This window comes from Sebastes umbrosus, chromosome 1 (assembly GCF_015220745.1).
Source record: "Sebastes umbrosus isolate fSebUmb1 chromosome 1, fSebUmb1.pri, whole genome shotgun sequence".
In the NCBI taxonomy this organism is placed as follows: Eukaryota; Metazoa; Chordata; class Actinopteri; order Perciformes; family Sebastidae; genus Sebastes; species Sebastes umbrosus.
In genome coordinates, this window is record NC_051269.1 from 37,750,468 (window position 1) to 37,860,847 (window position 110,380).

The 110,380-nt window shown below is 39.1% G+C and overlaps 9 protein-coding genes and 1 pseudogene across 18 annotated transcripts; all 10 read left to right on the forward strand.

Moving 5' to 3' along the window:
• Positions 1-2,489: 2,489 nt before the first annotated feature.
• On the forward strand, positions 2,490-5,563 carry LOC119489074 (blue-sensitive opsin-like). The gene is made up of 5 exons (XM_037771253.1): positions 2,490-2,950; positions 3,066-3,234; positions 3,327-3,492; positions 4,730-4,969; positions 5,055-5,563. The coding sequence occupies exons 1-5, from the start codon at positions 2,572-2,574 to the stop codon at positions 5,154-5,156; spliced, it is 1,056 nt and encodes a 351-aa protein (XP_037627181.1). The 5' UTR covers positions 2,490-2,571; the 3' UTR covers positions 5,157-5,563.
• Positions 5,564-6,513: 950 nt separating this feature from the next.
• LOC119489081 (blue-sensitive opsin-like) lies at positions 6,514-9,305 on the forward strand. Its single transcript, XM_037771265.1, has 5 exons — positions 6,514-7,013; positions 7,108-7,276; positions 7,369-7,534; positions 7,982-8,221; positions 8,898-9,305. The coding sequence occupies exons 1-5, from the start codon at positions 6,635-6,637 to the stop codon at positions 8,997-8,999; spliced, it is 1,056 nt and encodes a 351-aa protein (XP_037627193.1). The 5' UTR covers positions 6,514-6,634; the 3' UTR covers positions 9,000-9,305.
• Positions 9,306-9,839: 534 nt separating this feature from the next.
• On the forward strand, positions 9,840-11,503 carry LOC119489956 (annotated as a pseudogene).
• A 3,369-nt stretch (positions 11,504-14,872) lies between these two features.
• LOC119489090 (blue-sensitive opsin-like) lies at positions 14,873-18,956 on the forward strand. Its single transcript, XM_037771277.1, has 5 exons — positions 14,873-15,327; positions 15,963-16,131; positions 16,319-16,484; positions 16,573-16,812; positions 18,284-18,956. Exons 1-5 carry the CDS (start codon positions 14,949-14,951, stop codon positions 18,386-18,388), a joined length of 1,059 nt encoding a protein of 352 aa, XP_037627205.1. The 5' UTR covers positions 14,873-14,948; the 3' UTR covers positions 18,389-18,956.
• A 6,731-nt stretch (positions 18,957-25,687) lies between these two features.
• LOC119489099 (red-sensitive opsin) lies at positions 25,688-29,405 on the forward strand. Its single transcript, XM_037771289.1, has 6 exons — positions 25,688-25,790; positions 27,015-27,311; positions 27,395-27,563; positions 27,646-27,811; positions 28,978-29,217; positions 29,307-29,405. The coding sequence occupies exons 1-6, from the start codon at positions 25,688-25,690 to the stop codon at positions 29,403-29,405; spliced, it is 1,074 nt and encodes a 357-aa protein (XP_037627217.1).
• A 1,724-nt stretch (positions 29,406-31,129) lies between these two features.
• gnl3l (guanine nucleotide binding protein-like 3 (nucleolar)-like) lies at positions 31,130-37,580 on the forward strand. The gene is made up of 15 exons (XM_037771215.1): positions 31,130-31,238; positions 31,326-31,369; positions 32,204-32,305; positions 32,415-32,531; positions 32,650-32,733; positions 33,119-33,254; positions 33,365-33,468; positions 33,591-33,735; positions 34,353-34,440; positions 34,522-34,699; positions 34,790-34,932; positions 35,019-35,155; positions 36,092-36,258; positions 36,347-36,521; positions 37,491-37,580. The coding sequence occupies exons 1-15, from the start codon at positions 31,226-31,228 to the stop codon at positions 37,553-37,555; spliced, it is 1,698 nt and encodes a 565-aa protein (XP_037627143.1). The 5' UTR covers positions 31,130-31,225; the 3' UTR covers positions 37,556-37,580.
• A 2,439-nt stretch (positions 37,581-40,019) lies between these two features.
• Positions 40,020-51,491, forward strand: tfe3b (transcription factor binding to IGHM enhancer 3b). Of its 2 annotated transcripts, none has more exons than XM_037771239.1 (9): positions 40,020-40,294; positions 44,272-44,497; positions 45,269-45,493; positions 45,995-46,090; positions 46,868-46,979; positions 47,095-47,151; positions 47,577-47,655; positions 47,840-47,987; positions 49,795-51,491. In XM_037771239.1, the coding sequence occupies exons 2-9, from the start codon at positions 44,306-44,308 to the stop codon at positions 50,212-50,214; spliced, it is 1,329 nt and encodes a 442-aa protein (XP_037627167.1). In that variant the 5' UTR covers positions 40,020-40,294; positions 44,272-44,305; the 3' UTR covers positions 50,215-51,491. The 2 variants fall into 2 exon arrangements, with proteins under 2 accessions (XP_037627167.1, XP_037627158.1); XM_037771230.1 differs by having other exon boundaries at positions 40,026-40,294; positions 47,822-47,987.
• Positions 51,492-56,621: 5,130 nt separating this feature from the next.
• On the forward strand, positions 56,622-63,867 carry cxxc1b (CXXC finger protein 1b). 4 transcript variants are annotated; one of them, XM_037771176.1, is made up of 15 exons: positions 56,622-56,779; positions 57,969-58,084; positions 58,190-58,290; positions 58,419-58,558; positions 59,193-59,348; positions 59,736-59,798; positions 59,913-60,059; positions 60,179-60,286; positions 60,390-60,589; positions 61,550-61,757; positions 61,947-62,057; positions 62,168-62,217; positions 62,300-62,396; positions 62,550-62,702; positions 63,460-63,867. In XM_037771176.1, the coding sequence occupies exons 1-15, from the start codon at positions 56,777-56,779 to the stop codon at positions 63,604-63,606; spliced, it is 1,800 nt and encodes a 599-aa protein (XP_037627104.1). In that variant the 5' UTR covers positions 56,622-56,776; the 3' UTR covers positions 63,607-63,867. The 4 variants fall into 4 exon arrangements, with proteins under 4 accessions (XP_037627104.1, XP_037627111.1, XP_037627120.1 ...); XM_037771183.1 differs by having other exon boundaries at positions 60,411-60,589; XM_037771192.1 differs by lacking the exon at positions 59,736-59,798.
• Positions 63,868-67,752: 3,885 nt separating this feature from the next.
• Positions 67,753-83,161, forward strand: LOC119489021. 5 transcript variants are annotated; one of them, XM_037771130.1, is made up of 18 exons: positions 67,753-67,908; positions 69,600-70,357; positions 70,592-70,732; positions 71,134-71,275; positions 71,362-71,651; positions 71,822-71,904; positions 72,050-72,093; positions 72,675-72,845; positions 73,953-74,093; positions 74,182-74,265; positions 75,012-75,032; positions 75,119-75,211; positions 76,893-77,054; positions 77,148-77,327; positions 77,470-77,550; positions 78,256-78,339; positions 80,825-80,950; positions 81,735-83,161. In XM_037771130.1, exons 2-18 carry the CDS (start codon positions 69,810-69,812, stop codon positions 82,206-82,208), a joined length of 2,865 nt encoding a protein of 954 aa, XP_037627058.1. In that variant the 5' UTR covers positions 67,753-67,908; positions 69,600-69,809; the 3' UTR covers positions 82,209-83,161. The 5 variants fall into 5 exon arrangements, with proteins under 5 accessions (XP_037627058.1, XP_037627068.1, XP_037627075.1 ...); XM_037771140.1 differs by having other exon boundaries at positions 77,169-77,327; XM_037771147.1 differs by lacking the exon at positions 77,470-77,550.
• Positions 83,162-86,765: 3,604 nt separating this feature from the next.
• On the forward strand, positions 86,766-109,445 carry ccdc120 (coiled-coil domain containing 120). Of its 2 annotated transcripts, none has more exons than XM_037767384.1 (10): positions 86,766-87,202; positions 98,320-98,419; positions 100,268-100,398; positions 101,837-101,938; positions 102,037-102,157; positions 102,279-102,338; positions 103,883-104,036; positions 104,125-104,226; positions 104,519-105,556; positions 108,184-109,445. In XM_037767384.1, exons 2-10 carry the CDS (start codon positions 98,371-98,373, stop codon positions 108,230-108,232), a joined length of 1,806 nt encoding a protein of 601 aa, XP_037623312.1. In that variant the 5' UTR covers positions 86,766-87,202; positions 98,320-98,370; the 3' UTR covers positions 108,233-109,445. The 2 variants fall into 2 exon arrangements, with proteins under 2 accessions (XP_037623312.1, XP_037623227.1); XM_037767299.1 differs by having other exon boundaries at positions 108,349-109,445.
• The last annotated feature ends 935 nt before the right edge of the window (positions 109,446-110,380 follow it).

Here is a 110,380-nt window from a genome sequence, read left to right on the forward strand (position 1 = left end):
AAAAGATGAGAACAATTTGAAAATTTGATTTGAATTTATTTATTTAGTTTTTCTTATTTTATTCTAACGTTTTATCTTATTTTGTTATCATACTGCTTATTTGCACCAACAAATCCCAAAGCAAATTCCTAGTGTATACCTCTTACACCTGGCAATAAACACGATTCTGATTCTGATTCTGATTCTGATGAGAAAATGTTCCAAAATGTGGAAAAGTTTTGTAAGATTATTAAACTTCTTCTATCTAATTTGGTTTGTGTTTTTGTCTTTGTCTGTTTCACAAGATAAATTATTCCCCAATTATTTTATAATTCACTTCTTGAACACAGTGGGTTTGCCAAAGGCACAATCTAATTTAGTTATAGAGAAATTAGGAACATTATTGTGCAATATGGGGATGTGGGTTTATATGTTACACATTTGCAGGATCAGCATCCCCACTATATTTCAATACTTGTCCGGATATACAAGATATTAGATAGATAGATAGATAGATAGATAGATAGATAGATAGATAGATAGATAGATAGATTGATAGATAGATAGATAGATAGATAGATAGATAGATAGATAGATAGATTGATAGTCTCTGGATGTTTTACTCACATCTCTTACATCCAGAGTAAAACCATACAGAAGAAGAACAATACATTATTATTATTATTATTATTATTATTATTATGTTTGGTGGTGAGTATTTTGTTGCACATATAACAATATGAAAATGTTAATTCCACAGACCTTAATGACAATATCCTAATATAAAAATGATAAATCCACATTAATAAATACACCTATAGCATATATCATACCTGATATTGTTATAGGTGTAGCCTTTGTGTAGTAGTTACTACACCATAGTTTATTTAATGAAGTTCCCATGTGCAGACACTTGGCTGTCAGCTTCAGAGTAGCTGAACCTGATCTCTGAGCTTCTTCTAAATGAGAACAGAGAGAATTATTGCTATTGATATAAAAAAAGTATGGTATATATATTGCTTCAATGATGCAGATTATTTAAAGGCCCAGGACAATTGACCCAGTGTTCCCTCCTGAAGCTACTATGAATTGAATCAATTACATGCTTTTTGCTTGAATTCCTAATGATAAGCAGCAGGTTAAACAAGTCAGTGGAGCTCAGACAAACACCTTGACCTTCCCTACCGCTCTGAGCTCCCGGTAATGGTTTACACACGGTAAGAGTCTTAGGAAGCGGCTGGAGAGCTGAACTTTGAGAGCCTAAAGAGATCATGATTTAAAGCATCACAAGTGACAGGGATCAAGGATTATGGCAGCAGGGGGTGGAGGTTTTATGAGGTGGTGTATGAGCATCACAGCAGATCAGTGTGTCAGCCATTTTCTTGTGCTATCACATCTATTAACCCACATTTTGTCGCCTTACAGTCAAATGTTGTAAGAGATTTGTCACAAAGGAAAGCACACAAGATGACCACTGTTATAAAAATCAGCAGTCTAAACAATCATAATTATACAGAAGACATCAGATCATATCCAGAGTCTTGTCAACACACTTCTTGTACATTAACAATCAGCTGATTCCGGTCCACTTGTGGATACAGATCTGTATCGAGCACCTGTCTCAGAAAGTATAGATTAAAGGGGACATATCATGCTCATTTTCAAGTTCATGCTTGTATTTTGGGTTTCTACTAGAACATGTTTACATGCTTTAATGTTTAAAAAAACACATTATTTTCCTCATACTGTCTGTCTGAATATGCCTGTATTCACCCTCTGTCTGAAACAATCTGTTTAAGCGCATTTCAGCGGAATTGCAATGGAATTGCGTTGCTAGGCAACAGTTTGTGTCCATGTTTACATCCTGTCAGCTGATGTCATTCACATACACTGCGACAGGAAATAAACTGGGACACATTTAGTGTGTTTACGTTGGGAAATGGAAATACTCTGCTTTGTGCGTAGATCCATGCTCAACACATGGTAATCCATTCTCAATCCTGACATGATAACGAAGGTAGAGATCATCCATCCTAATACTATCAGAAAGCAGGTTACCTGGGGGAACACTGAATGGAATTAGCCGCCGTAACAGCGCTGATGACTGGATTAGCTGATTCCAAAACAATGGTTATCCTTCCAGATTGGATTGGATGAAACAGCTTGTGCACTAACCTCAACTAACATTTGAACTTATGGGTGCATACATGTTTATGTCAGTATATCGAGCATTTAATGAGTGTCTCAATGTACCGTGTATCATTGCTTTCGACCTGTAATAGTGTCTCAGTAATGAAATAAGAACCGGATGCGATTGATAACATCCTGAAATCTTGTACTGGGCTCTGGCCTATTTTTATTCCCCTTTATAGCGTGTCACATGTTGCATGCTTCCTGTGGTACGCTAATCTCCTGAATTAAGTTGTCTATTAATTATTCAATCATTCAATTAATTAAATGTTCTGTCAGACAGCCCTATAAATGTACCCCAATCCTCTGTACTGGACTGCGATAGCCATAGAGCAGGACACGCTGAACTGACCGTCACATGAAAAGCAAATTTTGATTTTCCTTATTTACATTCAGGGCAAAATGAAGCACGGCCGTAACACGGAGCTTCCGGAGGATTTCTGGATCCCCATCCCTCTGGATACGGACAACATCACGTCTCTCAGTCCCTTCCTGATCCCCCAGGACCACCTAGCAGGCACAGGCGTCTTCTATGGAATGGCCATGTACATGTTTTTTATATTCATAGTGGGCACGTTCATCAATGCGCTTACAGTTGCGTGCACCATCCAAAACAAGAAGCTCCGGTCCCACCTCAACTACATCCTGGTGAACTTGGCCGTGTCGAACCTTCTTGTGTCCTGTGTGGGCTCCTTCACTGCCTGCTGCTCCTTTTCAATGAGATATTTTATCTTTGGACCGCTAGCATGCAAGATTGAAGGTTTTATGGCGACACTTGGCGGTAAGATTTAAGTGGTAGTTTTGAAACAATTTCATTTGATCATGCCTTTCTGTTACTGGACTTATCTCTAATGGTTTGGAAAACGGTTTTAAATTGTCTGTATTTGTCATTCCAGGCATGGTAAGCCTGTGGTCTCTCGCTGTGATAGCTTTTGAAAGATGGCTGGTCATCTGCAAGCCACTTGGTAACTTCATTTTCAAGCCCGACCATGCTTTAGCTTGTTGTGCATTCACTTGGGTGTTTGCACTGATCGCCTCAGTTCCTCCACTGGTCGGATGGAGTAGGTAGGTAACAGAACACCAACCAACACACTGAAACACATCGGAAAACTGGGAAGCTGGGTTGTATATTAATGCTTTTGTGATTATCCCTCCAGGTACATCCCAGAAGGCCTGCAGTGCTCCTGTGGTCCAGACTGGTACACCACAAACAACAAATACAACAATGAATCCTACGTGATGTTTCTCTTCTGCTTCTGCTTTGCGGTTCCCTTCGCCACCATCGTCTTCTGCTACACCCAGCTCCTCATCACAATGAAAATGGTGAGGCAAAGTTAAAAACGAGAAAGAATGTTGTTTGGCTAATGATTGTTAAATGCTGCTCAAAAACGATTTCTACAAAATGGTAAATTAAACTTAACTGTATGTTATATGTAGAATCTGTAGGCAACGGTACAAGATTTTGGTATCGGATGTGTTTCTGGCTTCCGTTTTGTAGTCCGAGTGGTATTGACCAATCACGTTCGAGCCAGGCGTCTACTTCCATGTCTGAGAAGTGAAGCCAATGCTGAAGTGCCTTAAACTTGCATTCTTTCTAACAGCCAGCAGGGGGCGACTCCTCTGGTTGCAAAAAGAAGTCTGATTGTATAGTCCATTAGAAAATGAGCCTACTTCTCACTTGATTTATTACCTCAGTAAACATTGTGAACATGAGTTTATGGTCTCAATCGCTAGTTTCAAGTCTTCTTCAATACAGCATGATGTTCATTTAGTAAATTATGGTCCCATTTACAGTCAAATAGACCATAAAGCAGGGGATGCTTTAGGGCGTGGCTACCTTGGGATTGACAGGTTGCTACCACAGCGTTGTCTGGTCTGGGTGTTGTCCGAGTTTTTCGTCTAACAACTTTAAACCTTTCACAGTGTGTTTTCAGTTCATGAAAGTTAATTATAACATTTTGGTCGCCTAAAAAATGTCTTATTCAGCATTCGGTTGTACTTAGTTCCGTCCTCTCGTGTCACTTCTGGTTGCAAAAAGCCAAGATTGCTACAGCCAAAAACCAAGATGGCGATAGCCAAAATGCTGAACTCGAGACTTCAAAACGACAGTCCACAAACCACAAACCACGACGTCCACTTTTTATATACAGTTTATGGTTCAGGCAGGCCTTGGTGGAATGCAGGTAAACACCATGTGGGGAGCAAAATATGTGGAACGAATTGGCTGAATTACAATCTGGGAACCCACTGGCTATCGTCTGATGATGATTTAGCGTTTTATTGGTTTAAAATTAGCTTGTAAACTTGTGAAACAATCCAGTCGTACACGTTGTCTCTCAACTCCAGCTCCACTTGGAATCTCAAGTTGCTAATTGGACTGTAAACAATGAGCAGAGCAGGGAAAAGGAAGTCCTGGTCTGGATATTCGCTGGCTACACCAGAACCCCAGAAATATAGCCCCTCCGTCATTAAGCTGATAGACGATAGGTTCCGAGATCGGTGCACGGACCACTAAACATGAAGAAGTCATGAGACTCAACTCACTTCTCTCACTCAACAGGCAGCGAAGGCCCAAGCTGAGTCTGCCTCCACCCAGAAGGCGGAGCGGGAGGTGACCAGGATGGTGATCTTCATGGTGATGGGCTTCCTGGTGTGCTGGATGCCCTATGCCAGCTTTTCTCTTTGGATCGTCAACAACCGCGGGCAGACTTTTGACCTGAGGCTCGCTTCTGTACCGTCAATCTTTTCCAAGTCCTCTGCCGTCTACAACCCGGTCATCTACGTTCTCCTCAACAAACAGGTCAGCTGGACGTCATCATCACATTGAAAACACATTACAGTTACGGTTTTTAAGGTTCATTTTTAAATTTGTTTTTCCCTTTCAGTTCCGTTCATGCATGATGAAGATGCTGGGGATGGGCGGAGGTGAAGATGAAGAGTCGTCTTCTTCGTCAGTGACTGAAGTCTCCAAAGTTGGGCCTGCTTAGACCGAACAGACTGTCGACCTCTCTGCCACTAATGGTTGTGAATTGTAAATAACAGTAAATGTACGCGTGTTTTGTCATATGAAAAAAATATACTGTATGTGGAGTGCTGCAATTAAATAATAAAGAAATTATAAATAATCTGCAAAGTGAAAAAATAAAAAAAAAAATACAAATATATGCTGTATATGGTGTCTGTTTGTTGTTGAGACTGGAAAACAACTCAGTGACTGGTTTGGACTGTATATATACGGCTTCCTTATATGTGTTGTGTTGTAGAGCACATATTCACTGCAACATATGTGTTGTGAAAATAACTTGTTTACTGAAAAATTCCAAAATGCAATGTGATGACAGTTATTTTTATTATTTTTGCCCAGAAAACCTCCAAAGGGAGGCATCCTGACTGATCATTGGTGTTAATATTGTTGTTTTATATGTTGCTTTGAATGTCCCGATGCAATTCAACACCAACATTTTTATTTGTTCATTTCAAATTCATCCTCCGGTCTCTGTAATATCATCTGCCTCCCCTCATACAATGAAGTCCTTCTCTGCACTGGGTTGTTGGAGTGACATAAAGCTGACTGTACTAGTGAGCATCTTCTGCGATCACACTGTGTTCTCAACGGTTTTACTCACTCTTTAAGCTCGGGGAAGAAGATGCCAAACATTTGACACAAAGCTTGAGTTAAACCGGTAGAGTGGATTACAAAGGTCTACAGCGCATGAGATTATCCGAATTAATGTTATCGGAAACCAGATTATCAGGCAAAGACCTGCTGCGCTCTTCCTTAAGAAAGTGGGATTAACCTGTTGAACGGTTTTGATGTTAAGAACAATGCGTATCTACGCAGAAGGTGCACCGTGTACTGCACACATTTATAAGCTTGATTCAGACACCTGTAGATAATATTTCGACGAAGGACTGAATCTTAAAATTCATATTCTGATCCACATTTGGTGATGTTCTCAACAGCAGGATGTGTCAGCTTTCATATTCATAATTTAGATCATTGTCTCAGTTACCATAGTAACAGCCTCTTAGCACCAACACATGCTTTTCCAACCATTATCACATGCATGTGTATTTTCCAATGACAATTTGCAGCATGTGCTAATTGGCTGTTCTCTTTGAATGCGTGGACAGACGTAATATCAGGGCCGCCTGCCAAAAGTCCTGGCTGTAACCGCTTTGGTTGCGCAGCAAGAAGGTAAAACCACTAAATGACTTACAATAAATGCAAATAGTTATTTATAGCATCAATTAAACTATTAGTGGGAATGAGTAACCTCATGGGTACCTTTATAAAAGTCAGTCCTCCACAAGAGACGTTAGGGACGCAGACTTCATAGCATTCATGTCTGCCTCTTAAAACTTTAAATTTTTTATTATATGATATATGTGATATAGGGAAAGCTACAACAGAAGCAAGGAGAGCACTTGTTGTATTATTATTAATAGTCGTAAAAAGGGCTAAATGAGGGCAGATCGTGGAATGGAGCTGCCAGAGGATTTCTGGATACCGGTCACCCTGGACACCAACAACATCACATCACTCAGTCCCTTCTTGGTTCCTCAGGACCACTTGGGGGGCTCGGCCACCTTCTACGCCATGGCGGGATTCATGTTCTTCGTATTCACGGTTGGCACGAGCATTAACACCCTCACCATTGCGTGCACCATCCAATACAAGAAGCTCCGTTCCCACCTCAACTACATCCTGGTGAACTTGGCCATGGCAAACCTTCTTGTGTCCTGTGTGGGCTCCTTCACTGCGTGCTGCTCCTTTGCAAACAGATATTTCATCTTTGGACCGCTAGCATGCAAGATTGAAGGTTTTATGGCGACGCTTGGCGGTAAGATTTAACATTTGATCATGCCTTTTTTATTAATAGACTTGTATCTAAGGGTTTGAAAAAGGTTTTAAATTTTCTGTATTTGTCATTCCAGGCATGGTAAGCCTGTGGTCTCTCGCTGTGATAGCTTTTGAAAGATGGCTGGTCATCTGCAAGCCACTTGGAAACTTTGTTTTCAAGCCCGACCATGCTTTAGCTTGTTGTGCATTCACCTGGGTGTTTGCACTGATCGCCTCAGTTCCTCCACTGGTCGGATGGAGTAGGTAGGTAACAGAACACCAACCAACACACTGAAAAACATCGGAAAACTGAGAAGCTGGGTTGTATATCAATACTTTTGTGATTATCCCTCCAGGTACATCCCAGAAGGCCTGCAGTGCTCCTGTGGTCCAGACTGGTACACCACAAACAACAAATACAACAATGAATCCTACGTGATGTTTCTCTTCTGCTTCTGCTTTGCGGTTCCCTTCGCCACCATCGTCTTCTGCTACACCCAGCTCCTCATCACAATGAAAATGGTGAGGCAAATCACAAAAAAAACACCTTCAATTAAACAACATAAACTTCAAATGTAGTTACTTTGGTTTACTAATTTTTTTTTTGAAAAGACAGAATTTTTACATGTGACACTGACATTTATATTTGAATGTCATCTTATGTCTTCAAAACCAAAGTTATCATCCAACTGACTTATTTTTAAAATGTGCAGATTTGAGTCAACACATATCCATGTACAATCCTTGCGATGCTATCCCATCAACAATGTGTTTCTGCAGCCGAGTAGGCATAGTAGGCCCCTATTGACCCACATCTATGGTGCTTATTGCGACCAATAACGCCCATTTAATGGCCTGACAACAGTTGAATTGGGTGGGATCAGAAAACCCTTGTACATGTGCAGTCACTGTGATACTACCGGCTTAGTAAATCGACTTTGACCTAACGTCGCCTCTCTTCCTCAACAGGCAGCGAAGGCCCAAGCTGAGTCTGCCTCCACCCAGAAAGCAGAGCGGGAGGTGACCAGGATGGTGGTCCTCATGGTGATGGGCTTCCTGGTGTGCTGGTTGCCGTACGCCTCCTTCGCTCTTTGGGTTGTGACTAACCGCGGGCACACGTTCGACCTGAGACTGGCGACGATACCTTCCTGCCTCTCGAAGGGCTCTGCAGTCTACAACCCTGTTATCTATGTTCTCTTCAATAAACAGGTGGGTTAAATGTTGTGATGAACAACAAATTTAAAGCAAAGACGCATCCACATGCATCTAACTGTTGGGCTGAAAAGGTGCTAAAATAGAGGTATTATCTGATGTTGTTACATAATCATGTTTCCTCCTCTTAGCTTTTAACAGACCATACAGTAACTTGGAAAATTACTTGTTTGCAGAAGCTTTGAGTCAATGCTGTATTTTATGGATTTGAGTATAGGCTACCTCACTAAATAATAATAATAATAAATAAATAAATAAATAAAATACACTTATTTATATAGCACTTTTCAAAAACAATTTTACAAAGTGCTTCACAGACATAAAAACAGAAAACACACAGTGCAATTACAATTTTTTTTTTAGATAAAGATAAAGATTTGTCTTAAGAATAAATCAATGAATAAAAGCTTTGATTTAAAAAAATGTTAAATCATTAATTTATCCACTTCACGATGCCACTGTGAGTAGAAATATTCCGATAGCACAAGTTTCTGTTTGTAGAGAGTAAAACTGAGACAATCCCACTGAAAACTGGTGCATCTGCCACAGTGCTTGTTTTGATACAACCTAGCAACCAAACTTTTTTCTCTCAGTTCTCTTCATATATGATGATAAAAACAGACACCATATGCACATTTTAATTACTTCGATGATCTGTTTTTACCCCTTTCAGTTCCGTTCGTGCATGATGACGATGCTGGGGATGGGCGGAGTTGAGGAGGAATCCTCAGCATCACAATCAGTGACTGAAGTCTCCAAAGTTGAACCTGCTTAGACAGAACACCGAGACTAATGCAACTAATGATTGTGAATTATAAATAATAATGAATGCACGTGTGTATATGCAATGCTGCTATTCAAGTAAGAGATCATATATAATCTGCAAAGTGAAAAGTAAATAAAAAAATACAAACATGTACTGTATGGTGTAGGGACCCAGCAAAATGGGTCCCTACAGCTCTCTCTCTCTCTCTCTCTCTCTCTCTCTCTCTCTCTCTCTCTCACACACACACACACACTTTGTTTGGTTTGTTTAGTTTAGTTATTTAGTTAGATTAATATTGTGTTTTAAATCTTTATTATCTTGTAAATAAATGTTTGTGGAATATACCTGCTCGTCTGTTTAATGTTGTACAAGAGTGAATAATGCCAACCTCTGCTATGTCAAGAACTCCGATATCCTTCAACCTTTACTATCTATTTTGGTTATAGTTATTAATTTAATTATTAATCAACGTTCCAAATTGATAGTTTAGCAAATTTAATGAGACTATATAAACGTTTTGGTTATTGGTCCCTGATTCCAGGGTGGTGCCCCGTTTATTATTAATGTTTATTGATAATCTTTATTAATATTAATAATTCAATTATTATTTATTAATTAATTTGCTAATAACCAAACCTGTTACTGCCAAATCCCTACAATGGTGTCTGTATGTTGATGGTATTCACTGGTTTGGACTGAATATATTGGGCCTCATGCAGCAAAATTCTCTTAAATTTGTCTTATATTTTCTCTTAATTTCATGTTAAGAGAAAAAATAAGAGAATATATATTTATATAACATATAATAATCTAAATTTGATTATATTGTGTTCATGTGGAACAACATATATGGAACTGAAGACATGGCTGTCAGCAGTGGACAAGTCAGGACTCCCAGGGAAGTTCAAGGCATGGAGCTATCAGCACGGTATCCTGCCGAGACTCTGTTGGCCACTGCTGATATACGAAGTCCCAATAACCACTGTGGAGGGCTTCGAGCGAAACATCAGCCAGTTCCTTCGCAGGTGGCTGGGCCTGCCAAAGAGCCTTAGCAGCATTGCACTTTATGGGCACACCAACAAGCTGTAGTTTCCCTTCACCGGCTTGACAGAGGAGTTTAAGTTCACCAGAGCCAGGGAGGTGTTACTTTACAGAGACTCATCTGACACCAGAGTCTCCTCTGCAGGCATTACAGTGAAAACTGGAAGGAAGTGGCGGGCTCAGGAGGCAGTCGAGCAGGCAGAAGCGAGGCTGAGACATGGCGTCTTGGTAGGCTCTGTGGCAGTCGGACGAGCAGGGCTTGGTAGTCATACAAGACCTCGCTATGATAAAGCCCAGGGGAGAGAGAGACGGCAGCTGATTCAGGGAGAGATCCGGGCAGAGGCAGAGGAGGAACGCCGCAGTAGGACAGTGGCCATGCGTCAGCAAGGAGCTTGGACTAACTGGGACCATGCAGCCACCCGGAAGATCACCTGGACAGAACTTTGGAAGTCAGAACCAACGAGACTCAAATTTTTGATTCAGTCGGTGTACGATGTCCTCCCAAGCCCATCCAACCTGCATAATTGGGGTCTTGTAGATACGCCAGCATGCCCGCTGTGCCTGGCAAGAGGTTCCTTGGAGCACATCCTAAGCTGCTGCCCAAAAGCCCTGGGAGAGGGGAGGTACACATGGCGCCATGACCAGGTGTTGAAGGCAGTAGCGGACACCATCTGCACTGGAATCCAACAGAGTAAACATCATCTCCCAGCAATGCACAACATCGCCTTCGTCAGGGCAGGGGAGAAACCTCCGGCAGAGCGGAAGACCTCAACTGGGCTGCTGGCCTCGGCTCGTGATTGGCAGCTGAAAGTGTACCTCGGGAGACAGCTGAAGTTTCCGGAGCACATTGCGAGAACGACACTCAGGCCAGACTTGGTCTTAACATCTGAGGGTTCAAAGCAAGTGGTGCTCTTGGAACTTACAGTCCCCTGGGAAGACCGCATAGAGGAGGCCCATGAGCGAAAGAGGGCCAAATACCTTGAGCTGCTAGAGGCCTGCAGAAGGAGTGGGTGGAAAGCCCGCTGTGAGCCTATCGAGGTGGGCTGCAGGGGATTTCCAGGGCAGTCTCTACACCGGGCACTCAGGCCAGGCTCCTTGGTATCAGAGGGTTGCAAGAGAGAAAAGCCACCAGGAACATCATTGAAGCTGCAGAAAAAGCTTCAAGGTGGTTGTGGATCAAGAGGGGGGATCTATGGCATAGCGTGCTGCTTGGACACAAGCCGGGGACTGATCATCCCCAGTTGGGTCGCCCAGGTGAGGGTGTCTGATGATCAAAGACCCGAAACACCTGATGACCCTGGGTTCATCACTGATGATGTGTCCAAGCCGCACCATCTACATGCAGATGGTGTTTCTTCAAATTGGGGGTTTTCGTGTGTTTCCTTGTGTTGGACAAACAATTTGTGGAGGAAAAATAAGAAAACATCGGTGAATCCCAGAAAATCAATGGGTGCTAACAAAATAAGAACAAATCGTGGATACAAACATAATCAATTTGAAATTTGTTCTCATGTCGTTTCTTGCATGAGGCTCATTGTGTAAAGTATATATTCACTGCAACGTGCAAGAGAAATAAAAAAATGCAATGTGGCGACACTTATTTGTGTTACTGTTAATGATTTCAATGTCCCACAAAAAGATGATTATAACCAAAATATTACATACCATCCGCGGCAACAGCAAACGCTCTGGGAAAATGCTGCGGTGACGTAGTTTAAAGAGGTCCAACAAACACAAGGCTTTCATCCAGGAGATTGCTGTTTGTGTCCTTTGTGTTATGTTTAAATTTCACTTTACAATCATTTGTTCGTTTGTGTTCGCAACGTCAAGTCACATTTTCACTTTACAAACGTAGTAATTTTAAACCCATGTTGCTTTTTCTTAAACCTAACTAAGTGGGTTTGTTGTCTAAACCTAAGCAAGTGTTTCTGTTTGGTGCTAAATACGTCCGGATGTAGTCGAACATCCTGCTATTTTTGGCATACTGCATTTGACATACTATGTACTGGTATGTACTAAATCCTTTTCTGGCATACTAAATAGTACGGTAATGTGGGTATTGGAATGCACAGTAGTTCTTCTGGATCCTAAAGTCCCAAGTTGACAGCTAAACCAGAAAACCAAATATTGTGACAAGGAATCTGTTGATTTAGTTAAAAGTAAAAAAAAAAAAAAAAATCTAGTTTCATGGTTCTTTGCAAAAGATGATGACTTTTTTTTTCTGGTCACATTTAGCACCAAACAGAAACACTTGCTTAGGTTTAGGCAACAAACCCACTTAGTTAGGTTTAGGAAAAAACAACATGGTTGGGCTTAAAACCACTACGTTTGTACAGTGAAAATGTGACTTGACGTTGTGAACACAGGACACAAACGAACAAATGATTGTGAAGTGAAAGTGAAACGTAACGCACGGGACACAAATAGCGATCTCCTGGATGAAAGGCTTGTGTTTGTTGGACCCATCAACCTCCCCTCCCACTTTTCGCTCTTTAAACTGCGTCACCGCAGCATTTTCCCGGAGCGTTTACTGTTGCCACGGATGGGTTTACATTGTAGTTAATGGAAAGCCCGGTGTGTCTCCTACCGCCGCGAAAGGTGCCTTGTGCGGCGGTACCGAACAGTGACGGCCGTGACAAAGCGTCTGTATTTGACACCCTGCAAATGAGAATGGGCTGGCTTGCCATATCGCCAAAACACAGGCTGCACTTAATTTCCACTTTCTACCACCAGTTTTTTAAATTACTTTATTCACACTTTCAAGTTTACTAATCTCCTCTAAATTACAAAGATAAATCTAAAACAACGCCAGTAAGCTTTTTCTTCTGTTGGTAAACAACATACAGACGTAGGCAAAGTTGTTGGTAACGTTCCGTTAAAGAGAGAAAAACCCACAATGGTCACTGAAATAACTTGAAACTGACAAAAGTAATAATAAATAAAAATTCACTGAAAATGAACTAATGAAAATCAGATATTGTTTTTGAATTATGGTTCAGCAGAATCATTTAAAAAAACAAACTAATGAAACTGGCCTAGACAAAAATGATGGTAACATTAACTTAATATTTTGTTGCACAACCTTTTGAGGCAATCACTGCAAACAAGTGATTTCTGTAACTCTCAATGAGACTTCTGCACCTGTCGACAGGTATTTTGGCCCACTCCTCGTGAGCAAACTGCTCCAGCTGTCTCAGGTTTAAAGGGTGCCTTCTCCAGACTGCATGTTTCAGCTCCTTCCACAGATATTCAATAGGATTTAGATCCGGGCTCATAGAAGGCCACTTCAGAATAGTCCAATGTTTTGTTCTTAGCCATTCTTGGGTGTTTTTAGATGTGTTTTGGGTCATTATCCTGTTTGAGGACCCATGACCTGCAACTGAGACCAAGCTTTCTGACACTGGGCAGCACATTTCGCTCCAGAATGCCTTGATAGTCTTGAGATTTCATTGCACCCTGCACAGATTCAAGACACCCTGTGCCAGATGCAACAAAGCAGCCCCATAACATAACCGAGCCTCCTCCATGTTTCACATTAGGTACAGTGTTCTTTTCTTTGGATGCTTCATTTTTGCGTCTGTGAACATAGAGCTGATGTGACTTGCCAAAAAGCTCCAGTTTTGTCTCATCTGTCCAAAGGACATTCTCCCAGAAGCTTTGTGGCTTGTCAATATGCATTTTGGAAAATTCCAGTCTCGCTTTTTTATGATTTGGTGTCCTCCTCGGTTGTCTTCCATTAAGTCCACTTTGGCTCAAACAGTGACGGATGGTGCGATCTGACACTGATGTACCTTGACCTTGGAGTTCACCTCATCTCTTTGGAAGTTGTTCTGGGCTCTTTGGTTACCATTCGTATTATCCGTCTCTTCAATATGTCATCAATTTTCCCCTTGCGGCCACGTCCAGGGAGGTAGGCTACAGTCCCATGGACCTTAAACTTCTGATTAATATGTGCAGCTGTAGTCACAGGAACATCAAGCTGCTTGGAGATGGTCTTATAGCCTTTACCTTTAACATGAAGGTCTATAATGTTCTTTCTCATCTCCTGACACAACTCTCTCCTTAGCTTTCTGTGGTCCATGTTCAGTGTGGTACACACCATGATGCCAAACAGCACAGTGACTACTTTTCACCCTTTAAATAGGCAGACTGACTGATTACAAGTTTGAAGATACCTGTGATGCTAATTACAGGACACACCTTAGTTTAATATGTCCCTATGGTCACATTATTTTACATCTTTTCTAGGGGTACCATCATTTTTGTCCTGGCCAGTTTCATTAGTTTGTTTTTTAAAATGATTCTGTTGAACCACAATTCAAAAACAATATCTGATTTTCATTAGTTAATTTTCAGTACATTTTTATTTATTATTACTTTTGTCAGTTTCAAGTTATTTCAGTGACCATTGTGGGTTTTTCTCTCTTTAACGGAACGTTACCAACAACTTTGCCTACGTCTGTAAATCTTGTGTTATACCAATACAACCTGGATTACTGAGGGGCCAAATGCAACTGACTCCATGAACATCACTGATGATCAGATTATGTGGCTCACGAGCACAGGGGTCTTACATCGGGATGTAATGAGATGATCTTCGCCAGCTCCGGTACTGAGATACTAATCTCTATACTGGCTCAAAGGTGACGCATGCTGTTATGGTGTTTCATGCGTGTGCATGTACACAAGTACACTTAGTGTGTGGTCTGTGAACCAAAGCTTTATATCCCTTCCTTGAGCCAATTAAGTTGAGTATTCAAAGTTCCTATAAATGCGGCTTTAACGGCCAGTCAGAGACATTAGAAGACAGTTGAACATCAGGTGTATCAGTATTATTTAAAGTCAGACGCAAATTATTTGTAGTCTTTGCGCAATAATACCATTTTGCATTTTTATTTGACACACAACCAAACAAAAATGAGGGGAATTCGCACAACGGAGCTCCCAGAAGACTTCTGGATCCCCATCCCTCTGGACACCAACAACATCACATCCCTGAGCCCGTACCTGGTTCCCCAGGATCACCTAGGGAGCCCAGGTATCTTTTATGCCATGTCAGCATTTATGTTATTCCTCTTTGTGACCGGTACAGCCATCAATACCATCACCATCGCATGCACTGTTCAATATAAGAAGCTCCGGTCTCATCTGAACTACATCCTGGTGAACTTGGCCGTGTCGAACCTCCTCGTTGCCTCCGTGGGCTCCTTCACCTGCTTCTACTGCTTCGCCTTCAGATACATGATCCTGGGTCCACTGGGGTGCAAGATTGAAGGATTTACAGCAACTCTTGGTGGTAAGGGGTTTTACGAATTACATTAATTCTTCTAAGGTAAAAGCTGAGCCCACCCATCTTTTTTTATTAAATCAACTTTCTTAAATGAATATTACTCGTGAGTTTTGTCAACATAAATAAAGTGATGACGTCTTGACGGATTCGCCATGCGAATGCAGAGACACAATATGATATTTGTTTGTAACGACTTAAATATTTACTATAATTATAAGATATTTTGTTATTGTGGTTAAATAAATGTAATTTGTGGGAGTTGTTAGATTGCTGCTAGACCGCCCCCCTTTATCTGTGTCAAGCAGGAGAGCCAACAGGTTTTTGACCGCAGTGAAAATGTTGTTTTTGAAAGGCTAAACGCCAACAAATATGGATGAAAGCAGAATATGTTGTTGCATTTTGCCACTTAGTAGCCAATATATATACATTTTTAAATTATTTAATATACAGACTGTTGTGTAAATTATCCAGTAAGTGTGTTATTATGATTTTAGTTATACATAAGCAAATCTAATTTTGACAACCTCAGAGCAGACAAATCCTGGTATCAACTTTTAGCCTCTTTAGAAGATAAGCAATATTAGTTGCAGCTCGGTGAGGCGACTGTAATCAGTCTTTTATTCTCTTCTGTCTTGTTCCAGGTATGGTGAGCCTGTGGTCTCTCGCTGTGGTAGCGTTTGAGAGATGGCTTGTCATCTGCAAGCCACTCGGGAAGTTCACCTTCCAGTCTCATCATGCTATCGCTTGCTGCGCGATGACTTGGGTCTTTGCTTTGATGGCTGCAGTTCCTCCTCTGGTTGGATGGAGTAGGTCAGTATATAAACGCACAGCAGTCTAGTTTTTAATGCAATGGAGACGAGACCCTCTGCAACGGACTTTATTTACACTATAATCTTGAAGTACAAATCTTTCCCTGCCCCTAATTCCAAATATACAGGCCCACATCCACCACACTACAGTACATTCATGTAGAGTGATTGATTGTGTGTCTCTCCAGGTACATCCCAGAGGGCATGCAGTGCTCCTGTGGACCGGACTGGTACACGACCAACAACAAGTTTAACAACGAGTCCTATGTGATGTTCCTCTTCTGCTTCTGCTTTGCTGTCCCGTTCGCCACCATTGTTTTCTGCTACTCGCAGCTGCTTTTCATGCTGAAAGCGGTAAGCAACGTGTCTCTGTTGGGTTTGGGTTGATAGCATGTACATCGTCCATCAAACCAACCACTTTTATGTACTTCTCCGTCAACAGGCAGCGAAGGTCCAAGCAGAGTCTGAGTCCACCCAGAAGGCAGAGCGGGAGGTGACCAGGATGGTGGTCGTCATGGTGCTGGGCTTCCTGGTGTGCTGGATGCCGTACGCCTCCTTTGCTCTCTGGGTCGTCAACAATCGTGGGAGTCCGTTTGACCTGAGACTGTCGACCATACCCTCCTGTCTGTCTAAAGCCTCCACAGTATACAACCCTGTAATCTACATCCTCCTCAATAAACAGGTCAGTAATTTACTCTGATGTAAGAGATATTTGCGGGCAGGAAGGTAACGTTGTATTCACTCAATTTAAAGGTGCAGTTGTGTAGGATCTGGTGGCATCTAGTGGTGAGGTGACAGATTGCAACCAACTGAAAATTCTCCCGTGTGCCAAGCCAGGCTGTTCTCATTCCCAGTGCGTCAAAAACCTCTTTTGTCATGGCCGTCTGCGTTAGATACCAATGCACATGGCACTCTTTAGTGTCAGTATGAGACGCACCAGGCTTTCCATTAACTACAATGTAAACCCATCCGCGTCAATATTAAACACGCAGGGAAAGTGCTATAGTGACGTAGTTTAAAGAGCGAAAGAGACACACTTGAGAAAGATGGGTCCAACAAACAGTGTCATTTTCACTTTTCAAACGTAGTGTGAACAGTGAAAATGACACTGTGTTTGTTGGCTTAAAAGCCCAACCAAGTTTGTTTTTTCCTAAACATAACGAAGTGGTTTTGTTGCCCTAACCTAAGCAAGTGTTTTTGTTAATTCCCAACATTCCCAACATTAAGCATGTGTTCACTGCGACTGAAAAGTGATGCCGAGGGATCTGACAAAGTGTCAGTATGTGATGAGTTGGGATGAGAACGTGTTGGTCAAACATGTGGGAGAACTACGGTAGTCGACGCAAAAACGTTGTACGACTGCTGTAGAAAAATGGCGGCCGGCTCCGTGAAGAGGACCCGCTCCGTATGTAGATATTAACGGCTAATTTTTAAGAAACAAAAACACGATTGTTATTTTCAGGTGATTATACACTAATGAAAACATACCTATTAATATTATATTCCATTTCTACCAATAGATACCCCTAAATGCTAGTGTCAAATGCTAGGCGACTCCTCTGGTTGCAAAAAGAAATCTGATTGTATAGAAGTCTATGAGAAAATGAGCCTACTTCTCACTTGATGTATTACCTCAGTAAACATTGTAAACATGAGTTTATGGTCTCAATCACTAGTTTCAAGTCTTCTTCAATACATCATGATGTTCATTTAGTAAATTATGGTCCCATTTAGAGTCAAATAGACCATAAAGCAGGGCATGCTTTTTGTCTTACAACTTTAACCCTTTCACAGTATGTTTTCAGTTCATGGAAGTTAATTATAACCTTTTTGGTGATGTCATGGTGACTACATCCATGTCTTATGTACAGTCTATGCTTTCAAGACCAGTGGCACCCTCTAATGGTGACTTTCAAAACATCTAAAAAGCTTCCATCCTAACAGCGAAAACCTGATATGCAATTAAAAATTTCAGATTTCTTTTTTGATTCAGATTAGGGATGAAGAAATCACTGTCATAACTACTTCTTCAGATATATTGTTACAGTATCTCCAACAAGAATTACCTGTAAAGTTTCTCACATTATTAAATGATTTGCACAAATGAAAAGATGTTTCCCTCATCAACAAACATGTTGTTTTAACCCTTTCAGTTCCGCTCCTGTATAAAGAAGATGCTGGGGATGAGTGACAGTGATGATGAGGAGTCCTCGACGAGTCAATCGGTCACTGAAGTCTCTAAAGTCGGATCTTCTTAGGTGGTTCCCGGCTCCTTTTGTTGACTTACATATTGTAACACAGAACGAACAAATATTATGACAAATGGAATTATATTATTATTATATTATTTGAGTTATATGCAAGGAAAAAATGTTATAAAAAAAAAAGGAGAGACAAATAAATGCCAGTTGCATCTTTACCAGACTATTTATTCCACATGTACATGAAAAAAATGTATATTCTGTTAGTCTTCTGTACTGAAATCTTGTTTTTCTTACAGGAAATGAAGATGTGTAACTTAGGTCACTTGAAACCCATAGTAGTTATTACCCAATTAATGTTTGCAGGCAAATAATTATATAATAAATATTTGTTAATGAGTTTGAAAAGTTGTGCTGTATTTTTTGTATAGGGATTTACGTGTCTATATACAACCTGCAGTCTAACAGAGAATTACTGTAATAAGCAGCTGATCTACAACTTTACAGCTTCTATCTGTGCTTGAGAAACAATTGCTGACAATATGGGCAAACATTGTGATCAACTCATGAGATAGTTTCTGAGATTAGTTGGATAAACTTGGGAAGAAATATAGTCCACATATGTACTTCAGTATCATCCCAGTAAAGAAAAGGTGTCTTGCATTGATGTATGTTGTTCTCTGCAGACAAAAACAACAATACCGTGCTCTTAAAAAAAAGATTTCACAATAGTTTGACAAAGAAGACAAGCCAAAGCCACTTTTCTGCTCTATTTACACACCCTGAATTTGTTTCAGTGCTCAATAGCCACTTTTCACAGCAGACATTTTGACATGTCATAGCAGGATAAACACAGGGGTAATTGATAAAATTAATTATGGTCCCGTTCAGTTTTCTTTCCTAGGAGTTAAAGATAAAATTAATAGTTTAACATAAAATGCATTTGCAGTGAAGTTATTATTTTGTTATTTTCACTCTTTTAAAGTCCCCAGAATGTAGGAAACAAAGTCTCTGAAACCCAAATTTTTCAGGGGGACGGACCCTCAGACCCCCTGATTTGGTTTAGAAATCCTCCCTTTTTTTAAGGTCTCAAGGTTGGCGAGTATGTTTGTGATACCTAATTAAAGTCTGAATGTCAAATTTGTAACCGTTGCAAAACTCATAAATATCTATTCTATTCACATGTTTTTTTAATGATATGGCACAGAATAATAATGATAATAATAATAATAAATAATAATAATAATAAAAATAATAATAATAATAATATAACGGGAATATAAATAAATAATAATCTACATATTAATAATAATCAACATTAATATTTAGGAAGACAATTAGCCTACATTTTATTTGATGGGGGGCGGTAAGGGACCTGGATAATGTATAGGGGGGCGCTAGCACAAAAAAGGTTGAGAACCACTGATTTAGTGTGTCACAGCCGTACAACACCAGGGCCATAATTAATGTTATTAACTACACCTTTGTTTACCCTGGAATGACATGTCATAGCATATATGGATAAACACAGGTGTAATTGATCAAATTAATGGGTGAAAAGAATGGGTTCTATGGGTACCCACGAGTCTCCCCTTTACAGACGTGCCCACTTTATGATAATCACATGCAGTTTGGGTCAGCACAAGAACGCATATTTGTCCACTCCCATGTTGATAAGAGTATTTCATATTTGACAAATCTCCCTTTAAGGTACATTTTGAACAGATACAAAAATATGTGATTAAGTTGTGATTAATCACAATTAACTATGGACAATCATGCGATTAATCGATAAATGATTTTAATTGATTGACACCCTAATAATAGCTAATGTAATATTTTTTTACTTCCATTCACGGAGCCTCCTCTGAAACTGTCTCCCACCTATGATCTAAGGTAAGAAATGGATAAAGAAGGAGAGTGTGCATCTACTCCACTCTTCCATTTGAACCCCATCTGGCACATGTTGCAGATTTTTCAAATCTGAAAAAAGCACAATTTTCTTCTGCATTACCAAGCAGTTAATTAAAATGTATACAAAATACAAAACATATCAGCTGTCACTGTGGTGTAAAAGATGTAGACAAGTCAACATTCAGCCTATAGATGGCACCATAATGCCTCGTCCACAAAGCAGGTACCATGTGCACTGTAATCTTACAACTGTGAGTAAATCAATACTGTCAAGGGGTGTAGTGTTTTTATAGTACAACAATGACTGTATTTTATTCTTGTCTACATATTTTTGACTCTAGGTCGTCTGTCTAATTAAACACGTTGCCCGACTCAGCTTAAAGTCTGTCGGTCATTCTTACCTGTTGTCCACAATGTTGCAGGTACGCCGTTCACTGGTTTACTCACCAGTCAGAGATTTAAAGACTTCAGATGAACACACACACACTTCACTGCATACAATGCAAGCATGAATCATTTTCTATTTGTCACCAATTTCATAAATTAAAATAAGAAACTACTACAGAAACTAAATGTATTGTCACAATAACACATGGCTCACAGTTTTGTAAGCTGTTATGCACTTGTTGTTTTCAAACGCTTTAACTAAAGAGGTGAGTGAGCTAAAGAGGGTTAACTGAATAGGATTACCCATTAATCTCTGTGTACTCACACAAGTACTATACTGTTTACATTTCACTCATTCTAATTAAGCAATTAAAAACCACAAGTCACAGAAACACCAACTGCTGCCTGTATGTACATCATTGAAAGGAAATACAGATAAATAAATAAACAAACAAATAAATGAAAAACAAATGAAAAAAAATATATATACATGAATGAATGAATAAATAATAATAAAAAAAAATAAAGATTGTATTTTTACATGTGGAAATTAGGATTTTGTTACAACCAAACATAATGTGGTTACATGTTGTCAACCTGTCGTGCGACTGAGAAGAGATGACAATCAATCAGTCAGATCAATACTTGGAAATACCACTGACACAATAGCCTCTGGGTTTTAGGCCATCATGGGTCATCTGTGTGCTGGAAGGAAAAGCAAAGTGGAAACTTTAAAATATTCTGCTCATCACAACATCCCTCAACAACATCTGCACACAAATCTGATAACAGGATTATTACCTGATGTGAAGTGAACACGATGAGCAGCAAAGGAGGACTTGGTTCACTACACACCAGTGTAATTACACATGCAGCTGTTCAGACAGCGAATGCATAAACTCCCACACCAGGTCATGGTGGTCATGGAGGTTCCTGTCGGTAGTCGGGTGCAAATCTGAGTTCTGCTAGTAGTGAACTTTTACCAACAACAAATAGTTCAGAACTAGCGGAATTCCAAACCTACCCTCGAAAATCACAGCATCACAAGAAAAGAGGAATAAACAAGTAAAAAAACATTAACTAGTATCAATAAATTTACATTAAGATACTCTCCCATAAGACATTAGTTAAAGCAATATCACTTCATGAAACAATAATGAAAATTCAGTAAAATACGAATAGAGATACATATTTGGAAATAAAGTTAAAAAGAAGAAAACTTTACAGATCTCTTTAGTTTCAGGGTCCATCCTCGTCTTGATGTGATGTCCTCGTCCCACATGGAGTTCTTATCAAATCTGTGAGCCAGCTTCTTGAGCAAGAAAGTGGACTGGAGAAAAAACACAGAAACGACGGATTAAAAATAAACCAGCAGCTTTTGTTGTAACCTCTGCTCTGAAGTGAACTGTTGTTCCGGAGAGATTAAAGTATTACGGAGTGTAGCATGCCAGAAGTAATTACTCCACGTTAATCTGTTTTATGGAAGAACCTGAGTTGTCCGTATAATCTGCTTTGGTCTACTCGGACATGAGAAGTCTTCACCTGGGTCAACCAGCTTCTGACTGGAGCTTCAACGGCTGCTATAATGCCTTACGCAAGATACACTAATTTTATCGATGGTTGTGGTTAATTGCTCTTGAATATCCTCATCCACACCTGATTGAATGTCTTGGCTCACCTGGGGGCTTCACAACCTTTGGGTTCTCCAGCTCCTCCAGTGTCTCCACCCACACAACTAATTCTCTATGTTGGTTCATGAAGTGACAGAAGTAGTTGTGTGAAGGATCAGAGAGCTTGAGAGAGAGGAGAAACCTTCACACTTCCACACACTGGGTCAATCTCTGCGTAAAGTGAGTGTGATAGTAGGATTGTGTGTTTCAGAAAGTTACAAAAATTGCGCTTCTTTTGAGGTATACTGAGGACTTTAGGAAAGCAGAATGCAAGAGCTATTACTATATGAGTGTGACAGCAAAATAATTAGATTTTTAGAGGGAAAGCTTGTGTTTCTTACATCTTGCCGAAGAGACTCATTTTTTGAAAAAGAATATTAAGACTGAATCCCCTCGTATCCAATTGATGTAACTTGTTAGGAGGACCATGCAACATTACATGCCTGGGCTAATTTAATGTAACATCAGCTGGTTGGCATTTACATAGAATAAATGGAGATAAAAATCCAAGTTAACGCATCATTTAAATGCCACTTCTGGTTTTATTAGAAAGCAACACGTGCTGTTAACGATGACTCTTTACAGCCAGTAAAGACAGTAATTAAGAATGCAAGAGGACACCAAATAATTCCTTAATCACTGGCTGCTCTTATCCCCTAAAGACACACCATCCTGTCGAGAATACCCAGAACTGAAGAGCTTTGGACGGACACGGCTCTCAACCAGTGTCGTAAAGGAATAGTCCGGGTGTTTTGAAGTACTTATTCATAGTCAGTGTATTATCTGCAGTAGATGACAGTGGGCATTAGGGGTGGGAATAACCAGAGGCCCCAAGATACGATATAATCACAATATTTAAGTCACGATATGATCTTACTGTGATTTTAAACATGTTGCTGAGTATTGCTTTAAGATATATTACGATTTATTAGCTTTTTTCAAATGCAATTTATGCAGTTTGTCAACATTTGCTTTATCTAATAAGATACAGTTTTCACTCAGTTCATCTCAGAGTTTTCATTCACATATCTTGAGGTCAGAGGTCAAGGGACCCCTTTGAAAATGGCCAGGCCAGTTTTTCCTAGACAAAATGTAGCGTAATTTTGGAGAGTTATTTAGCGTTCGGATTGAGACCGCTATATCCTCTGAAAGATAGTGGCTGAGCCCGGATAGTTAATATAATAAAAGATCGGTAGTTGACGTCCGATCGGTATTGTTGTACTGCTGTGGCAGCAAAACATATTTTAGCCACCTAAAAAAATGATATCTGTTTAAGTGTACGCTATATTTAGACATTTTTCACCGCTTTATCTTGCTGTCAGATGGCCATTTCCGATGGGGAACTGAACTGAAAGCGAAACTTAGCAATGACTACGTTAAAATGCACACTTATATTCCACTCTTATTCCGAATATGACAATATTCTGAATTTGATAAACAGCGTATTCTGTTTGGATATTCTGAATTAACCGTTATTCTGAGTGGAGCATTTTCAGATTAAGATGTGAGATATGCCGACATTATTTGTGTTCAACTTTTTGGACATGTATACAGCGTATTCACAATCTGCGTCTCAATTGAGGTTTAAACGTCAATTTGCGACACACAGCCTCTTGTCTGCTTACGTCCAGCTCTGTGCGTTGTACACAAACCAACTAGCCGACAGTTTGCAGAGATGCTTGCCCAAAAGGAAAGCACACATTTCTGGTCGGAAGGAGAAACACACCTACTTTTAAACATCATGAAAGGCTTGGATATCAGCAGTTTTTTGGATATGTGCAAATATCGCAACGCCGACCTTTTTCATTAACCATGTAAACAGCTTAGTAGGAATATTGTCTTTCTCGGAATGAGGGCAAAAAACTGAACATTTTGTGCATGTAAACGTGCTCTCTTCAAAGCCACCAGAATCTGTTGACACAAACAGTATAAATAAATTTCACTTTCAGTTCAGTTCCCCGTCGGAAAATATTCTAAATACGTGGGCCTCTCTTTAAAATACATTTTGCTGCCGGCCCCGTCCACAGCAGTACAGTACATTACTTTGCTTCTGTGACGGTAACTCCTGTCTGTTTCTCCAAACTGGGGGCGTGCCGACCGTCATCTACTGTAGGTGATACACTGACTATGGATAAGTACCTCATACAACCTCACTTCAAAATACCCGAACTATCCCTTTTAATTCACAATTAAATACAACTATCCTGAAAACTAGGATGTAGTGGTCAATACACTGAACTTGATTTCTGATTATTTTATTGTTTATTTTGTTCACTGACATGAGACAAAGAACTTGTGCACACCTATCATCCTTTCAAAAGTGTTTTTCGGCAGTCGTCCCTCAGAAATCAGGATTTGATGCCCTCTCCTCTTTGCCCTTGACATGAGAACTATTACGTGAGTTGTAGGATCGCAGGAGAGTCTAAAAATCCTATGGTAAATGGACTTGCATTTTATACAGCGCTTTTCTAGTCTTCCGACCACTCAAAGCGCTTTACACTCCATGTCAGCTTTCACCCGTTCACACACACATTCATACACTGATGGCAGAGGCTGACACGCAAGGTGCCGACATTGACCATCAGGATTTGGTCTAAATATTCACATACTGATGGCTCAGCCTTCGGGACACTCAAGGACACTTCGACATGTAACACTTCAGAGGAGCCGTGGATCGAACCCCCGACCTTGACGACCTGCTCTACCCTCTGAGCCACAGCCGCCCCGATGCCTATGTTCTGCCGTGACCTCGCCTTCCGGAGGGATTAAAGGTGTTTTACTTCCCTCACATGTCAACATTTGCATGTGACTGTCTCTATAGTTCCCTGAATCACCACAAGTCCAATTAAGCTGCTTTAAGACTTGGCTGTCCTTTCGTGCCCACCAGGGTCCAAATTAACCTAGAACACAACTTCACACACAATATACAGTTAAGCTGATATGCACAGTTCTGCTGGGTTTGTCTTATTTCACAAATTTAATATCACGCAACGGATGCAATTCATGAAAATGAAATGTCCCAATGTGGAATGTGGAGGAAAAGACAATATTGGCTACTGCAGGTCTCAATGAAGGCAAGTGATGGCTCACATTGTCAAAGGTCTTGCAGTTAATCCCCATTTCATCGGAGTGGACGGAAATCCGCTTTCAAGCCAGATTATTTGGGCATTTTGTGTCTTAAGGTAATAAGCTGATACTTTTAACTACAGTTCAAGTAAGTTTGCTTATGGCTGCTTTGCCGCTGAGTATCACTGCCAAGCAGGCCGGCCTGGCTAACCTAACCACCTAATCCTATCAGAGGTCTCTGAAGTGTAGGTATAAAAGATAAAGTCAGATGTGCAGCACCAGTCAGTGACAAAGAAAGATCGACGTCTTGAGGATAAGGATGGCAGAAAAGTGGGGAAATCAGGCATTCGCTGCCAGGCGGTACCATGAAGAAACTACAAGAGGATCTGCATTCGTTTACACAAACAGCAATCAGACCAGAGGTACAGTATTTTATTTTGTAATAATTCAGTGCCGAGCAAAATCTACACATCGTTTTGCCAAGAGAACCTGATTCAAATGTAATGATTTATCCTCGTATTGTGTTGACTTTGTGTTGGAATTCACTTTAAAGACAGTTTGGTTGACTTTTATAAACTTAAAATGATTATATTTGGTAATTATTCAAAACACTATGGATGGAATCTGCCAAAATCAAAAATAAATGAATAAATAAATAAGTAAATATATCATTAAATGTAGCAAAAATAATATTAAAAATTAAAAAAATAAATGTAGCTATTAATTAATTGATAAAATGTGACATAAATTGATATTTCTGTTTTAATTAGCTTATTTATTTATTCATCTTTATATTAATTCCCTTATTTATTTATTTTTGCATTTATTTATTTGTTTTGCATTTTTTTTATTTATATATTTTTGCATTTATTTTGTATTTATTTTATATTTATTTTAAATATATGTATTTATTTAAGCATTTATTTATTTATGCACGATTTACCTTCTGCATTTCACCCCTTATTTATTTCCCCAAAAGCTTCATCTCACATAAACATTTTGCTTCCAAGCCGTTAAACAAGACAATGTGAACTTCAGTGGTGTAATGTAACTAAGAACATTTACTCAAGTATAATTTTGACAAACTTGTACTTGAGTATTCCCATTTTTTGCTATTTTATACTTCTATTCCACTACATTTCAGTAGAACATATTATACATATTACTCCAGTACATGTATTTGACACAGTTATAGTTACTAGTTACTTTTAACAGATATACAGTATGATATGCTTAAATGATTTGATGCAGTACTTTACTACTAATCTACCCAGTAGTATATAAAGTATCTAAAATTGGCACCACATTGACGAACTACAACTGATATCAACTGTTGCTGATAATACTTGTACTTTTACTTAAGTAACATTTTGAAATAAGGGTCTTTTATTTAAACTATATTTCTAAGGATCTGAGTACTTCCTCCACCACTGGTGAACTTTGTGAATATAGACCTTTCAATGGTCTCTAATGCAGTTAAGATACTTTTGTCTCGTTCTTATTACAAAACAGGTAATTTCATCATCATCAATATATTATAAATATATAAACTTGAGCTGTCTATTGCTTCTAAGACCTTACAAAATAGGTCAATGTGGACACCACATGAGATTAAGACTAAATAATATATATATTTTTTCTTTCAGATCCCTTTGAGGGTCCCAACTACCACATCGCTCCTCGATGGGCTTACAACGTTTCAACAGTCTGGATGTTTATCGTGGTCGTCTTATCAGTCTTCACCAACGGCCTCGTCTTGGTGGCCACGGCAAAGTTCAAGAAACTCCGTCACCCTCTGAACTGGATCCTGGTCAATCTTGCAATAGCTGATCTTGGAGAGACAGTTTTCGCCAGCACCATCAGCGTATGCAACCAGATGTTTGGTTACTTCATTCTGGGACACCCGATGTGCGTCTTTGAGGGCTACATTGTCTCAGTTTGTGGTGAGTGGTCACAGTTTTTCTCTTTGATTGGAAGGAGTTTTCATGGTGCTGCATAAGTTATCAATATCTTATTCTTTACACAGGTATTACTGCTCTCTGGTCCCTGACTATCATCTCCTGGGAGAGATGGATAGTTGTGTGCAAACCTTTTGGGAACGTCAAGTTTGATGAAAAATGGGCCACAGGTGGAATACTGTTCTCCTGGATCTGGTCGGCAGTGTGGTGTGCTCCCCCCCTCTTTGGATGGAGCAGGTAGCCTGGTGTTTTTTTTAATATATAAAAAAAACAAGAGTGAATTCATCAGTGTTGTAAACTAAACATTTTCTTGCATCAGGTACTGGCCTCATGGACTAAAGACTTCCTGTGGACCTGATGTCTTCAGTGGAAGTGATGACCCTGGAGTCCAGTCCTACATGATTGTTCTGATGACGACATGTTGTCTCCTTCCTCTGGCTGTCATCATCTTGTGCTACCTTGCAGTTTGGATGGCTATCCGTGCTGTAAGTCATCTTACCAGCAGTTTTATATATATAAAGTACATCAGTTATTCCCAAAGACTGGGTCAGGACCTACAGCTGGGTCGCACAAGATTTTATTATAGGGTCACCAAATACGTTTGCAGAATTTCTTCCATCGTCTTTTATTCAAGATTTATATCTGCAGTCCATCTTTGAGGGAGTCTGAATGTCCGTATTGTTCTGATAATTGTAGCCTGCTTATACATGACAGTCTCACGTCAGTTTGTGAAATAGTCACAAAATTTTATTTATTTGATTCGTGTACAGAGACACAAATTTCACTTTTTTTTCGTAACACTCAGCACGACTTTCAACAACATATTTTTCATTTTTTTTCCTACAAATGTCCGGCAACGCGTGACGCACGTGTCAATTTCTGCTTCAGTCTTTTCAAAACAAAACTACTTAGTTAGGTTTAGGAAAAGATCAATTTGGTTATGATTAGGCAACACACTACTTAGTTAGGTTTAGGAAAATATCAATTTGGTTAGGATTAGGTAACAAAACCACTTAGTTAGGTTAAGGAAAAGATCAATTTGGTTAGGATTAGGCAACACAACTACTTAGTTAGGTTTAGGAAAAGATCAATTTGGTTATGATTAGGCAACACACTACTTAGTTAGGTTTAGGAAAATATCAATTTGGTTAGGATTAGCTAACAAAACCACTTAGTTAGGTTTAGGGAAAGATCAATTTGGTTAGTACTAGGCAACAAACTACTTAGTTAGGTTTAGGGAAAGATCAATTTGGTTAGTATTAGGTAACAAAACTACTTAGTTAGGTTTAGGGAGAGAAAAAAAACAAGCGCTTCTTTACTCTGCCTAAATGCATTTATTTGGTCTCATTTATATAAGTATTTAACGTGTATGTTTTCAAAAACACGCATAAAACAAAGTTGTGATTTATCAAACGTATATCTCTTCAAAATGGCTTGTTCACCTATTCAATATAATATAAAATGATGCAGAAATGGCAGTAAAAATGGACAGGAACGTTCATTTATGTACATCTTTGCTCTTCTCATGATTTATAGATAAGGACTATTGTGAATTTTTAAAACGTGTGCCCCCAGAAAAAGAAGTTTGGGAAACACTGAAGTAGATCACAGGCTGGCGGACTCTCACACTGTGTTGTTTTGTGGATTGCAGGTCGCCATGCAGCAGAAGGAATCAGAGTCGACCCAAAAAGCTGAGAGAGAAGTATCCAGAATGGTCGTTGTCATGATCATCGCATACATTGTCTGCTGGGGACCTTACACCGTCTTTGCTTGCTTTGCCGCGGCTAACCCTGGATATGCCTTCCATCCTCTGGCTGCTGCCATGCCTGCATACTTTGCTAAGAGCGCCACCATCTACAACCCAGTTATCTATGTCTTTATGAACCGACAGGTGGGCACAACAATCACTTTGATCAACTTTCTACATCTAAAGCAGATGTGTTTGGTTTTTAATATACGTTTTTATTCTCTCCCTATCAGTTCCGTGTTTGTATCATGAAGCTCTTTGGCAAAGAAGTGGATGACGGCTCTGAAGTATCCCAGTCAAAGACAGAGGTCTCCTCCGTGGCTCCTGCGTAAAGCTGCTGGACATTCTCGCTTTTGGTTGTGATTTGTACAGTAAATATGTATTATTTCATTCATGTTTTTTAGTAAATATAGCTTTCTGGCAAAAGACAAAAACAACAAAAAAATACTTAAAGCAAATAAAAATATCAAGCATACTGAAAGTTTTCCTTTTGGTGATTTTACTACCGTTGCAGAGGTTGTCAGATAGATTTATTACACGGCTTCGTTGAATACTTGAGTCTGATTGGTCAATCACATCATTTAGTCTTAGTCTCATGTGGTCCACATTGACCTATTTTGTAAGGTCTTAGAAGCAATAGCTTTTTATGACAGCACATGTTTATATATATTTATTACACGGCTGTGTTGAATACTCGATTCTGATTGGTCAATCACGGCGTTCTACAGTTATTTTTTTATAGCAGACTGTTGCTATGGACGCGGTTCTGGTGTTGGACTCTGGCGGACCGTTTTTGTGTCAAATTATTGATTTCTTAAGTAAGTAGCCGTGTAATAAGCGGGATAATGTGCAGCTAGCAGGTCATTGTTGTGAAATAAACCCCTTCAGGGTGATGCAGCACCTTCTTCTACACGTTCTTCTACACGCTTGGCACACAGGAAAGGCCTTTAGTTAGTTGCAATCTGCAACCTCACTGCTAGATACCGCCAGATCCTACACACTGCTCTTTAAGAAAAACACACAGAGAAAATAATCTTCCAATTCTGCAGCCTTAAAGGACCAGTATGTAGGTATTAGCGGCATCTAGTGGTGAGACTGCAGATTGCAACCAACTAATAATACCCCTCTGATCAACCCTCCGACTGATGAGAACATAAACACTAATATTTGGATCAGTTAATGACCGGCTTGATTCAGATCATCACTTAAAGTGGCAGTAGGCAGAATATTTTTGGCATCATTGGGCAAAAATTCCATAATAACATTTCAGCCTATTGTAATTCAAGTGGTCTGAGAGAAAACTAGACTTCTGCACCTCCTCATGGCTCTGTTTTCAGGCTTTAGAAAATCTAGCCCGTGACGGGAGACTTTGACCAATCACAGGTCATTTCATTGAGAGAGCGTTCCTATTGGCTGTGCTCCGATCATGTGACCGGAACTTGGCGTTCCTTCACCAGATTTCACAACGGCGGCTTTCTCATTTTACAGCTAAACCGTGCACTACAAGATGATTCTGAGAACATTTGAGGTGAGTAATAGGGATTAACGTAACATAATATTGATTCATTTTTGATCAGCACGGCCTAGTTTCACCGTTTGATCGGAGTTCGCCAGTGATTGACAGCTGGCTCTCATAGACAGCATGGACAGCAGACCTCGGATCAGCTCTTACGGCTTGTTTTCCTCCGATCTGTGAAATCTTGCAGATGCCGTTAGGAGCACCGGAGCACACCGGAGGACACCAGAGGACACAGAGGCACATGATTTTTTTCAGGTTATCTGTTTCATGTACTACTGCCAAGACTACTACTACTACTTAATTCACAGTTTCTTAATACATTAATTGATATGCAACCAAATTAGCTGGATTCCTCTCACATGTAATTGCCCAGCCTAAAAAATAGAGGTAGCCTATTTTTTTTTTTTTTAACAATGAATTAGATATTTCAGATATTGTCTTATTAGTTGGGCTGGGATCATCCTAAAACAGTTTTATATGCATATGGGGTCGAGGTCCTGCGTCTCCTTCCCAGTTTGGAAGCCACGTTTGAACGCTCTTTTATTTTGACATTTAACCGGATGTTGTGGAAGACGTCATTTCCTGCGCATGTCCACCTCCTCGCCACACACGTGAAGTCAGTGAGCTGAAGTCATGTCTAAAGCTAGTAGGTATTTTATGGCCTTTGACTGAATGTTTTAACCCACAAAAATAACTGTGGATGTTTTTTAATTAATTCTGTTGTTTCTTCCAGAACAAAAACGAGCTAAACGTCTCGGGTTCCTCGGAAAGCTAAAGGTAAGAGTTAACTAATGTTATCTGAGGCTAACTGTTAGTGCTGCAGCTACCAGTCAAAACCTGCTGTGTACTTCAGTCTTTACTTTACTTTACTAACATAATATCACAGTCTGATGTCAGGACAACCCAGCTACATTAAAGTATATAGTAAATGGATGTTTATCTATCAGTAACACTGACTGGATGACATTGCTCAGACTGCCAGGTACCAGTGCAAGGTGGGTAAGATACTGTCCCATCTCCTTTGGGTGTATATTTAACATTCAGCCTCTTCAGTGTCAATGTCAAGCCTCCATAAACAAACCAAACAATTGTTGTTGAAAATAACTAGTTTGGTCACTTTTCAGGCCATATTGCTTTTGATTTTTGAGGTCAGCAACAAGTATGTCATAAAAATATTGTAAAAAAAAAAAAAGTCATAGTATGTCATGGGAATATAATTTAAAAAGTCATGGTATAAATGCCATTAAAATATAAAAAAGTCATAGATTAGTATGCCAAAAAAAACAACAAGAAACAAACAAACAAAAACATAGTATGCATTAAAGAAGTAAAAAAAAAAAAGTCATGATATGACAGTAACGGTGTCAACAAATAAATCAGACAATAAACAGGCATTTTATTGATATCCACGCAGTTGTAGCCTTGACCGCCCTACAAATAATATCCAGAGTCCTCTTTGCCTGAGACCGAGACAAGACCGAGTAAAAATGCAATGAAAACTGAATGTTTAGCATCCCCCGTTGCATTCTGATGCCTTTTATAATTAACTAAAATAATATAATGTATATGATTTTACAATATAGGCTGTTTTGTATGTTTTCCTGCCTGCAGACAAAAGATGGACAAAAGGACGACGCTTCAGGGCAGAAAAAGAATTCAGAGCAGTCATCTGTCAAAGACCGCACAAAACCAGAAGAGATCCGGAAGCAGAGGGTGAACATTTCAACGTCTTGCCTGTGCTCATATTTGCTCATATTTATTTACATTGCTAACATTTTCTTGAGGTAAACCAAATCTCTCAATTTGTATATTTCCTAATCAGCTTCAGGACCTCCAGGACCGGCAGAAAGTCTCTAGAGAACGAGAGATGATGAAGAGGAGGAATCTCCAAAGCTTTCAGAATGACATCCTACAGCGACAAAGAGAGTTTGAGCAGAAGGTGAATGTCTATTCAGTGGAAATGGACTGCAGTTAGAATAACACTATACACCCTACTACTAATGATACTAAGCAAACTGCCACTGTACTGATTTCTGTTTTCTTCTTTGTGTTCACAGGAGACGGAGATGCAGAGTTTGGAGAAGAATGTTAATTTTGAAAATGAGAATTCGAGAAAAGCATATTACAGAGAATTTAAAAAGGTACGTAGTTGCTCCATACGCACCATAAACTGGCTCATGTCTGATGAATATTACGAATTTAGAGTCGTTTAACATAAATTTATCACTTAGCACTTTTTCTCTTCACCTTTTTTAAAGCAGTCAAAAGTAAATCAGTAGTTATTAAACTACATACTACCTTAAATCAGGCAATTGTCTTTCAAATATATATATATATATATATATATATATATATATATATATATATATATATATATATATATATATATAGGCTGGTATAGATTTCTTGCCTTCTAAATCAGGCTGTTCTTTCAGCTGTGATAGAAGCATAATAAAACAGTGTGAAATGGACTTATGAACATTAACACTGAGTTTTTAATTTTTTTTTTTTTTTTTTTTTTTAAAGGTAGTGGATGCCTCAGATGTGATTTTGGAGGTGTTGGATGCACGTGACCCTCTCGGCTGCAGATGTCCTCAGGTGGAGCAGGCGGTCATTCAAAGCGGAACGAACAAGAAGATAGTCTTAGTGCTTAATAAAATTGGTAAGTTGGCTAAATAACTTACAGTACAATATATACAAAACAGTAAAGCGTTTTATTTATTGTGTCAAATTTTCTATGCTTGACTTGGATGGTTTTACTTGGATTTATAGATTTGGTGTCAAAGGAAATCGTGGAAAAGTGGATTAAATATCTTCGTAACGAGTTTCCTACGGTCGCTTTTAAAGCATCAACTCAGCAGCAGAACAAGAACTTGGTATGCAGTTAATTTTTTATATTTTGATCATCTAAAAATGCAAATTCAAAGAATTAAAGCTATATAGAATAACATAATTTCTCATAAACTCTTTTCCCCCGTTTGTCTCATGCCATGGACAGAAACGCAGTAACGTACCAGTGACACAGGCCACCACAGAGCTTCTTAGCACCAGCGCTTGTATTGGTGCAGATTGCTTGATGAAGCTGCTCGGCAACTACTGCCGCAACCTGGACATAAAGACGGCCATCACCGTCGGCGTTGTAGGTAAGCACCACATCCAACTATACACCAGAGGCCTGTACTACGAAGCAGGATTTGGGGTTAGCAAGGTAACTTCAGGGTAAAACCTGGGTAAAATCACTGCCCCATCTAGACGACTACAGTATATCTGAGTTTTGAGTATTCCGTTAAATCAATTAAGTCGGCTAATTTATGCATTCGCACATCGGCATTTTTTTTTCTTTTGCCAGCTGTCCTTCCTGCATTTGGCAGCTTCAACAACGTTAATTTTAGCCTGGATTATGTGTTTAACTTCTTCGTATTTGTCTGATATTATAGTTTGCTCTTCGTTTGTAAAATGTGCCGCTCAGCTGACAGTAGACTTGTCCATGTTTGTGATTTGTCATATGCTACAAACCCTCATGTGAACTCACTCACAGCCAGACTGAGAAACCCTGCATTGATTTACCGAGTTGATAACCACCGTCGTAGGACCGCTTAGCGTGATCACGGTTGTTAGGGTTAGTGGGGTTAGTTAGGGCCAGATAACGAGAAGATACCCCGGTATGTTGAACTCGCTTCGTAGTACAGGCCTCTGGTTCTTTCTTTGTAAAAGGTGAGGTTTTCCAAAGTGAAATAATTTTGCCATTCTTGCTTTGTAGGTTTTCCTAACGTGGGGAAGAGTAGTTTGATCAACAGTTTGAAACGGGCACGAGCGTGTAGTGTCGGAGCCACTCCTGGTGTCACCAAGTAAGTCTACAGTACACTGTTGATCCCGTGAAATCCTGCTTGTCCACTACTAGTCTTGCTGATGGGTTTGATGGATTTCAGGTGCCTTCAACAGGTGCATTTGGACAAATACATCAAGCTTCTAGATTGCCCCGGCATCGTCATGGCAACTTCAACGACCGACGCAGCGATGATTCTTCGCAACTGTGTGAAAATCGAACAGCTTGTAGATCCCCTTTCACCCGTTGAAGCCATCCTTCGACGCTGCAACAAAGCGCAGGTATGTCGTGTCGTCGTTAAAACCTTTTTGTATTTTTCTTGCTTGTGTCTCGTGCACGCTGCCATTACCGTCATTTTGCTGGATGTACAGATCTTGGAGCACTACGGAGTTTCAGACTTTCACACAGCTCTGGAGTTCTTGGCGATGCTCGCTCGACGTCAAGGCAAACTGAGAAAGGGAGGACTGCCTGACACTGACAAAGCAGCAAAGAGTGTGTTAATGGACTGGACAGGGTGGGTAAAAAAAATAGGATTCTGGAAGTTTTTCAATCAACCAGTACTTAACACTGTATTAATCTCAGCATGTTATGTTCCTTTAGGGGAAGGATCAGCTACTTCACGCATCCTCCAGAGACGCACACTCTTCCCACGCACGTCAGCGCTGAGATTGTTACGGAGATGGGTAAAGCTTTTGACTGGGATGAGCTGGAAAAAGGAAACCAGGAGGTTCTTGCAGGTAAAGATTACTTCTAGTGGAATCTAGAAACAATGTCCCAGTTACCCCCGATAATCCACAGACCTCATTGTCAACCGTTTTCATCCGGCTACTTTCTTTGGTAAAAACTAAGTACTTCCAAAGGCAGGTATCTCAAAACCTCAGAACATAAACCTGAATCTATCAGCGTGTCTAGACACCACTAGAATGAAGTGAGAACTTTTTATTTCCCTTGTGATAATTAATAGTGTCACAGAAGGTTAATTTAAATATAATTCCATAATTATGTAAGACATGGTTAAGATTAGATTAGACTAAAGAGCAGGATTATTATAGTAAACTAAAACTGAAACTAAAACTAAAATAAGCAGTGAAAAATACTGTTTGTAAACTAAAACTAAGTAAAAACTACATCCTTTAAGAAAAACTAAACAAAAGATATACCATTTTTTTTTTTTATTTTGAGCTATGATATATCTCCTCCAAAAAAAAGAGACAACATAAATTTCCGTCAACACTTGTGACACTGAACCACAGAAGTAGCGCAGAGATTTAAGTACATTTTAATTTACCAATAAATGAATGAAATGATTAAACATTATGGCCTTTCCTACACATTTCTCTATGCATTTTGTATATATAGCTAAATTGTTCTGAGACATTATACCTGACCCTAAAACACACAAACTAAAGCTACTGTAAAACTAAATATATAAAAACTGAAACTAAACCTTTCTGAAAAACTGAAGCTAAACTAAAACTAGCAAATGCACTCTGAAAACTCATTCAATTAAACCAAAATTAAATAGAAAAGTCAAACTAAAATAAAGTAAAAGCTAATTCAAAAATAGAGTAGACTAAGATTACCTTGGTCAGATTATCTTGCTTTCGTTGTTAAAACACACCAGAGAATCAGTAGTTGCTCTAAAGTTGTATTTTTTTTTCGCTGTCTTTCAGAGTCATCTTGTCCTGATATCCAAATGGGATTCTGCATGGAAACCACTGGAATGACAGAAGGTGTCCAGGGTGAACTACCGTCTGACCTGGAAACAGTGGGGGGGTTCTCGGAAGAGCCAGAATTTAAAGACGAAACTGAATCTATGGATGATGGCCATGACGCAGAGGTGTGTAGTCCTTACAGTATGATGTGCACTTTTGCAAATTTCTAAAATGTGTCTCTTTTAACTTAACTTTCCTTCGTGCTCAAAATAGTTTGGACCAATGACGGTGGAGATAAAATCTCAGAGGTCGAAGACGGGCTTGCCTGCAAGTGATGCGGCACCGAGGGCTCCGAATCTGAAGGATATCTTGGGTGTAGATCCTCTACAGCAGGGTCAGGCACTCCTGGCTGCCGGCAAGAAGAGGAAAAAGCAACAGAAAAGAGCTGGTTCGTATAAATATTGGTCTCAGTCTAATACTAGATATAACTGTCTGTGGTGTGGCGGGTTCATGCTAGGATTTCTGAATACCTTTTACCCTAATCTGAGGAAAAGTAAACAAACAAAAACCCTTTATAACCTCATGTTAGTTTTGTTGTAAGAAGGCCAACAAGCTTCATTTTACTCTACTGACTAGGGCTGCACGATTTAGAAAAATACCTAATTGCGATTATTTTGACTGATGAGTCCTAAAACCCGGAAATGAGTTAGCATTCTAGCACTTCTGGTTCCTTCATCTGGAAGTTAATGGGTTTCTTGAATGGGTTTTTAGTTAGATGGCTGAAATTAGGTCTGTGGTTAACACAAGCTTCAGATGTTTTAACATTTTGTTCCACAACATAAAATACATCAATAAATATCTCACTCATTGATTTTGAAGCTTTTATATGTCTTAAAAAAAGTTGTTCCTAACAAGTGGCTAAGTGAGACTACTAAACACCATCACGCCGACTCGACCGCCTTTACAGCCTCGTTGTGTATACTTGCACTCATGCGACCATGGTGTATTTTGTTTATAGCCTAACGTTAGCTTTTTACCTCTGGTGATCATTCCTGTTGGTGTTTATTTGTGAAGATTATCTTGACTGATTGATGATATATGTTGGCCACTGAGTTTATTTCCTGCAATAATCCAAAACCCAATAGAAAAATCCCCATTGGCTTTTTGTCGAGGGAACCAGGGCGATGCTAACTTCCTGGTTGGCCTACAAAAATATGTCATCCCTGGAGCACTCTATTGCAATTGTGATATAAATAGTGTTTATTTTTTCCGTCACATGTAGCTGATGGTCAAAACGTGTGCATCAGCATGTTATCACACACACACAGGCAAGCTTCTGTAAGGAGTAACGTGTTTTCTCTTTTCTTGATATAGATTTTTAATTAAATTGATACAGTTTTCTTTTTTTCCTCTGCAGACAAAATTGCCACCAAACTCTCTGACACCTTGACAGCTGCAATGGATTTCTCATTTTCAGATTAAAATAAAAGACTAAAAGAATACATTATTCATGTTTTGTGTTTTTTGGATGTAAGTAAGTAAGTTAGCTAACAGTATTCTGATTGATCTACAATCCACGTGCAAAAATGTTGCTTCAGGGACCCTTATTCCTTTCTTCATTTAATCATAAAAAAAATAATTAGTTTTTCGCTATGTAAATTGTATCCCTGTTCAGCCACTATTTCTAACAACTACTGGAAAAGTTTTGCTTTTTGAACAAATTGCAGATTGTTTTTTTTATATATATATATAGTTTGCACCTGCAGGGCCTGACACTTCCATAATAACTTTTCTAACAAGAAGCAGCATGATTGATTATTTATTTTTTTATATATATATATATATATATATATATATATACATCGATACATACTACATATACCATTATAAAGTTTTATGGACAGATATCTTGACAGTGAAAAAAAAAAAAAAATAGTTGCCAAGTCCAAGTTTAACAGTTGGATTTTTTCCCCTTCTCTCTCACTAAAAATAAATAAATAAATATAAAGAAGTAAAAAAATATATATATATACATATATTTATTTATTTTAATTTTAAATAAAATAAAGAAATATAAAGAAAAATATATATATATATTTTTTTTTCTTTTTATTTATTTATTTTTTTTTAGAGAGAGAAGGGGAAAAATCTCACTGTTAAACTTGGACTTGGCAACTATTTTCTTTTTTTTTGACTGTCAAAATATCTGTCCATTAAACTTTAGTATGGTATTATTATTGCAGTACTACTTTCACAGTAACTTTATACCTTCAGTTAAAAACTTAAATAACTGTTTTTGCTGCATCCCAACTACACTGGTTTGCATCTAAATAACTACAGTGTGTTTATCTATATAAATACTACAGTGTTTATCTATATAAATACTACAGTGTTTATCTATATAAATACTACAGTGTGTTTATCTATATAAATACTACAGTGTTTATCTATATAAATACTACAGTGTGTTTATCTATATAAATACTACAGTGTTTATCTATATAAATACTACAGTGTTTATCTATATAAATACTACAGTGTGTTTATCTATATAAATACTACAGTGTTTATCTATATAAATACTACAGTGTGTTTATCTATATAAATACTACAGTGTTTATCTATATAAATACTACAGTGTGTTTATCTATATAAATACTACAGCGTTTATCTATATAAATACTACAGTGTTTATGTTATTTTATAAATACTACAGTGTGTTTATCTATATAAATACTACAGTGTTTATCTATATAAATACTACAGTGTTTATGTTATTTTATAAATACTAGTGTGTTTATCTATATAAATACTACAGTGTGTTTATCTATATAAATACTACAGTGTTTATGTTATTTTATAAATAACTACAGTGTGTTTATCTATATAAATACTACAGTGTTTATGTTATTTTATAAATACTACAGTGTTTATGTTATTTTATAAATACCAGTGTTTATGTTATTTTATAAATACTACAGTGTTTATGTTATTTTATAAATACTACAGTGTTTATGTTATTTTATAAATACTACAGTGTTTATCTATATAAATACTACAGTGTTTATATTATTTTATAAATACTACAGTGTGTTTATCTATATAAATACTACAGTGTTTATGTTATTTTGTAAATACTACAGTGTTTATGTTATTTTATAAATACTACATTGTGTTTATCTATATAAATACTACAGTGTTTATGTTATTTTATAAATACTACAGTGTTTATGTTATTTTATAAATACTACAGTGTTTATCTATATAAATACTACAGTGTTTATATTATTTTATAAATACTACAGTGTGTTTATCTATATAAATACTACAGTGTTTATGTTATTTTGTAAATACTACAGTGTTTATGTTATTTTATAAATACTACATTGTGTTTATCTATATAAATACTACAGTGTGTTTATCTATATAAATACTACAGTGTTTATGTTATTTTGTAAATACTACAGTGTTTATGTTATTTTATAAATACTACAGTGTTTATCTATATAAATACTACAGTGTTTATATTATTTTATAAATACTACAGTGTGTTTATCTATATAAATACTACAGTGTTTATGTTATTTTGTAAATACTACAGTGTTTATGTTATTTTATAAATACTACATTGTGTTTATCTATATAAATACTACAGTGTGTTTATCTATATAAATACTACAGTGTTTATGTTATTTTATAAATACTACAGTGTTTATGTTATATTATAAATACTACAGTGTTTATGTTATTTTGTAAATACTACAGTGTTTATGTTATTTTATAATTACTACAGTGTTTATGTTATTTTGTAAATACTACAGTGTTTATGTTATTTTATAAATACTACAGTGTTTATGTTATTTTATAAATACTACAGTGTTTATGTTATTTTGTAAATACTACAGTGTTTATGTTATTTTATAAATACTACAGTGTGTTTATCTATATAATTACTACAGTGTTTATGTTATTTTGTAAATACTACAGTGTTTATGTTATTTTGTACCTCAGGTATGTTGCAACCTCTTAACCAACCACATCCGGGTCATTACTGTGTGATGACCTCAGCCCGTCGGCCCAGATAAACAACCCTGTTCAGCCTGGTCCTACCGCGACGGCTAACGACCGTTACCGACGAGCCGAGACTCTAACGATGGCAAAGAAACCGGAGGACACCGGAGATTTATGGCTTTGATTACGTTAAACACATCTAATCCAACAGTACGTCTTGAATCTTTCCTCTAATATGAGCTAGTTAGCATGAAGTTAGCTGTTTTGGGGGGAAGCTAACGGATGCTAGTTAGCTTAGCTTAGCTTAGCTTAACTGCTACTTCCTATTTTTACTTCCCTGACAGCAGCTGCTGAAACACGACTGATCAACCACAGCTAACTCCTCCAGCTGGTGACTAGTCACTGAAGTAAAGCTTCAGCCTTGTAAATACTAGCTAGACCAGGGGTCAGCAACCTTTACTATCAACAGAGACATTTAGTCAAAATAAAAACAAAAACATTCTGGAGCTGCAAAGCGTTTGATCATTGTGATGAAGGTAACACAGTTTATAGTCTAAGTATATAGTATATAAGTCTAATGCGGTGAGGGCCACATGCAAATGTGCGACAGAGTTTTAGGGCCACATTGAGGGGAAAAACATCTGAGATTTCAAGAATAAAGTCATAATATTACGAGAAAAAAAAGTCCAAATATAACCTGAATCAAGTCAGAAGTTTACGAGAAAAAAGTTGTAATATTACAAGAATAAAGTCGTAATTTAACGAGAAAAAAGTCGTAATATTACAAGAATAAAGTCGTAATTTAACAAGAAAAAAGTCGTAATTTAACGAGAAAAAGTCGTAATATTACGAGAATAAAGTCATAACTTTACGAGAAAAAAAGTAATATTACGAGAATAAGGTCATAACTTTACAAGAAAAAAAGACGTAATATTACAAGAATAAAGTCATAATTTTACGAAAATAGTCATATTACGAGAAAAAAGTTGTAATATGAGAATAAAGTTATAATATTACGAGAATAAAGTCAACTTTACTAGAAAAACAGTCGTAATATTACGAGAATAAAGTCATATTACGAGAAAAAAGTAATATTACGAGAGAAAAAAGTAATAATATTACGAGAATAAAGCCATAACTTTACGTGAAAAAAAGAAAATAACTCTACTCTAACTCTAAATTACTACTTTATAATATTGACTTTATTCTCATAATACTACGACTTTTTTTCTCATAAACTTGTGATTTTATTTTCATAATATTACAACTTATTTTCTCATGAATTTATGACTTTTTTCTCCTCATATTATGACTTTATTCTCGAAATATCAGATTTATTTATTTTTGTTTCCTTAATGTGGCCCTAATACCCCGTCCTACTGTCGTACCATAGACCTACAACAATGATAGATGAAAATGTAAACAATAAACAGTTATTCATTTCCACTTTTAAAGATCCACAGGGAGCCACTGGAGAGGAGCTAAAGAGCCGCATGTGTCTCTGGAGCTGCAGGTTGCAGACCCCTGATCTAGTTTTAGCATTAGCTAGCTGAGTTGGGCCCGTTAGCAGCACTGAGCTGTCAAGTGAACTCTGCCATCATGACGCCAGATTATAGCTCACTAAAAATAGAGATTGCGAAAACTGCTTAAAGTAAGCTGGCTAGCCATGTTATGTATATCACTGAACTCACAATTCTACCCCTACATTAATACAGCATGGAGTAATTCAGCTTTATTGTATTCACTATATGGTATGTTGTGATTCTGCTTGGGGACATAAATAACGGCTCCTTCAGCCTGTGTCAACTTGTTTTCACATAAGCTAACTGACCCACAGGAGGAAACAATACTCACAGACAAGTTATGTGCACTCTCTCTTGTACACAACTTGTAATGACTTGTTTTGAATTGTGTGCCTGCATTTGTTGTGGAAACGTAGTGAGTCAGTGCTTTAATTAATTTTCCTCAGAGAGGGTGAATATGATGAAAAGTCCTCGTGTGTAAAGTCTGAAATCCGTGAGGAGTAAAGTAACTAATCCAGCTCTTAGTGAGATCCTGAAGAGGTCTTTATGAGTCCACACCACCTCAGAGGAAGGCAAAGAAAGAGAGACACTTACTTAATTCATACCTGTGTTACACAGAACATGGATAGATAGATAGATAGATAGATAGATAGATAGGTAGATAGATGTACTTTATTGATCCCAAATTGGGAAATTTGTGTGTTACAGCACCAGACAATGCACAGCAACAGTAAATACACAATACATATACATATCAACACTAGAGATTATATCTATAGCATACACAATGTATTGAATATATTAGAATACAATATAAATATACCAGACTACTGCAACTAGCTTAGAAAATATAAAATATGAACATAGAATAACAATAACATACTATATACAATAGCAAAGTGTGCAATGACAAACTATACATTAGCAAAGTGTGCAAGTTACAATTTTTATTTTAAAATTAAATTAAATGACATAGTTAACCAATGTGCACAATCCACATGTGCAAGATTATTACAGGACTAAAACAGAATAGAGTGTGGTTGAAACAGAAACTATAAAGCTGAGAGTGAGGTGTTACTGCTTTAGGCAGGAAATATTTCCTGTATCAGTCCTTGATACAGTGAAGCTGAATCAGTCCGTTAGAGAAAGAGCTCCGCCGTCTGTCCAGTAGGTGGTGGAGAGGGTGGTCAGGATAATCCATGATGGATAACAGTCTGTTCGTTGTCCTCATCTCCACCACAACGTCAAAAGTGTAAAATGTTACCCCGCTGTACCTGTGCAATAATGTGACAGAAAGCCATGCAGAAAACATACAAAATTATTAAACATAAATGTATCTTAATATATTTAAGATATATATTCACATAACTCTAAAAGAAAAGCAAAAGATAGGTATAGTGGGGTCACATTGTCAGTGTTGCTGACTCTCTGCACTCACAGGTTTCGGTGGTTATAGATTTTTGTGTAACACCGGGAAAAGGGAGGACTGATATTGGCCCTGATGTGATCAAGTTGATTGAAAAAGACAGTAGGATTTTTTCACAATCAGTACAGTACGTGGAGAGGGCTTTACAAGCTGATTGATGGTGTTGAGCAAGATTGATTGATTGTGCAGGTTAGCAGAGAATAGAGAAATAATGATCTGATTTGTCCAGATTATATCATAAGCCTTTAATTGGTACTTAACAACTTATTTTCGAACTTTTATTAAGAAAATACAAAATTTCCAATGGAAATGATGTAGATACCAACGGTGGAAGTAACATCTGGATAGGCCTCCAACGCTTCATCACTAGAACAGAAAACTTTTGTGGATGATTATAAGGTTTGAGCTGTATAATAACTACGGTATGAAAAGTGGTCTTTTTTTGCTCTTCGTACAACGTCAATAACTCTTACTGTAGCATTTATATGCGGTGCGTTTACATTGCAGTCAGTACAGGATAGATGGCTCACAAATGACACACAGAAATCAAAAAAGGTGTACTTTCTGCACGCTAAACGCCTTGCGCATTATCGTGGAATTTAACCGGGAGACCAGCGTTCGAGACCGTTGTTGACCATTGTTTTGTTTTGTAAGTTACAACGTTTGTCACGTGTTTTTTATTGACATTTGTGACATGTTTTCCATATCTGTTATGTTGTTTCTGTACGGGTTTGATTTAGTTTACGTACTTAGTTTAAGCCCAGCCATGACGTTTTTCCAAAACCTAACTAAGTGGATTTCTTGCCTATACCTAACTGCGGATGTTTGCGTGGCGTACAAATGACACACGAAAAGGCTAAAATGCATACTCATGACACGCAGAATGTCTATTTAATGTTGGTCACGCACCTCTACACACGGCAAACAGCGATATCCCTCTGAGAATAACTAATAATAATTCATGTTGAATATGAATAATGTATAATGTTGTGGGACTATTCCTTATTTCACAGGCTATTTGGGGATTTATACTTTATTATTACATACTTACATACAAAATAAATCAAAATTAAGCATTCGAAAACTGATTTGGAGGTCGATTACCATGGCAATAGTCGCAGCTTCGTAGCAATCGGGTCAGACTCAGCCCTAATAATAACACAATAACATTACATACTTTGAAAGACTACTGGTATTACCTATTGATAATGCTCCTTTGTTCTGTGTTTGTTTTCCAACTCCATCCCTAGATCTTGATCGCTCTCTTCAGCCATGTCGTCTCGTGTGTTGCTGCGGCAGCAGCTGATGCGAGAACAAGCCCAGGAGCAGGAGAGACGCGAGGCCCAGCAGCAGGCCTCTGCCTCTCAGCTCCGGGCCTCTGACTCCACTCCTGCCATCTCTGTCACACTGCCCCCAAATGCTGCCCGGCCTCCTCCAGCACAGGTGCCTGTGGAGGTGCTGAAAGTAAGAGCGTCCTGTTTGTTTGCTCATTAATTGTGTTCTTTATTTAGTGAAGTCTGCATATCTCAGAACTAGGGCTGTCATTTTATCGAAATATTTAATCACTATCAATTGCAAATGAATTGCACGTATTTATCAGTTCAAAATGTACCTTAAAGGGAGATTTGTCAAGTATTTAATACTTTTATCAACATGGGAGTGAGCAAATATGCTGCTTAATGCAAACGTATGTATATATTTATTATTGGAAATCAATTAACAACCAAAAACAATGAAATATTGTCCACAAACCCTCACAGGTACTGCATTTAGCATAAGAAATATGCTCAAATCATAGCTGACTTGACTATAACTTGCCCAAAACTGCATGTGATTATCATAAAGTGGGCATGTAAAGGGGAGACTCGTGGGTACCCATAGAACCCATTGTCATTCACATATCTTGAGGTCAGAGGTCAAGGGACACCTTTGAAAATGGCCCTGCCAGTTTTTCCTCACCAAAATTTAGCGTAAGTTTGGAGCGTTATTTAGCCTCCTTCACGACAAGCTAGTATGACATGGTTGGTACCGATGGATTCCTTAGGTTTTTCTAGTTTGATTTGATACCAGTATCTTCACTCAAGCTTTAAGCTACAACCTAAAAATCGCAAGTTACATTAATCCGTTAAAGAAATTAGTGGTGTTAAAACAAAATTGCGTTAACACGTTATTATCGCATTAACTTTGGAAGCCCTACACAGAGCTTTAACCCTTAACACCTCTTTAAATGTTCAGGTACAGACCCACTTGGAGAACCCCACCAAGTACCACATCCAGCAGGCCCAGAGGCAGCAGGTGAAGCAGTACCTCTCCACCACTCTGGGCAACAACGCGGTTACACAGACCATGGGTCTGTCCCCTGTGCCACAGTCCAGTTCTGCCCCTGAAGCTGCTCATACGGCCAGCAGTGCCCCCAACAGTCCTATGGCTCTTCTCAACATCGGCTCCAACAAGGAGGAAGTATGTGAAATTCCTGTTTTGATACCAGTATTTTAACTTCTCTTGTGTGGGTTTGGTTTGCTGGCACAGCAGGTTGCACAACCTTGTCAATTAGTTGCCTTTCTGCAGAATTACAGTGCAATTTTGAAGAAGTTAAATGTCTAACCTTCTGCTCACTTTGTAGCTTAATTACTTTTTGTTTGCTCTGCAGTGATGTGTTCGAAGGTCCCACTGCACTGATGCATGCCTTATGTCATCATACCCTTGTTAGCCTGTTGTCACAATAAGATGTTAAATACTGCACCTACAATTTAACCATGCCAGCACTTCTCTTGCACACACCCCTCTCTTTGAAATCAGGCCTCTTTAGTTAAATTGGTTTAAATGTTCAGCCTTAACAGAGCATACTTAAAGACTGTTTTAGATTACAAAGCACACTATGTTAATTACTCTGACACATTAAACCCTGAGGACTTTACTGACTTAGTACCGCCTGTGTTTTCTCTCATCTGCTTTATCTAGATTGACGACGTGATCGACGACATCATTAGTCTTGAATCCAGTTTTAATGACGACATCATTTCGTTGATTGACTCAGGTCTTCAGTTGCCCAGCACGGTACGAAGAACAATGTATTTATTTAACCATGAATACTTCCTTTTAACAGTTTCCTCTACAGTTCACTGGTTCTTCTTTCAATGTAAAGTGATAGGATAACACTGTGGGTTTCAGGTCTATCCCACTAGCTTTTCATACCCAAAGTGTTTTTTCTGTGAATGGACGGTCTCTTTTATGTGAGGAATTCTGAAGTCGTAGGAGTCAATATATACTTTTGGCACTCAGTTACTATTCGTCACAAAAGTGCTGCCTGGGCGGGGTAAAGGTATCAGAGGATACAAGACAGGGAGAAGTGAGACAGAGTGGATTGTACTCATAAAATAGTACATTGTAGCTGCCAGGTTAACAACTAAGTGGTCAGATAGAAAGAAAGAGCTTGCAAACATTTTTGCCGCAAAACAAAAAATGAGGATTATGGTGATGCTGTTGGAAGAAAAGAAAAAGAAGCACAGTGAGGTAAATGTTTTTATGATTTTTGAAATAGCACTAGTAGGTATTGTTGTCCAGCTTTAATATGCAAGAATGGAATATTAAATGGTTGGATTTTGTGCTTTATCCTTAAACAGCATAGGTTGATTAAAATGTATTTTTAAAATGTAGTTGTTATACCTGTGATTGCTCTGTGCAACATGTGGTAGAATTTATCTGAATCTATGAATTTTGTTGTTTTTAACTTTCTAAGCAGGGATGGGGAAGACCTACTTTTTACATATGTGCTTCTAGGTTTATGGTCATCAGTGAACATTTATAACATATATATTTTTCTTTTTCCTGTAGCTCCCAGGGAATCTGTTGGATATTTACAATAGCCCTGGAATGGCAGCAACTACTCTCACTGTCAGCAACTCCTGTCCTGCTGACCTTCCAAAAGTTAAAAGGGAAATTACTGGTAAATAACTTTTATAAACATGTCTTGACTTTTTTAGTGTTCAGGAGATTTTTTTTTTTTTTTTTAAGTTTAATGTTAGTTTAGTTGTATGTTACATTATGACTTTGTCTTTCAGATGCAGATGTCAAAGCAATAATGAAAGAAAGGCAGAAGAAAGACAACCATAACCTCAGTGAGTCCAGCTTTATTTCAACCATTTTGAGCACTGTGTTGAATGTGAATGCCGTAACATGTTGTTGCTGTATCGAAGTTGTGAAAAGTGTGCTTATATTCACATGAATGTCCTGAATATAAAATTACTAAGTGACTAAGGATTTAGTCAGTCGGAGTTTTACAGGTTTAATGCATGCACATGGAAATAATCTAGGGTTTTGAGTTTACCAGAGGTTTTCATTAGTCCCCCCATTTCAGGAAACGTGACATAGAGTGCCTTGATTCAAAATCATAATATCCCACTCCAGGTGATATGCTCTGTTGCCTGTTTGATCTTTTTAACTGTAACATGTCCATGTATATCAAACAATGCTTGCTTAGTTATTGTTGAAGGTAAACTTAAGTTCTTTCCCTTTCTGCCTTGTCGTTCTTGCTCGTCTACAGTTGAGAGGAGGCGGAGATTCAACATCAATGACCGTATAAAGGAGCTGGGTACTCTAATCCCCAAGTCAAATGAACAACCGTAAGTGCAGTCTGATTTTTCAGGATGTAAATTTTCGATTACGAAATTATAGTATTTGTTTTTTAAGAATTGAGTCCCTGCAACTGTTGTATAGTAAAAATCTTTTTTTTTTCTCTTTTTGTTGTGTTTTTTTTTTCTTCACTGCCTCTACAATATACGTTTACTGACATCACAATGATATCAGCGAAATGCGCTGGAACAAAGGCACCATACTGAAAGCCTCAGTAGACTACATCAGGAAGTTGCAGAAGGAGCAACAGAGAGCCAAGGATATCGATATGCGTCAGAAAAAGCTGGAGCATGCAAACCACAGTCTAATGATACGCATCCAGGTGAGCATTTGTCAGCCAGAGGGCGGCATATCCAAGACTTGAAATACAGCAGCTATGCATCGCTTGACTAGTTGTGGTAGTTTTGGACCACTAGTGGCACTCCACAGTGATGAGTAGATCCCCACATTGCTTGTTTCTCGTACTTGACTACATGCAACCCATGGGCCTAATTGATACACGTTTCTGCAGACTACAGAGATGAAAAAAGTGAATGTGTGGTGGGAATCTGTGTTCCGTTTCAAAGATTAATTTTTCCTGAGTTGTTATTGCTAAAGTTAGCATGAAGCATGCAAGCCTGTCTCCATGCAGACTTTACATATTTTGAACCTAATTAATATTTGGCAGTAAAAATTATTTTAGGACATTTTTACTTAACATCTCATCTGTTGATAGCTTGACCTGCAGGTCTTTTGTGTTGGTAAACTGATCTGAAATTTTCCTCAAAAACTAGTCATGTCTTATTGAATGAGAGGAGCTGTATGATAGTCATGCAATCCCACATATGGACAGTTCACAATAATGCACCATAAAGCAGCGGCGTGCCAATGTAGAAGGAATAAAAGGAGATCGCTAGCCAATGAAAACTGTTCTTAAAAATGTAGAATAATAAAACCACATTTGTTTTCCAGAAAAAGTACACTATGCAAGATCTGTGTTAGTGGCATGTAGGGCTGCACAATTACGGCCAAAAAGATAAATAAAATTATTTTAATCAATATTGTGGACCTGATTATTATCACATTTAAATAAATAGAGCACTGCTTTCACTTCCATGTTGTGCTACATTCCTGCTAATGTACAAATCTTTGCATCAAAATAAGACCTTATTAATGAATCTCCTCGAAGCAATTGTGCCCTAACTTTTTAAAATTAAATTCCAAAATTAAATCAGCAGAGCACTGCTTTCACTTTCACTTTCACTACATTCCTGCTAATTAACAAGTATTTGCATCAAAATAAGAAGGAATGACAGTAACAGCTCCCCAAAAGTGAAGCCAAAACATCTCGATCGCCCCCCCTGGTGGCTGGCTAGTTAGTTTAGGGAGCGCTTGATTTGATATGCAGCAGAGCTTTCTGTGAGCGGAGCACACATTTTAAGCGTCAATATCGCAGTCGATCATGTTCATTTAATTGTGGGAAGCCAAAATCGTGATTGCGATTAATATTCGATTAATTATGCAGCCCTAGTGGCACGGCCTAATGACAGTAAAGCTTAACAATCAGCCCCAAATGTGGTGATGTTTCAGTCCAAGGAATGTGCAATTTACTTTCATTAGTTCTCGACATTGTCTTGGTTAATCCCTCGCTGCCACTTTGGATCACCAAAGTTTCAGCGTTATCAAGTGGTGTTATTGTAGAAAAGACAACCGGATCGCTTTCCGTTTTCCTCAGAGCGTTGCAACTACCATCAACTCAGGACACACTGCATTTTGTTGTCCATAGTTACTTCGGTTGTTCCACCATCCCTCATTTGGGAATAGTAACTGCAAAGAACTTATATTGATACTCTTTGGTAACTTTGGGGATAGCTACCGATAGCTACCAGGGAAAACAAAAGCACCATCCTATATAGGCATCCATATAGGGAGCCAGTTTAAATGTCAATGGTGTCATTATTCTACATTATTATTATTATTGTGCAATCAACGTTTACTTCATAAGGATGAGTTGAAGCAAAAAACTTGTCTATTGCCACTTTAAGGTATTGTTTATTGTAGGGAAATGACGTGCAAAATGCATAAACAGTAATAATATTTTCAGTCGTTCCAGGACAACTGAATGTAAAATGTGCTGCTGTTCTTTTCAGGAACTGGAAATGCAGGCGCGGCTCCACGGCTTGAGCCCTGATCCCTCTCTGCTCCATCAGCAGCAGGTCCCACAGAGCATCCCCTCTCTGCCTCCCGGTGCAGAAGGAGTCTCCTCCCAAAACCTCCTCAGTCTGGGCGTCGGGCAGCCTCTGCCAGCCTCCTTCCTGTCCCCGCCCTCCTCGGACTCTCCTGCTGGAGTCACTATCAGCAGCCCTCTGGACCTGGGCAGCCTGAGCTTCGCCGAGCTAGACGACGTCTCCGCCTCAGCACTCTACACTGACGTGGGCTTGGGAGACATTCTTATGGACGACGGGTGCACACTTTCTCCAGATAGGATGCCGCTCTTTTCTCCTTTGTCACCAGGTGCCTCTAAAACCAGCAGTCGCAGGAGCAGCCTTGAAATGGACGAGGACTTGTGATGACCTCAGAGACTGTCTGTAGGGACAAGAATGTCAGGAAGTGCAGTCTATCCTTAAATAAGTCTATTTATAGGACTGTAGAATCGAACTTAGAAGAGCAACAATAGCTAACGTTAAGATCAAAACTAACAGGAGAAAGTACGTTCTTCTTTATTTTATTCTTGCCATACAGACCGAATTATTATTGTTCCAGTTTGGAGCTGGTCAGATGATCATGTCTGGGTTTATAAATGCAATCTTATTACAAATAAAATATTGTATAATAGGGGCATGGACTTAGCATTAAGAGAGAATACATTCTTAAATAGTTTTTAAGATTTTCTTCAGAGATTTAAGAGGGATATAAAGTTTGCTTGAATTTATTATGTGCTCATTTTTAGGGAAGAAAGCTGTGAGGTTTCTTTTTCACAACGACACTGGCATAACAAACTGATTAAGAGATGCCAACATACAGTATATTTTGTTTTTTTTCAACTGACTGGAATCAGGGTTTGTTAATAGCAGTCGCATGCTCATCCATGTTGGGTTGTTTCACCAGCAGCAGCAGAAGGGATCTTTGTAAGGTGAATTGGCACATTGTGAAATATTTACTGCATATTGTATATAAGAATATTTTATTTTGAGCAATTTTATTGCACCTTATTTTATGGCAGTCTATGCATTTTATGAGAGCTTTTTGTCTGTTTTTATTACTATCACACACAGTGGACAGCTAATGCCCAGTTTGCATGTATTTGTAATAAAAAAAGCAATGGAAAATCACTTGCTGCTGCAGCTAGTTAGCCAAAGCAGGACTTCTTCCAGAGTAGCTACAAATTACAAATCAGCATTTTATTTTTTGAATATATTCACTCAGTCAGAAATGCAAGACAGTATGAGAACAATTTTATCTTTTTACAATAGTACTGTAGCTCATTACATTAGTTCTTTTGATACCTGAATAATAGTTTGATAAGTAGTTTCTCCTGACTAATATCTGTGTTGTCAGTGATTGTTTGTCTCTGTTAACCTCGGCGGTCACTGAGTGATTTTACTGGTTAGCATGTTCTACCAAGATTGTGGCTTTTTTTTTTTTTTGACGATCAAAAGTGATGTATCCAGTAATGCATTATTGCTCATTGTAGTATGAATTCAGAGGGCGTTGACCTTCTTTTAAACCAACCACTAGCCTCACGTCTGTAATGATAAGGTATAACTGTTTGTTGTGTGAAAACCTGCAATGCAAATTATTATTCAATAAAATAGCCACAAAGTTTAGAAAGGCATTTAATTTGTCAGATGCTTAACGCGACCTTATGTACAGTTAATGAATGTGTGTTTGAAAAAGTACCTGCATAAGTGTAGTTGTTTTGGGGTTTTTTTTAACACTGATGCACTGTTTGTTTTTTTCCTCCAACACAACCTATAAGTTATTTGATATACATTTTAAACTGCTCAGAAGCCAAAAACATCTTTACTTTTTGGTGGTTTGATGGTTACAGTGATTTTAAGTTGTCCTCTCCTCGTTACTCAGAACTTGTGTACTTTTTTTTCAGCTAAAAGCAGCTTTACTCCATAGCTCAGTGCTAATAATTGCATTGCTGCACCCGATTTAACTGTTATAAGGCCAATAAATAGCCGTTTATCAGTCGCTATAAGCACCATGGACTTGGGTCATTACACCTACTACGTTGTAAAAATGAAAGTGATACTTAAAAGCAGCACGTTCTAACATGTAAAACTGAATGAAACCTCACAAAAAGACTTCTTTAGAATTAAGCTAAAAAAAACAGTTAGGTTTAGGCAATACAACTACAACTTCTTTAGGTTTAGACAACAAAACTACCAACTTCTTTAGGTTTAGGCAAAAAAACTACAACTTCTTTCGGTATAGACAACAAAACCACCAACTTCTTTAGGATTAGGCAACAAAACTACCTATTTATTAATGTTTAGGCTAAAGAAAAAACAAGTTTTAGCAATAAAACTACCAACTTCTTTAGGTTTAGGCAAAAAAACCTACAACTTTATTAGGTTTAGGCAATAAAACTACAACTTCTTTAGGTTTAATCAACAAAACTACAACTTCTTTAGGTTTAGGCAAAAAAAAACGTAGTTAAGTTTGGGGAAAAACATTGTGTTTTGAGTTAAAATAACTACGAACAAAAAGACCGCTACACATTGTTGATTTCACACGGGATGTGAATTCCAGTCTCCTGGGTGATAATCTTGCGTTTTGTGTCCCATCCATCGACTCCGACCTCCACCGTTTATGGAGTTTCATGCTGTCTGTACTACAGCGCTTGACTTCCGCTTCTGCTCCTGTCATAATTACTACGGTCACTAAAGGTCGCTGTTGTCTTCTTTTATACCTTCTTTCGGTGATCTACCATGTGAATATATGACAAAACCTACTAGTAGGTGTAGTAGGCCCGTATTGACCCACATCTATGGGGCTTATAGCGACTGATAAGGCCTATTTAATAGCCTGACTATAAGATTAAGTACCAATGGTCAGCTTTTTCCACTCATACTCTCCACAATATTAACCACGTCTTACCCTGACATATTTGATTGCTAACATTGACTGTTGACCATAAACAGGTAGCATCTGTGTCTTGTCCCTACAAGTTGGCTTTCGGAAGATTTTAACAAATAAATGATTCCCATTGGCTCGTGTCCGGATGTGGTTATTTTACTCGCAGCCCATATTAGTGGTAAAGCATCTGAGAGATCTCCATGGCGAGGTCCAGGCACTCTGTGGCCTGAAGGCAGATGTCGCAGGCGGAACACTCGCACAGGAAGCGTTGAACGCCCAGACACCCGCAGAGGTCACAGCGGTGGGTGACGTCCAGGAGAGGCTGCAGGGTGGCCGCGGGCTCGCAGCCGCACAGCGATGAGCACAGCGACGAGCACAGCCACCAAACACACTCGTTACACCCTCTCATCATGGCCAGTAAGCAGTCCAGTGGGTGACAGAAGAGGCAGGCCATAAGGATCGCAGCACAGAGGTCTCGGGGAAGGAAACGAGGAACGCTTCAATTCAAGGAAAAAGCATTTAAAGATAAAGAAGGAATAAACAACAGTTTTGTGTCCTTACCGTCACCAGCTGGCTCAGTGTGGACTGTAGTGGTTTTGAGGCTTTCTCGACTCTTGCTGATGGATGTGAATGACTGACTCACTTCATAGACGGTGCAGGCCTCCATAGAGGACGGCAGCAGGGCACATAGAGGCTTCGGCTGCTCCACAGAGGACGGGCTGCAGATGGATACTGTTCTGGTCACTCCACCTTTTGGGGTTTTATGTAAATTGGTGTCTGCACCAGACATAAAAATGAACAAACAAATCATTAAAAAATGCTTTTAGAGGAACTAGCTATTAATATTGAATTCATATATAGATTAAAGGTACCTATTACTTTTGGGAATACATTCACAGAGATGTCAGCTGAAGATAATTCAGTGTCCTCGGTTGAGATCTGCTCGGAAAGACTGGCAACTTCGGTCAAAGATACTGTAAGAAAAGAAAGTTCAACTTTTCTAAGCAACTGCAATTCATCAGTGAATTCATTACGGTAAACCCTGTTCTCTGTAAACATACCTGTTGGACCTGCGATAGAGTTGTCAGGTATGATGGGCAACTTTGAAGCAGTGGTTAGTGAGTCGTTGATCTTTGGTTTGCTGTCACTTCCGTCATCCATCTTTTCATTCACATCTGTAGAATCCAGTTTGGCATCCATCGTGGCATCCAAAAATAAATATTTCACCTGCTTCAAGCTCTTGAGAAAATGAAAGACAACCAACCAGGCAGAGGTGGAAGAAGTACTCAGATCTTTTGCGTCAGTAAAAGTAGCAATACTACAGTGTAAAAATACTCAGTTACAAGTAAAAGTCCTGCATTCACCCATTTCAGAATATTATATATTATATTATATTATTGGATTATAATTATTGATGTATTAATATGTTCATCACTTTAATGTTGCAGCTGGTAAAGGTGGAGCTCATTTTAATTACTTTATATACGGCTATGTAGCTCAATCTACAATAATACATCATAGTTTGATGATTATTTTTTATTAATAATCTAAATATGCAAAGTAACTTGTAACTAAAGCTGCCAAATAGTGGGATTAAAAGTAAAATATTTACCTCTGAGATGTAGTGGAGTAGCAGTATAAAATAGCATAAAATTAAAATACTCAAATAGAGTACAAGTCCCTCAAAGTTGTACTTAAGTACAGTACTTGAGTAAATGTACTTAGTTACATTTCACCACTGCAACCAGGGATTAAAAAAATAGAATAGTGAACCGAGAAGATTATAATATAGAATTTGTATAACTAATTACTAATCATTTTTTGTAAAGATTTGTTTTATTGAAAAACAGATGGTGCTTAATTTACTGTGCAATATGTTAGATATATAAAGTTTTCCATTTGTGCATAAAAAATATTGATTTAAAAGAAAGAAAGAGGGAAAAAATACGTGTGTACAGATACATGTAAATGTATTCCAACATTCAAGTTAAATAATAGTTATAATATATTAAACAGACAAACAAATACAACAGCAAAAACAGACAGAAAACAAACAAAACATGCGTATTAATATACAAATACAGAGTGAACGCTCCAAAGCAGTAAATTAAGAACTATAATTTAAATTCACTCACAGATCATGTGTAATGCTTTAATTTGACATCTTTTCTCTTCTTAAACTGAAATAATGTACTTAATTATAATATATTGAATGTAGAACTGAACCTCATGGTTCTCTAAAGAGACCACAGAGCCAGAGTCAGATTTATAGCTGAGGTTTCGTAGCCGTTAGTGATGAGTGGACATCTTGGAAATAGCAGAGAAGTTAATCTATTATTAATCACCCTTTTGGAAACATTTATAATGTAGATGAAAGGCAGCACAGGGGTATCCTGACAGCTATATGAGAATGTGAGATCTTGATTTTGCTTTCATTAATAATTCATGTCTTCAAGTAATACTTACCTTGTATGACATTTTGACAGTTTTAATTGCAGATAAAACACAGGAAAACAACTGTATTCTGGCTATCTGAAGTATTTTATTAACTATTTGTTATAGTTTAAGAAATATTTTTGAAGTATGATCAGTTATTGAGGATATAAAGGATGTAAAAAGAGGTTAATGTAGTATTTTGTCAAATTGAATGAGTCAAATGAATATTATTTACATTCTGATGAATGGCATCGATAGCGACAGTCATTAAATCTTTAACTGTGCTTCTAAATACATTGAAGATACATGTGATTGTATGTGATTCATTACTGTCATGTGCAGGAATCCACAAAGTCTACTGTGTTTATTTCTCATTATTGCTCTCTGTATGATAGGAATTTTGTAAGAAATATATTGTACTCACTTTTCATGACATATTTTAGAAGTAGGCGATCCAGGATGCAGCATTAATATCACAGATACATCCCTCAGTGTCAGCTGTCAGCAGTGGAGGTTTAACTGCATCACAGAGGCTCTTTCATAGCCTCTCTCTCTCTCTCTCTCTGTGTGTGTGTGTGTGTGTGTGTGTCTGGTAAGTAGGCATAGGTAATAGTAGCATCTAATGTAAGCATTAAAGGTCTTATTGATTACTACATTTTTATGTAGACAAATATTTTTTTTTTTTAAATGATACATCTACAGAGCCTTTAGAAAGGTGCCGAATAAAAATATAGTTTTTTCCTGAAAAATTATTATGATTGTGGATTAATTTTTTTAATTTTGGCGGGTCCAAAATTAATGTTTTGCTTATCGCGGTGGAATATATCTGACATTCGATTCCCACTTCTAACAAGGCTTGTGAGCCAATAGTAAAACATCACGTGGTATCTCTGGGTCGTCAGCAAGTGTATAGAAGCAAAGAGACAAAGCTGGCTGCCGCCATTTCAGACTGAAAACGCTTATATGATTTTATTGTTCAACACAGGCCATTTCGGTAGAATATAACAATAAAATAGAAATAATTTTATTTTACTTTTGTATGGCATTTTTTAGGCTGACTTTTTAACTGGCGTCTGATAGTCGCTTTCAGTCCAAAATGGCAGAAGTGTAGCTTTGTGTAGCTGAGATTGACGGTCAGTGCCTGGCAATGACTTGTTGTGAAGTAACGGGGGAGGGAGAATGCAACATTATATCATATGATATCATATGATATCATATGATATTATATTATACATATTGCTCTGCATGAGACAATAGACAATAAATAATAGTAACACTGATTTGATGTATTTTCCTCCTTTAAGAAACGCAGTTTGTAACAGATCCAATAGGAGGTGATAGTGTACCACTGGATGTTAATTTGCCACCAGAGAAGAAGAACACTTGACCAATCACAGACCAGGGATGTATTTTACGAGTAGTACCGAGTCCAGCCGAGTTGAGCCGAGTCCAGCCGAGTTCAGCCGAGTTGAGCCGAGTCCAGCCGAGTTGATGTCCGTATAAAAACGAACGTTAGCTGTCGAGCTAACAGGCTCTCTGTTGCATTTGTCGCGTTTCTAGTGTATTTTGTAGAGCGACCAAAGAGTGAAACGTTACAGATCTCACATCATGGTAAGTATGAGATTACAAAGAAGACGATTTTTCAAAGTTAGTTGATTTAATTTGATGATTAATAACGTTAAACGGCCGTTAGTTTACATCCTCCAGGAGCATGTTGTGATCCAACTCCAGCTAGCTAGCTAACGGTTAAATATAAACGTCCTGTTAATGAAGAATAATAACATTACCGTGTTAGATAGTTACATTATAATGTTTGTGTTGACGACTTAGTGTTTATGTGGTATAGCAAAGTATGGTAGTTGATAAATGTTAACTGTATCTTTAGCTGTTAACTGACAAGCTAGCTAGCTAGCTGATGCTAACTGACAAGCTAGCTAGCTGATTTGCAGAAGAAGCAGCGTTCAGTTTTTATGAACCAGATATCTGGAACAAGCTCCCAGAAACCTGCAGGACCAACTCCAACTCTGAGCTCTTTATAATCAAAGCTTAAAGCTTTCCTGTTTGCTGCTGCTGCCTTTTATTAAACCAGATGATGATCTTATACTGCACTAGAGCTTTTACTCTTCTGTGTTATATTCTATTTTAGCTTTTATTTTTAGCTTGTTTTTATTTTCTAATGTGACCAAAGTAGGAACACAAACAGTTACTGCCAACTATGGGTTGTTCCTACAGAGACTGTGTATTACAGCAGAGCTACTCTTCAAAGTGAAATGCTGTGCTTTGCTTCTTTAGAAACAAAAAATATTGTTTTATTATTGAAAACACACATAAATACTAATACAGTGATCGGGGACCTGCATATTTATATATATCCTGGATCATACTTGTATCTCTGTCTTCCTGATCCATTTCATCTCTCTAAGCACATACACACACCCATACAACACAAACACTTCCCCTCCCTGACCTCTGACCCTTCACCACATTTATTTTTATTTAAATTTATTTATGTTACTTCCATTTCATTTTAATTCTTTGGATTGTTTAAGTATGTGTCCTCCTTTTTTCTCTGAATTCAATTGAAATTATAGTTTAAGATGAAGTCTTGTTTTTGTGTTTTAGGTCTCCCCCTTGTTTTAAGTTGTGAAATTTTGTGTAAAAACAAAGAGACAGCTGTAAAATGAAAATACAGTAGGAAATAATGTGATGATGATTGTATAAGTTGGTGAAACTGCGATAAAAACTAATCAGTGGTGTTTAGTATAACTCCACCAGTTGTGGTTTGTTCTTGTTGTTTCAGGACAGCGAAATGTCTGACGTCGACCACGCACCAGGGCCTGAGACCAGCAGTATGGAGGGGGAGAACGCACCGCTGTACTGTATCTGCCGGAAACCAGACATCAACTGCTTCATGATGTAAGTTCCCTTCACAAAACCGATGCAACTGTTTCAATCGTCACTGCGTATGGATGCAACGATGCTCATACATCATTTTCTTACATTTGCTTCTCTCGTTGACAGTGGCTGTGATAACTGTAATGAGTGGTTCCACGGCCACTGCATTAACATCACAGAGAAGATGGCGAAGGCAATCCGGGAATGGTATTGCACGAAATGCAGAGGTGATAAAAAAAAAAAATCATCTTGCCACATCTTATCACAGCATTTGAGAGTGCCGTGCTTAACATTAAATACATCACAAATAACCAAAATAAACACGACGTTGTTGCATTGTTCTCCCTGTCACCAGATAAAAACTCCTCACTGGAAATAAAGTATAGATCGAAGAAAACCAGAGAGAAGGATGTTGAGCAAGACAGAGGATCTGACAGACAGTACAGTACCCCGAGTACTCCTGACTATAAGAGTGAAAGGCGGCGTGGATCTAAAGTAAGTTGACCTAAATATTTAAGTTTGACTGAAATATCTGAAGAGCATCAATAAAGTACTTACAGAAATGAGATAATTGGATCTTCCAAATTAAAAGTCTAACATGTAGCCATTCCTTACTGACACGAAGAACAATTACATGCATTACTATTAGCATTAGTATTCATTTATTTGTTTATATAGGAACACGTTTACATAATTCAGCCAGTTAGGTTTTTGAAACAACAATTTTTCACAAGAGGCAAAGACGGAAACGAGAATTGCATATGAGTAAAAACAGTGAGGTTTACTACAAATATACTTGATTTACAGTCATTTTTAAAGTACAAGCCTTGTGTTGTATGGAGTAGTGATGCAGAAGCTACTTGTAGTGAGTTTTTATGGAATAATGTTATAATGTCACTTCTTTTTTTACATATTGGTCAGCTAACCATTTGAGTCTTTCGTCCTCCTCAATTTTATAGTTGTGCAGACGTTTTCAACTCATAACCTCATTTTAAAGTCAACACATATTGCTTTGTGTCACAGCGACGCCTACCCATTGTCAAGCATTAGGTGAATATGTAGGATGTAAAACAATGCACATTTCTTTGGATGCAAAGACTCTTATCGTCCATTGTTTAATTCCCCTCAGGTGAAGCGTTCAGTTCGAATGTGTGGGGAATGTGAGCCCTGCAGGAGGACTGAAGACTGTGCCCTGTGTGACTTCTGCAAGGACATGAAGAAGTTCGGAGGCCCCAACAAAATCAGACAGAAGTGCAGGTTCAGGCAATGTGAGGTTCGAGCCAGGGTAAGTCACTTCATCTCGATTTTGTTTTCAAATATGATTAGGCCACCGAAGTGTAGAAGAATATTTGACATTTCTGCACTGTGACACTTCTTTTTGTCATTGAAAGGTCTTGAAAATTGTAGATTTAACTTGTCAATACATGTAAGCTCCTACAATGATCCTTTACTAGAATGTTACTTTACTTTAGTAATAATAATGTATCATTTTTTTTTCATTGAAAGAAGAGCAAAGAACGGCACTGAAGGCTTTTCTCAATGGAAAAGATGTTTTCGCTCTTCTCCCGACTGGCTTTTAGTTTGATTGACAGATGGTTCATCCAATCACCTGCCAAGTATTATTTGAAAGTGCCTGCCCTTTTTCAAACAATTTCTAATGATGGCTTTTCAGGTGATTCTGTGTAACAAACCATCTGCTAGGTCAGGTTACTTGCAAGGTGCCAGTTCAAAAAAGGTATTGTTTTTAAATGAAGGAATTTCATTTCTTGAAGCAAATAGCTGATGTATTTGTGCACTCACTTGTGACAGCTTTGGAAATGTGCAACCTGTTGCTTGTTGTTTTGTACAGAAAATGCTGCGTGTGAAGGAAGAGGAAATGGCCTTGCAGGAAAGGAGCGACAATTCCTACCACAGACGGAGACGATACTCCGAGGACTATGACAGCGAGGCGGATCTCTACCGGCAGTACAAGGCTGCGGGGCTTAACAGCAACATGGTAGCAGAACATTTGACACCTTCTTGTTGCATATAAACCTGCTCATTTAAGATGCACTCAATCAGCAGCTAAATCAGGAACTGTATATTGAGTCTTTTTTTTGCTATCCTGTCACCCAGGCATGGAATAGTGATGAAAGTGATGAGCCGCCTTTCAGTCCCGTCATGCGTAAGAAAGCTGTGAAGGTGAAGCACGTCAAGAGACGTGAAAAGAAGTTTGACAAGAAAGTAAGTTTCCTCGAAGAAATCACCATTTTTATCTGAAGTGCTGCCCGGTTTTAACATGGTAAATGGTAATAACACATATAGTAACATCCGCTCTACTACCTAGTCTTCTATTTTAACTATACAGAAGGAGTCAAGGCGCCACAAACAGAAGCAGAAGCACAAAGACAAAACCAGGTGCAGTGAGAAGGGCGAGCTCCGGGACAACACCGGACAGCGTCAGTGTCTGGGGCCGAGCTGTGTGGGTGCAGCGAGACCCAACTCCAAATACTGCTCCGAGGACTGTGGCATGAAGTTAGCTGCCAAGTAAGAACTCTTACTTTCACCTTTCATACATTAATGTGATTCTATCAGGTTAGATATTGTATTCGGGACGCTTGCTTAGAACAAACAAAGCCAACATCTATGAATTCAAATAGAAGTTTAATTTATTTGCTGCTCATTGGAGGTTTTTTCCTATTTTTTTAATAACTGGAACCACCTTTGTTTACATAAACCATAAACAGCATGGTCAAAAACCGTTTGCTTCTATATCCCCCATTTGTATTCAAATGATAGTACTATTGCTCCACCTAGTGCTAGAAGAATTAAATACTGGTAAAATGATCTGATTTACTAGTGTTACATTAGCTTTTGTTGGAAACTTCTGAGCCTGAACCATTTGTTTAGATATGTCACTAAAGCTGGGTTTATGCTCGTCGTAGTGTTGCCGGCGCAACACTACCAAGAATGCCAAGAATGACATCATCATGTATTGTGCGTAAAGCAAGTTGTTGCAGCGTTTGTTCTTGTACCTCTGAATTTTTTGTAACTAGGCGCCCGCTGTGCGTGCGTCTGCCATTCAGACATAACTGCAACAATAAGATAAAAGCAAATAACGTAAATTATGAAGTAAAATAATGAATTAGAGAGACAGTCGCGTCATTTTTAAGTGCTTTAAAAGCAGCAGATCTTAAAAATCTACATGTGAGTAAATATTTTGCCAGCCGAATGAAATTGAGGTGTTTGGTCTATGGCGCATTGGCATTATTTCGGAGAATACTGCAACAAAAAATGCTCTGTAAATATAAACGCCTTTGTGCATGCTTGTAGTTTGCGCGCCATCTGTGGAGGCCCGCACCTCAGTGCCTCGCACGAGTATAAACAAAGCTTAAGTATTACAGTTTATTCTTCTGCTTTTCCTCTGTCTTTCTCATCATTATCCTCGGTGTAGTGTCCCATGGAAAGTGTTTAAATGCATTAACCTGTGTGCATTTTGTTCCACAGCCGGATCTACGAGATCCTCCCTCAGCGTATCCAGCAGTGGCAGCAGAGCCCCTGCATTGCCGAGGAGCACGGTAAGAAGCAGCTGGAGCGCATCCGTCGGGAACAGCAGAACGCCCGGCTGCGCCTCACGGAGATGGAGCGACGCTTCCACGAACTGGAAGGCATCATCGCCAAGGCCAAGCAGCAGGCGGTTCTGCAGGACGAGGAGGTGAGCTGACAGCAGCCTGCATGCTTCTTCATTTAGCTTGTCCTGTTGTAACTGCTTTTTCGTGATGTTGTCCATGTGGGTCTTGTCAAAATCAGGGCCAGCTTTGAAACTGTAATCTCAGGCAGTCTTTTGTTCATTTGAGGCTGCTGAAAAAGCTTTTTTGATAAAACGCTTTGGCTCTGCTTGCAGGTGAATGAAGGTGAGAGCGAAGACACAGACCTGCAGATCTTCTGTGTGTCTTGCAGTCATCCCATCAATCCAAAAGTGGCGCTGAGACATATGGAGAGATGTTACGCAAAGGTGAGTAGATTTTGAATTCCTGTTTTCTGCCTCTAAGCATCAAATATAAACGCAAACCAAAGCATATGGGCTACTTGTAATGTTTCTTTCCCTAATTATTTTTTTGACAGTATGAGAGTCAGACTTCCTTTGGTTCCATGTACCCTACAAGGATAGAAGGGTAAGAAAAAAAAATCTTCTCAAAATGTACAGCAACTTTCCCTACTTCAGTTGCTTTACTAACATTCTTTTTTTTTCAACAGAGCAACCAGACTCTTCTGTGATGTGTACAATCCCCAAAGCAAAACGTATTGTAAGAGGCTTCAGGTTTTGTGTCCAGAACATTCCAGAGATCCTAAGGTCAGTGGAAACACATCAGACACTTTTATGATTCACTAAAAACTGCTCACTTGGTCTAAAACTTGAAATATTGATAGTAATAACCTGCTAAACATGAAGTAGTGTTTGTGTGGAGATTATTTTTATTTGTTTCTCTTCTGTTTTGGTCACTAGATCCCAGTGGACGAGGTGTGTGGGTGTCCTCTGGTGAAGAATGTGTTTGAGCTGACTGGAGACTACTGCAGGGTCTCTAAAAGGAAATGCAACAAACATTACAACTGGGAGAAGCTCAGGAGAGCAGAGGTGGACCTGGAGCGAGTCAGGGTGGTAAGTCAAACTTCATGACTGTTGGGTCGGTTTAAACCATAGACTGTATATAAAGATGGAGCCGCAGCTTGTTAGCATGAACCACCTAATTGCTACGTTAGTACCACAGTAGACTAGCTAGAAAGACACAACAACTCACCATAATATCTCTATAACTACATTTATGATCAAATTGACACATTCTATTACACAGACTCGTGACAGTTATGGAAAGTTAAAGTTTCATCTCTCGTACAGTTCCCAAGCCTCCGGCTCCGTGACTACTTCCCTCAGAGCAGCTGTCAATCATGACGTCTCACCCCCTTTTTATAGCATCAAATAACTAATTAAAAACAAACTTATCAGAAAAATGAACACTTTCCCATTTTTAGGAAAAATGTATTTGACGTGTACTTTGACTTTTTATTTTGCCCCATGTCTCATCCACTAACATGGAGGGGGCGGGATTTATGGCTTATACTGCAGCCAGCCACCAGGGGGCGATTGAGATGTTTTGGCTTCACTTTTGGGGAGGTGTCATGTCGTCCATCTTTATATAGTCTATGGTTTCAATGGACAAAACTTGTGATATTTATTAGAAATTCTGCATCCTTTCAATTGGAATCATCAAAGAAAGTCTCACATCAGATATAGGAAGAGTTTCTGTTGATATCTCCTAAATGCCTCTTGCCTCTCGACCCACAATGAGGGAAGTGATAATTATCTCATGATAAATATAATTCTTCAGCTGTAACCTTTTTTTTTTTCTCACCCACAGTGGTACAAGTTGGACGAGCTCTTTGAACAGGAGCGTAACGTCAGGACTGCTATGACCAACAGAGCCGGTCTGCTCGCTCTGATGTTGCACCAAACTATCCAGCACGACCCTGTGACGACCGATCTCCGTAGCAACAAGGACAGGTAGTCGACCTGGTCCGTGCCCGTTCTCTGATCTGTGGATCACCGTACGCAACGTGAGATCTGAGTGTTAACGATTTAAACGATAACTACCCATTTGGATGAAAACTGATTTTATAACTAGATAATTATTTTAGAATCTTTGTATGATAATTAATGTAAGAGGTAAATGGATATATATTTTTTCCTGACTGTGGTAGATGAACTGCTGCTGATTGAAAACAGCTGTTTTTGGTATGATTGCCCTGAATAAACACCTTCAACTTGCTTCGGGTTAGGTGTGTGTTGTTATTTGTTCCATTTTTGTCTATTGGCCTTTCTACACACGATGTACAAAGGACGCTTTGATTATTATGACTATTACAACTTGGCTTGAAATGCAACTAAACCAAGAATGTGTGCTTTAAACTGGTAAAAACGGTGTGTGAGTGGATGTCAGGGAAAAAAGGCTGAGAAAGAATGCATAAATAACTGTAAAGTAACATGGATATAGCAGGGTAGATTATTTCCTTTACTAAATAACCACCAGTTGGTTCGTAGGAACCGAACTGAAATACAGAAAAACAAAACTTTACAAGTACAACACAGATCTGGATTCAAAATGTAGGACAATATTTCTCCCACCATCATCTTTAAAACCTCTCGTACTACGCTCCTCCTAAAAGGATGAGATGTTCCCGATTGGTCAATAATCAGACGCAGAGCTCTCTGATTGGTATGATTCAGAGACAGGATCGTGTGACAATTTCCCCCCCTCTGGTTAGGGCTGTCCCGAACACTATTTTTTGGGCTTCGAAGCTTCGGTGAGAAATATTCGAAGGTATTCGTAGCTCCGCGGAGCAGCATGTTCTTTTGTCTGTCTGACTCCATCTCCCCGGTTTCACTGCGGCACCTCTACACACAACAAACGTCAATATCCATCTGAGAATAACTAATAATAATTCATGTTAAATATGAATAATACTGTGGGGTTATTCCTTATTTCATGGGCTATTTTGGGATATATATATTATAACATACTTGTATATAAAAAAGTAAAGCATTCAAATAGTGATTTGGAGGTTGAATACCATGGCAATGGTTGAAGCTTCGAAGCATCCGCGTCACCCTTAGTTCTGGTGCATTGGTATACTTACTTTATGATCATAAGTAATATGTTTTCCTTGATTAAAATGAATGCATACAGGTAAATATAATGATTATATGTAAAATATTACACTTGATCTAGCATTGCACCTCCCACCTCGAAAAGTTTGCATTGTACAAAAACACAAAAGCAATCCTCTGTTATTATATCTTATTTGTTTATTACATTAATAGCAGTAAATGATTTGATTTACACTATTTACACAATGGTTAGTTTGTAGTGTTGCACAACTTTTTCAACAGCAAACTGTTATTGTATGTCAACCTGTTTTTAATAAAAAGTTAACTTTCATTTTAACAAGCACTGTTGCCTTCATGTACGCCTCCTAAATTCCTGCTTCTCAGACCAAAAGCTGCTTAATTTGATTCTGAAAGTAGTATATTGTTTGAATAAAGGGACAAAATATATGCTATTACAAATTCATTTCAAAGGTAGATGATGGTTTCCAAGCTTTGCGTCCTGTAGAGTCACACATTGACAACTCCCCACTGTCAAGACATCCCCAGGATTATCTACCACAGACGAACACAAACGCTCCCAGCGGTTTACAGCGAGCACACCTCTTTCTAATGACCCCTGAAGGCAGCACCGTTAAATGACAAATAAACGAAGCGTGCGATTAAAGAGGATGAAGGCGGGATGAGATGAATCATTCCCTTCCGCCTGATGATTGGACGGGTCGTCCTTTCGTATGCAATCTGCTTATTTGTTGTTCTACTTTTCTCTCCTTACAGAATGTGAATGTCTGAACTGAGTAAACAAAATTCCTTATTGAGTCATGTATAATGGAAATACTATGTTGCTAGGCTAGCTGATATTTTTATATATATATTTATCTATTCTTTTGTTATTATACTGCTTATTTGCACCAACAAAACCAAAGCAAATTCCTAGTGTATACCTCTTACACCTGGCAATAAACACGATTCTGATTCTGGTTCTGATTCTGATATAGATAAAAAAAAGGCCTGGCTGTTGTTCACGGTTACATCTCAGTGATTATTGTAATGCATTTCCCACTTCCGGGACACATGAAACTGAGTTTATTTAATACATTATGGGAGGTTAAGTCACTTAAATTGAAAAACAGAGCATATACTCGGGAAACCTCCAATTGGTCTCGGTAAAGATGAACGTTACTTATTTAGAATACTCAGGATCACAGCACTGAAGCAAATAATAACAAAAGGGTGGAAAAAAACTAAACCCCCAGATTTATTTATAAAATGGAAAAGTGTAAGTCAAGAAGTAAAAGTTGTGGAAAAGGGAACTCATAAAAGAAGGAATATGGAGGATGTTTTTGAGAAGAGATGGAGTCTAACAGAAGGAAAAATATAGGTACATGGGTTAACACGCATGCACATATACATATGCTTGGAGGTGACCTGACGTTAAGGAGGATGCATGTGTGTGCCCATGTAAATGATATTACTATATATGTACGATCCCCTCCCCTCCCCACCTTTTTATTTTCTATGAACTTATTTCTTGATTTAATTTATAATTATTCTCGTGTTTTTGTATTATTATTGGGTTTTTTTTATGTGTTTTTTTTTTATCATTATTATTATTATTATTATTATTTCTTTTCCTAATTTTATTTCAATTTTGAATGTTGAAGTTGTTTTCTCTAGTGTACTTAATGAGTTTGTCTCTAAGCTCATCTACTTAAAAATTGGTTTATAAACTATTGTAATTACGAACTGTAAATTGCATATATAAAAAAGCAACCTTGAAAAAAGGGAAAAAATAAAGTATAAAAATAAATAAATTGAAAAACAATTGAGTAACTGTACTTGTTAGTGGAAAGAATTGTTTGTACTGTTGTCAGTAGAGCTGTGAGGTGTCCGTGGTTGTCTCTGTTGGGTTAGGCCAGGGGTCTGCAACCTGCGTCTCCGGAGACACATGAGGCTCTTTAGCTCCTCTCCAGTGGCTCCCTTTGGATTTTTAAAAATGGAAATGAATAACTGTTTTTTGTTTTCATTTTCATTTTTATTAATCATTGTTGTAGGTCTATGATACGACGAAGTATTAGGGCCACATTGAGGAAAATTAAATAAATCTGAGATTTCGAGAATAAAGTCATATTACTAGAATAAAGTCATAATATTATAAAATAGTAATTTTACATGCTATTTTCTTTTTTTCTCGCAAAGTTATGACTTTATTCTCGTAATATTACGACTTTTTTTTCTCGTTAAGTTATGACTTTAATCTCGTAATATTACAATTTTTTTTTTCTCGTTAAGTTATGACTTTATTCTCGTAATATTACAATTTTTTTTTCTCGTTAAGTTATGACTTTATTCTCGTAATATTACAATTTTTTTTTCTCGTTAAGTTATGACTTTATTCTCGTAATATTAAAATTTTTTTCTTGTTAAGTTATGACTTTATTCTCGTAATATTACAATTTTTTTTTCTCGTTAAGTTATGACTTTATTCTCGTAATATTAAAAATTTTTTCTCGTTAAGTTATGACTTTATTCTCGTAATATTACAATTTTTTTTTCTCGTTAAGTTATGACTTTATTCTCGTAATATTACAATTTTTTTCTCGTTAAGTTATGACTTTATTCTCGTAATATTACAATTTTTTTTTTTCTTGTTAAGTTATGACTTTATTCTCGTAATATTACAATTTTTTTTCTCGTTAAATTATGACTTTATTCTCTTAATATTAAGACTTTTTTTCTCTTAATATTATGACTTTTTTTCTCGTAATATTATTACTTTTTTTCTCTTAATATTATGACTTTATTCTGTAAATCTCAGATGTTTTTTCCCTCAATGTGGCCCTAATACTCCATAGCACTTTGTCCCTCACTGCATTAGACTTATATACTATATACTTAGACTATAAACTGTGTTACCTTCATCACAATGCTCAAATGTTTTGTGGCTCCAGACAGATTTTTTTAATTTTACCTACAATGTCTCTTTTGATAGTAAAGGTTGCTGACCCCTGAGTTTAGGGTCACAGCTTCCATCCATCATGGAGCGACACGGATTTGCATCTTGTCTCGTTTCACCTTCTTCGGCTCTACAACTGTTTCCGGTAGCGTTCAGATGCTCGGTAGCCTGTTAGCCTCGTTAGCAGCTCTAAAGTGGTTCCCGGTGGTGATCAGAGTGCCGAGCATCTAGAGGGATATTACCTTAAAGGTGTGTGTGTTTATTCATCATCTTAACCGCGAACATTTCTAAACTGTCTCTTTAACTCAAGAGGAACATTTAATGTCAATAACAGGAACCATGAAGTGGAACGCTGTTAGCTAGTAGCATGCTAGCGGTGGCTAACCGTTAAAACGTTACTCCCGCTTTCACTTTCATTGTTTCTAACGTTACTGCAGCTGCCAAGTATTTATGTGGTATTGTTGCTAAACTACTTATTATTAAGAATATGCATTAATTTGAGAGAACAGAGCAGTAACTGTTTGTTTTATCAGGTGATGTTGGCTTGTGTCGCTGTCTCTGGGTATGCTGGGTAATATTCACAACCGTTACAACCGTAGCTAACATTAAGACATATAATGTTACTTTATGAAAGATATCGTCTACTATATTGGGATATATGTTACAATCTGTCTCTGTAGTTAGTGTGTTGTATATACTTTGACATATTGTGAATGTCTGCTCGTTGAGTCGGCTGTAATCGAGTAAACAGATGTTTTGAGCAGCTCGTTGTGTTAGAAGCAAAGGAGGTTCACTTTAAGGTTCTCAGTTAAATATATATATAATATAATATACCCCTCTGCTGAATTCTTAAGAACCCGTTTTGGTTTAGATCACAATAACTGCTTGTTCTGTGATGAACACATTGCAACTACAGAACATTTATTCTAATGCTTTCTGGGAGGATTTGTTTTATTGGTTGTCCATTAAATTTGTATTTTTTTCTAATCTAACAAAGGAAAATGTTATATTTGGTACAATTGTGAAAGATCTCGTTACATTACCTGGCAAATCAATTCCATCATTGTCCCTCCTCGGCACAACACAAAGCGCCTGGGTCAGTCCTTCATGCTGGTAGCCATCAGGCTCCACAACCAAGGCTGACCCCCATATGACAACTATTAGGACTTTTAAGAAATTTAAACATGCACTATCTACCTTTTAACATGCACTATCTGGCTCTATCTCACTTTACACTATACATCCTATTTACCACTTTATTGCTGACTGCACATATGTACATATTACATTTAGTTATTTATTTATTGCACATTCTACATTTATTTATTGACGGACTGTGCACACAATGTTCACCCATTCACTCTGTATCTTTTATATCTCTATTATTGTCTTTATAATTTTTGTATATCTTTACCTCTCCTGTGATTCACTCTGTTTGCTGATGTTGCTGCTTTGACACCTGAATTTCCCTCCGGGGATTAATAAAGGTTCATCTTTATCTTATCTTATAATCATTCTTGGAAAGTTTTTTATACATAAAAATAGATTCCTGAAATCAAGACCAAATTTCTATGTTTTTCATAAGGAGCTGTGTCTTTACTTTTCATCTCTGAAACATATGAAAAGAAAGAATGAAGCTTCCAATGTTAGTTGAGGACCTTAACCTCACAGAGAACCCTTATAGCACTATTAGCACTATTCCCACATTCACTTACTTTTTTTTCTTTTCTTTCTTCTATCTCTTCATCCACACTCTTATGCACTCTATGCCAATTTCCAGGCTTGTCTGTTCCCTTGTAGTTGTGGACTGTTCTGTACGATGCCATATTGTAATGTCAATTTCTCAATAGAAAAAAAGTACAAACAAGCTGGGTTGACGTTACATACTGTGACGTTACTGCACATGTTCAAACTTTCTAAACAGCATCATCTTTTTCCAGGTTTCTGAGCAGCTGTCAACCATCAACCATCCTGGCGGTTCACCTGCCTGCTGCCCAAAACATCAGTGGTCCAAGGTCAAGTGGCTCCATCCACGGACAATGTGAAAAATACACCACTTTAAATGGGGATGCGAGATCGACTGTAGAGGATATCTGATTTGTCTTCAGGGAAAACAATTTGAACAGTTTGTATCCTAAAGGGGTGCAACAATGAATGAGGAACCAGTTGAGACCCCGGTCCCTGACATGGTCCCTGACAGAGAGCCTGTGAAAACGGATGTGGGACAAACCACAGAGGGACAAACCACAGAGAAGAACAGCAGTGAACCAGAAAAAACCTCTGAGGCACCACCAGCACCGGCACCAGTACAGGAGCCTCTGGCACGTGTGGCACCGGCACAGAAGCCTCTGGCGCTTGTGGCACCAGCAAAGGAGCCTCTGGCGCTGTTGGCACCAGTAAAGGAACCTCTGGCACTTGTGGCACCAGCACAGAAGCCTCTGGCGCTGTTGGCACCAGCAAAGGGGCCTCTGGCACTTGTGGCACCCGTGGCAACAAAGGAAACCCCCAGCTCAGATCCTGTAAAGGAACCTCCAGGAGAAGTAAAAGATGATGCTAAGGCTCCTGGCGGTGAGCCTCCTGTTGACTGGTTTGAGCCGCTTGAGGATGATGATTATGATGATGATGAGAGCCTGGCGGGAGAAAGTGAAAGGAGTGAGAGCGTGGCGGGCAGCGAGAGGATGCTCAAAAAGATTTATCAGTAGGTTGCCCTTATATCTTATACTGTAGTCTGATAATGAGCTAACTTTGGATTTGATTTTTATGGCCATGTGCAAGCATCGTTATCACTGCAGAGCTGGCAGCGGTGATGCACATGTATGTATCACACAATATAGCTTAGCATTTCGGATGGCTTCATGGGCAGTCTGTTTTTTCCCACGTGGTATAAAGATTTCTAACATGTAATTATTCCCATCTCCTCTTTTACATTCAGGTTTCAGCTTCCCCGCCGCAAACGATCACATCCTGATGAAGGATGGGAAGACTGGCCAATACTCGGAGAGGGTTGGAAACGCAAAGAGGTTGTGCGGCGCTCAGGTTCAAGCATAGGACAGAAGGATGTATATTACATGAGGTAAATACTGCCTTGTAGAAATGTAAGAAATCCCAATGTACAGTTACCTTAACATATATTTACATTGTGGTCAACAATGTTGTTTGTAGTGTTGAGATTTTACTACTTTTTAACTACATTCTGCCACACGTTTTACTCTTTGTAGTTTGTAGTCAGACACTACATGTTTTGGTGGTGGGTAAGAAACATGCAAACTCCACACAGAAAGGTGCAAAAGTCACACCATAATCATTTAAATATTTTTTCAATGAAAATGAGAATAATGATGTAAAAATTATCATTCTCTCTTATATCGCAAATAATAGTAAAATCAGTCAAAATAATCACAATTAGATATTTTTTTCAAAATCGTGCTGCCGCAGTTGTCAACCAGCTCTTTTTTTCATTTTTTTCTTTCGCAGTCCGCGTGGCGATCGAGTGAGAAGCCGAGTAGAACTGACTTCAGTGCTGGAGGGACATCTTGACTTGTCAACCTTTGAATACAAGTCAGGAAAGTTCCTCGAAGGTGAAGTACCACACATAAGAGTTCGAAACAGAGCGAAGGTATTGGCCTCTTTTATCACTTCAAACATTTAAGGTATATGTGTTTTTGTCTTACAGTTAGTTTTCCTTGCTTTCTAATACATTAGAGAAAAGTCCGGGAGCGTTCTTCATCAGAGTCCAGCTTCATGGAGAGAGGAGAGGGGGCCGACACGCCGGACTCCCACCACGTGCTCCCCCCCGTCAGTCTGGCGCCCAAAAGCTTCCACTCCAACCAGACCAGTTTCTCCTTGCACAGCACAGTAGGAACTCCAACCCAAGGCTATCGCAATGAGGATCCAGTGGAAGATAAAATTAAACTTCCCCTTCCGTCATCATCATCCAAAGCGCTTCTGCTACCCTCCATAAATGGAGATGTTGGGTCGGAGGACAACACACTGTTAGTTGATAATTACTTCTGTTCTCATGTCAATCATTTAACCTTATGATTAAAACTGCTGACGTAATTAACAAGACACTTGAGTGTTTCAGTTTAATCAAAAGGGGTTTGTGTGTGGTGAGTTGTTGATCTGAACAGATGTACTGAGCATTTATCATGTTTCCCTGCAGGGTCTGTTCCAGATGTGGTATTTCCTTCACAGGCACATGGTACGACAAACAGAGGAAGAGGCCCTGCTGTCCCAATTGTTGGGGTATGTCGGTTTATGAGTGTGCAATATCGTGAAAATCATCAGCAAATGCAGCGTTAGAAATAGGAACAAAATCATGGAAATAACTGAGGTGGGGTACTCATCCTATTTGTGTATTTCTATTTGTTTATTTTCCTTTGAATTTCAGCTGCCTCAAAGACAAAAGAGCATCCGATGGTTCGTTTCAGAAAGGTAAAGGATCGTCTGTCAAGTTGTGTGAATGAACAGCTGCATTTTAAAGGATAACGTTGGTATTTTTCAACCTGGAGCCTATTTTACAATGTTTTTGTGTCTAAGTGAATAATGGGGACAACAATTTTTTTAATTTGTCCTGAAAAAGGTTTCATTTCTCCGTAGGATCCTTTCCATAATGTTGTCAGACACTTATAAAAACAATCTGAGCCTGTCAGTGGCAAAAAGAAGCACTTTTAGTGGACGTAAACTGACGGTACGAGGTTGCACCAAATGGTTACATTACAGTTTTTCTCACTCAATACTGGACCAATTTCAGAAATTGTTGTCCCCGTTAGTCACTTAGACACAAAAACATGGGAAAATAGGCTCCCGGTTGAAAAATACCAACTTACCCTTTAACTAGCCAAAACTTTAGCATGTGGTCCATTGGGAACTCATCAATAACACAGTAATTAAAGGAACAGTGTGTAACATTTAGGGGGATCTATTGGCAGAAATGGATTATAATATTAATAAGTATGTTTTCTTTAGTCTTTAATCACCTGAAATTAAGAATCGTTGTGTTTTCGTTACCTTAGAAAGAGACGTTTACATCTACATATGGAGCGGGTCCTCTTCACGGAACCGGCCACCATGTTTCTACAGTAGCCCAGAACGGACAAACCACTGTGTTAACATTTCCTGCTTGGGTCGGAGTCGATAACGTTACTCGCTCCGGAGTTATCCCCCATCTCTCCACTGAGCCGCTGGTAAACAAGACACAGGAAACGTTTGCCGCTGTTATTTCTGACACAAAATGCAACATCCACTGTACATTCACTTGACATTCGTAAAGCTAAACTAACTCTTGTCTTCTGCTCCGCTAGCTCACTTGTTTGTTAACACACAGTCGCTGCCGCCGCTCTCTCTCTCTTGCTTCACCGCTCACTTCCCACGTACACATACACACACACACTGTAGCTGTGCTATTCTCCAAATGACCTACGCTACTCTTAAAACAGCTCTAGAGAGGGACATTTGCGTTTTCACACCAACCACGGTAGTTCTCCTAAAGGCTTGGCACACAGGAGAATCTGCAACCTCACCACTAGATGTCGCCAGATGTTACACACTGTACCTTTAAGCTATGGATTCAGAATTCACACATGATTTGAATGTTTTCTTTATATGAGGAAGTTGTGTTGTTGAAACTAAGCCCCCAGGAAGAGCGCCGGGCATTGAAACAAATGTTCGTAGTGGCCGAACGGCGATACTACAACGTCCGTGTCCGTCACGTGATGCCATTGGGCCCAAAAAGACTTTTTCCTATAGACTTACATTGGGAAAGAGACATCTGTAGCTCAGCGGATTATTTTTTTTGAGGTAAATCAACTTCCTAGTATGAACACTCTAATAGCCCTTATTTAAATCATTAGGTCCTAAAAGTTGTGAAATGCATTAATAGCCAAATCCAGAGTTATTTCCCTTCCTCCGTTCATGTGAATGAGACCCAGACCGAGGCTGGAGCGAGGGCTGGGAGGCAGAGTTAAAGGAAAATGCTACTGCTTCTGCTCTATGGGCTCAATGGATGCGGAAGATCGCCGGATGATCCGGGTAATTTTATACCCGGAAGTCGAGCTTTTTTGCTTAATGCGCCACAGAGCAACTCTCATAGGAATGAATGGGAGCCAGTTTGAACGCTGTATCCAGGTCTCTTAATACATCCATGGTTGAAACTGACTGGGCAGTAAGAGGACAAATTTCCTCTTATTTTCGGAGTCAGACTACTGATGAAAATGTGCAAAAAAATACACATAAGACATGTTTATTAATGAATAAACAAACCTGCTTTTTATTTTTGTTCATGTCCACTTTAGTGGATTCCTTGTGGACAGTGTGTGGGATGCCACAACACATTGAACTGTGGGCAGTGTGCCAACTGCAAGCATGGATTACAGAGCCCAGAAACCCGCAAACGTTTGTGCCGGAAACGCAAATGTATATGTCCAATACGCAAGGTGAGTTACCGGGTACTACACAACAGTTATTGTTTATTTTGTTACTTTACATTTTGCATTCATGCCCGTTTTCTGTATGTTTCTCCAGGGCCCCGGAGGTGGAGGCTTCCTGCCACCACAGATGCCTTATATTGACGTTCCCGAACCGTTTGATGACAGCATGAGTTTCCAGGTAATAAACGCCTGTGTAATCTACTAAAATGTGCACGTTTACTGTACTTGCTGGAGGATCAAAGATCTCCATGTGCTGTGCTCACGAGCCATGGGTTCTTGTTGAACTCCCATGTGTAAAATTCCTGGTATGATGTTGTGATATAAACTTTTTGTGTCATATTTTAAATAAAACTTGTTTGTTAAGCCATTATTGATTGTTGGCTGTGTTTTATAGAAGCACAAATCTTTAAAATACAGTTACTATTGACTGAGAATATTTAGTATTTCTACATGTTTACAGTCAGACTTGTTTCATTTATTCTTAATTGTCCACACTGTGGGTTGTAATAACAGTGTAATTATTAGAGCTGCAACGATTAATCTACAAGTTGTCAATTGTTAAATTAATCACCAACAATTTTGATAATCGATAAATCAGTTTGAATACATCGTCTAAATTCTCTGATTCTAGCTTCTTAAATGTGAATATTTTCTGGTTTCTTTACTCCTTGATGACAATAAACTGAATATCTTTGTGTTGTGGACGAAACAAGACATTTGAGGACGTCATCTTTGGCCTTCTCACCATTTTCTGACATTTTATAGACCAAATAACTAATCGATTAATCGAGAAAATAATCAACAGATTAATCGACAATGAAAATGATGGTTAGTTGCAGCCCTAGTATTTATGCACTGGGGCTTTGTCACGGAATGATTCATTTAATTTATGTACGTTCTAACAATAACCATTTTATGTTACAGAGTGAAGTTGCAGAATCACAGGTAACTATTTGTTTGTATTAATAATACTAATACTATTATTGCTCTACCTTTTCCCCACTCTCACTGATGATGCTTTATTCACACAGCTCCCGAGTCTCAAAAGCAGCGACACAGAGAACTTCTCCGTCAACGTGGACCTTGATGATGACGATGACATGTCAACTGACGATGATGATGATGTGAGTCTTTGTTTTTTAAACCCACTGTCCTACAGACAGAAGGACATGATGATTTAAAAAATAATCCAGAATCTATTTTGTAACAATGACTATCGCAACATTTATACAAACTTGTCAAACCACATCTGCAGTATTTTTGGTGTCCGTTTGTAGGCTCGGTATGGTCACAGTTAGAACGTGGCTAATTATACAGTTTCAGTTGGAACAGTAACCCAGATTTACCATTCACAGCTGCGGGAAACAGGACTTTCCCTGGCCAGTTCTTTGCTTTTAGACAGGGCTAAAAATATGAATGATAGGGGTACTAGTAGTACACTCATTAAGTCATCCAAATGAAGTGCAAATTGTAACCGAATTCCCAGAAAACCGACAAAACAAAATGCAAATGAATGCATGTTTCCATCCACTTCTGTAGTTACAAGAGTGCCAGCCAAAACTAAATTGACGCAATACCATGTGTTGGAAATAAAGGCTTTATGTTTGTTTCATGTTTTAATTTGAGGTCAGATGTGTTTGTCTTCAGTGGAGCGGACACTTGAGTGAGGTTTAAAGTCGGGATGAAATGAAAAATGCCTTTTTTAGCCCTTTTAGATCCCCTCCCCGGTCATATAGAGCGCTCCAAGGATGATGCATTTTTGTAGACCAACCAGGAAGTTACCATCGTCCTGGTTCCCTCGACAAAAAGCCAATGGGATTTTTCCATTGGTTTTTGGATTATTGCAGGAAATAAACTTTGTGGCAAACAAACGTTTATGATACTTACATGTTTTGTTCAGCCAGATAATCTTCACAAATGAGCACCAGTTTTGAAGTGTGAATACAATTGCCAGTAAAAAGCTAAAGTTGAAATAATAAAAACAAACTACACTGCGATCGCATGAGCCCGAGTATACAGGCTGTAAAGTTGGACGAGTCGCCATGATGATGTTTAGTAGTCTCATTTAACCACATTTAGCAACCACCTTTTTTAAGACACATAAAGGCTTCAAAATTCACGAGTGGGGTATTTACTGACGTATTTTATATCGTAGAATAAACATCTCTTCAGCTTGTGTTACCCACAGACCTTATTTCAGGCATCTTACTAAAAACCTATTAAAAAAAACCCATTGACCGAGACGAGGGATCCAGAAGTGCTAAAACGCTAACTCATTTCCAGGTTTTAGGACTCATTCCTGTAGCACTCTGTTGTGCACCTATTTAAGAATATATGCTGTTTCTTTTACAATAAATCAATTTCTTTGTATTTTTTATATCAAAATCCAATCATCTTTTCTTCCTGTAAAACAAAATATGACGCTCTAACTTCCGTTTCACCGGGACTTTAAGACGCATGCTTCATTCATGTCATTCAAGTCAGTTTCCATTGCACTTAGTCACATTTTTGTTTTATCGATAGCACAACTTTTCCACCTCAGCCAAGCATAAAAATGTTTTCATGATGTATTGACTTTCCCCCTGAAACTTCTGGTGTTTCCACTCCATTGTTGTTTTTTTATTTGCAAATTGAAATTGATTAATTATTTGGGTTCTTATTTCTCTATGGTTCTTTGTGGTTTGTCAAGAAAGATTTCTTATAAGTCGTCTGTTATCAACATTAATTTTGCAGCTGGCTGCGTTGAAGCAATTGTATAAAAAAGACGTCTCTTTCTTCTTTATTATATCCTTGACTTTCCTTCAGTGGCATAAGAAGCGGAAGCGGCGATCCTGTGGAGATTGTAAAGCCTGCCTCTGCAGGAAAGACTGCGGCACATGTGATTTCTGTGTAGACAAACCCAAGTTTGGAGGCAGCAACAAGAAGAGGCAGAAGTGTCGACTACGTCAGTGTCAGAGGCAGGCGATGGTGAGAGCCTATTTTTTTAATGAATCTGTTGTTTCTTGCAGTAATGAAGTAACAGTGTTTGTTTTTTAAATATCTCTGTGCTACCTTGTGCAGAGACACTTGCTGCCTTACCAGATGGGACAAAGTGACCACGGGCCAGATGGCCAACTGTTGCCGGGCAGGCCAAGACCTCACTACACATACAGTCGAAAGTCGGGTTTAAAGAAAAACAAAGGACCACAATCGAGCTTTGACTTCGACGACAATGACGACGACGACAGCAACTTACAAGCAGTGAGTTCCCACTGCCTTTGGTGATAAAATCTTTTTTTCTCGTCGTGGTTGTTTTTGTCGCGTTCACCTGCGGAGAAAACCCTCAAAGTTAAAGAGGAATTTGTGGGCTCTTCTTAACTTTGCTCGTGTTTCTCTGCTGTAGATGAACTGGATCCCCGATCATGCCAGTGGTAGCAAATACACATACGAACTGGATGTGAAAAACGTCCCACCGTCTACGCAGGTTTGAAAATAGATTATTATTATTGACATGTTTGTTGTCACATCAGTTAACGCTTATCTCACCAAACAAAATGTCAACTTTTTTAAAATAATATTTTTATTTAAGAAAAAGAATGTTATTAACGTAAGGGATAATGTACAGCGAGCCGGTCATTGTTGTGAAAGAATCTCTGACAGGGCGATGCAGAGGGGTCTCCCGTCACCCTGAAGGGGATTCTTTCACAACAATGACCTGCTAGCTGTAAATGATCCCGCCTATTACACAGCTACTTACTTTAGAAATCAATATTTTGACAAAAAAACGGTCCTCCAGAGTCCGACATCAGAGCTGCGCGCATAGCAACGGTCTGCTATACATAGCAACGGTCTGCTATACATAGCCACGGTGTGCTATACTTGGCAACGGTCTGTTTTACAGAAATTACAGGCCGCAGAACGCCGTGATTGACCAATCAGAATCGAGTATTCAGCACAGCCGTGTAATAAAGAGACACAGAGCATTTTCACTTTCTCCCCTCCCCACACCCTCCCCACTGCCTAGACAAAATAACGTATAATAACATATCTACACAGGAAATGATGGTTCAAAATTAAGTAGTACGATTTTTAAAAATAATAATAATAATAAAAAAAATTTAAATAACCAAAAGCAAATAAATAAATAAAACAAAAAATAAAATGACAACTTCATTTTGTCTCTCGGCAGTTGAATCCTTTGGATTTCGGACTGCAGAATGGACTTCCTGACAGAGTACCTACTCAAATCAACAACCACAACAACTCTCAACTAGTGAGTTTATATTCTTCCTCCGTCTTTTGTTTTAGTAATAATGCACATTTTCTTCTCCCATTAGGCCAGAAATGTGTGGAATTTTGTGATTGGTATTAAGTGTGTCTATGTTTTAAGTTCAGGATGTCCCACAGATCTTTTTGCAGATAGTTGCACTTTTCTGGCTGATGGTGTTCAAAATCCATACAGCCTAATCCTTGATAGCACTGAACCTGACTGATCACGTGTCATCATGGCTTCCTGTTTACACAAGACGCTCCTGGCACCTTGTCCATTTCCTTATATTTCTGTTGTCATGCTGTTCTTTGGCCGGTGGCTCAGTGTGATGAATCCAGGCCTGGTTCCAACTCTGTTTGACCACGTTTTTTAATTCAGTCCATGGTCATTGCAATCTGTAGCTCTATGTTCCGTTCAGGGTTGATGCACCTTTTTGCAACGGTTGTGCTTATGATGATATCTGTTGTCTCAACACGTTCTCATCCCACCTTGTCACATACTGCCCCTTTGCAACGCCCCTTGTCATCACTTTAGGTTTAGGCAACAAAACTACTTAGTTAGGTTTAGGAAAAAACAACATGGTTGGGCTTAAAATACTACGTTCGTAAAATTAAAAATGAAACTAAATGTTGTGAACACGGGAAAGGAACGAACAGCTGATTGTAACGTAAAAGTGAAACTTAAAGCATTGGGACACGAACAGCGGTCTCCTGGATGAAAGCCTTGTGTTTGTGTGTCACACCCATCCTCGGCGCACTTTCTCTGAGCGTTTAGTGTTGCCGTGGATGGGTTTACATTATAGTTAATGGAAAACCCGGTGCGTCTCATACAGGCGCTAAAGGGTGCGGCCGAGACAAAGCCTCTGTATTTGCCGTCCTGGGAATGAGAACGGGCTGGTTGTCTTGTCTCAACTTGGAGTGGTCCTTTTCTTCTTGTCATCTGCTCTCTTGTGGATATGTCAATGTGACAGTACATATGCTAATTTTTTATTTTTTTTTTGCCGTTATTGAACAGTTTGACAGTGTAGATAGTAGATAGACGGGAAGCACGAAGCGAGAAGGAGAGAAGGGTATGATATGCAACAAAGGCAAATGGAATATTGTAATTATATGATACTTGTCTTATAAGAGAGAGTTTGGGTGTTTTGAAGTGGGGTTTTATGAGTTACTTATCCTTGGTCAGTGTATTACCTACAGTAGATGAGGCTCGGTACGCCCCCAGTTTGGAGAAACAGAAAGGAGTTACCGGCACGGGAGCAAAGCAATGTACTGCTGTGGACGGGGCCGACAGCAAAAACGTATTTTAGCCACCTAAAAGAAAGGCCCAGCTATAAACATCAATATCAGTTTAAGTGTACGCTCTATTTAGAATATTTTCACCACTTTGCCTTGCTGTCAGACAGCCCTTTCTGACGGGGAACTGAAGCCGTTATATCCATCTGTGCTCTCGCCACCAGACACGAGGGTTACTGGTCTACCACTTGGCACCAGGCCACCCCCAAAAGTTAATTTGATCTCCTTATAAACTAGGATGGCTATTACTGCCAAGCTGTTTGTTTTCTCTCCTTGTCACCCATCTCTTCTTGGCTTTATCTCTTGATCGGATGAAAATATCTGATGCTTCGTGACCGATCATCAGTGCTGTGGCTTTCAGTCACTGTGTTTTTTGCCTGTGAAAACTAAGGACGTTTTTTTATTTTTTTATTTGACCCCTTAACAGTCAGTTTTTACTTTTATTGTCCCTGAAGTAATCAAGGTTGGGAGGAGAAAAAGTTTTCCATATTGTCTGAGAGCATCATACATATTCTGTATCAGCTTGTTAGCATTTTTATGGAAGCTCTACGTTAACACTGAGTGAAATATCTAAACCCAAGACTGCATGCGGCTGCACAATTCCATCAAATAGAAATACTCTGCAGTGTAGATGTCTTGTGCATAACTTTGGTATCTTTCGAAACTTCTGGGTCTCCACTAGAATTTAAAATGAAGTTTTGCAGGTGTGAACATTTTTAGCTGTACTGCTTGAATGTGTAATATCTGATCCACTGGTTCGCAAATACAAAGCTGCAGTGTTTCTGTTGTTTAGTATAGTGTGCAGGCAAAGGCTGCGAATTAAGTTTCATAATTCAGGTTGTATTGCAAATACTGACGGTGCACAAATTCTGCTTTTAGTATTTGTGTCACGTACGATGTCTTGAATGCTGATGAGACAGAAATATAAAAACACTTTGTTTGGTGATTTTGAATTGAGCAAAAAAAAAAGAAGAAATCCTTTGGCAAGTGTTGCAGATCGATATTGCTCTCCTCAATAGCTGCTGAGATGTCAAGCTTTATAAACAGACAGATACTGTTAGATCTGATAGATTTGTAGTTTTCATAGGTTGGCCAGGTAAGCAGCCTATGATGTCATGATTATCATATTTGCTCAAAGTTACAGACTGCACCTTTTTAATAGTTAAGCTCATGAGTTTCACTCTTTATCGATCCAGGAGCAGCTGAGCAGATGGGAAGCAGAGAAATCACACGCAACCAGAGAGATTCAAAAGCTTGTTGAAGACGTAGAAGAAGATGATGATGATGATGAGGAGGACGAAGAAGAAGAGGAGTTGCCCATGGTAAGTGTCCTGCTGAGGCTGTCCAAGTTAACATGATAACGCGTTCAAGAAATTAGTGGTGTTAAATGAATTTGCGTTAACGCATTTAACACAACTTGCAGTTGTAGCGGGCTCAGTTTTAATGCTAGAGTGAAGATAATGGCATGATATAAAACTAAAGAACCTCAGGAATCCATTGATACCAACCATGTCATACTAGCTTGTCCTGAAGGAGACTAAATAACACAACTTGGGGAAAACTGGCATGGCCATTTTCAAAGGGGTCCCTTTACCTCTGACTTCAAGATATGTGAATGAAAATGGATTCTATGAGTACCCACGAGTCTCCCCTTTACAGACATGCCCACTTTATGATAATCACATGCAGTTTGGGGGCAAGTCATAGTCAAGTCAGCACACTGACACACTGACAGCTGTTGTTGCCTGTTGGGCTGCAGTTTGCCATGTTATGATTTGAGCATATTTTTGAATGCTAAATGCAGTACCTGTGAGGGTTTCTGGACAACATCTGTCATTGTTTTGTGTTGTTAATTGATTTCCAATAATAAATATATACATACATTTGCATAAAGCAAGCATATTTGTCTACACCCAGTATTAAATACTTGACAAATCTCCCTTTAAGGTACATTTGAAACAGATAAAAAATGTGCAATTAATTCACGATTAACTGGACAATCATGCGATTAATACCAATTAAATATTTGAATCGATGGACAGCCCTAATATGATAAATAATTCAAACTCTTTTGTGTATTTATTCTCCCTCTGTTGCTCTCTGCAGATCACACAGATCTTCAGTTTGGCTGATAACGCGTCTGGGAGTGGTGCGGACATAGAAAACCAGCTGCTGAAACTGCTACATTCTTTACGCTCCCATGTAATGCCGATCCTGTGGTACGCCATCATGGTGGAGGGCCCGCAGCTGCAGCTCATCCAGTGCTCCAAACAGTCCAACCTGACCGACACTATGGTGCTGATCGACCCGGGCTTCTGCTACCAGGTCACCGTCCAGAAGCAGCCGCTGCTGCCCACCCACCCGCTGTACGACAGGTACCCGGCGCGGTTATCCTCCGTCTCCGAAGTGGTCGCTCTGCTTCTGGGCCTGGAGGAGTACGTCGTGTGCCAGGGTCTGCCCCCCAAAGAGCCATTATCTAACACAGAACCAATCATACTGGAGCGGGCGTCTACGTGTGATTTCTTGGTCAAGAGGAAGGTGAGCACCTGTTCTGACTGCAGAGCGCTGCAAGGACTTTAACTCGAGCAGAGACAGAAGAAGATCGCCGATTCTCTGGTGCAACTTTGTGCTATTTTCTTCTTTTTTTTGTTTCTGTTTTTCTTTTGGTGATAATATATATATGACATTTTACAGATTTACCTCCGGACTGTAACAGTATGATTTTGACTATTTGAAGAATCACCAAAGGCATTCCAGGAGCTGTGACGTTAAAACCCAGCCGTGTTTCTTTTCAGATGTCCTCTGTTATGTTGGTGTAGGGCTTTTTCTTCATGACTGTTATGTCAGATTTTGGGCAGCGTGACGGGTCGAACTGGAATTCATTAACCCGCTGTGTGCTTAGTGTCCTGTTCGTTGGTTCACACTCTTACTTGAGGAGTCGATAACCCTCACACCCTCCCTACCACCACCACCGTTATTACACTTTTGAGTAGTCATTTAACCCAAAATTGTGTCTCTCTCAGCCCAAAAATGAAGCTGAAATTCATAGCAATTAAGCCTTTCATCTTTTCACCAGCAACATCGGACACCCCCTCAATAATGTAGTCAGGTACCATATCTAATGGAGTTAACCAGCAGCCAAAATAATTAATGTTTACATCTTGTCCACCTCTTTCATGGGATAATGTACGGCAAACCGGTCATTGTTGTGAAATAAACCCAGACGGTGATGCAGCACCCCGACGCAAAGCAATAACCCGCTAGCTGTACATTATCCAGCTTATTACACGGCTATTTACTTAAGAAATCAATCATTTCGGACAAAGAGTCCGACATCAGAACTTCGCCCATGGCAACAGTCTGTTATACATAGCAACGGTCTGTTATAAAGAAATAACAGACCGTAGAACGGCGTGATTGACCAATCAGAATCAAGTATTCAACAGAGCCGTGTAATAATCAATAGTACATTTTATTGTGATCACTACATCAGTTGCACTTGCTTTGTTAATGTTGATGTTTTGTTTTTGTTATTACCAGCATTTAAAGCTGTTAAAAGAAATGAAAAAAGATGACTGTGAAATATGTTTACAGACTCTGATTTTATTAGACAGTGTTTATAAAAATGTATTTCACCGCCCTGTGGACTTTTGCTTTTTTAAATTCATTCTCAGTAGATGTTAAATTAAAAAAGAAAAACAGCAAAAGCTGAAAAGTAAGTCTCTACAACTTGACCAAAATATTACAAATATAAAACACGGTGAGTAAATATTGAACAGGGCAACACAATTGTTTTTTAAAGGTTACCATATCTACAACAAAATTACTGAAAAGCACCTAGCGAGAAGGATACTAGAATATTTTCAGGACACCGAATATCCCGTATGGAGCGTAAAGGTCAGTCATGATGACCTACGTGGCTCCAGCCGGGAGACGGCGTTCAGACGACAACTGTTGCTTTAACAGTTGCAGCTTTATGTCCGAGACATCTGAGGTAGTGGTTACCAGAACACATGTGGGAGACTGAAACCAAGTCGATGAAGGTTATATGGTCGAATTAAATATATTTATTACACGGCTTTGTTGAATACTCGATTCTGATTGGTCAATCACGGCATTCTATGGTCTGTTATTTCTTTATAACAGACCGTTGCTAGTTCATGTTGTGAAATAAACCCTGACGCGAAGCGGAGGTGTACTGTTTATTTCACAATAATGACCGGCTCGCTTTACATTATCCATTACATATATTACTGTCCTGGAATCCAGAGATCTAACATTTACTGCAGGACTCGAAAAAAGTCCGCAAACAACCTAATAACAGAGGGTGAATACCTCTAAAAAAGTACCTTTACTTAATATTGACTCAACAGGAGTTAATACTTCAGCAATCATGTGGTTTGTGTGATATATTTGTAATATTTTAGGTCAATTTGGTATCAAAGATTTTTTTAGATTAATTTTCAGATTACATTTTTCAATGCAGTAAAGCTATTCTGTTGTCACATTTCAAAACGAAGGGACGTTTTACAACTAACAAACGTAAAAATGTCTGTAACACTGCTTGGTAAATACTTCCTCAGAAAATGATATATTTAGCAGGAACCCAGAATCTTTTCCACATTCATCATCGTTTTTGGGCTGCGGCAGACACTCAACGAGACATTTGATTGTTTTGATTGGCAGATTCAACATCTGGATTTATGGTGAAATGTAACTAAACTGCGATCAGAGTATACTTCCTTTAGTATATGCGTTGTAGAATGTGTTTTCCAAAATGATATCCTCAAATGAAACTGGTGGTGTAGCCAAAAATCATCTTCCAGATGACGACATTGTGTATTTATTAGGATGATAGAAAGTGTCTTAAACCTCTTAAAAACGTGTCCTTCCATCTCTGTTCTGTATGATTATTGGTATTTAATATTGCATTTTTAAACCTTTTGATTCATTTTGTTTAAATTATATAGTAATTCTCCCGTCCCCCTCTCCGTTGGGATGTGTGTGGAGTAACTCAATGACGTTTATGCATTCTTCTCATATATCAGATTTATTTTTGTTATCTTGGTTTCCTCAAGTAATTGTGCAGATTTTGAAATGTTCGGGATGAGTTCCTTTGAAAAGCTATTGTTATTTAGACTTTGAATTAAAACATATACAGAATTGAAACAAACATTTTCCTGTCTTTGTCTTTCTGAAGGCAACATGCAAATAAACTTTTCTTGTCGACTTGCTTTTTAAAATGTTTATCAAATATATCTGATGGACATCTGAGTCATCTGAGTGTTAACTGACAGAAACCCTGAAAGCCAAAGATTTTATGTCCATACGACCACAGCTGCTACTTCATGTTCATATCTAACTATTAAATTATATTTGTTAGGATGATGTGATTTGACGACAGTAAACTGAGCCAGATCATGTTTCAATTTCAGAGTTATTGTTTTTATTATTTATCATTGTTTCAGTGGGAACTACAGCTCGGCCATACTGCTGAAGAGACTTCGATCTGTGGTCCATCGATGTCGGTATGTTTGAAGTGAAGCATCTCTAACGCACTCATAAACCAGTTCAGCTGATTTACAGTAGCTTGTTATGTGGCGTTAACAATTGCTACGCACCAGTGTTCTTCTAAACAAAAGGAAAGGCTCCTTTAAAACTTAAAATGATTTAAATTTTTATAGAATTAGGCACTAAAAGTTGGTTTCATGTTTTCTTTGATTTTGTGATGTGTTTTCTGTGGTTTAAACAATACAAAGGATTTTTATTATTATTATTATTATTATTATTGTGTAGTCATGGATAACAGAGTTGTAAAATGTCCTGTTTTTAGTTGTTTTAAAATATATATATGTATATATATATATATATATATATATATATATATATACATATATATAAAATAACAATAATGATTATTATTTTTTACTATTATTATTTTGACTGGATAAGAATGTCCTAGACTGAAAATATGGTATATGACTCTAAAAGTTTTTTAGTTAGGTTTTCATCCCATATATACTGATTAATCGATTATCCATATATATTTATGATTAATCGATTATCCATATATATTTATATATATGGATAATCGATTAATCAGTTTGACTAATTTTTTGAGAAAACAAATTCAAAATTCTCTGATTCCAGCTTCTTAAATTTAAACATTTTCTGGTTTCTTTACTCCACTATGACAGTAAACTGTATATATTATTATTATTATTAATAATGATAATAATAATAATAATAATAATAATAATAATAATAATAATAATAATAATAATAATATAATTATTTTTATTTAATATTTTATTTATATTATTTATTATTATTATTTTGACTGGATAAAAATGTCCTAGACTGAAAATATGTTCTCTGATTCCAGCTTCTTAAATTTGAACATTTTCTGGTTTCTTCACTCAAGACAGTATATGTATATACTGTATATATATATATAGTCTATATATATATATATACAACTGTCTTGTTTTGTCCACAACAAAAGGAGTAAAGAAACGAGAAAATGTTCAAATTTAAGAAGAACATTCTTATCCAGTCAAAATAATAATAAAAAATAGTATAAATAAAATATAAAACAACAACAATAATGATATTATTATTATTATTATTATTATTATTATTATCATTAATAATAATAATAATAATAATAATAATAAATTCAGTTTACTGTCATAGAGGAGTAGTATTAATATTATTGTTGTTTTATTTTATTATATATTTATATTATTATCATTTAATCAGTTTGACTCATTTTTTAAGAAATAATAGTAATAATACAAAATATAATAATTATTATAATATAATATATTTTATATACATTATTATTATTATTGTTTGCATTTTTATTATTATTAATTTGACTGAATAGGAACGAAAATATGTTATATCACAGTTTTATTTAATTGTTTTTAACAAAATAATTGTGTATAATCTTGGGGGAGAAGGACGCTCGAGCACCAAACACACATCAGTCCAACCCGACGTGTTTTTTTTACTACTCAGCGTCACTGTGCGCGTGCCTATGCAACAACTGGATAGCGCCGTGTGTGTGTGTGTGCGTGTGTGTGTCGGGATTAAGTGTCGCACATTGAAGGCATGTTACATCTGGGAGGGGCTTCATCACCAACACCACCAACACTAACACCACCTCTACTGCTGCTGCTGCTGCTGTGACAGGAGGCTGAGAAACAGAGCAACAGAAGGAATAAACCTTTATTATCCTCCTCCTCCTCTTCCTCCTCTTCCTCCTCTTCTTCTTCTTCTTCTGTCTCTGCTGAGCGGAGATGCGCGCTGCTGGAGGCTGCTGGTGAATTATAATAAGGAGGATAGGAAGCCACCATGAACGAGACAGCCTGTCTTTTCTCTCCTTGCACGTTTAATTAATTAAAGCAGCTTTTTTTTATTCTGGGGAGGATTTATCCCAGTGCTGGTGCTGGTGCTGGTTCTGGTTCTGGTTCTGGTGCTGGTGCTGTCCGTGCAGGAATGATTTTTCTCGGCTTGGTTTTGCTACAGAGGACCATGGAGACCTCCGGAGCCATCGGTCATGCTCTCTGGTAAGATGTCCTTCTCATCCTTGCTGGGGCGTATTAATGAACCTTTATTATCTTTATAATAAAAACACCAGCATGGCCTACATATAGGAAGACTGTTTATTATGGGTCAACCCTATGTGGACGCACTTACATGTGTAAAAAGCTGGTGTGTCATCGTGTCAGTGAGACACAGTGACACACCTGATATGTGTTATTGCTGCCATTAATTAGTCCAGTCAGTGTGTTTCATTATGATGATATGCTGCTGCTGCTGCTGCTGCTGCTGCTGCTGCTGCTGAGGTCCGTCTGCATCGACACTATGCAGATGCAGGATGTTCTGCAGCCTCACTATAGCTGGAGCTTATAATAATGTGGAGGGAACACATGCTTTAAATGCTTTCCACGCTGCATGAGCTAAAAAATAAATAAAAAAATAACATGCCTGTTAATTAAATCTTTCATTGGTGGTGTATTTCCAGTAAGAACATATTGTTTGTGTGGTGCATTCATTAAAAAAAAAGGCAGGAAATGCCTGGTTTCAATTCAAATGCTTTAAAGTGGTAACAAATCTGCTTGCTTTTTTTTTTTTTTTTTGGGAACTTCTCCCTGTTATACTGCATGGAGCTCATGCTGTCTGTCTGCTGGGCCTTTATATTGATTTCACTTCTCATTTTATGAATACTGCTGTTTCTCATGCAGCAGCATTAAGCCCTATTATTAACAGATTCCTGAACAAGGATGTCTGTCTGGATCTGAAAGAAAAATACAAATGTATGTTGTGTGTGTGTGTGGGTCAGTCAGTGCCTTCAGGGTGATTCACAGCTATAGTCCGCCTCTTAGAGTACCGGGGAAATACCTCAGATTTTCTACTCCAAAGAGCTGATCGTTCCTTTTTTGTGTGTATTTGTATGAACTTCATGAACCGTTATAGGCAATTTGCAAAGAGGTTTCCTGTGTTATTGCAGGGGAAGCTCGGGGAAACCACCCGTTTTGACTGTTTTTCAGGCCATTAAATAGGCGTTATCAGTCGCTATAAGCACCATAGATGAGGGTCATTAGGGGCCTGCTACACCTACTACATGAAAGGGAAACTTAAAGGCAACAAGTTCTAACATGTTGTAAAACTGAATGAAACGTCACATTTTGAACACAAACAAAAAAGGCTTCTTTAGGTTTAGGCAATACAACTACAACTTCTTTAGGTTTAGGCAACAAAAACAATTAGGATTATGCAACAAAACTGCAACTTCTTTAGGTTTAGGCAGCAAAAACAATTAGGATTATGCAACAAAACTACAACTTCTTTAGGTTTAGGCAGCAAAAACAATTAGGATTATGCAACAAAACTGCAACTTCTTTAGGACTATGCAACAAAACTACAACTTCTTTAGGTTTAGGCAGAAAAAAGAATTAGGATTATGCAACAAAACTGCAACTTCTTTAGGTTTAGGCAACAAAACTTCAACTTCTTTAGGTTTAGGCAACAAAAAACACATGTTAAGTTTAGGGGAAAACATAATGTTTTGTGTTAAAATAACTATAGAAATAAATATAATTAAAATATATAAAACATAATAGAATAACTCACACAGGATGCAAACTCTGGTCTCCTGTGTTTTGTGTTTTGTGCCCCATCCCCAATCTCCTCCCCTTATGGAGCTTAACACTGTTTACTGTTGTGTTCTTTTATACATTCTTTCGGTGATCTACCATGTGAATAGATGATAAACCTACTAGTGGGTGTAGTAGGCCCCTATTGACCCAAATCTATGGGCCTTATAGCAACTGATAACGCCTATTTAATATCGTGACAACAGTCTAATCGGCTGGTGAAACTCTGTATTTTGACACATGTTGCTGTTTGTTTTCTCCTCTCGGTTCGCTGTTGTCTTCAAATTGGAAGCATGGAGACACTTTACTTCTCTACAAAACCCTCCCTTTCATTGTTTCATGCTACTATGACTGTTACAATTCAATCAAACACCGTGGAATTGGACTTTGACCCAGTTTGGTGCAAACACAATGCTTTTTTTTTTACCATTTTGTTACACCAAGGTGACACTGCTCCGTTTATGATGCCCTTAAGACATGACATGATTTGAGCATCTGGTTCAGTAGTGGTTGACTGACGAGCATGCAGGTTTAGTCAAGTGGAGGGGGGGTGCTAAAAGTCACACACTCGACCCCCCTGATCTGGATCCAGAACCTTTCACCAAACCATTTGACCTGTACTAGAGCGGTTAGTCAATTTTGTTAAAGGGGCTCTATGTAAGAATCAGAACAGTGACATCTGTGGCCGTTAAGTCAACGACAGTCAGCGTCCTGTTGCTTGCGCTTGTGCTCGTGCTACAACGCAAGCGAGCATCGGTTAAAACAGTGAGGCGACACACACGTGCTGAACATGATTGAGCGCTAAAACCACAATATCACTATATATTTCACATGCTTGGCAGTAATGTTAGCTTATCTGTACAGTAGGAATTTTGCCAGCTCGGGGTCCGTTTTGATATCCAAAACCAAACAAAGGTTCCTCCATGAATCGAAGGCACGGCCGATGTTGATCCTAGTTTTCTCCCGACGTCGGTCATATTTCTGTTTTGCAAGTCGGGCTTCACCAGATATAACTTTGTTTTTTTTGTGCTTCCATGGAGTTTGTGTTGGAGTCTGAGTTGTGGTGGGGGTTGGTCATTTGTTGGCGTTAGCAGACTCCATTTCTAACCGAACGTTAGCTTTCGTTGCACACTGTTAGCTCTGTAGCGGAGCTGAAGTGAGTAAAGGCACAATAGTAGCGCGCATAATGTCACATCCGTTGGATTTGCCTGAAAAAACATCCTGCATTCTTAATCTTTTAAGATAAAAACTGAAAATTCTCTGATTCCAGCTTTTTAAATGTGAATAGTTTCTTTATAGTTTCTTTACTCCTCTATGACAGTAAACTGAATCTTTGAGTTGTGGACAAAAGACATTTGAGGAAACATACAAAGTCTTTTATTATTATTATTATTATTATTATCATTCGTCATGGATAACAGAGAGTTGTAAAATGTCTTTTCAGTAAAATATAGTATATAGTAAATATATATATATATATTTAATTTTACTTATTTATAATGACAACACACATTAATCAATGTTTCTGTAGCTGTGCCTGTGTTACCCAGCTGGCTAATTTTCACTATTTTGGATGTGATGTCTTGGAAAATACTAGCTACTATACTGTATATAGGCCTATATTAGAGCTATAAAAATATACTTTATCTGTATAGTATAGTATATCTATACTAATATTTTTGAGTTGTGGACAAAACAAGACATTTGAGGACGTTGTTTTGGGCTGTGGGAAACACTGATCAACATTTTACACTATTTTATAGACCAAACAACTGTTAGATTAATTGAGAAATATGACGACAATGAAAATAATATTTAGTTGCAGCTCTAATCTGTACATTTGCATGTATTTAAAGTAAGGCTGTCAATCAATTAAAATAGTTAATCGCGATTAATCACAAATTAATCACACATTTTTTTATCTGCTCAAATATACCATAAAGGGAGATTTGTCAAGTATTTGATACTCAACATTGGCGTGGGCTAATATACTGCTTTATGCAAATATATGTATATATTTATTATTGGAAATCAATTAACAACACACCAGAAACCCTCACAGGTACTGCATTTAGCATAAAAAATATGCTCAAATCATATCATGGCAAACTGCAGCCCAACAGGCAACAACAGCTGTCAGTGTGTCAGTGTGCTGACTTGACTATGACTTGCCCCAAACTGCATGTGATTATCATAAAGTAGGCATGTCTGTAAAGGGGAGACTCGTGGGTACCCATAGAACCCATTTTCATCCACATATCTTGAGGTCAGAGGTCAAGGGACCCCTTTGAAAATGGCCATGCCAGGTTTTTCTCGCCAACATTTTGCGCAGGTTTGGAGCGTTATTTAACCTCCTTCATGACAAACTAATATGACATGGTTGGTACCAACGGATTCTTTAGGTTTTCTAGTTTCATATGATGCCAGTATCTTCACTTTAGCTTTAAAATTGAGCGTTAATGCGTTAAAGGAATTAGTGACATTAAAACAAATTTGCATTTGACAGCCCCAGAAAATATGCCTCGTCCAAAGCGTCTCGGTGCTGAGTGTGTGAGCTCAGGGAATCAAATCCCAGACCTTATCAAGCGTTGGAAATACACCAGAGCAGCAGTGCTCTCTTTTTAGTGGATAAGAGAGAGAATTCACCCACATTTCTTAAAAAAGCACTAAAGATCAAGGCGGTTATGCATGTGTAGTAATGAATGTAAGTGTACGGCTGTGGCTGCACATCATAGGCAGCCCTGAACCCCCTTCAAAACCAAAACAAGGCGGATTACAGCCACAGTGGAACATTTAAAAAAACAACAACTTTGGATCACGTACAGAAATCCCTCCAGGTGTTACAGAGCAGAGGGAAAATGCATAGGAATAATCCCCTCGGACGTTAGAGACGCATTCCTTTCTTTATTACTCCCCCCCACCTCAGCTTAGCAGAATCCAGGTGGATAGCAATCACCAAGATTGCTTTGTTTCACCCGCGGTAGCTAGCTGTGTCAAACGTGCAAAGGTGAGCGTCAAGGCCAGGGAGGAGAAATGGTGAGCCACAGGATTGGTCAGCCCGAGCTGAGCTGCCCTGCTGTGTGCCGATAAGCGTGCTATAAATCAGTATTTCATGGATATAGAGAGGACAAGAAGAGATCATATTAGTGTGGGGGGGTAGGGAGTGCAGGGTCACAAGACCTTCCATAAGCTGTCCACAGTTCTTTGGTTGGGGTTGGTCAGGTGGAGGTGGTTCAGTAAATCCTCTGCTCTGAATCAGCTGGAGGTCTGACCCTGACTGAAACCTGAATCTCCCTTTTTCTTCTTTAGGTTAAAAACGTTATATTCCTCATCATTACAACTCACCACTGGGCGTATTATAACATCCTCGGACTTTGAATGGCAGGGAAAGCGTGCAGATAAAGGTCACATGACTGTTCTCTTTCAAATGAACAGAGTGAGGTTCAGAAGTGTTGTCCTATCAGGCGGCAACATCCGGGTCTGAGAAGTGAAGCCAATGCTGAAGTGTCTTAAACTTGCATTCTTTCTAACAGCCAGCAGGGGGCGACTCCTCTGGTTGCAAAAAGAAGTCTGATTGTATAGAAGTCTATGAGAAAATGAGCCTACTTCTCACTTGATTTATTACCTCAGTAAACATTTTAAACATGAGTTTATGGTCTCAATCGCTAGTTTCAAGTCTTCTTCAATACAGCATGATGTTCATTTAGTAAATTATGGCCCCATTTAGAGTCAAATAGACCATAAAGCAGGGGATGCTTTAGGGCGGGGCTACCTTGTGATTGACAGGTTGTGAAAATAGTTCACTGAAATGTTTCTGAAAACATTTTATGCGAGAAATATTTTGTACTTTATTTTAGATCGACAACGGTTAGTTAGGGCTAGGGAAGCACTAGGGCTGACCTGAATGCTTTGAAGCTTTGACCGTTGCCATGGTATTCAACCTCCAAATCAGTATACAAATGCTTAATTTTGCGTGTGTTTGTACAGTAGTGTGGCAGCGACGATGTCTCAGGCACTGAAACATATTTCTCACTGAAGCTTTGAAGCCCAAAAAATGGTATTTGGGACAGCTCTACACTGGTCGCCCCTAATTTGCATAAAGTAGCCTAGACCTCAACTTTATGCAAATGAGGAGCGGCCAACCTGACGCCCCGTCTCTCGAATCGTGGTGCCACGCAACCACAATGCATTGCACGGCTGCTTACATACACAATGAATGAGAAGCCTGGAAAGGATGGAGCCTGTGGACACGTACCATTATTCAGCGTTTGATTGTACTTAGCTCCACCCTCTTGTGTCACTTCTGGTTCCAAATAACCAAGATGGAGACGGTCAAAAACCAAGTAGCCTAACTCAAGACTTCAAAACGGCAGTCCACAAACCAGTGGGTGACGTCACGGTGACTATGTCCACTTCTTATATGCAGTCTATGGTTGTTCTCCTGGCACGCCATTGAAGGCATTGTGAGAGCCAACCGTGCAACAGTTGGATATTTCAAAAGCTACACAGTCTGCGACTCTATTGGCCTAGTTTTGACTCCTCAGGAACATAGTTGTAACCCTGCTCTCTGGTTACCATGTGTAAGGTCATAACAGCAGCAGCTGTGTCAACACCAACAGTCAACATGAGGGCTGCCGGCCTCACCTGTCCGTAGAGGGCCGGAGGTGATATTTCAGCTGCTCTTTCACATCTCAGCTGCCTGCTTTGAAAGAGACTAACAAACATATTGTGCATCCCTCGCCACATGCGACGGATGTGAGGCTGTTGCAGAAGCGTCGACTGTTAAGACACGCTGTACTGTAAGTCGTGAATATATCTGTTATATAAATGCTGTTGACAACAGTAGCCTGTTCCCGGGACTCTTGGGCCAGATAAAAGCTGACGGCGGAGAGAGTGAATCTCTTTAAGAGCTGGGAGGCATTGTGTTTATCAAGGGGATGAGGAAACGGATATAAAACTGTTGCCTGTAGGAGTTTAGCTTTGAATGTTGTGATCTAATATGTATGACTTCTAAGCTGAAGAGAGAGCTTGTGTGGACACGGTGGGATGCGACCTACCTTACAGGCTTCAGTGTTTAGCCCGTCGGACTTGAATATTAAACTCGCCGCTGATTTGCATTCGTGTGATGCACGCTGCACAGGGGCAGCTCGCTCTCATCGCACAGCTCATGTTTTAATCAACATGGCTCCCACAGTGCTATCTACACCGCCATCCCGAGCCCGTCCCTCACCCACCCCCCCCTTACACATGCACACGCTAAGTCAACATGTGTTTGATGATCGTGTTGCGTTCATATCTCTCGTACTCCTCTGATCCCTCCTTTGATGCCGCTCTCTGTGACTCTCTGTTTATCTGATTCTTCATTGTCCCACCATCGCTCCCCGCAGGCCTCACTCAGGAATGTGATGCCGTCTGGTGTTGTTGTACCTGACTGTACCTCTGCACACATCTGTACACCAGATGTTTAAGCAGTTAGCACTTCACTTCAACCAGGGAGACCACTGATCCTCTCAGGTGTGGTATGTATTAGTCTCAGTAGTGGTTAGAGGGCGACCTGTTGCAGTTGATTGATTCGTCTCTGTCTTAAAGCAACACTTGAGTTTGTGGTAACCCTGGAGGATATTTGGTGCTAAGCACTCACTACGTTTGGTGTTTTTGCTTTGTCAGAAATTGTGGCTCATATTGTGACGCCATTTTCTCTTTTTCTTTGTATTTCCTTTATATCAATTCCCTTTCTATTGTTGACACCTTTTCTGTTTCAGTTTAGCTGTAATAACTATTACTGCTAGCTTGCTACTAAATTAATTTTCTCTTTAGACCTAACAAACAGCAACAGCTGTTTTTGGATTTTTTCCCCACAGAAAGACCTAAAAGCTTTCATGAACTTGATACACTGTAGTTTACACTAAAGTAAGACTTAGATGTAACCAGATGTGTAACCTTTGCTGAACAATTAGGTAATTACGGGATAATGGTAAATCATAAAACAGTGCAGCACACACTGGTTGTTTTGTCACATCATTTCACATACAGTACATCTATTGATGCCAGTAGTAGCAGTTGTGAAGGTGTAGTCATCAGGATGTGTTGGCCGAGCCAAGCACGGCCGCAGCTTGTTAGCGTGAGCCACCTTGCTGCTACGTTAGCACCACGGTAGCTGTTTGACTAAAGACACAACAACTAACCATGATATCTATATATAACTACATTTATAATCAAACTGACTTGTTTTATTACACGACTTATGATGGTTATGGAAAGTTAAAGCAGCTGTCAGTCAGAGCTGTCAATCATAACGTCTCACCCCTTTGTTATAGCATCAAATAACTAGTTAAAACCAAACTGACAGAGCTAACACTGTAAACCATCGGTCGGTACGACGTTAGCAGCTGTAACCACCGTATGTGAGCAGTGCCGAGTGGCGGCCGTGAGCTAGCCAGTGGTTCGCGCTCACATGCAGGAAAATGCACACACGGCCGGTCCGTCAATGTCAACAAAGCGAGGAGAAGCTCTCATTACACCACACACACAGGAGGGAGAGTGACTTCATTCTCTGCTCAGGTAGACATTACTCCTCTACTATATCTTTACATAGCAAATAGTTGTTTGCTGCTATATTGATGCTCTGGATATCATATAGAGAACCAAAAATGAAACACTAGTTAACCCAGAGCACTGAAGTCAAAGGATTGTTATATATAAAGAGATAACAGGCACATTTTAGTGAGTGAAAAGGATAGCACCCAGCTTCCAAGCAAATGTTTTGGTTGCTGGACAAAGCCATTCTTTAGGGGCACGGCAGCCTTTTGGCTCCAGCTGCCCGGCGACCATGCAGATGAATACCAAATGTCTCTGTCTGTCTCCTCTTGACTGCTTCTCCCTGTGGGTTTACTGCTCAGCCTCGCCGCTCAACACAGAGAACAGACACGACACTGCCTTGTGCATTCCCAGGTGAAAGTCATTCTCAGTATATTAGATTCACTTAAAATCTGATTATCGCCGGCTCAGTTTTGTGTAACAGGGTTCATGTGATGAGCTTTTGTCTGAGCGTGCGGTCGTAACTCTGCCACTTTGTTTGTGTGTGAGAGGCTCCTACTTGTCTGTCAATGGGAGGTCAAGCATGCTGGGGGTTTTCACACGTACAGGAGCAAACAGCAGTTACTGGTTCGGTTCCAGGACGGGAGCCAACGCAAACTCAACACAAGTATTTCAAGTATGTCTTTACACAAAGTGAGCCTTATTCTTTAAGTTGTTTGAGTGAGGGAAACAGAGCAGTATGTCTTACTGACCCCCTAAAAAGCTGCTTAATTGTGTGCAGACTTTGAGGCAGCTGCTCAGAGCAACTGATAGATAAATGTTTCCTTTTGAAAGATGGCAGAAGCAGTCTTTGGACGGGTAATTTTCAGCCCTCGAGGACTTCCGTCTAAGATTTGAGGGTTGAATGGAGTCGTTTTATGATTTAACTCGACTGGCAAGATGCTTGTTTATGGCAGCAATTTGTGAGCAGCGTTGAGTGAGAGGCTTTTGGCAGAAAACGCGATCTCTATTTTTGGATGTCAAGTCTCTATTGGGTATTAGGGAAGAGGCTTTGTTCCTAATGAACCTCCATTATGTGGGGAAACAGCACATAAAACGTTGCTCGCGGTCGACAGCATTTCTTGTCTTGTAGGTTTTTCTTTTTATGGGGCCTTATTTGATGTTGGACAACAGTTTCCTTCTCCGCTCTGATATGCAAAAGCTATAAAATATAGTAAACATAATTCCATGCCGTTTCATGTACACCTTGATATTTATGACAGCAGGAAACTCAACGCTGAACATTGCATTTTCATTCCTCGCCTCTGTTATTTATTCCATCACTTTGCTCCTGGCTTTATTCCTCTGGCTCCCTCTCTTTGTAGCTATTGAGACATAAAACACTCCGGGTTTAGGTTTCTCCCTCTCTGTTTCTCTGTCCATACATTATTAATGTTACTTTATCCTGTCTCATTTCCTTCTCTTTGCAAATTAATTGGTTGCTAATTGTGTCTGAGAGCTAATTTTAGAGTATTACTCACTTTCAGGATGCCTTAAGGTGTTAAGTTAAATTATCATCAGACTTTTATTGAACTTTTGATATATTATTAATGTTCTATAAAAAAAGGCTAACTGATATGGCTTCATATAATGTCAAATATGAGATTTATTAGAGCTGCCCTCAAACAAAGAAATTCTTAGTCGACTAACACTCGTGATTTTATCGACTAATCGATTAGTTTATTTAATCGACAGATCTATAAAACCGAGTTTCTCCACAAAGAATCACACAAAAGCACCACTTTAAAGACCCAGACACACCAACTCGACATCAAAGAACTAGAGGTGACGAAGGCCACCAGTTGCGTCGCCTCACGTCGCCTTTTGTCTTGGCCTAAAAGTTTCACTCGAACACACCGCAAAGACTACAGCCGACGGCCAACTACCACGTACGTTCTGCGCCTGCGTGAGAGGAAATATCTCTCCACACCAGCAGGACGCTGTAGTCTGTATTCATCATTCAAAAAGGGAAACCGGAAGGCCGAGGACGGCGGATATACAAGCCGTTGTTATGATATGTACATGAAACAAAGCGGGGCTTGACGACCATTTTCACACCACTCTCACTCACCACTTAGCTTCATTCCAGATGGCCATGTCGTTGTGAAAATATCCGTGTACTGGAATGATCAGATGAGATGAAGATGAAAAATGAGATGAGCCTTCTGTGTTTTTTTTTCTTGACCTTACTCGTTGGCTTGCTTTCCTCACGTCTTTTTCTCTTCTCGTGCACGGATTCGTTTAAGCTGAACAGCCAATCAGAGTGATTTCTCTCACCGACGGGCGCCGCCGCCTATTCAACGTGCTGTATCGGCCGAAAAAACTCCGACACATGCAGACTAGAGCGGCGACACACCGCAAAAACTAGGGCCGACAGACGCTCACCGACGGCCCCAAACTGTCCCACGGCTGACCTTTAATCTTGTGTTTACTAGAGATTTGCTCATAATTTTCTTGGAAATAAGCTACTCAGCATGAAAAAAAAGCATAAAAAATGACTAATGGGCAAAAGAAATCTTAGTTGACTAAAACCAAGACGACCGGTTAGTCGACTAATCGACTAACAGGGGGCAGCTCTGGGATTTAAAGTGCTTTTAATGAAGCTGTTGCCATTCTGATGAAGATTTTGTTTTACTGTATGACAGATTGACTTTCAGCTTGTTGAGTCTTTGAATATTTATATGTATATATTTATATTTTAGGGTCACAGAAAAATCCAAATATTGTTCTACTATTCTTTCCTTGTTAAACTGAATTAGTAATGTGTTTTAACCTTTTCAAGGATTCAGCTGTAGACACCTGAACAGAGGTGCAGTAGCTCCCCCTGATGGTACCTGCTGTAATCTGATCCAGGAGACACACACATGCTCATCTGCTGCTGACTTGCTAGAAAACACATGGCTGATACTGCAAAACATCTAACCCTGAATATATCTTGTCTTCTTCATCAGGTGAGGGCGTGGCTGGGAGCGAGAGTTGTAAAGTCCCCAGAGTTACATCACATGGAGGTCAAAGGTCATCTGATCACGTCCATGGGTTTGGGGGCTCCTGGTGAGTACTAATGACTCCTCACAGTGTGAAGACAGACACCTTCATGTCTGGACAAGCCTGGAATGGCTTGGTGTGTTTTCTTTTCTCACAGTTCAACAGAAGGAAAACAAAAGTGTTTTTTTCTCAAGGATACAGCCAGCTGAAATAACAGCTGCATGCGTGAAGGCCTTTTGTTCGCCGTACTGTCGCCACAGCTGTCCGACAATCTTATCAGAGGAGCTGTGAGCGGTCGTCATGTTGTGGGAAACAGACACTTGTGAAACAGTAGAAACCAAAACACTGCATTTCTAATTTAATAAGAAAATGTCAATCCTTTACATCTGCATTCAGGTGATTTGGCCTAAATGTCCAGTGTCCTGTTGTTAAAGGAGAAGTCTGTCATCTTTCTATATTTTTCTTACGGTCAATAAATCCCACGAAGAGACAAACCAACAATGTGTTAGTCCATAACTTTATATGACTTCCCTGTCAGAAACCTGGTAGCAACTCATAATGTAATAAGAAAACCATGAGTGCATAACGTAAAAACAGTTTTGTGCATAGTTACATTATGAGAACATGGTTACATTATAGAGCTGCAACAATTAATCGATTAGTAATTATGTGATAATTAGCAAGTAACCTATTTCAAAGTTTTTTGGATTTACTGCCAAATTACCCCAATATTTACCTCAAAATTTATAGAAACTACTTTATTATAAACATAATTTAATAATTAGATGCTGAAATAGCATATAATGGTTAAAATAGGGCTCTTAGGCTTGAGAAGCGGCTGCTCCTCATCAGAGGTGGAAAACCAAAACTAATAGAAGACACTTCTGATCAGGTACAGATCTCACCACTGTGTGACTTATTGTCTACACAAATGTAACCTGGTAGCTGATGTAATGATTCAGGGAGTTTTTTAAAGAAATTTCAAAGAAGTTATTTGCTAGTTATTATCTATTTACCAGCAGACATGGAAATAAAGTATATCAATTAAATTTGTATTCTTTTCCTGGGAAATGTATTAAATAAATTACCAGCTATTTATTACTGCTTATTGGTAAATAGCAGAATATAATTAATAATAAATAATGTTTATAATAGATATAAAATAATAATAATAAAAGTCCAGAGTCAAGTCCCAAGTCAAGACAGCCAAACAAAGTAGGTTACTTGCTAATTAGTGAAAGTGAAACTTAACGCTTGTGAACACAAAGACAACTACACGTTCTTGGTTTCACATGAGATGCAAACTCCAGCCTCCTGGGTGAAAACCCTGTTTTATGTCTTTTATTACCCCCAATCTCTACACCATATGGAGTTTCACGCTGTCTATACTACAGTGCCTGACTTCCCCTTCTGTTCCTGTCATAATTATCTCTGTCGCTAAAGGTCGTTGTTGTCTTCTTTTATACTTTCTTTTTTTGGTTGACCATATTAATAGGCGATAAAACCTACTATTGGGTGTAGTAGGGCCCTACTGACCCACATCTATGAGGCTTATAACCACCGATAACGTCTATTTAATGGCCTGATAACAGTCTAATTGGCTGAACAGTGTTATGTAGACCTGACTCAAAATAAATTACACTTTCCATGTACGAGGTAATGAAGGAACATGTCTTCCAGTGCAACAGTGTGGCTTATTGATGAGTTTTTAATCCCTATTTGGAAAACAACGGAGCTCCGTGACACAGAGGAAAACGTTCTATCAGGCTTTGGATACACTGACAACACTATATTCATTGTTCATCTTTTCGTGGGATTTGTTGACCATAAAAAAATATAGAACATTGCCAGCCTTAAACTTTAATTCAGTCTTTCTGAAGATGTTTCTATATATATATGTGTATGTGTCTGTAGATGTTCAAGGCTGCCAGGACAGCAAGCTGCAGGCTGAGAGGGTTGCAGCTCTGCAGGAGAGGAAGCAGGCCCTGGAGGCGCTCCTCAACACCAGAGTGGGAGAGCTCAAACACGTCTGTCTGCAGGAAGCAGTGAGTAGCTCTCACTTCACTTTTGAAACATGCATGGCTCACTCTCAGGCTACAACATCCTCTCTCCATACACCTCAAGTGTTAAGATGACAACTGCAGTGTGTTAGTTTGTTCACTTACTGTGTTTTTCACTAAAGAGACTGCAGTTACGGCTGGGCGACAAAATCTTCCATCATGATACTTCATATCTCGATAACTATATACATCATGATATAAGCATGTTTTCTGGTAATTCAATAAATAAATAGTCTATATGAAATAACCACATGGTGAAGCCAAAGTATTAAATACTTGACAAATGAAGGTACAGAGTGTTTTCTCATTTAATGAAGAACTTAAGTGCAAAATGAACATAACACTTAAAGGTGAAATTATAGAGAATGTTTTTTCTCATAAATATTTATGAAAAATGGACAACTCCCAGACCGGACAACACCGTGGCAGCGACCTGTCAATCACAAGGTAGCCACGCCCATAAATGGGACCATAATTTACTAAATGAACATCATGCTGTATCGAAGAAGACTTGAAACTAGCGATTAAGACCATAAATTCATGTTTACAATGTTTACTGAGGTAATAAATCAAGTGAGAAGTAGGCTCATTTTCTCATAGACTTCTAAACAATCAGACTTCTTTTTGCAACCAGAGGAGTCGCCCCCTGCTGGCTGTTAGAAAGAATGCAAGTTTAAGGCACTTCAGCATTGGCTTCACTTGTCAGACGGGGAGGCTGCCGCCTGGTTTGATCAGATTTTCTGAGAAATTTGAGTTAGTGTGTGCTTGTTATCAATTCAGATGATGTAATTGTGTATCACGATATCTCGATATTTGATTTCATAACGATACGATTCCATTTAAAGACAATAAATTATCATATTGAATTATCGCCCAGCCCTAACTGCAGCCTATTACAGATTTTAGCATAATTTTAATGTTCTGTAAGTTTGAACCTCTGGATGTAGATGCAACTGGCAACCAGTGACGTTTCTTTCTCATATAATAATACAATAGGTTGCATATTAATATTTTCTTGATTGCTCCAGAGAACCTGTCAGCACGTCTTAATGAAGCCGCAGCTGCCTCCGCTTCTCATTAACAGCTGTTTAACACATCTCTTTATGTTTTCAGCTGGATGTATAGTTACTATCTCTCTGTTTGTTCTCTATTCTTGGATTCACAGGTTGTCTAACTCTGTTTTCAGTGAAGCTACTTTAGACTCATCTGCAAATTTATTCTGTTTCTGCTTTAGAGATAAATTATGATAGAAACGTTATTCCATCTGGCATCTCTTTCGGTGCAGTCAACTATTTAAGTGGTTGTTTTATTGAGACTTGGAAGTAATCTGTTAAGTGGTATCATTTTATGTGACACTTTGGACCTCGCAGGCCAGTGAGAGGATGGCTTTTAGTTACTAGGTGCTAATGAATGTCCTCTGCAGGAGCTGACTGGGAAGTTGCCACATGCTTTCCCCCTGGAGACGGGAGAGAAACCCCCACCGGTGCTGCGCAGGACTGGCCATGCGCCCAACACCAAGGCAGAGGTAAGTCAACACCTTGAATATCAATAGTGTTTACGCAGCAGCTGTACCGCCGTGTGTTCTTGTGGTCTAAACACGGCTGGCTGTCTCTGGATCTGCAGGATGAGGCTGCCCAAAGAAAGCAGATGAAAGCCATCTTCACCGGTGCTCTGTACCGACACTCAGAGTCAGACCGAAACATCCCAAACAGCAAGAGGACGGTTCATCGGGGGTGTCACACAGGTACAATCACAAAGCACCTAAAACCACACACTCAATTTACTAGCTTTGCATTCATTGTTTAGCAAAGACATCAGCTGTCATGCTGCATCATCTGTGACCTGAATGGTTTGTTGTCTTTCAGAGGACACTGTCATGTCAGAGAGTACAAGCTCCATGTCAGATTCAACATCCCATGACAATGGTGAGTCAACAGACTGTCTGTCAGCGACTATCTCTGATGGATATCCATGTTTATAATGAGCTTAAAGTTGCAGTTGGTAACTTTAACTATCACTACAGTGAAAACCGCTTATAGTGATCACATCTGTCTGGGTCAAATTGATCAATACAAGCAGATGATTATTATAACTGAATTTTAGTTTTTGTGCATCATTTCTCATGCAGATATTACCATCTAATTGACATTTGTATCTTTATTACATGAATACAAAGTAATAAAACGGACCGGTTCGCTATTTAATGGCTCGCTGCCAGTTCTTCTGTCTTTTCCCTCACCGAGGTTGAGGCATTGCCGTTTTTGGCCGGCTCTGTAGCGCGAGTGTGCATGCAACACGGCGTCCTTTTTTTTTTTGCCGGTCGGCATGTGTGCCGCAGAGCCGGTTTAGGATTGGCAGAGTTTAACTTTTGGGGCATTATGTGAACAGGCATTGTCAATACACTTGATGAGGATGCGTTCCACGTGTGCATTCGTTTTTTCATTAATTTTCCAGTCATGATATCAATGTGCACTTAGCATCAGCCTCAGGTATCTAGTCGGAAAGCAGACGGTCTGCAAGGCAAAGTATCATGGGAGTAAAGTAAAAAACAAAACAAGAATTCAACTAATGTAGTTTTAAAAGGTCTTTCCATATGTTGTCATGTATGAAAAGACCCAAAATGAACACTGTATGCAGACTACTTGATAACTATAACAGCATTTGTATAGGATTGATTCTGTCCCAAGATTTTTGACCCATATAAGCGGTTGATCACTGTAACCGTGATCACGATAAGCTGTTTCCATTGTATATCCTGACAGTATTGCAGGACACCGCTAATCTGTGAAAAAAAAAATCCTGTTCCTCTGTGTCCTCCTGTGCTCTTAATGCCGTTTGCAAGATTCCAACGTGCCCAAAACAAAACAACCAATCAGAGCAGAGCAGTCTCTACACCAGCTGTCAATCACTGCTTGTAAAACTCGTGAACTCTGATCAAACCGGTCAAACTAGGCAGCGCTGTAAAATCAGAAAGTTTGTGACCCAGCCACCATGTTGAAAACAGTCGAGCAGACAGTCGACAGACAGTCGACAGACAGACAGACAAACCAACCAACGCCGGTGAAAACATAACCTCCTTCCAAGGCCATTAGGAGCACCAGAGGACACAGAGGAGCATGATTTATTCAGATTATCTGTTTCATGCACTACTGTCAGGATATAGTGACCGTTTTATAAGAATAAAAAGTTACTGACTGCAGCTTTAACTAACGCAGTAGGCAGTAGAATTAGCTCACTGTATTTGCAGCCTTTTTCACATTCAAAATATGTCACTAACACTTAGCGGGTGGGAGGCTCATTTGCACTTCTGGTGTTAAGACACCAAACAAGAATATGCAGCAGCATTTCAGTTGTAAACCCCAAAAATAGCAGCACACTTGACTTGTTGTGTTTTTAATTAAAGTGATCATTTCTCTGTCGTCTGTGAGCCATTAAAAGATCATTTCTTTGTTTTTCTTCTCCCTTAAAGAGTCCTCTCCCAGTGTGGTGGCTGACCAGCGCTCTCTATCTCAGCCCCGGCTCACCGTGGGCAGCCCCGACCACAGGATCAGCAGGAAGCTGTCGCCGGTCGAGATTTACTACGAGATGAGGACGCGCCGCAACTCTGTCACGAGCTCCGTTAGGTACTTCTCTTCCCACATATAATCATGATTGTTTTCACTAATGGGTGATGAACGTTAAATACATCCACATCCTCTTGTGTTCTCACAGCCCGACTCACTCATTACCAAGAAGTGCGTCTAACATCGAAGGTAGAAGTGTTCCAGCTACTCCTCTGTTGGCCCGAACCGCTCCGATCAGCGTTCACGTCAGGTAATCTGTGATGCAGCGCCGCTTCCCACTGGGATAACTGTGTTTGGAAATGACTTAATGACTTAGTTAAATGCAGACACAGAGTCAGGGCTGTAACAACGATTAGTGTCACATTTAGCTACCAGCAAGGGCTCATCGTTCGGTCTTTACGCAGACAAACTGTGTCCCTTCTTAGGTGATTTTTCTGTGAAATGCTGTTACATGGTTTTGATTAAAATGCTTTCACTCACTTTTCTTTATCCACCGTTGCTCTTCTCCTAATGTAAGCTGTAACTGTTCATCTCTGCTTCAGGTCGGATGCGTCGGGTGGTAACGGGTTGAAGCAGTGGTCTGGCAGCCTGGATGTGCCCTATATGATTCCACTGGCCCAGGAGGGCTCTTCTTCCGACCGGCGAGGCTGCCCTTACAGCTCCCGGGCCAGGCGCAGCAACAGCTCCGAGGCCCTGCTCGATAGATCGAGCCTCCCCGACGATCCTGCTCCCAGAAACGGGATGCCCCCCAGAGGAGGGCCCTACAAGAGCTCAGAGACACTGACTGATGGCAAGCTGCGACACATTCACCTGGGCAGCCCCGAGAGACACGTTGACGGCACTGTGGACCAGGCCAAACTGCGTCTGTCCATGGGCGACAGAGCGTCAGGCGGAGGCTACAACGAGCTACTGATGGACTATATCTGGGGGAAACAGCAGAGGATGCAAGTGCAGCACCACCTGTACCAGTCCACAGGCAGGATCTGGCAGGACATGTCCTCTCCTCGCTCCTCCACGGCGGCGGCACCTCCCCACGCCAACGGATTTTCCCATTCCCAGGTGAACCTCCCCAGCGCTGCGCCTCCTTACAGCCCCATGGTCCTCCGAGGGTCCCAAGCTGAGCTGCGCAGGGTCAAAGTCACCAGAACCAAATCTTGTGGACCCTTTATTCCTTTGCAGCAGCATCCCCAGGATGGCATCCTGCTGTCAGCGTACGAGTCTCCCCTTCCCGCCTCTGGCACCACCACGTCCTCCATTCCCAACCTGCACCCCTACCAGACGGAGCTGTCTGGCACCACCTTCGGCCGCAGACCCCCACAGTTCTCTCTCCCGACCCCAGAGGACTCGACGCGAAGCTTGCATAAAGCCCTGGCTCTGGAGGGACTGAGGGACTGGTACCTGAGGAACGCCCTTGGCTATCCTCCTGCTGCCCCAAAGGGCCACGAGGCAGGGATCTCTCGTCTCTCACACCCCCACCCGCTGGTGCACCAGGCCCAGTCTGTTCAAGGTGAACCAGCCAACCTCCACAGGTCTCAGATACCCCAGTCAGCCAGCTTCCATGGTCATCCGCTGCATGGAAGGTCAGTATTTTTTATTTATTTATCTTATTGCTTTGTCTCTTTTACAGCTGTATGTCTACTGGTGGGAAAGATCATCAGTGACTACATTTACATACACAAAATATTCAGTTTTTTTTGTCACGTACTCATACAGGATGTGCAGTGAAATGTAAAGTGTCAGTGCTCACAAGATTGTGCAAAACAACATCAACTATACAAATATTTTTAAAATGCGGAGGCGCTTGCCTGACCGCAGCAGCTGGAACAGTCTGTTATTTGGGTGGTGAGGATCCTTCATAATCCTATTGGCTCTGGTTTTGCACCTCCTGCAGGAGGGGAGTGTGGTTCCAGTAGTGCGTTTGGCCGAACGCACTACTGGATTTTGTAGCCTCTGCAGAGCCCTCCTATCCTGCGCAGAGCAGTTGCCAAACCAGGCAGTGATGCTTCCTGTCAGGATGCTCTCTACAGCTCCAGAGTAGAAAGATATTATATATAAATAAATAAATATATATAACATAAATATATAGATATTTTAGTATGTCTGAAACCTTATAGTACGCAAATTGCATACTATTTCCGGTAAAATATTACAGAATGCAACGCTGGACACTATGGCGGCATAAATATCCCACAATGCAATGCGATAGGCACAACAACGTTCACACCAGATGTTGATGGACAGCTCTGTAACATCAATAATGTTTCAATTTAACTGTAAGTATAAGATTTCACTTTGCTAGGCGTAATATATTTTTTAAATTGGTTCAGACTTTGATTCTCACAAATCATTGTTCGGTCACATGAGGTTGGCACGGGTTACCATGGTTACGTGTCTCCAACCAGCGAGGAGGCTCTCAGGAAGTGACGACGTAAATTACTGCTCAGTGCGTCCGAACAGATACAAACTACTGTTTATTCACACAAAAGTATGTTGAACAATAGTACACATATTGTGTATGTAGAGCGTAGTATGGGATTTCGGACGAAGCCTTAGTCAATGTTGTGAGTTAGAATTCATACAACATAAAAAAGAAGAAAAAAAAAAAAGAAAGAAGCCTTAAGCAATGGAACTTTTCCATTTCATTATTGTACATTGTTTTGTGTTTGACGATTACATCGCACTCAAAGTAGAAGAATGTTGTACTATCACTTTAAGAGATGTGATTTTATCTGATATCAAGTGGCATTTTGTATGTTTTGTAAGAACACATTTTATTAGACTACAAATACCAACTTGCATGTTTGCAAATACAGTATTTACCACTGAGATACGCTTAAATATCTTTCTCACTGTCATCAAGTCTCCCAGCAGACAGAGGATGCTGCTATTATTCTCACTTTATTCTCAGCCAATTCATCTATCATCCTGTGACCTTTACAACCGCGGTTGTTTTATTTTTGTTTGTGTTTGTATTGTTGCGTGGTCAGCATTATCTGCTGCTCTCTGCGTCACAACAACATCCTCTCGGCTCTCGGATGTCTCCTCATCATTCACAGGCTTCCTCGCCACTTATTGCCTTAAGTGTTCCATGAGAGACAGCAGTCACATTTACAAATGAAACATTGACAACTCAACAGATAAAATGTGAGCATGCATTAATGGACCTCTTCAATTATGAACGGGATTTTTTCCCCCTTCCTTAAAGGGATAGTTTGGGTGTATTTGAAGTATGAATGTGAAGTACTTGTCCGTAATTATTGTATTACCTGCAGTAGATGACAGTCTGCACGCCCCCAGTTTGGAGAAACAGACAGGAGTTATCGCACGGAGGCAAAGTAATGTACTGCTGTGGACGGGGCTGGCAGCAAAACATATTTTAGCAACCAAACAGAAAATATCAGTATAGAAGAAGAAGAAAGAAGAAGAAAACCTTTATTTGTCATAGTACATACAGGTACATACATGGAATTTGACCTCTGCATTTAACCCATCCTAAGTATTTTTAGGAGCAGTGGGCTCGCTCAAGGACACTTCGACACTCAGTCTGTAGGAGCCTGGGATCGAACCACCAACCTTGTAGTTAAAGGACAATATTTGTTTAAGTGTACGCTATATTTAGAATATTTTTGCCGGTTTACCTTGCCGTCAGGCAGCCCTTTCCAACGGGGAACTGAAGCTGTTGTATCCATCTATTGTCTTGCCACGAGAAAATCATTGACATTTTTTTTAAATTTCACCTCCCAGAACAACGTGAGTTGGTCTACTGCTGCCTTGATCGGTTAGTTTGTTTTTGTTATTGTGTGACTTTGGTGAATCCGAATTAACCAAAGTCACACAATAACACAATCAAACTAACCGATCGAGGCAGCGGTAGACCAGCAACCCCCGTGATCTGCAAGGTAAAATTACTGTTTTTTTCGATGGCATCTGGTTGCCCCGTCCGCAGTAGTACATTGCAGTAACTCCTGTCTGTTTCTCCAAACTGTGGGTGTGCCGACCGTCATCTACTGTAAGTAATACACTGACTATGGACAAGTACCTCATACAACCCCACTTCAAAACACCCAAACTATCCCTTTAAGTGGCCCAGAGACAGCAATCACATTTACATGTGAAACATTGACAACTCAACAGATAAAATGTGAACTTGCTTTATAATGGGCCTCTTTAATTAAAACATTTTTTCCCCCCTTCCTTAATTTCACAGGGATATAATGAACTTTCAACGACCTCCTTCTCCAAGCTCCCGACCATGATTCATACTTTTTATTTCATGAAGATGTATTCTCTCTGTGGCTTTACCCTTCTTCACTTCCTGCCTCTTGTTTGTGGAGTGCTGTAGCTGTATTGATTTGTCTCGCCTCCCCAACAGGTCGATGGAGTTCTCGCTCTATCAGGAGAATCCTCATCCACAGATGCAAGAGGCGACCCCAAAGGAACCCAGTGCAGACCCAGGCACCCTAGTCTGAAGCAGCAGAACACACACACACACACTACATTATCTGAGCAAAAACACTGTAGCCTCACACACACATTCACTCAGACTCACACACAGACAAACTGACACAATGTGACCTCAACAGCAAAAGCAAAACACGGCAACCTCAGCAGAAAGAGACTGGAATATAATGACAAACTGTAGCTGTACAGTGTGAAAAAAAGCCTTGGCAAGTTCCCCGTGTTCTAACTGATCCCACCAATATACTGTATGAACTTCAAACCCAGTAGTCCTACATGGATGTACACTGGAGTTGACTCATCTAATAACAATATGGTCATGCTGTACAATATATCGATATTTCTGGTCCAACACGAGCAGTGAAACCCTTCCTATAATAACCCTGAAAAGTCTCCCGAGATATACTTTTTTACAGAATATATACAACTCTAAATTACTATTTTGTATCTTCTGAGATATAAAGAACAGCTATATTAAAGAGGTAATTTATTGCTCATTAATCTTGTGATATACAAAGATGTTATATGAGCTCTCATCATCGTTTGAAAAGTATTAATACATGCCAGTGAATGTGTGTTTGTAACATAAACTGTATATATAGATGGACTGTACAAAAGTGAAGCCAAAATAGCCCGGTTACGGGGGGCTGGAGGCGCGGTATCCAGGTCCCGCCTACATACCCGCCTGAGCCAATCACGAGCCGAGCATGGCCACAGCTTGCTAGCGTGAGCCACCTAGCAGCTACATTAGTACCACGGTAGTTGTTTGGCTAGAAAGACACAACAACTCCACCGTGATATCTCTATAACTACATTTATGATCAAATTGACACATGACGGTTATGGAAAGTTAAAGTTACATCTCCTCTCTCGGACAATTCCCGAGTCTCCAACTACGCGACTTTCCTCAGAGCAGCTGTCAATCACAGCTGTCAATCATAACACCTTTTTATAGCATTAAATAACTAATTAAAAACAAATTTATCAGAAAAATTAACACTTGAACATACATCAGTGTTATAAGAACTTCCTAAAATGACAGAAATCATCTTTGGGAAAAATTTATTTGACGTGTACTTTGACTTTTTAGTTTGGCCAGTGTCTCTCATCCGCTAACATGGAGGGGGCGGGCTTTATGACCTATACTGCAGCCAGCCACCAGGGGGCGATCCAGGCGTGTTGGCTTCACTTTTCTGGAGCTGTCATATCGTCCATCTTTATATACTGTCTGTGGTTTGTAAACTATATAAAACACAAAAAAACATGCTTCAGTCTTCATCTGCCGTTAATTTCACAGCCATTTGTATTCTTCCTGTTTGATAAATGAAAGGGGCCATGAACTGTAGTGTGCTGGTGTAGCAGACGGGAGTGCCTAAATGTTTTCAAAAACTAAACGTTTGGTTAGAAACCTTTAAAGTGCTTTCTAATAATCCGAAATGTTAGCATTAAGCCTTTGTGAGCTAATCAAAAAAACTGAAAGCAGTTCACGATGTCACTAAATTGGAATGATGTCATATATATTGTGATTTTTCAGTATGTTTTCTAGATTCAGCGTAGTGCTGGCCAATAAATGTAGCTTTCTCTGTGCCGACCTTGAGAGAACAATTAGACCAGTTTTAGGACAAACCTGAGGGCTGTTGTGAAACCTACTGTACGGCAGTAGCACATGACTGTGTGACGATTGTTTTTCTGCATTTAGTTGTGGAGGATTTGAGTGTCATATGGAGCACTTTATGAACATCTTAAGCCTTAATTCCCTATGAAATTGTCACCAGGAGAGATGACAGACAGGGTTTATAATTGGGAAAATAATAAGGAACATCTACTGAAGGTCTACCCGAGTGTTAGTCTGTATATAGCGTGGATTGTACTGATGAGTTTTATTCCCGTACTAACGATGTAATTTTTAAACTAACCACATAAATATGTAATCAAAAAATAACCTC

Bases quoted from the DNA above. Each gene is read 5' to 3' on its own strand.
- LOC119489021 (XM_037771130.1), top strand. From the start codon at position 69,810: ATGAATGAGGAACCAGTTGAGACCCCGGTCCCTGACATGGTCCCTGAC. The intron at 72,094-72,674 runs GTAAAGGATCGT...TCGTTACCTTAG, and splicing joins CGATGGTTCGTTTCAGAAAG to AAAGAGACGTTTACATCTAC. The intron at 75,212-76,892 runs GTGAGTCTTTGT...ACTTTCCTTCAG, and splicing joins CAACTGACGATGATGATGAT to TGGCATAAGAAGCGGAAGCG.
- LOC119489081 (XM_037771265.1), top strand. From the start codon at position 6,635: ATGAGGGCAGATCGTGGAATGGAGCTGCCAGAGGATTTCTGGATACCG. The intron at 7,277-7,368 runs GTAGGTAACAGA...TTATCCCTCCAG, and splicing joins CCACTGGTCGGATGGAGTAG to GTACATCCCAGAAGGCCTGC. The intron at 8,222-8,897 runs GTGGGTTAAATG...TACCCCTTTCAG, and splicing joins ATGTTCTCTTCAATAAACAG to TTCCGTTCGTGCATGATGAC.
- tfe3b (XM_037771230.1), top strand. From the start codon at position 44,306: ATGTCGTCTCGTGTGTTGCTGCGGCAGCAGCTGATGCGAGAACAAGCC. The intron at 44,498-45,268 runs GTAAGAGCGTCC...TTAAATGTTCAG, and splicing joins TGCCTGTGGAGGTGCTGAAA to GTACAGACCCACTTGGAGAA. The intron at 47,988-49,794 runs GTGAGCATTTGT...TGTTCTTTTCAG, and splicing joins GTCTAATGATACGCATCCAG to GAACTGGAAATGCAGGCGCG.
- cxxc1b (XM_037771176.1), top strand. The intron at 62,058-62,167 runs GTGAGTAGATTT...TTTTTTTGACAG, and splicing joins TGGAGAGATGTTACGCAAAG to TATGAGAGTCAGACTTCCTT. The intron at 62,397-62,549 runs GTCAGTGGAAAC...TTTGGTCACTAG, and splicing joins AACATTCCAGAGATCCTAAG to ATCCCAGTGGACGAGGTGTG.
- LOC119489090 (XM_037771277.1), top strand. From the start codon at position 14,949: ATGAGGGGAATTCGCACAACGGAGCTCCCAGAAGACTTCTGGATCCCC. The intron at 16,132-16,318 runs GTCAGTATATAA...GTGTCTCTCCAG, and splicing joins CCTCTGGTTGGATGGAGTAG to GTACATCCCAGAGGGCATGC. The intron at 16,485-16,572 runs GTAAGCAACGTG...CTCCGTCAACAG, and splicing joins TGCTTTTCATGCTGAAAGCG to GCAGCGAAGGTCCAAGCAGA.
- ccdc120 (XM_037767299.1), top strand. From the start codon at position 98,371: ATGGAGGTCAAAGGTCATCTGATCACGTCCATGGGTTTGGGGGCTCCT. The intron at 100,399-101,836 runs GTGAGTAGCTCT...TGTCCTCTGCAG, and splicing joins ACGTCTGTCTGCAGGAAGCA to GAGCTGACTGGGAAGTTGCC. The intron at 102,158-102,278 runs GTACAATCACAA...GTTGTCTTTCAG, and splicing joins TCATCGGGGGTGTCACACAG to AGGACACTGTCATGTCAGAG.
- gnl3l (XM_037771215.1), top strand. The intron at 33,255-33,364 runs GTAAGTTGGCTA...TTGGATTTATAG, and splicing joins CTTAGTGCTTAATAAAATTG to ATTTGGTGTCAAAGGAAATC. The intron at 33,469-33,590 runs GTATGCAGTTAA...TGCCATGGACAG, and splicing joins AGCAGCAGAACAAGAACTTG to AAACGCAGTAACGTACCAGT.
- LOC119489099 (XM_037771289.1), top strand. From the start codon at position 25,688: ATGGCAGAAAAGTGGGGAAATCAGGCATTCGCTGCCAGGCGGTACCAT. The intron at 27,564-27,645 runs GTAGCCTGGTGT...TTCTTGCATCAG, and splicing joins CCCCTCTTTGGATGGAGCAG to GTACTGGCCTCATGGACTAA. The intron at 27,812-28,977 runs GTAAGTCATCTT...TGTGGATTGCAG, and splicing joins TTTGGATGGCTATCCGTGCT to GTCGCCATGCAGCAGAAGGA.
- LOC119489074 (XM_037771253.1), top strand. From the start codon at position 2,572: ATGAAGCACGGCCGTAACACGGAGCTTCCGGAGGATTTCTGGATCCCC. The intron at 2,951-3,065 runs GTAAGATTTAAG...TTGTCATTCCAG, and splicing joins TTTTATGGCGACACTTGGCG to GCATGGTAAGCCTGTGGTCT. The intron at 3,235-3,326 runs GTAGGTAACAGA...TTATCCCTCCAG, and splicing joins CCACTGGTCGGATGGAGTAG to GTACATCCCAGAAGGCCTGC.